Source organism: Ictidomys tridecemlineatus, chromosome 2 (assembly GCF_052094955.1).
Source record: "Ictidomys tridecemlineatus isolate mIctTri1 chromosome 2, mIctTri1.hap1, whole genome shotgun sequence".
In the NCBI taxonomy this organism is placed as follows: domain Eukaryota; kingdom Metazoa; phylum Chordata; class Mammalia; order Rodentia; family Sciuridae; genus Ictidomys; species Ictidomys tridecemlineatus.
The window spans coordinates 25,199,394-25,321,289 of NC_135478.1; the positions used below are offsets into that span (position 1 = coordinate 25,199,394).

The 121,896-nt window shown below is 39.6% G+C and overlaps 1 protein-coding gene and 1 long non-coding RNA gene across 5 annotated transcripts; one reads left to right on the forward strand and one right to left on the reverse strand.

The window, feature by feature from the left end:
* Positions 1–19,890: 19,890 nt before the first annotated feature.
* Positions 19,891–22,763, reverse strand: LOC120891452 (uncharacterized). Its single transcript, XR_013434355.1, has 2 exons — positions 22,159–22,763; positions 19,891–20,022 (listed from the first exon to the last, which is right to left on the reverse strand). It is a non-coding gene; the product is annotated as an uncharacterized LOC120891452 (long non-coding RNA).
* On the forward strand, positions 21,658–121,185 carry Trank1 (tetratricopeptide repeat and ankyrin repeat containing 1). Of its 4 annotated transcripts, XM_078038160.1 has the most exons (24): positions 21,658–21,998; positions 43,660–43,791; positions 47,335–47,461; positions 51,171–51,321; positions 54,065–54,183; positions 57,197–57,280; positions 57,899–58,037; positions 61,757–61,888; positions 78,954–79,124; positions 86,423–86,584; positions 89,424–89,678; positions 91,002–91,178; positions 92,277–95,183; positions 97,926–98,125; positions 98,422–98,559; positions 102,736–102,882; positions 103,634–103,790; positions 106,102–106,190; positions 109,073–109,176; positions 109,299–109,431; positions 113,116–113,261; positions 114,083–117,126; positions 117,974–118,072; positions 119,609–121,185. In XM_078038160.1, the coding sequence occupies exons 1-24, from the start codon at positions 21,976–21,978 to the stop codon at positions 119,707–119,709; spliced, it is 8,937 nt and encodes a 2,978-aa protein (XP_077894286.1). In that variant the 5' UTR covers positions 21,658–21,975; the 3' UTR covers positions 119,710–121,185. The 4 variants fall into 4 exon arrangements, with proteins under 4 accessions (XP_077894286.1, XP_077894285.1, XP_013216680.3 ...); XM_078038159.1 differs by lacking the exon at positions 43,660–43,791 and having other exon boundaries at positions 21,877–21,998; XM_013361226.4 differs by lacking the exon at positions 21,658–21,998 and having other exon boundaries at positions 41,824–43,791.
* Positions 121,186–121,896: the final 711 nt, after the last annotated feature.

The window sequence follows — 121,896 nt, forward strand, 5'->3', positions numbered from 1 at the left end:
AACCTATAAAATCTCACTGAACAAAGTGTTCTCCTAAGCTTTATATTTTAAAACTTGGATACTAGGAGGACATGAATATATTTAATACATGAAGAAGTAATAGCGTCACAACTGCACAAATGTCCTTATATTAACTAGGTTTAATTTTCATAGCAAAATTCAGAATCCACAGATAATTACAGGTTTATATGTTGTAGGGACAAATGAGACAAGGCACTGAAGACAGCAGGAAACAGTTTTATTTGGCTGCAGCCAGGTTCAGAGGGTACAGCCTTTGCTGTAATCAATCAATCCCCTGAATCCCGAGTTCAGGGAGTTTCAGAGTAAGGGGAGGGGCTCAGAAGTTCACAATCTGCAGAAGTTCACATAAAAGCAGCTTTTTCTTTCACTGTTCTGAGCAAGTTAACTCTTCAAGGACAACACCTGAGAAGGGGAGAGCTTCATCTCCCCTTTCTTTCCTCCCCCTGCCAGCTGTTACCATGGGCCCATTTGTAACTTATCTTAAAAATGTACACATCTCTGTGAAGCCCAGCTCAAGGCCAGAGGCCTTGTTTGCACATTTCAACAAAGTACTATACTGGATACATTTGTGAAAAATTAGTAGGGGGTGTCCAGCACCTGGAACGCTGGTATCTTCCCGGCCAGTGGCCAAGTAAAACAGGGCAACACAAAGATAGGAAGTTTATTTACATTGGACTCTTTCTCAGAGTCTCTTTTGCTGATAATCCTAAAATCAGCCATGGTGAAGAGGGCTTTTCTGTGGAGAAAGGGGGTGTCACTTTATACAGAGTTTAGCAGTACTAGCAAAAATCAAGGATAACCTTAAACCTCTTATACATTTAGAGAACAGTGTTAATGATCAGATGTAGACTTAGTCAAAGCAGACATGTATAAACCATTTTTTTCAAATGGCAGTGTGGCCCTTTTATGCCAGATGCAATGTAAAAAATAGAGCACTTGTTGGTTAAACCTACATGAACTTTCATTTATAATCTTACAGAACATTTAGATAGGGCTCACACAAACCTATTTAGTTTCAGATGCATACATATTTTGAGTCACATATATTTAGGTTATTCATGAAAGTCAAGCCTGGTTAAAATTGGAAGTCATCAGTTTCTCTGACAAAGGAAAATTCTAAAAGCAATGAACATTACAGTTGAAATATTTTTTAATCTCTCAAGACTTGCAGAAACTGGTACTCATCGGTATGAGGGTTTTGTTTGTTTTTTTAACAGGCAGAATAGGCCTATTGTAGGGTATCAGGCAAAACTGACTCAATTCACATTTTAAAAATTTGTCGGGAAGAGAATGATTCCCCATTAATGCCTCTCTCTTAAGAGGTGATCCCCGACCCCTGCAAGTTTTTTTCTCCTAAAACAGAATCTTAGTTCAGATAATATTGATCAATTTTCTCAGGGTCCCTTTCTCAGGACAAAAAGAGCTTACTTAGTTTTAGCAGACCTATAGACCTTTTTCTTTTCCTGGGAGGCACTTACAAATGAAGTTGTTGCCTTTGGAGTAAGACTGTTATCTATACATTGAATTTACATAACAAATTTTATCTTAGGAGAGGGATCAGGACAATCTGGCATATACAAAAAACTGTGACTTTATCTTATTTTCCCCCTAGTTTGAATTCAAGGGGTTGGAGCACAGGATATCATTGACTAGTCTCCCTCATCACCATCATAATGTATCACCTTTAAGCTTTAAGTAGGTTCCCCATTGTCAATTATACCCTGAGATATTCCTGCCCCCATTTCCTTATGTCACACCTACACACACACACACACACACAGACACACACATCTTGAAGGTCACATTGATCATACAAAGAAGATTGTTAGGGACCTCTCTCTAGAGAAATCATCAGGGCCATATATGGGGACTCTGGGAGGTCCTTGTATTTAGATCTGTGGGCAAAAGGCAGGGTTTCACCCAGAAGAGTCCCATGGTCAAATAGGGCATCCTGTCAGTTCTAAAAATGGGAGACTATTTTGTCCCCAGGTTATAATTTAAGAACACTGGAGCCCATTGCTATGTTCTTTGTGACTGGCTGCTTCCACCCGGAGCCCCCTGAGATAAGCTAGTTGACCATCAGACAATGAGTGTAATGGACCCCAAATAAGGTTTTTTCAAATGTGAAAGCAACTCTGTGAGGCTAATTAAAAGAGGTGTTGATTTTTTTTCATATATTTGTTAACCATTCATATTTCTTCTTCTGCCAAGTGCCTGTTCAGTTCCTTTGCCCATTTATTGATTGGGTTATTTATTTTTTTGGTGTTAAGTGTTCTGAGTTTTTATATCCTGGAGATTAATGCTCTATCCGAGGTACAGGTGGCAAAGATTTTATCCATTCTGTAGGCTCTTCACATTCTTGATTGTGTCCTTTGCTGTGAAGAAGATTTTTAGTTTGAGACCATCCCATTTATTGATTGATTCTTGATTTTACTTCTGAGCTTTAGGAGTCTTGTTGAGGAATTTGGTTCCTAAGCCACCTCAGTCCCTCCCTTTACTCTCAGGAATGGCTCCTCTGTTTCCACCTGAGGCATAATCAAACTTGCCCATCCCCTAACTCTCTGGTAGTCAGCTCTCAACAAATTTACCATACATCTTCAGCATGGAAGTGGGTTGCTTAGAGTGCCAGGCCTTTTCCAAAAGAAAGCTGGAGCAGGGACTGTTCCTGGTTCCTATCTGGCATGCTCATTTTGTTACCGAAAGCTCATCCTTTTCTCAGATGCCAATCCAATAATAAGGACACGGTTTTAAGAAAAAGTAAAAAGAAGACTTATTGCTTTGTTAGCAAAGGAGAAGAACGGGCTAAGATTCTGCCCATCAGGGAAAACAGAGGGCTTTTATTTTTTTAAATATTCCTTTTTTTTAGTTGTAGATGGACACAGTACCTTTATTTTATTTGTTTTTATTTTTATGTGGTTCCAGGGATCAAACTCAGCCTCATGCTAGGCAACTACTGTACCATTGAGCCACAGCCCTGGCCCCAACAGAGGGCTTTTAAAGAAACTCTTCAGAGGCTATATCCAGGTTACCCTGAGAGAGGATTCCAGGTGTTCCCTAATGGTGTGTTGAAATTTACTCATTCATTTGGGAGATAGTCACTTCCCAGATCTTCAGGTGACATCTCCTTCCTGTGGCAATTATATGCTCAAGGACAGATAATTCAAGGTGATCTTATGCGACACCCTCAGGTTAGGGAGTGGGAGAGAAAGAAGAGGAAAAGAAAAACACGTGTCTCTTAAAATAAGCAGGAAGGGCTATATGCAAAAGGTGACGTAGACCCCTGTTACAGTGTGGCACTGTTCAAGATGGCCGACAGCAGAATCCTGGCAGCACTTTCTTGTTCTTATTTTCCCCTCCACTTCATTTGTCCCTACTCAGTCCTCTTCCCACTCTTTCCCTCCAAGGACCCTCTGTTTTCAATCACTTTATTTCATTTATTGATTTGCTTACCACCCCAGCATCTTCCCTTTAGAGCTCACCCCATACTTTCTGTCCTTTGAGTCTTCTGGATTCATTCCCTAAGTGTTCTTCCTTTGTTCCTTTGCCTTCCCATGAGAATCAGTTTCCCAGTTTGAATGCAAATTTCTTAGCCATCCTGCTCAATATTATTTGGCCCTGGCACTAATTTCATACGATGATGATAAACTGACTGTCATGAATACTAATTTGGAATTTAGCTAGTAGTTTCATGACGTTGGTCTCATTACTTATACATAAGAGTTTCTTTATTCATTCATTCCATGGGCATTGTGTCAGCTGAGTGCCAGGGGGCTGGGAACATAGGATGATTATGATAAACTCCTAGACTTTGAGGTGCTCACTGCATAGATGACAAATAGTTATAAAGCAATGTGACAAGAGCTATAAGAGAGGCTAAATAAGGAGCACTGAGCAGGAAGTGGTGACAGTGGAGAGGCTGGACTGGGGTGGATGGGTCAGTCCAGGTTTACATTTGGGAGGAGATGACAGAGATGAGTCAGTCATAACAGGGGTTTTGGAGTTTGTCAGACAGAAGAGGGTGGGAAGGCCATATCAGGCTATAAAAATAACAACATGTGAAAATCCATTAGTTCCTCAAACTCTCTGGGGTTCAATGAGGTCAGGTTCAACTAAATGGAGGAAAGCTCCGGGTTTGACTCAGCTTATCAACTAGACCTAGTCTAGGTGTTTGCTTTAGTGGTAATAAACTTTCCACCTTATCTGGCTTTTCTGTGATTGGGTGTTATTTGGTGTATATTGTATTAGTATTAAATTAGTCGGATAGGAATTTTCACATAATACAATTAAGTTTTCCAAACTATAAAAAATATCTAAAGATTTTTGGGGGGGCTGGGGATGTGGCTCAAGCGGTAGTGCGCTCGCCTGGCATGTGTGCGACCCAGGTTCCATCCTCAGCACCACATACAAAAACAAAGATGTTGTGTCCGCCAAAAACTCTCTCTCTCTCTTAAAAAAAAAAAAAAAAAGATTTTTTTTTTACAAGTCCACCATCTCCATGGCAGCAATTAGCCAGAGCCACATTAGTAGGAGCCTAGCTGACTCTTAGTCTCTTATTGCAGTTTGCTGCAGACTTTTCCTCTTTCTGGTACTTATACCTGGCCAGATATACTCAGTTGTGATACTTACCCGGACCTTGAGGCAGCTGAATTTGTGACCTCCATTTTGACACATTTAGGGGCTCCAGTTCTGAGAGTTGGCTGGGATTCTTAAGAAGCCCAATGCAGATCCCTTTCCTAGAGTGGTGAGGAAGTGGAAAGAGGGCCCTGGAGCTGGAGCTGGCCCAGATGCTGAGGTTGGTTGGGTACAGTGTGACTCAGAGGGGGGTGGGTAGGAACTCAGGGAGAGAAATGAGGCAGCAGCACACAAGGAAGAATGATGAATAAACACCCTCAGCGCCCATTTCTTGAAACTTGATCCTGATCTGTGAGGGTGAGAATTTAGGTTAATCTGACTGTCTTGGGAGCACAGAGTACAAATAGACAAAGGTTTCCCAAGTCCCTGGCTAACTCACAGCTGCCCCTGAGGCACCCTTTGGACCAAAGAATATCATAATGGTACTTGGTCCTCTTTCAGGAGGACAGACTTACTGCTGTCTCAGAGCTACTTTTTCAGGGAATTATGGGGTTCTAGGTACTGACAACATGATCTAGAAGGAAAATATAGAGTCTGAGTGGCATAGCCTCAGAGAGCAGTAGACTCTTCACCCACTAGGGATAGGTATGATGAGAGGACATCCAGAGTTCTGGAATCTCATAAAGTACTGAATCAGGTCTGAAGTGTTGACAGGCATAGGGGTGCACTTGGGTTACTGTAGGAAAGGAGGTCTGAATTAATTTTCTAGATTGATTGTATCAAAGTGCCACAAATGCATGGCTTAAATGACAAAAACTTAAGGTATTTGACCAAGTCCTATCTATAATCATTTTTTTAAAATGCATCCACTGCATTGTCTACATTTTTTTCCTACTTATTTATTTATCACATAGATGACAATAGTGGAGGGCATTACATTTATAATTATCCATTCACAGCACATTTTTTTGTAACTCTGTATATAAAGTATGTTCACGCCAAATTATGCCATTATACATGAGCTCTCTTATTTTTTTGCATACAATTCTTAATATACCATTATACCACCATTTATCATATCTCTGTTTGTACATAAGGTATGTTAACACCAAATTCACATCTTCATACATGTATTTTGTATAATGATGACCCTCTCTCCTTCCACCATCCACACAAACTCTGCTCAAGAAAACCTTGCTTGAAGAGAAATGCGTGTGGCAGTGGTACTTGGGGATCACCATGGGCAGAACTCCTTGCCTAGACTGTGGTAGTTATCAGAATAGAATGACAAAGTTCAGGACCAACTCTCTCTCTCTCTCGCTCTCTGTCTCCTTATCTCTCTCTGTCTCTCTTTCTCTCTTCTTTCTATCTCTGTCTCTTGTGCATGCATGCATGCACACATACACAAATAACTGAAGATTTCAATTATAGATATATTGATGGATGATGTAAACTTGGGAGTATTGAGCCAAATAATTGTAACCCTGAAAGTATACATGTGCAGAAAGAGTATGAATCATACATTCCCTATCACACTGATGTTTTAATTGTTTGCCCTAAAGCAGGTTTTCTGTGTAATGTAATAAAATCTACTGAACACTCTAAAATTAGTTTTGTGTGTGACAGGCACAAAGAGAATTAACATATTGATATCTTGTTTACAGATAAGTTTAAAGTAAAAGAAACTGTATTTATGTATTTATTTCTGTTTTGGATTATTTCTTTCAAGTTTGATGAAAATAGGCCAAAAGCAGTTTTCTATTTTTTTTTTTTAAAGAGAGAGTGAGAGAGAGAGGGGGACAGAGAGAGAGAGAGAGAGATTTTAACATTTATTTATTTTTTCTTAGTTCTTGGCGGACACAACATCTTTGTTGGTATGTGGTGCTGCTGAGGATCGAACCCGGGCCGCACGCATGCTAGGCGAGCGCGCTACCGCTTGAGCCACATCCCCAGCCCCCAGTTTTCTATTTTTTAAGTTGTTGTTGTTTCTTTCTTTTGTTGTATAAGTTTAAGTTGTATAACTGTGCTTAACAATACATATAAAGAGAAAAATCAGTTTTATCGGAACAACTTAATATATCTATCAGAAAGTATAATATATATTCATAATGCAGTATTACCCAGACATAAATAAAAATAAATTGGATGATGTGTTGTAAGTAAAGAAAGACACAGAAAACTATTACATCTTTTATTCATGATAACTAAAATAAAATTTTGTTAAAATAGAATATTGATTACTATAGCTAGGGTGGGTAATAAGGTATCAAAGATGTAATAAGTGTATATTGATACTATTAATATATGTGAATGTATGTATAAAATATTACACTGAATCACATTAATATGTATACTTTTATGTTAATAAAATCCATCATCCCACATAATTACTTTATTCTGTATTAAGAACACCTAAAATTCTACTGTCTTTGGGATTTTCAGAATTTGATGCAGTACTGTTAACTATAGTCCTCAAATACACAATATTCTTTTTGTATGCAAAAAAAATGACAAAAACTTATTTTCTCACAGTTCTGGATGGTAGAAGGTCACAATCAAAACATCAGTAGGATTGGTTCCTTCTGAGGGTTCTGAGGGAGGATCCATTCTATAGTTTCTGGTGCGGCTGAGAATCCTTGGCATTCCTTGGCTTGTGTATACGTCACTCCAATTCTATCTTCATATGGTGTTCTCCTTGTATGTCTGTGTCTTCACATGGCCGTCTTCTTATAAGGACACCAATCACACTGGATTAGGGGCCTGCACTACTCTAGGACAATCTCATTGTAACATTATACCTGTGATAACAGTATAATCATGCATGGCAACAACATTTTGGTCAACATTGGACGTTATATATAACAGTAGTCCCATGAAATTATAATGGAGCTGAAAATTTCTAGTCACTTGATGATATTATATCCATCATAATGTCATAGTACAAGGTATTGCATGTTTTTGGTGATGCTGGTGTAAACAAATTTACTACTCTGCCAGTTGGATGAAACTATAGCATACATAATTATGTATAGTACATAACACTTGATAATACTGTTACTGGTTTATGTATTTACTATACTTTTTGTTGTTGTTTTAGTGTACTGTAGGACAGTGCTGTATTATACTGATAGTATCCTCATACATCTTGTGTTTACTGTATCGCTTGATTACATCTTATATATATATATACCATATATCATTATATAAATAATATGCGTGTGTGTGTATGTGTGTGTGTGTGTGTGTGTGTGTGTATGTGTGTGTGTGTATACAGACACCATATATATGCTACACATCCTAGGTATGTAATGGGTTATGCCATCCAGGACTGTTTAAGTATATGATGTTTAAATGGGACAAAACTGTTCAATTATCTCTCAGAACATCTTACCAATGTTAAGTAACTCATGATTGTATCTCCAAACAAGGTCACATTCTGAGGTGCTGGGGGTGAGGACTTCGACATATATTTATTGAGGGAAACAATTCAGCCTACCACAGAATATATCAACAAGTCATAGGTGGTGACAAGAGAGGTAAGACTCATGTTCACAAAACCCACTTTTTCTCCAGGCTCCTGCAGATTGGGAACAAGGTGAATTGCTTCCTCAAGATCAATATGTTCTCATTAACTCTTGCTAAAAATCAACTCTTGCTATCATCTAATGTCGTGATGCCCCAGTCCCTCTACCTCTGCTTCCATTGCCCCCGCCATCTCTCCTTTTCCTTTCCCAATCAACTGCCTTCATTCTGTGTATCTTTCTTTACCTGGTGGCTTTCACTGTCTCTAGTCCTAATGGTCCCCTCTAGCTGCCTTCTCTCATTGTTTTTCAACTTTTGCTATCACTACCATTTGCATGGTTCTCCATTATAATCTCCAGTTCAAATAATCAAGAGATGGCCCGGTCAGCAAGTCTCTGTTGGAATAGCTTTCTTGCCAGTTTGACTCAGGAGGAACTGGCTAGCCTGCACACTGGTGACCCTAGAATAAGCGCCTGCCCGTTCTGGCCCAAGTAGCTGTATCCAGAGTGGGTTCTCATGGTACAAACCATGGTTAGTTACTTTGGTGGAAGCATCACCATGTAGTTTATTAGTAGGTGACTAAAGGCAGGACAATGGTCCAATGGTTCTTCAAAGATAAGTTTTCCCAACATTGACATTTTGGGCTGGATGATTCTGTTCTATAGGAGATCAACTTGTGCATTGCAGGATGTTTAGCAGCATCCTTGGCCTCTACCTGTTAAATGCCAGCAGTGACCTCTCCTGAAAAGTTATGACAACTGAAAATGTTTCTAGACATTGCCAAATGTTCACCAGGGGTAAATCACCCCTGGTTGAGAACCACCCCTGATTATAGGGGAATGGAAGGCATCAGGTGCATGTTGTAAGTACTGGGAGTGTGAAGACTAAAAATAATATAACTGTCTCTTCAGGGTTGGACCAGAGACTGAGAGGGGCAGCTCCTGCTATGAGCAAGGAGTTGAATGGAGTATGGTGAGTGCCATATGAATAGCTGTATTCATTCAAAACAAGGAGAGAAAAACAGAGTATCCAATATGGGGGTGGCTGGGTGGGGGAACCTGCATGGATTTGAATGAGATGATCATGGGTTTACTCTCTGCATATACATTTTTGAGAATGTGCCATTCTCTGTGTGGGTGTAGGTATCTGTTTCAGAAAAACCAGGTCTTTGTGTAAGAGAAATTACTGCCAAAGGCAGAAGGCACTGAAAGACTGAAGGAAAAACCAGATAGATCAGGATTGTAGAAAGATCAGCCTACTAGGGACTAATATTAGACAGAAATATCTTTGGTGGCAGCAGAACAGGAGGATTCTCACAGTCCAATGAAGGAGCAAAGGCTAAGGTAGACAAAGAGGGCTGTGGCCAACCAGGATGTACCTGGTTTTTCTTGAAAACTATTCATATGGCAAATTTCAGTTATGAAACAGTCTGAACAAGGTACAGTGGCATGTGCCTGTCATCCCAGCTACTTGGGACGCTGAGGCAGGAGGATCACTTGAACTCAGCCAGCCTAAGTCACCTTTTTTTTTTTAATTTATTTTTTAGAAGTAGTTGAACATAATACCTTATTTTTATTTTTATTTTTATGTGATGCTGAGGATCAAACCCAGGGCCTCACACGTGTTATGTGAGCACTCTACTGCTGAGCCACAATCCCAGCCCAGAGACCCTATCTTTAAAAAAAAAAAAATTGGGAATCAGTGACTGGTATGTACAATGCTTAGCTGACTATCTTATTGACTTTGTTTTTCTGTAGGGTTTTGAATGCACGCTGTAGGCAAGATGGCTGTAGTTAATATCAAGCTGGATGCCTACAGTATCTGTGTGAGAGCATAAATATTCATATGTCTTGAGGTACATAACCCATATTGCATGTCCTTTATTATCAGGATAAATTAGTTTCAGCTATGACACAACTGATATTCACAGAAAGTTACACGGAGTAAGAATCAGTTTCACTGAAGCTGGAAGAATTTGCTTTCTGTTTTCTTTCTGTTGTATAGACCTGTCTACCTCTCGGCATATGCTAGGCATATGTAATATGTAATGTAAAATACAATGTCCCCAGTGATCTCCAGTGACACCCTTCTTCAACATCAGAGTACAGGATAGACTGAGCTCAGAGTTCAAGCCCGTTCTGAGCTTGTTTCTTTGTTCCAGTCTCAGCAATTTGACCAACTGGTTGTATAATAAACTGCTTAATCTTTCATTTCTTTACTTGTCTTTTATGTAAAATGGATATGATTAATACCCTTCTTAGAGGACTGTTTTGATAGAGGACTGTTTTGAAAATAACTTACATACATTATCTTAAGGACTTAAGAAATATTGCTATACAAATGTTGAAAAAAAATAAATTGTACTTCCTCATATACATGGCATTATGTAAGCTCTTTCTTTTAAAGAAAGTCAACTCATATTTATTTATGTACAGTCATGCGTTTCTTAACAACGGGACATGTTCCAAGAAATGTATCATTAGGCAATATTGTCACTGTGCAAACATCACAGAGTACACAAACCTAGATGCTATAGGTCAGTCACCTGACATTGCCCTGTGATGCAATCAAGAGACACAATAATCAAGAGATGTTTGGGGCTGCTGTCAGTATGATTATGGCATATCACTTCACAGTAATTTTTTTTTTAGTAAGTAGAAGGAATACATTCTAAAATAATGATAAGTCAAGTACAGTGGCACAGGCCTGCAATCCCAGTGGCTTAGGAGGCTGGGGCAGGAGGATTGCAGATTCAAAGCCAGCCTCAGCAATTTAGCAAGGCTGTAAGCAACCTAGTGAGACCCTGTCTCTAAATAGAAAATGAAAAGGGCAAGGGAAGTGGCTCAGAGGTTAAGTGCCCTTGGATTTAATCCTCAGTAACACCCACCCTCAAAATAAATAAAATAATGATATAATGCATAGTATAGTAAACACATAATCCAGTAATACAGTCACTTATTAATATCAAGCATCATGAGCTGGGTGTGGTAGCGTGTGCTTATAATCCCAGCGGCTCAGGAGGCTGAGGCAGGAGGATCACAAGTTCAAAGCCAGGCTCAGCAACAGTGAGGTGCTAAGGAACTCAGTGAGACCCTGTCTCTAAATAAAATACAAATAGGGCTGGAGATGTGGCTCATGATCTAGTGCCCCTGAGTTCAATCTTCAGTATCCCCCGCCAAAATATCAAGTATTATGTATAATATACAATTTTATGTGTTACATTTCTAGATACTAGGCAGCATAGAAGGTCTGTTCATACCAGCATCACTATGAACAGTTGAGTACTAATGCATTGAACTATGATATTATGACTGATATACTGTCACTTGGCAATAAAAATTTTTCCGCACCATTATAAACTTAAGGAGCCATCATTTGTACATTCAGTCCACCGTTGATTGAAATGCCATCATATGGTGTATGACAAAATGTTCTTTATCATCTATCTGAATATTTGTCTTTCTTTGTACTTGGTGACCTATCTGGGCACATAGGTCTGCAGTCTTCACTTGGCATAGTGGTCATTTTGGCATATCTCAATAGTCATTTGTTTCATTAATGTTTTTGTCAATGATTCTGGTCTGCTCATGTCTTCAAGACTACCAGTTTTAATTATTCAAGGCTATAAAATGGGTCCCTGGACATTTTCAAGGCAGAATAGCTTACCACTCTTTGAACCAATCAACCACATGGGAGAAGCAGAAGGGTATGTCAGGCAGGGTCACAGACTCAGAGAACAGAAACCCATGGACACCATATTCTTTTTTTTTTTTTGAGAGAGAGAGAGAGAGAGAGAGAGAGAGAGAGAATTTTAATATTTATTTTTTAGTTATCGGCGGACACAACATCTTTGTTTGTATGTGGTGCTGAGGATTGAACCTGGGCCGCACGCATGCCAGGCGAGCGCGCTACCGCTTGAGCCAAATCTCCAGCCCAAGGACACCATATTCTTTAAATCTGTCTTTAATCTGTTGACAGAGAAGGGGCAGAGCAGTACATGGGCAGAGGCAGAGGAGGAAGATGCTGCTGAAATGACAGTCTCTCTTCTGTGGTTCAGAGAACTGATCTCTGACTTTACTCACATGCTGTGCTGTACTTGAACAGAGCTCTCACCTAACAGGACCTCCTTCCTTAGAAAGCAGTTGAATACACCATCTGTTGTTAGTGAAATTGTCCTTTGGAGCAGCTCTCCACCCTTTCTGCTTCCACCCCCCCAAACCAATTGGTATGCCCAAATACCCTTTCCAATCCTGTGTAAAACTCCCCCAGAGTTTTGGTAGATAAAAAATCTTCTCCATCTTCTTAGTTTTCTAGCAATGTTTTTGGGGCTCCATAGAGGTGAATAATATGGACAGTTGCCCAGGTGAATTACCCCTGGGTCCAAGACCATAAAAAAGGGACAGGTGTCACTGTGCAAAAGCTTAGCTGGGCATGAAAGTGGAAGTGTGGATGAGAAGAACGGCACTACAAAGCACATTCTCCAAAAGGTAGGCCTTCCAACCATTTAAAAAGAATATTAGGCCAGGAGTGATGGGATCCCTGTAATCCCAGCAACTTGGGAGGCTGAGACAGGAGGATTGCAAGTTGTAGGCCAACCTCAGCAATTTAGTGAGGCCCTTGACAACTTAATGAGACAGTGTCTCCAAAAAATAGAAAAAAGGTCTGAGGATGTAGTTTAGTGGTTAACCCTGGGTTAAATCCCCTGTAGCCACCCCTCATCCCCCGCAAAGTAAATAAAAGTACATAAAAGTATAAGCACAATAGTGGATTGAACACAAGTATTTGCATTCTCTTCCTCCTGAAACCTCAGAAAAAGGGTGGAAAAGGACTTTTATTTAAAACATATGGAGAGGAATAACAGGGGGAAATGCAACAGCAAGAAATGCTTGGAAGTTAGGAACCTATTTGAGTGGGACATGGCTTAGATGTAAGAGGATGGATGGTAAATTGGCAGTGTGGAAAGCTGAGAGGCAGCCTGTTTTAAACAGAAGAGTCCCCAAAAGGCTCAGAACCATTGGTGCTAGATATTTCTAGAAGTAGGGGTAAAGAAACAGCTTAAAGGTAAGAAAATTTGATTGAAAATTTAAGAAGTACAGGGCAGGGTGTGGTGGCGTACACCAGTAATCCCGGCTGCTCAGGAGGCTGAGGCAGGCAGAGTTCGAGATCAAAGCCAACCTCAGCAACTTAGCAAGACCCTAAGCAACTTAGTGAGATTATGTCTCAAAATAAAAAGTATAAAAGAGAGCTGGGGATGTGGCTCAGTGGTTAAGTGCCCCTAAGTTCAATCCCCGGTATGATCCCTCCGGCCACCCCCCCAAAAAGCAGGACTCCTAGACCCTATCCCAACTCAGCTTTCCGCTGCCCCTTCTTCATCAGGCAAAGGAGGCTTTATTTATTCCCTTGAGGAAATAAAAATAGGTCTTAGGATTGACAATACCAGAACTGAGGGTAAAGATACCACATTGCAAATGTTCAATTTATATCCCAGACTCTGAGGCCCCTAATTCCCTTACACCTGCTTAGCTCCTAAACTATTTAGATTGCTCCACCTGCCCAGCCAGTGGGAAGACCCAAAGGTTCCTCACCCTACTGACTCACTGATGGTCTGAAGACTATTTATTAATCCAGAACTCATGTCTTCTGAATTTCCAAGTAGCTTTTGATTCATCATTCTTTTTTTTCTTTAAACTCGTCTTTATGGAACAATTTCTATTTTCACAAAAATGGAGAGAATAGTGAAATAGTCCCTTTTATCTCTGGGGATATGCTTCAAGACCCTCAATGAATGCCTGAAACCACCTCCAGTACTGAAACTATATATGCATTATGCTTTTTCCTATATACACATACACAAATTTAACTCCTTTCCATCTTTTCACACACTTTAGCCATAATTCTTGCAGTGTGAGGTGTGATTGCAAAACTGGCACCAATTTCCCAATTTCCTTTTCCTTCTTCACAATTTCATTCACAGATAGAAAATTTGTTCTTACTGTAGATCTCAGAAACCTTAATATATGATTTTTTTAATGTTGTTGTGAGGCAAGAATTATTACCTTTTCACTTGAAGCACTTTATGACTTCTCTTTGGCATAATTAAATTTTCAGCATCACTACTCTGGGGCTTTGAAGCTATTATTAAGTAAATTAAGAGTTACTTGAACACAATCAAGAATGTGAAAAGAGACCCTTCAGACTGAGACAAAATCTTTGCTACCTGCACCTCAGATACAGCATTAATCTCCAGGATAAATAACTCAAAAAAAAATTAACACCCAAACCCCCAAATAACCCAATTAATAAATGGGCAAAGGAACTGAATAGGCACTTCACAGAAGAAATATGATCAGTGAATAAATATATGAAAAAAATGTTCATCATCTCTAGCAATTAGAGAAATGGAAATTAAAACTAAGACTTCATCTCACTCCATTCAGAATGGCAATTATCAAGAATACAAATGACAATAAATGTTGGTGAAAATGTGGGGGAAAAGGAACACGCCTTATACGTTGCTGGAGTGCCTGCAAATTGGTGCAACCACACTGGAAAGCAGTATGGAGATTCTTCAGAAAACTTGAAATGGAACTGCCATTTGATCCAGTTATCTCACTCCTCAGAGTATACCCCCGAGGACTTAAAATCAGCATGCTACAGTGATGCAGCCACACCAGTGTTTATAGCAGTTCAATTCGTAATAGCTAAGCTATGGAACCAACCTAGGTGCTCTTCAACAGATAAAGGGATTAAAAATACGGTATACATACTCAATGAATATAATTCAGCCAAAAAGAAGAATGAAATTATGGCATTTTCAGGTAAATGGATGGAACTGGAGACCATCACACTATGTGAAATAAGCCAATCCCAAAAACCATAGGTTGAATGTTCTCTCTGATATGTGGAGGCTAACATACAATAAGGGGGAGAGGGAAGAATAGAAGTACTTTGGATTAGATAAAGGGGAATGAAGGGAAGAGAGGAAGAGTGGGAATAGGAAAGACAGGAGAATGAATTTGACGTTACCTTCCTATGTTCATATATGAATGTATGACCAGTATAACTCCATATCATGTACAATCAAAAGAATAGGAAGTTATACTTCATGTATGTATGATTTCAAAATACATTCTACTGTCATGTGTAACTAAAAATAACAAATAAAAAGTTAAAAAAAAATAGAGTTACCTGAACACAAGCATAGAATACAGTGACAGTCAATCTGATAACTAAGACAGCTACTAAGTGACTAATGGGCAAGTACTGGTATTGTGTGGAAGGAGGGATGATTCATATTCTGGGCTGGATGGAGTGGGATGATTTGAGATTTCATCACGCTACTTGGAACGGTGCACAATTTAAATCTATTTCTGGAATTTTACTTTTAACATTTTCAGATTGTGATTGACTGCAGGTAACTGAAAATGTAAAAAACAAAATGTGGATGGGGATGGGGACTATGCTATAATGAACTTCCACAGACCTACTACTACCCAGCTTCAACATTATCTTGTTTTATCTATACAACCACCTTTTTGATTTGTTTGTTTTGATTGAGTATTTTAAAGCAAATACCATACACCAAATCATTGAATTTTTTTTTAAAGAGAGAGATATCAAGTATTTATTTCTGATAGGAAAAAAACTTTATAAAACAAAAGCACAATGCTTATCATACACAACAAATTAACAATTATTTCTTAATATCATCAAAGCACCTGTGTTATTATTTTCTAGATTGTCTTAGAAATGTATTTTTATAGTTGGATTGTTAGACTCAGGGCTCAGGGCTAATGTGCTGTATTTAATTGATATGTCATTTAAATCTCTTATACTCCCATTATGAGTTACTCATCCCTCCTCCGCTCCCTAGTTTTTTAAAAAAATTCCATTTATTTGGTGAAAAAAAAACAAATCATTTTCCCTGTGAAATGTTCACATAGTGGATTTGGTTGGCTGCATCTTCATTTTGTCATTTTAACATGTATTTCTCCTTGTATCCTCTGAACTGATAGAAAGATCAAAAACAGGGATTCTTAACCTTCTATGTGTCATGTACCCCTTTAGCAATCTGACAGACCCCTGCGCAGGATATTTTTAAATGCATAAAATAAAATGGAAATGATTGCAGAGAAAACTATTTATATTGAACCATAATTCTCAAACTCTTTTTAAAACTAAATTTGTGATACAATAACATGTCCTTTATTTTATTTATTTTTGAGATGAGGGTCTTACTATGTTGCTCAGGTGGATCTTGAACTCATGAGCTCAAATGATCCTCCTGCCTCAGCCTTCTGAGTATCTGGGACTGCAGGCAGGTATGTGCTACCATGCCCATCCTGTCCCCTTCCCCTTCCCCTTCCCCTTTCTTCTTCCTCCTTCTCCCTCCTCCTCCTCCTCCTCCTTCCTCCTCCTCCTCCTCCTTCCTCCTCCTCCTTCCTCCTTCTCCTCCTCCTCCTTCTTCCTCCTCCTCCTCCTCCTTCCTCCTTCTCCTCCTCCTCCTCCTTTCTCCTCCTCCTCCTCTTCTTCTTCTTCTTCTTCTTCTTCCTCCTCTTCTTCCTCTCCTCCTCCTCCTCCTCCTCTTCTTCTTCTTCTTCATTTTTTTCCCACATTTTTAATTACTGCATAATAGTTAAACATATTGGTGGGATTTGTTGTTACATATTCTTTCATGCACACAATATAACACTATACTTTGGCCAATATCACTCCCTAGCACTTCCCCTCTCCCTCCCTGCCTCCCACTCCTTGGTCCCTTTCCTCTTCTAATCTCTTTGATTTTAAGGAGATCCACCTTCAACTTTGTTTTTCCATCTTTTGAGTAGTGGAAGTCCTTTTCAGTTGGTTGTAGGATCCTTTTACACAACCCTATTAGTCTTTGGTGACTTCTTTGTTTTCTGGAAAAACTAAATATTCCAGCAACTTGTACATTTCTGCCTCAGATTTGGAACCAGTGATTTTCTTTACAGAGTCCTGGTTTCTTGTAGAGAGGAAAAATGTTTGGAGATTACCTCCTGGGTACCAGGGGTGCACTTTATTATCAAACCTAGAAATAGTATGTCACATCCAAGTTGGAGAGAACAAATAGAACTAGAAAGTAATGAGTTCTATTGATAGTTCCAATTCAGTTTTCAGAATTCAGAAAAATTTTTACCATCTTTGATTTATATTTGTATTTCTTTTTTTTCTTATTCTAGTTTACACATAAAAATAATTTACACATAAATAAATGTTTTAAAATAACATGCCAAAATTACTTAGTAACAATAACTATTGAGTTCAAGATCTTTTTGTTGGTTTGCTTAAATTTGTATTCCTTATGGTAAATTCCATTATTCAAAATACTGTGTTTTAAAGTTACATAAAAGAATTTTTGTGGAGATATGCTATCCACTTGATATACTAAAACTACAAAACAAGGCATATTTAAAGAAACCTAGCTTCCCACTGTCTTCTTTACCCTGTTTCTCCTTATAAGTAGCCATGTATGTTATTTGGTTTTCTTTCCATTCAGTCTTTTTGAAAATAGAAATAAATACATAAAACTATTTACCTCTTTGTATTACCCTAAAAGCAGAGTAATATAAACACAATTCCCACTTAGATTTCTCCCATTTAATATTTCCTGGCCATCAGTCCATAGTGTTATGTAGAGATACTTCCTATTTCTTTCTATAGCTGTATAATTTCCCAATGTGTGGATGCCACAGTTTATTCAATCTGTTCTCTACAGATGGATATCTTACTCCCTAGTCTTTTTTAATTTTTATTTTTTGTAGTTGGACAGCATGCCTTTATTTTATTTGTTTATTTTTTTAATGTGGTGTTAAAGGATCAAACCCAGTGCCTCATAAATGCAAGGCAAGCGCTCTGCCACTGAGATACAGCCCCGGCCCACTCTATAGTCTTACTCATAAGCAGAAAAGCATCTGAAGAAAATCTTTAACAAGGGAAACAAAACAAAAACATAAACAGTAAAAGGATCCTGAAGCATAAAGCCTTTGCAGCAGGCAAAACCAAAAAATCCACCATTAAGAGTTGCAGGGATTATGTGCATAATCATAAAAAAGAAAATGGGATACTCCAAAAAAGGAAGAATTCAAAAAGAATTCTTGGAAAAAGTAAAAGTTTGATATAAAAAAAGACTTGTAATATAAAATTGAGGAAATTTCCCAGAAACTAATTCAAATAAAACTTTTTAAAAATATGGAAACTAGCATTGATTTGAAAATTAAGGGACACTATCACAGAGACCAATATTGGAAGCCTCATATCTAAATAATATTTCAAAAAAAGAAAACAAGAAAAATAAAGGAGAAAAAACCAATTAACAAAATAGTTTAAGATCATATTTCCCAGATTGAAGAGCTTGAGTGATAAAGACAAAGAACCCACCGGGTACCAAGTAGAATGCACAAATATACCAATATCCAAGCACATCATTTGTCATTTCAAAACATTGAGGAGAAAAAGAAGATTCTTCCGTCTTTGAAAGATTAAAACAAAAAGAGGTCCAATGAAGACTGGTGATGGAATGTATTTGGAATTCTCAACAACAGTCCTGGAATTTAGAGCTCACTGGATCAAGAGCTTCAAAATTCTGAAGGAAAATGATTTCCATCCTAGAACTTCATACCTAGACAAACTAATATATCAAGGGTGGAGGGTTTTTTTTTTATTCATTTATTTATTTGTACTGGGGATTGAATCCAAGGGCTCTTAACTACTGAGCATCTCCAGTCTTTTTTTGGGAGACAGGGTCTTGCTGAGTTGTTTAGGTCTTCACTTAGTTGCTGAGGCTGGCTTTGAACCCTTGATCCTCCTCCCTCAGTTTCCCAGATGCTGGGATTACAGGCATGCACCACCATGCCTGGGAGGAAAGATTCATTTAGTCTCACAGTTTCAGCTAGGCATGGTGGCACATGCCTGCAATCCCAGTAGCTCAGGAGGCTGAGACAGGAGGATGGAGAGTTCATAGGCAGCCTCAGCAATTTAGAAAGATGCCCTATCTCTAAATAAAATATATATATATATATATATATATATTTTTATTGTTGGTCGTTCAAAACATTACACAGTTCTTAATACATCATATTTCACAGTTTGATTCAAGCGGGTTATGAACTAAGGGTGGAGGTTTTCATATAGGAAAACAATCTCAAAAAATTTACTTGATGTATAACACGGGGAGAAAGGCTTCCAACAACAAATAGTAAGCAAACCTGATTTTTAAAATAATCAGCTCAAAGACATAAAAGTGACTGCTTCTGGGAGAGTCAGGTGGGAGCGAGGGCACTGCTCTGTTAACTGTACCGATGTATAATTGTGATAAAAATGAAAAAATAAAAGAAGAAGAATGAACAAATTTAAAAGGAAGGCACAGCCAACAGGGGTGATGGCTCAGTGGTTGAGCGCAGGCCTAATAAATGCAAGGTCCTGGGTTCCATTTGTGACCTCGTGAAACAAAACAAAACTCAGCACCCCGATACGACTGTTTCGAGGACAGTGGTGAAAGACACGAGAAGGGAAAGTGTGACAAGCTCCTGAGATGCTTAAAAAGCCCCAGCCAGGGTAGTGGCACTTCTTCACCACGGCTCACTCGCCAATCCCTCCTCGCCTTGCCCCCCTGACGTCAGAGGCTGGCTAGGCCTTCTGGATGTGGAGACTCAAGGCAGCTGCCAGGGAAATGGCAGTACTAAGCGAGGGGGCGTGGGTCCTCTCCATGTCAGCCAGCCTTTCCTCGCTGTGATCAAAATAGCAGACAAGAACAACTTTGAGGAGGAAAAGTTTATTTGGGGCTTGCGGTTTCAGTCCACGGTGCGGGGACTCCACTGCTCTGGACCCAGGTGAGGAGAAACATGGCGGAAGAACGTGGTGGAGGCACGCAGTTGGGCTCACCGCAGCCTGGAAACAGAGTGAGCGAGAGCTGAGGGACAAGAGAAAGGAACCCCAGAGGCAGCCCCCAGCCACCTACATCCTTCAGCCATGCCCCACCTGCGTCCAGCCACCACCCAGTAATCCGTGCTAATTCTTAATCCATCAAATGAATGAATCCACTGGAGAGGCGACAGCTCTCATCATCTAGTCGTTTCACCCGTGAACATTCCAGAATTGTCTAACATGATTTTTTTTTTTTTTTTTTTGGTGATGGGTGGTGGGTGGTGGTGCACCTCACATCCAAACCATAATACTAACAGAATTGGGCGATGTTGGGCCATGGATCCCAAGAAGGGCACGTAAAGACCCCTGCAAGTTGAAGGACCATCGACGTCTGGTAAATAGCCAGCAGCCTGGACCATTTGGAAGTTGGCAGTGGTTCCCAAGCCTTGCTACCTGTCATAATCACCTGGGCAGCTTTGAAAACCCGGCTGCCCCTGACATACCCCCTACCAATTAAATCAGACTGCTTGGGAGTAGGACTCCGATATCAAGATTTTTTAAAAAGTTCCCGAAGATTCGGAACCATGGGAATTTCGTGTTCCTACAAGGAGGTCGGTGGGAAGGGTAGGATGAAACTTGAGTCTCAATTGCTGGGTTACTCATGGAGTCTCTAGCTGGCAACCGGGTGCCGCTGGAGGCCTTTGGACGGGAAGTGATGCAATGTATTTGAGGAAGGTGAATGCACAGGCGACATGGGAGGCGGTAGATTCTAGAATCAAGGAGACCACTAGATGAGACCGGGAGACCACGTCTAGACTCACAGGAACGCACGTGGGGTGGGTGTCTCAGGCGCGTCGCTGCGTTAGGAAGGCCTCTCTGCCTCTTTTTAAAAACAACACCGCTCCTCTGGCGGAAGCTCCATGGTCTCTTCCTCCCCCAAGAGGGGCGCCTGGCTCCCCAGAAGGACGTGAGGGCCACCAGGAGGCGGTGTAGGCCGCGGCCTCGCCCAGGGCAGAGAGCTTCTCTCTCTGGTTGGGTGGGATCCCGGTCCCAGAGAAGCTGTGAAAGGCCCAACCGAGTGGAGGGTGGAAGTAGGTGTGTTGCCCAGAACCGTTGGGGGATGTGACAGCCTGGGGTGGCCCTAACTGTCCCCCAACTCTTTGGGTCTTCATTGTCTTTCCAGGAGGTAGGAGAAGTAGACCAAGACCTCGCTGGGTTCCTTGCCTGTTGCGGCCGGCGGGGAGCGGTGGACTCGACATGAACACTGCCGTGAGCGTTAAGAAGCCCGGGGCCCCGCTGCCCGCCCCACTCCAGAACCCCCAGCGCCCCCAGAGTGGAGGGGCGAGCACACAGTGAGTATCAGCGTTCGTCCATGGCCGAGGTGGCCGGAAGTGGGCGCCTGGGCCGCTTAGGGCTGGAGGGAGACCGAGGGAAGGAGGGACGCCACAGAGGCCGTTAGCGACCACGCTGGGCCTCCCGACCACTGAGAGGAGCGAGTTGGCTGACGGCCAAGGCTGGGGCAGGAGTGTGCGCCCCGTCCCTCGAGGCAACGGGCGCGAAGCACTCGTTTTTCAAAGGCGGCCGAGAGCCACCCCATTGGAGCCCTCACATGCATGATGTGAGACACCGAAACGCCCCTTTTGAACACGATGACAAACACCCCCTCCCACCCAGCGGCGACGTGCACGTGACAGTTTTCGGGCTCTCGCAACTACGTGGAAACTTGGCCTCGGTCTGGTCTGCGGCTGCATTCCGCCCGGGCGCCGGGGTCCCGGCGCCCCCGCTCTGTTCAACACGGCGGGGGAACCGAGCCGCAGGGAGCAGGGGCCCCCGCGGGCGGCCGCTGCCCCGCGCCGCCCCTGCCCCGCGCTACGGCGCCCGGAGCTTGCGGGCTTCCGCACCGCCCGCCGCGCGCGCCCCCCGGGCAGCGGCTCCCGAGGCGGCGGCGGTCCTGGCGCGGTCCCTCCGGCCCCAGCCATGTGGGACCCGCGGGCAGCTAGGTGCGTAGTGGCGCTGGGAGCGCGGGGCGCCTCTGGCCTTCTGGGCCCGCGCCCCTGCCTGGCGGGAAACGGCCGCGCGGGGGGCCGGCGACCCCCGAGGCGGCGGCGCAGCAGGCCTGGCGAGCCATCCCCGGGAGGCCGCAGCGGTCCAGACACTGACCTGGGCCTGTCGCGCGTGGGCGGGCGTGGGGGCGGCTCCGGCCTTCCACCCCGGGGGACTAGGGCACGCGCTGCGACAGGACTGCGGCGGCGCGCGGCCTGCCTGGATCCCACCGGGACCTCGAACCTGCCGCCCTCGGTCCACTTCCCCTCCTCAGGGATCCCGGCCCGCTGGCGTAGTCCCCGCGGACGCACCCCCGGGGCACGCACTGGGGAAGGCTGGCTCTCGGGCGCGGGGTTCGGCGGGGCATGGAACGGCGCCAGGCTGGAAGGGCGGGATTCGCGGGGAACTTAGAGAGCGCTGGCCTCTTCCCGGCAGGAGGAGGCCTCCTTCCCTGCCCATCCGGATGGGCTTGCCTGAATGGGGCCGCGTGGCCCACCTTCCTCCCCTGGCCGAGTAACGGGTGGCAGCCGGGGCCCCAAGACAGCGCACCAGAGTCCTCAGAAGCCCAAGCTTCTGCTTCCGAGACTTTCCCAGCGTGTGCTCGGACCCTGTTGCTTTGGAAGAGCTCTCTGCTCTGCTCACTTCCCCAACCCTAGTCCCGCGCTCATGCCAGCAGGGAGCCCTCAGCCCCACTGAGATGGGCTTGCTGTGCTGGCCACCATTTCTTCAACTTGGGGGCGTTTCTGGCCTGATGCAAGCTTTGGTGTTTCCTAGGGTAATTTTTTAGGGAGGTGTGCAACTTGAAAAAAAAAAATCGAAGAGAAAGAAAAAGGGGGTTCTGAGGTCTCCAGTGTTCCTATCTGCCCCCAGCCCAGTTGCTGTTGGCCCAGTTGCTGTGCAGCGGGCAAGCTTGGACCCAAGTACTGATGTTCTCTCCTGCTGCCTAATGCTGAGCCTTCTTGTGCCAGGCATCTTTTTGAGGCAAGGCTGTTACTCTGATGGTGTCTTTTGTTGAACATCTTTGGTGCTTTCTAGAAAGTATCATATTAGGGGGCGGGTTTGGTGGCGGGTGTCAGAAGTTTGTTTCAATTGTGTTTAGTTAAGTCTGTTTTGTAGGATTATAGGATGGGTTCTTGGGTCCGAAATACCCTTTGCAGGCTTTTGCATCCTCTACAGGGGATAAAGGTGGGATGGGTGTATGTGGCAAGTGCTCCCAGAGTAGAATCTCCCTGCTACTGAGGGTTTTCAGTCTGTTTTTTTTTTTTTTTTGGATCAAGACCCGCAATAGAGATTCTCACACCCATGTACATAGAGGTTTATAAAACTGCATGAAGAGCTTCTTTTGGTCGACCCTTGTTTTCTACAAGGTGAGACACACTAATTCTATTTTGTTGGACATAATGTATTTTAAAAAGCTAATCATAATTCATTAACTTGATTTTATGACTGACTAACCAGTTTTAGGTGACAACTGCAGAGCTACAGATGCTTTTGGTTACTCTGGTTCTGGCTGTCTATTCACAGGGAGCCCAGTGGGGCATTGTGAGAGTGCTGGGAAGGTGGGTGCATAATGATTCCTTTTTTTTTTTTTTGTCATATTTTGGAAAGAAGAAGAAAGGAGAGTGCTTCAAGACTGCAGTAGACTTTGGACCTACAGCTTTCAAAGGGGATTCTTTAAGTCTTTCCTTAGAATTTCACAGCTGCAGTGTCAAGAACTGAGCCTTAATTATTTCATAGAGGAAGCATTTGCACCCCAGGAAGACCATGGCTTGTTAGTCATTAGCTGCTAGAGTAGTGGATATGGTATTAGACGTCTGCTTTCTTGACTTCCCTGCCCATGACAAATACAGAATTTGTCCTCTGGCATTTTTAAACTTTCCTTTACAACTTGGTACTGTTTTTCTGTGGTTGCTACCAAAGGCCCATTCTGTGGTGTATACCCTCTTATTTTATCTTTGCTTTTTGGAATGAAGATTCTTTTAGCAGCAAAGAAGAGTCTACAGGTCCCATGTCTGCGACATTTTTGAGAACTGAAGTGGAGGTTGGAGTGTGGGCATCTGGCCATTGTTTTTAATGACCTTGAGGAATGAACCCTCCTTTGCTTTTCCAGATGGGCAAGTGAAGCTGACAAGTCAGAGCTTTGCCCTCAGAATGACTGCAGCTCACTGGTTTTGGAGCAAGTTTCCTTGGAGTGCAGGCTGAGGTTTTCAAGGCCAAACTTCATTACAAGAAATCTTTTCAAGGAAGAGGAGTTTGGGGAAAATGAACTTTCATCTTAGCAAAGATGACACTTAGTTACAGCAAAGTTCTGTGCTGGGGGAAAGTGGTAGGATGAATTTAACGTTTTTTTAAAAAAAGCATTAAAGCAGATAAAAGTCATTTTGGGAACTCAAAAATGTCATAGTGTTGAAACCAACAGCAGTATGGTTTTCTTTTTTGGTTGTTCATTCTTCCCGACCAGACATTTTTCTTGGTCTCAGGTTGTATAAGCAAATTGCCTTATTTCTTTGGAAATAAAATATGAAAATATGGAAGAGTGAATGAATTGGGTAAGTGAATGATACTCTGGACTCAGTTAACCTGAATCAATTCCATTTATTGCCTGGATGTTGACTCTTAATGCCCATGCTGCAGTCACCATAGCATGCCTGTCTAAGCGCCCATGAACCTGGTGAGCTGTATGTCTTTTGGAACCAAGCCAAATTTAAATTTAGCTTTATCTGTCTTCAAAGTTCTAGTGATATTATTTGGATTGGGATGTTTTATTTAGTTAATTTTTCTGTGCTGGGGTTTGAACCTAGGGCCTTGTGCATGGTAGGTAAGCATTTTCCTTTGAGTTACATTCCCAGCCCAAATGTTTTTATTTTCTAAGCACTGGGTCTTTCTATCAATGGGATAACACTTGAAAAGGGTCAGGGTTGCTAGCCCTGGAAAAACAGTGATGATATTTTAGAGGAGACAAGGCCAGTGTAGAAAATATGAATAATTATAGCACCCATACTGGGCTTTTTTTTTTTCAGTACAAATGATTGAACGGTAGGATCTTACGCATGCTAGACAAGTGCTCTACCACTGAGCTACATCCCCAGACCCCTTTTAAATTTTTTTATTTTGAGACAGTGTTTCTAAATTGTTCAGGCTGACCTTGAACTTGTGATCCTCCTGCCTCAGTTTACTGAGAAGCTGGGATTACAGATAAGCATCACTGTGCCCAGCTCATCCTGGTCAATCTTGATTCATTGTGACAAGAATGCTTAGATAGCAGCCTTGAACTGGGATGGACTTATCTTTCATGTCCAGCTGTGGCTTCCTGGGCAATCTCATTTGGTTGAGCCTGGGCCATGTCATTCTTTATCAGAGTCTACTGTACCTGGGAGCCTCCAAACTTGGTGACTTCTAGGGGTCATCTCATTCAGTCCTGAACACTCTATTCAGATACTAAGGATACTCATGAGCTAGCCTCCAGAATTTCTGATGTGCTCTTTCTCCTTATCTATTCTCACCTCTTTTTTTGCTTTTCATTTTTCAGGTCAATTTTGCTCCTTAGATATATTTGAGGGCATTGTATGACGCTAAAGAAGGGTATAAACATAAAACAGACCTGCTAATGATGATGAAACAGAGTTAATGTCAGGAAGACCTGTGAGAATGGGTTAGTGAAAATGTAGGCAAGCGCTTGGGGTTTCTAGGTCCTGAATGCATCTCAGGAGGAAGTATGGGAGGTCAATTTAGAGCTGTACCTAAACAAGATGAAGAGAACTTCAAGCAGGTGGAATGAGGTCGAGAGAGAGAGAGAGAGAGAGAGAGAGAGAGAGAGAGAGAGAGAGAGAGAGAACATTTTACAAAAAAGAAATTATATTCCAAATACCAATGTAATCATAATAGTTTATCCTGTACCAGGCTCTATATAAAATGTACTTCATATATTATTTAATTTCCATAGAAGTATTGTGAGTAATCCTCATTTTACATCTCTACCTACACAGAATATGAGCTTCATGAGGGGAGTAGTGGTTTTCTGTCAGTCTTATTCACACATTCCAAGCACCCAGCAGAGTGCCTAGAACACAGTAGACAATCAATTAACATTTATTGATTGACTGAGAAAATGTAGATTCCAGGTCCAAGTCATGTAAGGCAATACTGTTTCTGTTTCTAGTAAATAAAACTGAGGCCTGGAGTTAAGTGAATTTTGCTGCCTGACATCAGGCCTGAAAGAGGTGAAAGTGGGACTTGAACTCAGGTTTCTTGGCTTTTTGTTCTGTGAGGAGGATACTGAGTTCTTATGTCATCCTCTGGTGCTAGCCCCAGCCCTATTACATTGCATTGCAAAGACCTTTAAGTTGGAGGGAGCCGGGTGAATTTGGAGTCATATGAATATAACACAGCAAGAATAGTGTTGGAGAATGTTGGGAAGGTAAGGTAAGTGTTGTGTATGGAAATCTGAGCTATTTGGGCATTATTCTAAACGAGGTTAGAAGCCATGGAGTGTGTGTGTGTGTGTGTGTGTGTGCGCGCGCGCGCACACACACGTGTGTGTCTGTGTCTGTGTTTTATTTATAAGGTTAACTCTGGAGGGTGGGAGTGTGGATGAATCAACCTGGCCAAAGTCTACACATTTTTCAAGGCCAAATCAAGGCCCTGTTTTTCAGGAAATTGTCAACACACACGTTTTCATTAAAGAACTTTTGAGAAATGCATCCTTAGGTTACTTCATTATTGTGTGAACATCATAGAGTGTATGTACACACACTGGGAGGGCTGGGAGGTCACTGAATGATGTAGTTTAACGGGATCACCCTCATATCTGCAGTCTGTTCTTAACCAAAACATTGTTATGGGGTGCATGACTGTGTTACAGAGAGACTAGGGGAGGGATCTGGAGGAGGGAATGACTGGACTGCTATTATTCATAACTCAGGATCTCCTTTGAATGAGAAAGCACCTTTGTTCAAGACCTGTCACAGGAATGCTGTGTGCCTTTTTTTTGGCTTCCCAACTTCACAAGTATAGCTTCCAGGTGCTTTCTAAGGGAGAGCAGAAGCCTAAATGAGGGGAATAGCAAACTGGATTTAGCACAAATACCTGAATCAAGATTTTTAAATAAATGGCTGGAAACTATGGCTGGTGGATACTTAACCTCTTCATTTGTTTTGAGGTAGAATGTTCAATGTTAACCTCTCAGTGGTTCTTCAGATTGGCTTTTTCAGGAGTTTGATTTTAAAGCTTATCTTCTACTTTTTCCCAGTCATCCTCACCTTTTGTGTACTTCATCTCTCTCAGGGATTGTGAACACAGTTTTTGGTTTTAGACTTGGGTTTGAATCTTTTTAGAGAACTCCATTCACTTGTGTGGGTATTTTGGATTTTTAAAATTGGGCTAATTGTACCCCTCTTTTATTGAATGTTGTTAGAAGTATTCAGGGAGAAAATGCCTAGAAGGGTTTGTCACAGGGCCTGTCATATGGTAAGTACACAAAAGATTTTACCTGTTCCCATGCAACTGCCTTGAATTACTCTCATTCAAACAGCAATAGGGAAAACAGCAGTCTGTGGCCTCTGAGGAGGTATTGTGGGTCTACTACTGCCACAAACTGAGAGGGAGGTATTCATATGGCTCCTTCTTTGGAGGTTTAATGCACCAGTAGTAGAAATTGATCTATCTTTGCCTTTTAGTGTTATTTCTTGATCATTTTCCACGGGTCTGACTTGGTTTTTAGGACTTGAAATGTCTGTCAGGGCCCAAATCATCTGCATACTATCTAAGATTAAAATTTGATGTAAGGCTTTTAGCTTGTTTTTCCTTGAGGATGACTGTCTTTAGGCAGAGTTTACATTCTTCTTCTTTCTTTGGAGTTACAGTATTTCTTTTTTTTGGGGGGGGGGTGAAATTGTGGGGATGGTAGATGGTACTCATTTTTTTGGAAAATGTTCTTACTTGGAAAAATAATGAGTTGGAAACTCTAATTTAGGTCCCCTTCAGTTTCTTTTGGTGTGTGCAAATGTTATTGTTTGTCAGTTCCAAAAATTTAGGAACTGCTGATCTATGGGATTATTCTTTAACAGTTTTGAATCTCCAGGACTATAATTGCACATGCAGATATGTGGCCTTGGATGCTGACCATTAAATTCTGAGTGAATATTTTTAAATTTGTAGGTGTCTTTCTCCTTTTCTCCCCTATTAGCCAACAGCTTTGGTGATTTTATTTTAGTTGGACTTAATCTGGTTATTTCTGGTTTGTATTTTGTGTGGTTGGCTTTGATTTGGCATCTTTATCCAAGGGAACAGCTGGCAGTTCAACATTTCTTGGCTTTCCAAGAAATGGCAAGAAATCTAGCACTATTAGTGAAATCATTTAGTCCAAAATAACTGTCCCTTCAACTTTCTTCCTTTTCCACTAAGCTAATCATCTGTCTCTGATAAAGAAGCAGCCAGGAAATTATTTATTTATTCAACAATCCTGAGCCCTTGGGTTGCAGAAATAATGATTAACAAAAGACTTAGTTTCTGCCTTACGAGAGTAGGCTGCTAGTGAAAACATTTAAATAAATAAATGTATAGCACAGAGTTCCTGAGACTTAGCACAGTACCTAAAACATAGATGCTGTTGTCGGAAATATATTTCCAAAAAGGTGAGTAAAGAGTTCACACAGAGGTGTTCAGAGCAGCAGCAGTTACTGTGGCCAGAGAATGGCCCGGAAAATCTGAAAGTTCCCTGGGGAAGAGCTGATGTGGATGGAGGCAGGTAGGGTGAGGCCCTAGGTGATATTGGAGGGTTTTTCATCCTGGACACAGCACATGATCTGATGGACTTGGGAACTGACTCACTGATGGTGTTGAGGAGGATGAGCTGGAGCTGAGTGAGACTAGAACAGGGAGAGCAATGAAAAGGCCAGTACTACATTAACACAGGATGGTGAGGAAGATATTTCTGGAGAGTGTGTTGAACCAAATTCAGAGATAGCTATTCTGGGGCCTGCAAATGCCCCTTTTTCTGCTTCTCTCTGGGTATAGGTATCATGTTCTCTTACTGAAGATTGACTTCTCAGTGGAAAGTAAGGCTGATCCCCTCTGGAGCCTCCTACCCCAGCTTCCATCTCCAGAGGATTCTTCCCAAAGTTCCAGTTCAGAAACTCCCAGAGAAGGGCTCTGACCTGTTATATTTGGCACATGAAGAGCATAAGGCCCTGGGGCTTGTGTCTGTGCACCTTAGCTCTCCCCTGAGAAGGCCTTTGCATTGAGGTGAGCAGCCAAACCAGAGCTGCCTACTATGATGACACTGTCCTCTAGCTGGAAAGTGTTTCTTAGGTCCTGTAAACAGATGCTTTTCTTCCCAAAGGAACAATTTAGTAGGAAAAGATTTGGGGCCATTTTCAAATATCCTAGTGCTGACCTCTCCTACGCTCATCATCAGCCTCATCTGCCTTGGGAAATGGTCAAGGCCTTGAGATTCACAGATTTTCTTTGCTATAGCTGCTTACCTGACTGGTAATTTCAGGTAACCCCTTTAAAAAATACTAGGGCATTGTTTTCACTAAAGGTTTTTTCTTTGTTGGGCAAACAAAATAAAGGTTCTGTAAATATTGCAGGAATTATACTCAATAATGGGCAGGGATCCCCAATGCCTCTTGGACATTAGCCTGAGCTGTCATGGACCAAAGGTAAGACTTGCATTCTAGTCTTGGCTTTCCTGCCTACCCAGAGGTGATGGGGGCAGGGAGCTGAGGGGAGTGAGCCCGAATTTCACCTTTGGTGTTCTTTACTGTGTCATCTGACTTTGGTCCTAAGAGTCTCCAAGTCTTGGATTACTTGCTCTAGAAATTGTAATTCAAATATCTCAATTTATTAAATTCTTTCTATTTATATGATTCAATGAGGTATTTTATTAGTTTCCTAGGGTGGCAATAAAGAATCACCACAAACTGGGTGACTTAACAGAAATTTATTCTTTCATAGTTCAGGATTATTCTGCCAACTCCTAGATCTATTCCCTAAAGATCACCACTCTCACTAGTTTCCTAAGTGCCCTTCCAGAATTTCTCTCAATAGATCAAGTGTACACATACATGCACACATTCATATACATCCTTAAAGCTCTCCAAGTTGTTCTCCAAGTTGCTTTATAAATTGCTCTCCATTTTGATTTATTCACTTTAATTGCATATTTTGAATCCTTTCCTTTTTATCTAGATCTACCTTATAGTTTTAAACAACTGTACAATGTTCTGTTGTAAGCTGTATCACACTTTATCTAAACTTCTCCAGTTGTTGGACTTTCTGATTTGTATTATTTTGCTTTTACAGAGAATGAGGCAGTGAACCTCCTTATATCCTTGAATAAAATGTGGTTGTAGAATAAATTCCCAGCAGCTAAATAGCTATGTTACAAGTTTGTGCATTTAACATATACCACTTCATTCTGCCATCAGCAGTACATGAGAGTGCTCTATTCACAATTTTGTTGATTTAGGGTACTATTAAACTTTTTCAGGTCCTTTTAATGTATTCCTATAGATTCCTATACATTGTAGTTTTCATGGATTCATATATTTCACTTTTCTTTATGGTTTCTACTTTTAGTATCAGTAGAGTGGACTTCTCAAAATTGAAGATTACCTACTTCCCCCCCCCACTACATTAAAAATTGTTATAATTTATGTCATTCAGGTATCTAAAATATAAAAAGGTTATGAAGAAAAATCTTCCCTTTTCCACCCTCTGCCCTGCTTCCAATAAAGATAGTTTAATTTCTAGAAGTTCCTTCCAGAATTTCTTTATGCATTTGTAAGCAAATGCAAATAAATATTCTTATTCAGCTCCTCATTTATTTATTTATTTTTTACACAAAAGGTAGTGTAGAAGACACAATGTTCTATATCTCTTTTCTGTATCTCTTTTTTGAAATATATTTTGGATCCCAGATTGGTACATCTTTTTGTTCTTTTTTTTTGGTACCGGGGATTAAGCCCAGAGGGGTTTAACCACATCCTTTTTTGTATTTTATTTAGAGACAGGGTCCCACTGAGTTGCTTAGAGCCTCACTAAGTGGTTGAGGCTGGCTTTGAACTCAGGGTCCTCCTGCCTCAGCCTCCTAAGGCGCTGGGATTACAGGCGTGTGGCACCGCACCTGGCTCTTTAAAAAATATGTTGTATTTATATGCAATAAAATAGATTTTAAGTGCCCTTAGTCAATCCTGTTGTAAGATTCTGTGAAATCAATTCTTGGCTGATGTGTTGGCACACACCTGTAATTCCAAGGACTTAGGAGGTTGAGGCAGGGGGATTGCAAATTCAAGGCCAGCCTAGGCAGCTTAGCACAATTTTGTTTCAAAATAAAAAAAGGAAAAGGACTAGGTATGTAGCTCAGTGGTAGAGTGCCCTGAGTTTAATTCCTAGTACTGCAAAACAAAACAACAAACAACCACCCCCAACCAATTCCATGTTGATGGGCATTAAAGTTAAGTCCAGATCAAAGTGATGTAAACATCACTTTTTTAGATATTGGGCATATTTCTTCTTCAATTGACTAAAGATGATCTAAAATTTGTACCTACATTTTCTTCTAGTGCTTTTCATTTCTTTTTCTCAGTACTTTAAAAAATGGGATATTTATATGCAATAAAATAGATTTTAAGTGCCCTTAGTCAATGAATAAGCACAGCAAATGTATACATACACCTATGTGACCAACCACCCTGATCAAAATAAAGAACAATTCCACTCTGCCAGAATGCTCATCCATATCTCTTTCTAGTCAGTATACCTGTCTCCCTAGGCAACCAGTTTTCACTCTTTCTTTTTTAAATATCTGTATTTATTTATTTTTATGTGGTGCGGAGAATTGAACTCAGTGCCTTACACACGCTAGGCAAGTGCTCTTCCACTGAGCCACAACCCCAGCCCCGACAACCACTCTTCTTATTGTTTAGATTTGCTTGTCCTAGAACTTCATCTAAATGGAATCACACAACATTTGCTATTTTGAGTCTGACTTCTTGTGTTCAGTCTAATAATTTTTGAGATTCTTTATACTGCTATGTGCATTAGCAGTTTGTTCTTTTTTATTGCTATGCTATTTTTTTTACATTCACTTTTTTTTTATTCATTTGGAACTAATTTTGGCATTTGATGTGTATTTTCTATTGCTGCCATATAAAATGACTACAAACAGTAGTTTAAAACAACACAAACTTATCGTCTCATTGTTTGTAGGACACAAATCTGGGTTAGCTTGGTTTGTTTCACAAAGCTAAAATTGGGATGTTGGCTGCTGGGCTCTCTTTAGGAGAGTCTGTAAAGAATCCTCAACCAAACTCATTCGTGGCAGGATCTAGTTCCTTGTAGCTATAGGTGTGAGGAGTCCTATATCCTTACTGAATGTCAGCTGGGAGCCCTTTGGTGTTTTAGGGCCACCTAAGTTCCTTTACCTTCAAGGCCTACAGTGATCAACCTAGTCCTTTGTGAAGCTTGGTCTGCTACCTCTGTCCTGCCTTCATCTTCCCCTGTATCTTTCTGGTTCTAGCCACAGAGAGTTCTTTGTGTTTAAGGATTCATGTGATTTAGATTGAGCTCATTCATATAATCCAGGATAACATCCCTGTCTTAAGGTGTATAATCCCAATTATATCTACAAACTCCCTTTGCCATATAATGCCATGTATCCACAAGTACTGGTGATCAGGGTATGGACATCTTTGGAGGGTCCATCACTTAGTTTACCATATGGTGTGAAGTAGAAATTTAACCTCTTTTCCAGACATTTAGCCAGTTGTGCTGATTGATTTATTCTTTTCCAGTTTATTTCAAAAGCAACCTTTATCACATATGGAATTCTTTTATAATATATATTTATTTCCTATTTTTCTGTTTTATTACATTGGTGTGTTTACTTTCATATGTGAGTACTACATTGTAAAATTAGATAAATCATAAATATATTTTAAAATGTTAGAGAAGATTCTCTTTTGATACTTCTGTTTTAATTAAATTCTACTGGCTATTTTGGTATGTATATTCCTTTGAATGAACTTGATAGTTCTTCTATTAATTTTTTTAAACATTTTTTATAAAATTAAATTTTTGTTGAAAATATATAGTCATTGATATGGAAAGATTTGACATTTTGTGATAACGAATTTGCCCAAGCAGAAACGTGGAGTATTTTTAAAATTCAATACTATGTGTTTGAGTGAATTTTGTTTTTTCCTCAAATAAATCTTGCAGACTTAAATCTCTTCATATATACTTTATATAGAGATTTTAAAAAATGCTCCTATAAGATTTACATATGTTCATTTTTTAAATTAAAAATTTTTTAGTTACTCTAGTTTTTCTTTGAAAATCTGTAGTTTATATTCTCAGGTTATTTTAGTCCTCTGATAATTTAAGCCTGCAAACCTCAAATCATAAAGCAGTGTCAATATAATTAACCTCCCTAGGAGTCCTGCTTCTGCTTTTCTCACATAGCAAACTGTTCCATTTGTAATCTAAAATTTAATGAAAAACATGTTTTGAAGTACTGTTTAGTCGAGGGACAAGAGTGAGTCAGTCTGAGGTGAGTCAGGTCCTAAAATGAATATCAGGGGAAATTTAGGACTTTAAAGTTGGCTATATTGAAAATTCTGAACAGCTAATCAAATAGGGATCAAACCAGTGGAATAAAAGGCTTTTTTCCTTCTCCCTTTTAAACAAAACAAGTTGTTTCATGAAGTCAGGAAATTTTCTTTACACTTGCTTTGCAAGGTTAACAGCAGCATTATTGGGTCTCACCTTGGTTTTGCAGGTTGTCACTCCATTTTTTTTTAAGGGGACAAGTAGTAAGGAAACTTAAAATTTCATATTTATGGGGATGCTATGGAGCAGTTAACGAGTTTCTAATTGTAATACTGTGGGCAGTAAATAGGGGATGCTTGGAGGAGATATGAATTGAGTTTACTCAATACAACCTGTGATCCCACATTCTGTGCCAAAATATGGTACAGAAATAATTTCAAGAGAACTTAGTTCATAATTACAGGTATTATTCATCTTTATATGTTGAGTGTTGTGCATCATAGAAAGAATTCATGAAGCTCAAAGATGGCAATAGGATAGTGCAAAGAGCATGGAAATACCCTGCACACTGAAATTCTGGGAAATAGCCTTCATTTATCCATCATGCTCACACACAAGGAATTGGAAGCTAAATTTTCCACTGAATAGAAAAATAACATTTTAGATGTTGCACCTGGATTACTATTCTATCCAGAACCACATTCTCCAATAGAACTTTCTGCAATGATGGAGGTACTCTAGCTCTGTACTGTCAGATATGGTAACCAGGAGCCAGCCACACATTGCCATGGAGCACTTGAGACATGAATAGAGTGACTGGGAAGCAGAAGTTTAATTGTATTTTGGTTAATTTAAATTAAAATTTCAATATCTTCATGTGTCTAGTGGCCACCATATTGGACAGAATGTTCCAAATAGAATAATAAAAGAATAGTATAGGAGCCAGATCAAATAGTAATAGTTAAAGCTAAATCACCATGTTTTTAGCTTTAAGTAACAGAAAACCCAATGTAAGCAATAAGAATATTTATTGCTTCATTTTGAGACACTCTATTGTTTGGCAAATCCAACAGTTCCTGTCAACCTCTTTTTGTGCCTACCATTATAGATCCAGATAGTTATTTCTGACCAGTGACACAGGTAGGATCTACTTAGGGACTTTGGGAAAGTTTCCTCTTTTGTGGAAGAGTTGAGTGGTATTGGGTTGTGTGTGGCTCTTCCCTTTGCCCTGTTACTGCCTTGAAGGTTATACCTAGAGTTTTAGCAGCTTTCTTCAACCCTCTGCAGACAAACATGAGGGCACAAAGCCAGTGTGTTTATAATGGTGTCACAGAAAGATGCAGAACTACTTTTACCCCCCCTGACTTTTGATTATGTGAGAAAATTACTGCTCCTGGTTTAAGCCATGTTAACATATTCTGTTTCTGGGAGCCAGATACATCCTAACTGATGTATTCACATAAACAGAAGTAAGTCCAGAGATGGGGCAGGCTTTAACATACTCTCAAATCAGTGCCTCCCATCAGTTTTCCTCTGATTCCCTGGGCTCGGTCCTCTTTATTTGAGTGTTGATTTATCCTTAGGCCAGAAGCAAACTGAAGCTGAAGTTAGGGTCACAAATCTACACATCACAATGTCTAGATTCACTCACATCCATATTAGACATGCCCTAAGAAATAATGATCCTTTTCTGGAAGCTTGTTCAAAAAAGTGATAAAACATTTCTCCAGAGTCCTTCATAAAACACTTCTTTACGTTTCGAGGTCCAGAACTGTGCCCCATGCTCAGTACTGAACCAATCCCTGGCAGGGAGATAGGATTTGCTCATCAAAACCTTAGAAATGTGGCTGGGGTTATAGCTTAGCAGTAGAGCACTTGGCACATACATGTGAGGCACCGGGTTCGATCCTCATCACCACATAAAAATAAATAAAATAAATGAAGATATTAAAAAACAAACAAACATTAGGAACTAAGAATAGAGTCAGATTTTCTTAAAGCCAGGGGCTTTTGGAGGGGACAGAGGTAAATAACTGAATCAAAATTGGGGTTCAGTTAGACAGGAGCAGTTACTTTAAATGGCCCAAGAATGGACCCTGTAGCCAAATGGGTAGATTGTCAGAGCTTCCTAAGTTATAAATATCATTAAGGATCAACTTTCACATTTCTACCATAAAAGATTAACCTGTTTATTACAAAATCATTTCCTGGCACCAGGCTATCTCTAGAATCTAAGGAAATCTCCTTAGCCACTTATTGGTAATTGGTGACTTAGAAAATTTATTTCCTGAGCTTATTTGTGTGCTGTATAGCTGAATGATGACTGTAAGGTGTCTAGGTCAGAGTCCACTCTTCTTCCAGCTCTTTGGTAGTGATATTACTAAGCTGAGAAAATGGTTCTCATTGTTATCTAATGGTCTTACATATTGCTACCTAATAGTTACTTATTAAAAACAACACAGGGCTGGGGATATAGCTCAGTTGGTAGAGTGCTTGTCTCACACATATAATGCCCTGGATTCAATCCCCAGCACCACAAAAAACCAACAACACAATTCTCTATGGTTGAGTCAGATCTTCGTAAAAGAGGACATTCATATGGCCCATAAACTTAAGAAAAGGCACTCAACGTTTTTAGCATTCAGGAAAATGCTAATTAAAACCACAGTGAGATACCACACTGGCTAAATTTGAAAACACTGACAATACCTAGCATTGAAAATACTGGCAGTTTATACTCTCAGCATACTGCTTTTGGGAATATAAATCGATTCAACCACTTAGAAAACTGGTGGTATCTACTAAAACTAAACAGTGTATCTCCTCTGCACCTCAGCAATTTTCTTCCTGGGAAGGTACCCCCCACCCAGTGCAGACATTATTCACTGGGAGACATGTACAAGAATGTTTATAACAACTTCATTTATAATTATATCAAACTCATCAACAAATGGATAAATAAGTGCTCATCAATAGAATGAATTAATTGTGACATGTTCATACAACAAAACATTGCACTGCAATAAGAGAATGGGACTGGTACTTGCATTACTATAGGTGAGTCTTACACAGATAAAGTTCAAGGAAAGAAATCAACTAAGAAGGGTACCCACTGTGTGGTTATGAGGTTCAAGTACAGGCAAAACTCATCTATGGTTGAGAAGTCAAAATAGTGCTGGAGGTGGGATTAGATTAGAAATGGGCAAGAGGGAATCTTCTCAGGACCTGGAAATGTTCAAATACAAATTTTGGTGGGAGTTACATGAATTTAAAAATTCAATGAGCCAGACATTTAAGACCAGTGCCTGTTACACGTATTATTGTGTTTTATCTCAATAAAAATGTTACCAGAAAAAAAGGAGGGCCTGTTTAAGATAATGGGATATGACAGATCCCTATTGTATCTCTTTTTATTACCAGTGTATGGTAATTTTGATATATGTTATTTGACAATTTGACTGTAACCCCACGTGTATTTGTTGCATAATGTGGTTATTCTTATGGTCACAGAAATTATGTGAGTTCCACCTGCTTGTGATGCCTGCTAAGAGATGAGTTTTAATTATTATCTTGTCAATAGGGCCAGGCCTTCTTGTGGTTTTATAAATAATTTGTATCTTGGCTGCCTTTACTTCTGGGGTATGCATGTAAATAATTACTAGTAAAGATGGGGGAGGCTTTGGTATCCTGCCATGTTTTAGGGATTTTGGTGTAGCATAGTGTGCATAAGTTAAATAAGTAAATTTCCTGTTAAACATGGAATAGAAATACAAGTCTAGAAAATGTTCCTTTACATTGATGCATTAATGTTTCTGTTTCTGGATTTCCGATTCATTTCTTTTTTACTTAGATTTCCTTTTAAACTGTGGTAAAAACCACAAAATTTTTCATTACTGTTTTTAAGTGTGTTTACAGGTTAGTAGCATTAAGTACATTTTCACCATTGTCCAACTGATCTCTAGAACTTTTTCATTTGCAAAACCGAAACTCTGTATTTCTTAGACATACCTCCACATCTCTCCTTTACCCCACTCCACCATTCTGCTTTCTGACTATATGAATTTTATTTCTGTAAACACCTCAGAGAAATGGAACTATATACCATTTGTCCTTCGGTGTCTTGTGTTTTGTTTTTGGTCTCTTTTTGTGTGTGTGTGGCATTTGGGATTGAATCCAGGGGCATTCTATTATTAAGCTATACTCCCAGCCATTTTTATTTTATTATCTTTTACAATTTTGAGGCAGGGTCTCACTAAGTTGCTGAGGCTGGCCTTGTACCTGTGATTTTCTTGCCTCAGCCTCCTGAAGTCTCTGAGATTACTGATGTTAAATGTTTTACCCCACAGAGTCAGTGACATAGAATGGTTATTCACAGGGGGCTGGAGACTCTGTGTATGTAAAAGAAAATTCAGTAGTATTACATTTATATTTGAAATCAAAGCTCCCATTTGTATAATGCAGAGTAAAGTTTGGCTAAAATACTTGAAGTTGATTTCTCCTGCCCCCTACTCTCAGTCCCATGAAGTCCATCAGCAATTCTTATTGGCTCTTCCTTCTGAATTCATTCTATATTGGCCTGTTCTTTTCCCTTTTGCCTTTGGCTAGGATGATCCAGAAATATCCCTTAGGACTTATTAATCCTCAGCTTAAAATCTTCTAGTGCTGTACTGTCCAGTGCAATAGCCACAAGTCAAATATGGCTCTGTATGTATTTACTTAATTAAAATTAAGTAAAATTTAAAATTCAGTTTTTCAGTCATACTAACCATATATGTAATAACTGCATGCAGCTAGTGTATTGGATAGTGCAGAACAGAACATTTGCATTGTCAGAAAGTTGTAATGAACAGTGTTGCTTTCCCAATTGCATTTAAGATGAACTCCAAGCCCCTCTGAAGTCCTTTACGATCCTAGTTCATTTATCTTTGTAGACATTGCTTATCCTTCAGCTTCACTTCTGCATCCTGCTTACCTGTCTTCTTGAACTGTGAAGCTCAGAGCCTTTGTACATACTGTTGCTCTCTCCTGAACATCTACCCTTTGCTGAGATTACTGCTCTTCTAGAATTTTGGCTTTAAAAGTCAATTCCAAGAGAGGCAATCTTGCATTTTGACCCCTAGAAACTAAGCTATTTTTCTGTTATATGATTTCTTATAACCTTGACTTTTCTTTGTTAGAAGAAAAATCTATTTAATATTCTCATAATTATTTATTTAATGTTTTTCTCCCTGGGGATAGTAGCTATTCTTTTACCTTCAAACTTCTGATATGCAGCACAGTGCCTAGCATAGGTTAGGTACTGTATAATTTCCAGGGCTGCAGCATTCTGAAAGATACAGACCCTACCGGGAAGCACATGTGTTCAGTGAGTGTCTGAGATTTCACCAGAAGAGGCATGTAGGTTTAGAAAGTCAAGAGATCCTGCATATGAGGGAGGTATTTATTTATGGTGCTTACTTTTTACTGGAAGTATGACTCATAGGATGCAAAGTTCAGGACAGTTCAGAGCTGGACTAGTCAACTGGTTTTAGAATCATCATCTTGTCTTTGATGTATATGTAGTTGGGTGTGGATGAAGCTGTGTTTATTAAGGAGGAATCATTTGAAGTTGATAGACAAAGGAGACCAGCTAGAATGGAACAGCCATCAGTTTTTGGAGGCCACTTAACTGAGTTTTGATAGGTTGGGGCAGGCAGTGAGACTGCTGAGGCCTGGTGGCAAGGTGAACTTGTTCCATTTAGCACCTGAAGAGGAAAGGCTTTGAAATATCACCTTACTTATCCAGAAGCCTCTGAAAGATTTTGAATGAGTTTCTTAAGAAAATCCCTACTCTTCTCTTCTCACATTTGTATCCTTTCCCTTATGTGGGGGGAAAAGAAAGCAAAGAAAATAAATTGGAATCCTCAGAATGAGTTCTTAGTTTGGATTCTTAATTTAAACTGTCTATGGCCCCCTGCCTGGGGAAAAGGAAATACTCAGTTTTAAGAGGAACTGTCTTTGAATTCAGTGAGAATTGTCTCTCACCCAGCATTCCAGAACCGATAATGGATCATTGACTGCTTTGGGAGTCTTTAAATTTAAAAAAAGAAGGGCACCAAAAAAAGTAAGCAATTTTTTTGGCAAAGAGGGGAGTCTGCTTAAGAACTCCCTTAGTGCTTCTATGGATTCCTTGGCTGGATTTAGGAATTCAGTTAATATAAGAACTGATTATCATGTGAAAAGCACAAAAGTTCCATCAGTTTTACGCGTACATAGGAGTGAAGTTCAAAGAAATGACCAAAGCATGATGCTTTTATATTTTTCAGACAAAGAATAATAAATCTGTGAAGGAATGACAGGACAAATGGATATCTGGACTAGAGCAGTAAATTCAAAGGGTGTTATCAAGAGATATGTGTGGGAGGAAGATGGAGAAGCTAGTGAAGGATAAAGATTAAAGTTTGTTTACTCAGGTTCATTGCAGCCCCAGTTACTAGTATATGGTGATCATGGTTCTTTTCCAGCCTTGGTATGTGAAGGGCATCCCTCCTGAAAGAATCTCCATGGCTTGCTGCATGTAGGGAAGGCCAGGTCATATGGCCTTTCTACAATTACAGATCTTCAAATGATTGCAGTCTGAAATAACCAATATACAAATTTGGCATGTTTTGAGATGGTACATTTTTAATCCCTTTATTGTCAAGAATTCTACTAGTATCCGGAAAAGATATGAAGACAAATCCTTCTTCTGCCCATCTCAGCTCCCCAGGAACGCCACCACTTGTAATCTTTGCTCTATTCCAATAACTCAGTTATAGAAGTTCATGTATATATACACAGCATATATACACAGTAATAAAAAGCCATAACTTCTTGATTCTTCTGTGTTTCAGACTTGCTTGTTTCAAAATCTACTAAGTACATTTGCATTTTTCTTGCTTTTGCTTCCTCAACTTAGTGAGGCAGCCTGTGACACTTTCCAACAACTAGACTTTGAACTCTCATAGCCACGTTGTAACACTGACCAAAAGCCAGTAGTGCAGCTGTGAAACTGTCTTTATGTATCATGTAGTTTTTGCATCATTAATAAAACTGAAAGCATAGGGGAATATATGCTTGGTACCAGCCCCAACTATCATATACTACAGTGATTTTACTGGATGCTAACATTTTAGTTTCTGTCCTGGCCTGTCAGAGTGTAGTTCTTAGTTCTTGTTTAAATTCCAGAACTGCCACTTTCCCATGTGAATGTGCCAAGTAGCTTAACTTCTTTTTGCCTCAGTTCCCTTACATATAAAACAGTGATGCGAACATGCCTACCTGGGGTTAGAATGAAAGACACAATAATGTAAAGCACACAGTGGGTACATACTAGCTCTCAAAAGTATTCTCATTATAGTAAATTATTGTCACTTTCATTTAATAATTTTATATTACAAATTGACTGCCAGTGATTTTAAAAAGAATCAAAAGACCCAACAATTGAGCTGTCTGTCTTCTGTGGTGGAGATATAAAGCATTCTTCCTTATAATGAGAACATAATTTTCAAGGAATCCTATTGGGAAGCAAAAAGCCTTTTTAGTGGTTGGCATTCCTCCTATCCTCTTGGCATGAGTGTACCAAGGAAAAGCAGAAACAGGTGAATGAATACCTTAGATATTTGCCTACATAACATTTAGTGCTCATGTTGGTTTTCTAAAGGGGTAAGAAAAAATTTTGAAGTGAATAGCTTTTATTGTTATTTGCAAATACAGTAGAAGCATTTTATGTTTAAATTTTCAATTAGACCCTTAAAGAGTTTCATTTTAATAGCATTTATGATTATTAAGGTGATACATTGCACAGCAATTGGAAATTCAGAAAAATATAAGGAAGAGAATTAAAACCCTGCCTAATCACAATGGCCTGGCTGTTAACATTGTAGCATATTTCAGTATATTTTATTACATTAAGTATATTTTAAATATATTTAAATTTTAATTTGATGGTCTGGGGATGTGGCTCAAGCGGTAGCGTGCTCACCTGGCATGCTTGGGGCACTGGGTTCGATCCTCAGCACACATAAAAATAAAATAAAGATGTTGTGTCCACTGAAAAACTAAAAAATAAATATTAAAAATTTTTCTCTCTCTCTTTAAAAAAGTAATAATTTGACGTCACACACTTTTTACATATAGCTTGTATTTTTCATTTACTAACTTTATCAGTAAATGTCCTTTTATAATATGATTTTTAAAATAAATATATGGCTTTCTACTGTATGTGTATTTACTGATTTAAATCCATTATGTACTATGGATCAGTTTTTCACCATGGTGAACATCCGTGGGGTTGAATCTATTTATGACATAGTATATTTCTTCTGTAAGCAGTGCCTCATCACTTGGGATCATTCTTTTCATTATTTTCCAATGTTACTTTGTTTAATTTTCTATTTCTTTACTTAGTAGTGAGGGTAATCCTACTTATCCACTGTTTTGGACTCTTACATATGTTGGTCAGAATATTGGTCTTTTCTTGCAATGGACAGGTATTGTCCCTTTGTCAGTTGTCACAGTGATTTTCTTGTTCTTGTTTTCTAATCATGGCCAGTTTAAAGACTTTCTATTGGACAAATGGCTAACAGTATTAGAGAAACATGTCTATTCCCTAGCAAATCAGTGCCTGATGTTTTTCTCATATTTTCCTCAGTCATCTCTGTAAATGTGTCATATAATTTAGAGATTATTGGATTGAAAGTATATGTAGAATTTTGTATTCTGACTTATTTAGGAGTCATGCCTCATTCTGAAAAAGCGCTGCCTAAGGAATGCAGTACAGTTCAAAAACCCACTCCCAACGAGCTTGGATGTGCTTAAAGTAAGCCAAAACATATATCTGCTTGGTCTTGCTGCTTTTCCTAATGCTCTGCTGAAATTTGAAATGATAAAGACTATAAGGAATATTATCTGTTCAAGAATTGAATTGATCAACAAGATACCCTCTAGATTTTATAACCTCATTGGTACATGCTCTGCATGAATGCCTATATTGTCCTCCCATTTAAGGCCCTCCCTTCTGCTTTGCCTTGTCCACTGTGATCCTGAGAGAGGGAAATCCTAGGGGACATCTCTTTTGACCTCTTCCTTTTTCCTGTCTCCTTGGAAGCTGCTTCTAGATGCATTCTTGGAAACTCTGCTTTCCTGCCTTTGTTCCTCCTCTACTGAGTCCCAGCATGTGGTCAGGGCTGCCAGGTACTTCTTTCCAACCCCTTGGCCACACCCAAGAAAATCTGTAATGTGTCTTCTTTATGGGTCTGGCACTCAAACTTTTACACCACAACATTTAAGTACCCTTATGTGTTAGGCCATAGAGCCACAAAAATGAATAAGACAGAAATTATGACCCAAAAGAGGCAGGTACCCTTGAGAGATTTGTATAAGTAAGCAAGCAGTGGCAACTTCAGGTTCAAACACTTCAATGCTCTTTTTATAGTGTTTTAAGAAGGAAGTGGGGCAGGAGAAATAAGAGGCCTTCAGAACTACACCTGCCTTCTGCATTTTACTAAGAGGGCAGAAAGACTGTCAATGGGGTCTTGCTTATTGATGTGGTACAGTGACCAAGGACAGAAGCTTGGAATTGTTCAGATCTGGGATCAGAACTGGGAAATGCCATAGTAGATTCTTAGGAAAGTGACTTGAGCCTGTTTGGGTTTCAGTTTCCTCATCTGAACAGTGGGGATAGTACCTCCTTATGGGCTTTGGTGATGGGTAAACAAGAGAATAATCATGGTACCAGTTGCAGGAATAGTGCTCACTACCTGCCAGTTTTATGTTGTCCCATGCATGAAAGCAGCCTCCAGTAGATCATTAATACCGAATAAATTAAGTGTTCTGGCTGCCCCCAACGTCAGAAAAGAACTGAGAAGGAAAAGTTCTTCTTAGAAGCCCTGTCTAAGCCCCAGTGCTGGTGAGAAGTGTTGCCAGGGTGTGGTCTCTGAAGGTGGGTGGGGCCAGAATGAACAAACTCCTCCAGGCTCTGGGCAATACAAATGTGAAGGTGAACTTGCCTTACACGGGCAGCAAGCCTTTCCTCGTCCCCTACAGGATGGACCCAGCAGCTTATGCTGAGCTATTGAAAGAATCTGGCAACCAGGTTCTTAAGAATGGGAACTTCTCTTTGGCCATCAGAAAGTACGATGAAGCCATCCAGATTCTCCTGCAGTTATACCAATGGGGGTAAGTATTTAGATTTTATATCCACTTAAAAAAAATAAATGAATACTCTGTTGTTTATGTTTTCTTCTCATTTCTTACTGCACCATCTTGTTTCTGTTTCCTTTCTCCCTCACTTCCTATACATTGTCAGCACAGAAATTGAATGAGGATGTTAGTGGAAAAAGGGAAACAGAAACTGAAACACAGAGGGTTGTTGATAAACATAACAAGAGCTTCTACTTCTGTCTGGTTAAGGGATCGCACTATCTGGGACAGCTGAAGTCCCCTCTTTCTTTCATCTTCTTGATGTTCTTGCCCTTTACCCCTGACCACAGGGGCACACCTTCCAGGCACCGAGGCTTATTCTTGCTTTCCTTGCCCCTTCAGCTTTAGGAGACCTGTTCTCAAACACTATAGTCATGACAGGATGAGAAATTATTGAGGACTCCAAACAGCCTTTGTTTATGTAGGTTATAGCCATCTGTTAATCCAAATTAAAACTTAAAACTGAGAAAGATTTAAAATATGTATTTTTTAATTTATTAAAAATACCCCAAGTCTATTATGTTTTTATGAAAAATACCTACGTTTTTCAAAACAAAAGTTTTGTGAGAAGAGTGGCACATTTTTGCAAATTTCCTTAGCATTTACCTTAGTAAAAGATAGTTTGCTTCTTCACCTGTTTCTGCATTCATTTTGTTTTGAAATCACATTATGTAGCCTCTAGAAAATTCCTTGTATGCTGTGAGAGACTAAGTGTGAAAAAGATTCATAGTGTTTTAGTATTGTTGTTCTGTTATTTCCTGATGTTGCTGTAACAAATTACCATGAACTTAGTAGTTTAAAATAATACATATTTTTCTTTTACATTTCTGAAGGTCAGAAGTCTGAAATGAATTTTGTGGGGCTAAAATCAAAGTTTTATCAGGGTGGCTGCTTTGTGGGACTCAGAGGAGAATCCACTTTCTTGCCTTTATATCTTTTAGTGTCTATCTGTATTCCTTGGCTTTTGTCCCCTTCCATTATCAAAGCTCATTGTTCCAATCTCTATGCCCATCATCATAGTGCCTTCTCCTTTCCTGTAGTAGTGTCTCACTTTGTCTCCCACTCCTAAAGATCGTTGTGATTGTATCATAGTCCAAGATTATCTTCCTTCTCAAGATCCATAAATTTGTCATAACTGCAAAATCCTTTTTGCTGTAAAAGGTTATATTTGGGAGCCATTGTTTGGCCTACTATGATGGTGAAAATATTTTGACTTTGTGAACCATCTGAAATGAAATGGTCTTATGACTCTCAGAGATTTGGAGATCATTTGGGGGGAAATGGCTGTAATAGAGGGAGCAGAAGTTGGCATCTGTGGGGTACATACAGTCTAAACATGTCCTGTGAATTAAATTACTGAAACATAGCTCTCACCTCCTTTTTCTATCATCCCTGGTGTCTGAACTCTAACTGAACTTGAGTTGAGTGTGATTGATTTATGCCTGTAGCTTCTCTTATTCTGTTTTAGCCTGGTATATAGATCAGGACTGTGTAAGACTGGGCCTAGAACTCCTCATTTAGTATAAAACATTCAGATTTCCTAATGAGGTTCTGTTGCAGAGTGGTTTTGATGGTACACTGATTCCACACTGTTTGTGCTTAGATCTTAGCTCCTTCACTACTTTTGTGACCACTAATTGGGACTTCTGCCTCAGTCCTCACATGCTGCCGAACCTTCTTGACACTATGCCCTTGTCTACTCCCGGCTGCTTGCTTTCCTGCCTTTGTTAGCAAACATAGGGATTAGGTGTGTGTGATTTTCTGAGGGAGTCCTCTCAGGAGAATCGGACCCAGGGAAGCAGGCTGGGGCAGGTTAGAGCTCCAAGCAGGGATGGTACTTTCAGGGTGGATTCAGCCTGATTGCACTGGAAGTTCTGAAGCATGAATTCTACCTTAGAGCTGGTTCCACTTTCAAACCAGAGGGCTAACCTTTTCATTGCCATGTCAGTCATTGTAGGCTGTCCAGCCTCTGGGGGTTGTCCTAGGGAGTGGACTGCCATAACAAAATACTGTACACTGGGTGGCTTAAACAAAGCGAATTTATTTCTCATAGTTTTGTAGGCTGGACATTCAAGGTGCTAGATGATTTGGTTCCCCTATGAAGGCTCTCCTCCTGGCTTATAGGTAGCTGCCTTCTTCCTGTGTCCTTACATGGCAGATAGAGAAGAGAGCGAGTATGCTCTCTAGTGTCTCTTCTTACAGGGGCACTAGTCTTGTTATGAGGGCCCCACCCTCATTACCTCATGTAAACATTATTACCTCCCAAAGGCCATATCTCTAAAACAGTAACAGTAGGGGATTAGGGATTCAACATATGAATTGTGGGGGGCATAATTCAGTCTGTAGCATGGTGTAACTTCCTGGGAGAGGGCAGCTTTTGTTAGTCAGAGGGTAGGTCACTGGAGAAGGGAGTTCTGAGAGCCCCTAGATGGAGCTAACAGTTGCTGCAGCTGGAAATGGTTACACATGTCTGGAAAAGTCACCATGGTATCACTTACGTTTGTGGTCATGGGTATCCTGATAACACCTGCTACCTGCTTTGCCAGTCCCTGCCTTCTGAGTCTTATCCCTTCATCTGAAGGAACTCATAGGCAGTGAAATAAGCCAGATATACAGAAAACCAAGGGTGGGGACAGTAATAGAGGTGATTTTTACTTTATTTTTGTTTGTATTACTTAACTTTTCTACAGTGATTTGTATTGTTTCACAATTAAAATATCAAATACAAAAGTCGTAAGTCTTGCTTTTCTCCTTTGTGTGTTTTACATTTCAGTGGCACTTGGGCTTCTCTTGACACTGTAATATATTTTGTATGTTACTTCTTCCAACCTGGTTTCAGTTCTAACCTTGCTACTGTACTATCAATAGACTCAGGCAAGAGGGGTTCCCTGCTGTGCTTTAGAGCCCCCCCCCCTTTGGCCATGCTCCAGCTGTGACCCTTCCTATAGGCAGGAGTCTGTGGGGTTGGGGCTTCACTCACCCAGAGCCTTTGCCTCCCCTTTGTCCACACTGTGATTAGCAGGACCCTGGAGTTCCTTGCCCATAGACCCTACTCCCAAGGCCTGTGGGAGTCTTTAATCTGCAGCCTATGGTATGGTCATGTGTTCTGCAAGATCCTTCCTGTGTATCACTCTGCATCCATTCAGCACCAGCATCTGTGTGGAGTGGTTTCTGTAAAGGCCCAGTGGGAACTCCCCTCATTAGCACCAGTCACCATTTTTATAACATCTTCTCCAATAATCTCTGAAAAATAAAAAGATTTGTGGAGATCAGTGGGAGATGGAACTAAGGTAATAAGAACATTTGCCATTAGAAAGTGGGAGCAGAGAACTTGGAAGTGAGGAAGAACAAATTTGTACATTGTAAATGCTCTAGGCTTTCTAGGGGGCTACAGAGGACAGATCTGATGGATATAATTGAGACATTTCCTGCTGGAACCCTCTTCCTGATGCTAGGGTGGCCTTCAAGGATTGTTTTCCATGTTTACTTTATTGACCACCATTTTGTTCTTTCTCACAGGGTCCCCCCGAGGGACTTGGCTGTGCTGCTGTGCAACAAGTCCAATGCATTTTACAGTCTTGGGAAATGGAATGAGGCTTTTCTTGCTGCCAAGGAGTGTCTTCAGTGGGATCCAACCTATGTGAAGGTATGGGTTGGTGGCAGCTTTGGGTGGTGGCTGCTGCCCTCTTCCTCTTAACCTGCCTCTTTTCCTCCTGTCTTTTTATTTTTTTAAGCATAGAAAGCTAGTTTTATTTGAAGAATAGAACAGAGAGAGACTTCTCTGAAGAGAGGGGCCCCAGAGCTGGGTGTCTGAGAAGTGGGAGTATCCTGCCCCTTTTATACATTTTAGATTTCCTTTGTTCTCATGCTCTCTCCTCCCTCCTTTTTTTGTAAAATGTACATGCTAGGTGTGCTTCTCCTGCAATTTTTTTGTACTTAAGACAGCGGCCCATAGGGCAGGTGAGCATTACCTGGAAAAGAGTAAAACCAGTGTTAGCAAATAATTCCCTATTTTGGGACAGTGGAGCTTGGCCTCCTGGCATCTGGAGGATAGTGAGATTTTGGAGCTCATATTATTCTTATATAGTTATACCAATACTCCTAATCTGTTCATGTTTTTTGCTGTTCATAAATTTCATTATAGCCAGGCTTTCTTTCAGATGCAAGCTGGGTAGATGACATGATGCCAGTTCTTCAGAGAGAATTTCTTAGTGTAGAAATCAGCTCCTTGAGGAGAACTCATGGAAGTTTGAGAGGCTGCATTTCAGTTAAAATGCCCTAAGTGTCCACTTTTTTTTGGGGGAGGGGCTTGTTGTTACAGTGCTGGGGATTGAACTCAGAGCCTCATGCATGCTAGCCAAGTACCCTACCACTGGACTTCATTCCCAGCCCTAGTGCCCACTCATCAGGCAGGTACACAGGTTCTTGATGCCTCAAGGCAGACAAAAAGAGCAGAGGACACCATCCCAGCCATTTAGTATTTCACATTCAAGTTGGCAAGAGGAATTCTGGTGCAAATAAAATAACAAGATTTAAATCAAATAGCAATTCTGGAGCTATCTGAAGCAAATGGCAATTAAGTGTCAAATTAGTGGTCTAGACAGTTTTTAGAGAGGCTCCACCATAAAGTGGGAAAAGCCTAGGCCTTTCTGTCTCATGTTCTACAGTGTTCTGGTTTCAGCAGATTGGCTGAATTACACTTCTCTCAGCCTTAATTTCTTCCACTGCAAACTAAGATAATGCTTATGTGTTGCTTCAAGGATTAAGGAGACAGTAACCAAAGTTGTTAGCACTTAGTGAGTAGGAGTTATTGTTATATCCTTAGTGGCATTTGTGTATGATTGCTGGAAGTAGACTGAAGTGAAAAGGGGTGGGGAGGCTAGGCCTAGTGATTACTACCACCCTGAGAGAGGAGTGTGGATATTTACATTGTAAGTAGGCACTGACCCCTAAGCCTCTCTTTTGGAGAATGAATACTTCTTTTTTTCCCTGCAGTTCGGGGGTTCAAACCTATGATCTAATGCATGCCTGGAAAGCACTCTGTACCACTGAGCCACACCCCCAGCCTGGAGGGTGGATATTTGAAAGTCACTGACTAATTTTAAATGGGGCTAGGGTTGTGGCCCAGTGGTAGAGTGCTGGCGTAGCATGCATGAGGCACTGGGTTCGATCCTCAGCACCACATAAAAATAAAACAAAGATATAGTGCCCACCTAAAACTAAAAAAATGAATATTTAATAAAAAAATTTCTTAAAAAAAATGAGAGTGCAGGTCTGGGGTTGTGGCTCAGTGGTAAGGTACTTGCCTCACAAGTGAGAGGCACTGAGTTCAATCCTCAGCACCACATAAAAATAAATGAATAAATAAAGATATTGTGTCCATCTACAACTAAAAATAAAAAATAAAAAAATGGGAGTACAGTCCTGAGAAACTCTTCCCCAAAGCATTTCAGGATTGTCTCATTTTCTAAGCAGGACAGGGTTAGTTGATGTTTGTCTCAGAAGTTGTGACTGTGGCTCAAGGGGCAAGTGGTGCTAAATGATACTCCAGGCTTCTTCCTTGAGTGGCCAAACTTACAACTCTTGACAGCACAGCCACCAGGGCCACTCCTCCCTTCTTACGCAGGGATTCTGTGTGTCATTGTCCTCTGCTCCCCATTTCCATTGTTCTCTATAGGAGAGGAAAAAATTTTTCTCCTCTGCCTATTTTTGGTACAATAGTTGGGCCCCTATAAACAACACTGATAAGAAACAGTTTATCAGAAGGAAAGCATATAAATTTATTTTTGATGCTGATTTTTGTGTGACATGAGGACCTTTATAGAAAAGAAGTAAACACCCCAAACAACGGGATAGGCCGAAAATGTATATGTAATTTTCAACAAAGTAATAAATTGTGTAGATATGGAAAGACAAAGGAAAAGAACTTTTAGGGCTGTGACCTGTGGGAAGGTTGATATATGGAGAAACAAATGGAAGGTAAGGACATTCTTAGCAAGGTTCGTGCAGGTCCATCTTAGAACCAACTTTCTTTCTTTTTCATGATCATACAACTTTTCTGGTAAAACATTTCTTAGGAGTTTTTGCATTTAGTCAATTAAACTCTGGGAAGGCTTCTTTTTGCATCTGCTGAATCTTAAATTCCTTCAGTTTAAAATAATCTATATGCCAAGGTGGCATATTCAGATTCCCTTTACCTCTCTTCAAAATAAAAAATGAAATTTAAATCTGAGAGTCAAAGAAATGGAAGAATCTGTACCAGCTTGCCTGGTTGGGGTATAATACAAACAACAAACACATTTTTTTTTCTTCTCTCTTTCTCTCTCTGTCTCTTTTTTTTTTTTTGACTGTTAACCTGAGATCCTTAAACTCTCTTTTTTTCTTTCTTTTTGGTTCCAGAAATTTAACCCAGGGGTGCTTAACCACTGAGCCACATCCCCAGCCCTTTTTTATATCTTATTTAGAGACAGGGCCATGCTAAATTGCTGAGATTGGCTTTGAACTTGTAATTCTCCTGCCTTAGCTTTCAAGTTGCTGGGATTACAGATGTGCACCACCATGCCTGGCTAAACTTTAAAATGAAGATTAAAACAAATAAAAAACAATCAGAGATTTGGTGTTAGTTGAAATTTTTAAGTGCTTTCCCTTTTATGAACCTAGTTTGTAAATACTTAGTGTATTATCTTAAAAAGTTGTATTGATAGATCCTGATACTGATTTGGATGATCAAAATGGGGAAGGCAATGTTATTCCTAATTTAGAGTCTTTCAATTAGTATATAGGCAAAACTAGACTTTTTAAAAAAATTAATCTTTATAGAAATCAAAATTTTTGCCCTCTTATATATATTGCTTATAACATAGAGCACAGTAAACCTCAATGCTTGCCATTACAATTTTTTTTCTTAAATACCTAGTAGAGATTGTGTTTATTTTGATTGAAAGAATCAGGAAACATTTTCTGTGTTTACATGAAAATCTCATTCTTTTCCTGAATACCAGTCATGGGATTTTTTTCATTCCTTTGTCTGGCCCAGACTGTGATTAGAAGTATGAATAATAAGCCACGCATATAATTGGAACCAGGCCTGTTTCCTTCTCTCTGTGTCACATGTTAGATGCTGTGTACATTATAGAGTGGAACTGTGATTATGTATACGTTTGGCAGTTACAACATGATAGAAAGAATGTGGCACAGAATATAATGTGGAAACCCTGTGCTTGTTAGAAACCTGTGTCTGCCTGGAAATGAGGGTTCTGAGTTGATTCTCCCATATTACCAGTCTTGCCTTTCCTTTCAGCAGCAGGTTAGAGGAGATGGGGACATTATAATTTTGCTCTTTTTTCCTGCTCCAGGGGTACTACCGAGCTGGTTATTCCTTGCTGCGATTGCTCCAGCCTTATGAAGCAGCCCGCATGTTTTTTGAGGGTCTGCGACTTCTGCAAAGTGGCCAAGATCAAGCACAGATTGCTGATTTCCTTGTTGGTGTCTTCACCACCATGAGCAGTAAGTCACACTGGGGGAAATTAACTTAAAAAAAAAAATCACTGCTGGGGTTGGGATTGTGGCTCAGCGGTAGAGCGCTCACTTAGCACAGGCAGGACCCGGGTCGATTCTCAGCACCACATAAAAATAAAGGCATTGTGTTGTGTCCATTTACCGCCCCCCCCCAAAAAAAATCATCATTATTTTATTTGAGAGCCTTGTGGTGCGATAATTCCATGTTGTTTCTTCATGGCCGAAGTATGTAATTTGAATGAAACTGATTTGCACATTAGAAAGCATTTTGGAAGCTTTGTTGGCTGATGCCTATGTAAAAACAAGGAAGTACTAATATACAAATGACTTCAGGCTTTTGAATTTTTTTTCAGACCCTATAGTTTTCTGTATTGCTATTTATAGTGATTTCTCTCTCTCTCTCTCTATGTGTGTGTGTGTGTGTGTGTGTGATTTCCTTGTTTTTATGGACATGAGCCAACAAAGCTTCCGTTATATATCATTTGTCTTATGTGATTTTTGCATGTATTTCTCAAATCTGTTAAGAAAATACTCTTATTTGCTATGAAAATAACCTGGAAGGCTGATGGATGGTCCTGGGAAAGCTCCCTGCCTGGTACAGTAGTGGTTTCAGCAGAGGACCCACCCACTCAATCTAGGAGGGACTCCTAGGGGAACCTTCTGAATCTCTGCATTAGATCACCACTCTGATGACCTGGCCTGTGAGATGCCTTGGTCAGTGTGTAGTTTAGGCAAAACCAGAAGCCTGTAAGCACAATGAGATGGTGTACTATCAAGTCCTGCCAATATCCAGGTCTTTGTTTTGAAGTATTGTATTTGATCAAATTTAAATTGCACTGATTTAAGATGTGTCATTAATTTATGGATTGCCAGTGAGATACATCAGTTGTAGACATGTTCCTATTTCATAGTATAGAATGTGAAAAAAAGTACATATTAGAGTTACTGAGAAATGGTCTTTGGCTTTTAGAAGTGGGAAATCACTAATAGTTGAGTCAACTGTTATCAATTCAACTGTTCCCATTGTTATTATGGGAAAGCAAATTATATGATCTGTTTGTGGAACCCTGTGAATTTTGACTCCATTGGCTCAGAGAGGTTAGCACGGTTGCAGTGGGAAGGCTTAGAGGCAGGCACAGCCATGGTCCTCAGACAGAGAAATGCAAGGTCTCCAGACACGTGTGGGTGAGCCACAGCTCTCCAGTACCCGCTTTGCTCACAGTGGCCAAAGCTGGCCTCTTTCTGTTAAAAAAAAAATAATGTTTTATTAGTGAATTATAGTTATACATAATAGTGGTTTCATTTTTGACAAATTCATACATGCATGAAATATAATTTGTTCCATTTCAATCCCCAGTACTTCCACTTTCCCTCCCTTCCTCTGTCCCTTATTTCCCATCCTCTACTCTACTGGTCTTTCTTCTATTTCTTTATTGTTTTTTTAATTGGTGCTTTATTGATATACGTAAAGGTGGAATTCACTGTGGTATATTCATATGTGTACATGGCATAGTTTGGTCAGTTTTGTTCCATAGTTCCTCCCCTTGTCCCCAACCCCAATCTCCTTCCTTTACTCCACTAATCCCCCTTCCATCTTCATGGGATTCATCCCCTTTTATTTTTTCTTCTTTAACTTCTGCATAGGAGAAAGCATTCGACCTTTGACTTCTAAGTCTGACTTATTTCACTTAGCATGATGTTCTCCAGTTCTGTTTATTTACCAGCAAATGCCATAATTTTATTCTTATTTATGCAAAATGGCCTCTTTTTCCACCTAATCTAGTGGCTTGGCTCATTCTCTGAACTTCCCCACTGTCTTTTCTTTATCTTTTAAAAGCCGTTGTCCTGTCAGAAGCTAGGCAACAGTTATGGGAATTCAAACAACTGCTTTTTGGTGACTGTACCTTAAGATAACCTGAGTGATTTCCGTTCTGCGCATCCTGAAGGGGCAGTTAACAGGATTTCTTAGGGCAATAAATACATCTGATACTTTTTTACCAAAGTACTTCATTTTGGAGTGTATGGTCCAAATTTTGAAATTTTGAGAAATATATTTATGGAAATTTTATAATCTTTCATACAGTGTTTGTTTGTTTAATTGTTTATTTATGCCTTGAATTTAATAACCCCAGAAGAGGTGCCATGTTATTCTGGCACTTGGCCTGTCCCTTTGGTCATTCCCATTCTAGAGTTTGAGAGGGGTGATGTAGAGGATCATGAAATGCTTTAGGATGATGGGACACTAGGTTAGAAGAAGGTGTATTGACTAGAAGAATTGGTAGATCTCAGCTTCAATCTTAGTTTTTGTCATGACCAGCTAAACTATATGCCATGAAACCTGTCTTCAGTGATCATAGGTTCAATCTGTTAGATAACAATAATATTTGTCACATTTTTCTTAAGGGAATTGACTTTTGTAACTTCCCTTGAGCTTCCATTTCCTCCTCTGTAAGTGCAGAAAATAGACACTGCCTTAGTGGTTTGTTTGAGAAATTAAATATAAGCATTTATCACTGGGCCCTGCAAATAGAAAGGCTAAGTAGATGTTAGCCCACATTATGCCTCCTGACTCTTTGGAGATTAATTTTATGGGTAAATGTAAAATGATTGCCACTTCAGTCAATTATAAAGGACTTTATACTTTGAAATGCCTTTCTTTTTAAGATTTTTAATTACCATTTGTCTGTGTGTGGTCTACATTAACATTTCTAAACTATGGAATTTTTTTCAGGTGACTCCATTGTTTTGCAGAGCTTTTTGCCCTGCTTTGATCATATTTTCACTACTGGATTTTCAACAGAAGTGTGGCAATCTGTAATAGAAAAGTTGGCAAAGAAAGGATTATGGCATGTAAGTAAAAGGAACTGGCTCTCTTATGGGGAAAGTATACTTTTTAATATTTATTTTTTAGTTGTAGTTGGACACAATACCTTTTATTTATTTATTTATTTTTATGTGGTACTGAGGATCGAACCCAGGGCCTTGCACATGCTAGGCAAGCGGTCTACCCCTGAGCCACCACTCCAGCCTTGGAAAGTATGTTTTTGATGAAATTATTTCTTTCTTTTCACACTGAGGGATTGTGAAGTATTATTTGTTTATCTTGATATCAGTAGCTTTTTAATTGAAATAGTGTTAAAGATAGAAAGTTATTGAGAAATCTTAATCAACCAATTTCTCTCTCTTTTTTTTTAAGATAGTAAAAATACTTAGTCTGTGGCAATCTGGCCTCTTCATCTGTGTCTTCAGTGTTATGTGAGATGAGGACAATGAACATTGTACATTCATTTTCATAATTCCTTGTTGTGCTTCAGCTATTCTGAGCCCCAGAGGACCTGTGTGCTGATCAGAGGGTTTCTGAATAATTTTAAGTATCTGCAAAAACCAGGGAATAGCTGCTAAATGAGGGTGTAGGTATCCATGAATCCTAATCCTCCACTTGCTGCTTTGGTTTGATTACTTCCCCTTTGAGCCTCATTTCCTAATTTGTAAGTTGCAACATACAAACTTTTTCTTTAAAGTTTTTTTTTTTTAGAATTAAGAAATAATGGACTAGAGTATCTAATAATAACATTAGCTAATACTTATTGTGCTAGGCACTGAGCTAGGAAGTTCTGTGATACCTGATATATGCTAAATGCCCATCGAATAGTAGTTTTCCTTGATGATGGGTTGTAAGTGCTCATGAGAATAAGGTGGCCAAGGCTGGGAGATTGATTAGGAAGGGGCTGTTAGGTTTTCTAAAGTTGGGCATTCCAGAAAGTTTACCAGAATCAAGGGAAAACTGTTAAGGACTCTAGATCTAGGCAAGTTAGATGACTTTAGAATAGATAAATTCAATTTTTGGCAAGGTCATGAATTCCAGTAGAAATCTAATGAAAACTATGGGGCTCTCTTTGCATTCACAGATAATTGTACATATAGTTTCATGGGTTCATGGGAAACTCCATTAAGTTTAGCCATGGTCTCTTGAAGCTTACTTCCATATTAAAAGTTCTTAGGAGGGCAGGCAGCAAGGATCAGGAAAGCAGACTAAACTCTTGGAGATCAAGAAATCAGAAATCCAGGACCCTGTTATGACATTTTGGATCTTTTCTCTTTGGATAAAAAGGGTGGACTCAGATCTATCAATAAGGATCTTTCCAGCTTTATTTTTAGAAAGTTCTGAAATTCTGTGATTCTACTACTAAGGTAAATCTCTAGGAGGTCTTAGTCTTCATTAGCAGAAATTCCAATTTATACAGACTTAGGAAGGAGCTGGGTTCTCTCTTCCCAGTGTGAGGTGGACATGAATAAAATTCCATGGCCTAGGTGGATGTGAAAGAATGGGATCCAGGCAGCTTCTAATAGATTATCATTCCATGCAAACAATAAACATCAGGAATACAGCCCAAGTAGTAGGTTGTGTTAGTCAGTATTTTGTCACTGTGACCAAAATACCCAGCAAGAACAACTTAGAAGAAGAAAAGTTTATTTTGAGTTCACAGTTTCAGAGGTTCAGTTCATGGTTGACTGGCTTCATTGCTCTGGGTCCAAGATGACGCAGACATCATTGTAGAAAGGTATGGTGTAAGAAAGCTGCTCAGCTCATGGCAGCCAGGAAGCAGAGAGGGAGGACAAGGTGCCAGGGGACGGGGGAAAAAAACCCCAAAGTTATGCTCCCAGTGACATTCTTTCTACACCCTACTTGCCTAGAGTTACCACGCATTACAGTAGTTCATTCAAATTATTAATCCATCAAATAGATTAACCCACCAATTAGTTTGCATCTCTTATAATCTGATCATTTTACCTCCAAATAGGCCTGCATCATCTCACACATGAGCTTTTGGAGGATACCTCATGTTCAAACCAGAGCACAGTTCTGACATTTTGGCTGCAGTGGGGCCTGGTAATTCTCAATTACTGGAAACAGGCATCTCATAAAAGCCAGACCAGCAATCAGGACTGTCAAAGGCCAAGATCTTGGGTTGAGTGTGGGCACGTGCTTATTTAAGTGACACCAAACTGAAAGAAGTTAGGAGAAAGATGAGGCCATAGTATCAATTTCTGAAGTCCTAAGTCTTTTGACAAGGGTATATATGAGGGAGGTTGGAATTGAGAGTGAGTCATACCAGAGCCTGGAGTTATTCATCCTGTTGGCATACCTGGATGATCTCATTAGGGGCGGTTCAGAGTATGCCTGACCTTGGAAAATTTGCTTAAATTCTCTGAAGTTAGGTTTCATGATTTTACATAAGGTCATGGTTGAACAACTGACCTTCTGGCGTGGGTGGGCGGGGGGGGGGGGGAGGAAGAGAGAGAGAGAAAGAGAGAGAAACCTGATTTGTAGTATTTGCCAATTTCCATAGTGTAAATACTCTCATCACAGCTAAGATAGGAAGAGATGTGCACAATCAGCTCACTAGTTGGTTCTACCATACCACACAATAGGGTCTAATGGGCCCCAAGTACTTGGGGCTTATGAAACACTGGTATGTTAAAGAATTGATCAGGATGTAATATTTCTGAAGGACTCAAGTCTTCTGGTCATACTTTAAGAACTTGGCAGGGAATTACTTTTTTACCCTGCTGTCACTATACTGTCTGTGTGCAATGCTGTGTGACATGGGCTGCTCCTGTCCTCAGCAGGCATTGAGGAAGTATGGAGAGAACTTAGTCTTCAGCAAAAACAGGAAGACATTGATTCTCAATACTTAGGCTGAAAAACTTGATAGGTAGCTTAGCAACAGCAAAAAAAGGACAGAGCTAAAGCATGTTTTTTTGTTTGTTTGTTTAAGGCTTAAAATAATCTTTATGCTCTGATAACCTATGTGAAGAACATTATTACTCCAACCTTTTCTTTTTTCCTCCCTCCTATCAGTCATTTCTACTGTTGTCAGCAAAAAAAGACAGACTACCAGAAAATATTCATGTCCCTGAGTTGTCACTGAAAAGTCTCTTTGAGGTAAGGTGACTTCTTGAAACTTATAGTTTCAAATCAGGCCACTTCAGCCTTGTATTTGGGGCTTCCCTTTCAGCTGCCTCACCACAAATTTGTTATTTATAATAATCTTAAACTTGGACTACAGCAAATCCAGGTTTTATTAATTCCAAACTTTATGGGCAAAGGAATTTTAAATTACATATTTTTGTGTTAGCTTTTCGTTGCTGTGACAAAATACCTGAGATTAACAATTTAAAAGGAGGAAAGATTTATTTTGGCTCATGGTTTCAGTCCATGGTCAGCTGGCAGTACTGCTTTAGGACCTGTGGTAAGGTAGAACATCATGGTGGGGAGCACAAGGTAGAACAAAGACGCTTACCTCCTCATGGCGGCTGAAAAGCAGAGAGAAAGGGGACGGGGCTCCAGTCCTAATATCTCCTTCAAAGGCATACCCCTTATGATCTGCTTCTTCAACTAGGCTCTACCTCCTGAAGTTTCCACCACATATTTGTAGTGCCACCATCTGGGGACCAAGCTTTTTGGCACATGAGCCAAATCCAAACCATAACAATATAGTTGTATTTAATTTCCATAATTCTTATGATTATTCCTCTGTGTGTGTGTCTGAATCTTTTCCAGAAATATGTCTTCATTGGACTTTATGAGAAAATGGAACAGGTGCCCAAGTTAGTCCAGTGGCTCATCTCCATTGGTGCAAGTATTGAGACGATAGGACCATATCCTCTTCATGCGCTCATGCGACTCTGTATCCAAGCAAGTGAGTGTTCTCCTAGCTGCCCTCCAGCTCTTAGACCTTGGTCTCTGCTGAGCTCAAAATAAAATCAGAATTTAACCAGTTGAATGGAGACTATCCAAATGATTTAAAATTTCAAATGAATTAAAGGAGCAGCACAATGGTGTCATTTTCATTTCTCCTGGGAACTAGTAGCTATAAGAGATTTAAATTGAAAGGATTCTGTAATCCTGGACATATCTGACAACAGGGTGAATCCCTGGGACCTAAGGAAAGGACTTGGAACAGACATATGCTTCTGGGCAGCACTCTGGGGAGACCTGTGATTTTCCCTCCTGGCAAAGGCAGTTTTGATGGTCCTTTCCCCTCCACATTTATTTTCTCTGTAGCCCAGAGGGCCTGCTGCTGTGTTGTGGAACTTCAGCTGTGAGATCCTAAGGGAAACATGGTTATTATTGATACAGTTGGGTTCTGTTCTTTTAGAAGACTGCTATTTTTGTAAAAAAAAATTTTTGTAAGCTTCACCATCTGGTTATAAGATTTAAATTTAAAAATATTTTTATTCTATCATTGACACATACACTCACTCACACTTTAGACAGAAGCATGTTTTTCTTTGCCAGACATACGGGGCATCAATGTTGAACATTTGCCCAAACCATTTTAGAACCAAAAGGTGTCAAGAAAACAAGTTCCCATCTACTTGCCTCCACAGGAATTGGAGTGGTTGGGATGGCCAGAAGTTTGAGGCCTTAGCCCCCATCTTTGTTTTTGACAGATTTTTGTCTTGCCATATCTATTTCATAAGTGTCCCTGGGTTCAATCCCCAGTACCAAAAAAAAAAAAAAAAAAAAAAAAAAAAGGCAGTTGAATCCAATCTTCTCAGTTTCAAATTAGGTAACTGGAATGCAGAAAAGTGTTTCCCTGGTTAATTATCCTAGTTATAATGTCATTTCTCTCCACTAGTCTACTCTTTAAGTAAGCTCCTGCTGTTATAGGCAGAATTGGTAAAAATGATGTCTTTAAGTTTATCCCTGATTGGTTTCTTAGAGGACAACTCTAACATGGTGCAAATGGTATCCACAGAGTTGACAGGGGTATGTGGCTTTCCTAGATCTCAGGAGCTACAGGGAAGGAATCTAGGAAAACACTTAAAATCTATTTCCTGTTGATAATGATGGAGTAGGACAATCTAATCAGAGATCCTAACTTGATAACTGAAATGGACTAGTGGTGCCCTTTCCATATTCTCTTTACAACAATGCCTGTCCCCACCTGCTGTCTTTGTTGGCATATAACAACTCACAGTTGCTTCTTTGGCCAGGAGCTTTTTACTCCTAGACATCCCTTCCCAGGGAGGTTCTCCCTCAACCTTGCCTTCTTTCTTGAGGACATTCTGTTCCTTTTTGACTGATTGAGTAGGGAATACAAAGATCAGCCCAGGCCTTGAGGGTAGGTCAGAGCTGTAGTACAATTCATGCCCTAGAACTGCTGGAGAGATCAGGCTGGAGCCAACTGCAGTCAAGGCCATTTCCTTGCTTAGCTCCTTCCCTAACCCTGTCCTACTGTCTTTCTCCTGAGATCTCTGTCTTTCCCTTGATAAATCACATGTATAAAAATCTCTGACAAAGTGGCGATATTACCAAAAGTTCTCTATAGGTTCAATGCAATGCCAATCAAAATCCCAATGACATTTCTTGTAGAAATAGATAAAGCAATCATGAAATTCATATGGAAAAATAAAATACCCAGAATAGCAAAAGCAACTAACTCTAAGCAGGAAGTGTGAATCAGGCAGTATAGCGATACCAGATTTCAAACTATACTACAGAGCAATAATAACAAAAACAGCATGGTACTGGTACCAAAACAGGCGGATGGACCAGTGGTACAGAATAGAGGACACAGAGACTAATCCACAAAGTTACAACTATCTTATATTTGATAAAGGGGCTAAAAGCATGCAATGGAGGAAGGATAGCATCTTCAACAAATGGTGCTGGAAATCCATATGCAACAAAATGAAACTGAATCCCCTTCTCTTGCCATGCACAAAAGTTAACTCAAAATGGATCAAGGAGCTTGATATCAAATCAGAGACTCTGCGTCTGATAGAAGAAAAAGTTGGCTCCGATCTACATATTGTGGGGTCGGGCTCCAAATTTCTTAATAGGACACCCATAGCACAAGAGTTAATAACAAGAATCAACAAATGGGACTTACTTAAACTAAAAAGTTTTTTCTCAGCAAGAGAAACAATAAAAGAGGTAAATAGGGAGCCCACATCCTGGGAACAAATTTTTACTCCTCACACTTCAGATAGAGTCCTAATATCCAGAGTATACAAAGAACTCAAAAAATTAGACAATAAGATAACAAATAACCCAATCAACAAATGGGCCAAGGACCTGAACAGACACTTCTCAGAGGAGGACATATAATCAATTAACAAGTACATGAAAAAATGCTCACCATCATTAGCAATCAGAGAAATACAAATCAAAACCACCCTAAGATACCATCTCACTCCAGTAAGATTGGCAGCCATTCTGAAGTCAAACAACAACGAGTGCTAGCGTGGATGTGGGGAAAAGGTTATACTTGTACATTGCTGGTGGGACTGCAAATTGGTGCGGCCAATTTGGAAAGCAGTATGGAGATTCCTTGGAAAGCTGGGAATGGAACCACCATTTGACTCAGCTATCCCCCTTCTTGGACTATTCCCTGAAGACCTTAAAAGAGCGTACTATAGGGACACTGCTACAGCAATGTTCATAGCAGCACAATTCACAATAGCTAGACTGTGGAACCAACCTAGATGCCCTTCAATAGATGAATTGATAAAAAAAATGTGGCATTTATACACAATGGAGTATTACTCTGCACTAAAAAATGACAAAATCATGGAATTTGCAGGGAAATGGATGGCACTAGAGCAGATTATGCTAAGTGAAGCTAGCCAGTCCCTAAAAAACAAATGCCAAATGTCATCTTTGATATAAGGAGAGCAACTAAGAACAGAATAGAGAGGAAGAGCATGAGAAGAAGATCACCACTAAACAGGGACGAGAGTGGGGAGGGAAAGAGAGAGAGAAGGGAAATTGCATGGTAAAGGAAGGAGACCCTCATTGTTATACAAAATTACATATAAGAGGAAGTGAGGGGAAAGGGGGAAAAACAAGAGAGAGAAATGAATTACAGTAGATGGGGTAGGGAGAGAAGATGGGAGGCGAGGGGAGGGAAGGGGAGGGGAGGGGGGATAGTAGAGGATAGGAAAGGCAGCAAAATACAACATACACTAGTATGGCAGTAGGTAAAAAAGTAGATGTGTAACCGATGTGAATCTGTAATATGTATATAGGGTAAAAATGGGAGTTCATAATCTGCTTGAATCAAATGTATGAAATATGATATGTCAAGAACTTTATAATGTTTGAACAACTAATAATAATAAAAAAAGAAAATAATAGAGAAAAAAAATCTCCGACTTTCCCTCAATAAATCACATGTATGAAAATCCCTATTTCAGGCTTTTAGGAAATCTGACCTGAGCTTAAAATGAATAACTTTCTATAATTCATCTTTTCCATTTACACATTCCTGTGTCTCCCCATACCTGTTTCTGGTGAGTGGAAACGTGTTGGATTTACCATTTATTACCTTAGTGTGGCACACATTGATTTGCTTTGCTGATTTTATGTATGTAAAAAATAACATCTATAACCAATTTTAATTCCCTCTAGGGGAAAACCAGCTTTTCAGGTGGTTAATGGACCATAAGCCTGAATGGAAAGGCCGCATTAACCAGAAGGATGAGGATGGCTGCACTGTCCTGCACGTTGTCGCTGCCCACTCCCCAGGATACCTCATCAAGCGTAAGTGGCAGCACTGTGCTGGAGGGGTGGTGTGGGCCTGGTAGTTTCAGGCTTAGAAAACCCACATAACTCACCACCACCTTTTCTCTTCCCACCTTGTGGCAGCCTCATAGGGCTAATCTTTCCCTTGAATTCAGCATGATTGGGATAATAGGCTGTATGTAAAAAGGGGGTGGGGTGAGGGGGAAGAATTGCTGGGATCACTTATTTTTTGGCTTTAAGTGGCTTCTGCAAGCTTGAATGACCCAAAAACATGTGCTTTGGCTGTGTTTGTCCCCCTCCTCCTCACATTGCATGTTACAAGTTGCTTTATTTTATGCCAGATTTGTGTTAGCTGCAGAGTTTAACTCTGAGCCAGACAATAGATGTGGTCTTGCCTTCCTGGAACTTAGAATTTAACACAGGAACTATATGTAGCCTTCCATACTTACTGGGGCCAGGCAGGCCACATGGAAGAGAGGCTGGTACATATAGGGAAAAACTGGTTCTTTGGACATGGACTTACTTAGTTTGTGAAACAAGAAGATGTTCACTCCCATAGAGCTCTCTGATGCCATCCATTTTCCCTCAAACTCTCAAGCTTCTCGGTCTTTGTTTCCTGTTTTGGATGGAGGATACATTTTTTTTTTTCCATAAAGGTAATGGGCTCTCAGACTCAGTGGAAGGAAGGTGACAGGGAGCTATGGGGAGCTTGTGTCTGCTGCCATTGCAGCCTGAAGCTGATCATGGGCACCAGGATGGGCTGTCATCTTGTAATGGCATGAAACATTTGGAATGTGAATTTAAAAAAAACTGTGATATCTCATGATTTTCAAATGGCTGATCAGAATTAAACATACCTGTGGAGCAGACATAGCCTAAATGACTCCTTTTGGTGGCCTCTAGTTTGGTGGGTCCTCAGAAATTGCAGCAGGTCTCAAAAATTCTCTTTTAATCAGGTCTCCAGAGGAGCTGGTGAGTCTTGTTTTTCTAATGTGGTTCCCCACTGAACTGGGACCCAGGAACCTATATGTAGGACAACAGAGAAAGAGTGTCCTTTGGATTTTTGTTTTTTTTTTTGGTGGTGCTGGGGATTGAACCCAGGGCTTTATGCATACAAGACAAGCACTTTACCATCTGAGATATACCTCCAGCCCCTATGGATTTTTTTTGAGATTTATTAAAATATAATTCATGATGATATAATTCACCTGTTTAATGTGTACAATGTAATGCTTTTTAGTAAATTTGCAGAGTTGTGCAGCCATCATCACAGTAAATTTTAGAACATTTTTGTTATCTCCCAAAGAAGCTCCATATCCATTAGCAGTCATTCCCTATTTCCCCTACCCCTCCAGTCCTAGGCAACCACTAATCTAATCTACTTTCTGTCTCTATGGATTTGCCTTTTCTAGAAATTTCATGTCAGTGTAATTGTATAATATGTAGATTTTGGGGACTGGCTTTTTTCTACTAGCATATTTTCAAGGTTCATCCATATTATAGCATGAATTAGTAGTACATCATTCCTTTTTTTTTGTCCACGAAGCTACATACTTTGTTTTGTTTTTAATATGTTTTTTATCATGTTATTAATTAGCTTGCATTATTTTTGGACAGTTGGCTCTTGTGAACTATGAATGGTATGTACTGGCTCCAGCATGTGCTAAAACTAATATTAACTTATTAATTTATAGTTAAATTCTATGCCACCAATTACTATGCTGTTCTTACATATTTCAGCCCTGCAAATCATCAAGAAAAAAACATTTCAAGTAAGGACTTTGCAAAGAAACATACCTCTAGGTCTCCTATTATCCATGTAGCTTGACTAACATTTGGGTATTTTATAGACGTGTCATGACTTTAGTGCTAAATTGGCAAGCATTCTAGTTTTAGTAAATGTTAGCACAAAAGGACTGGGCCGGATGCAAACTTCATCATATCAGCAAAAGCCTTTATTCAGGAATAAGTCGTGCCTCTGATGGACCCACTTTCCTGGTGGAAAATGAGCCACTGACCAAAGGGGGAGCTTATGCTTATGCAGGTTACACTGAAAGGTGACTTTAATTAATGAGTGTGTCAGTTTGGGCACTCAGGAATTTGAGATCTGTTCTTACTGGGGGTCTGGGGTCAGTGGTCAATATCTGGGATTTGTCTTTACTGGGCCAGATGGAGGGTCTGGGGTCAGCAGTCAGTATCTGGAAAAGGATTTTTTTTGGGGGAAGGATTAATGCTTTGGCCTCTTCTCAGAGACTGTCATTCCAGACTTGATGGATATCTCCTTCCTGGAGCCTGTCTTGTCACTGGGAAAGAATGTATTGGGAAAAGATCAATATATTACCTTCTCCTTCATCCCCTTTCCTCAGGTCACACTATTTTGGGGTTTGTCATTTTCCATATCCAATAATCAGCACTGTCTAATGCAAATATATATTATATAAGAGGGACTTTATTAGATTGGCTTACATTATTAGAGGATGAAAAGTAAGTGGATAGCCAGAGAAATCAGTAATTTATCAGTCCAAGAAACTGGAAGCTTTAGAACAAGAGAGGGGCCAATGATATAGACCCTGTCTAAGGCCACAGACCCCAAAACCCCATGGAGAACCATTGGTTCCAGTCTGTATTGAAAGGCTGAGGGGTCTGCACTCTGATGTCTATGGGTGACAGCATCAGAGAAACACACACACTCTGAAACGGAAAGTTTGAACAAGAGCTGGTTTCCCCTTCTTCTGCTCTTTTGTTTCATCTGAGCCCTCAGCTAGTATTTATTTATTGTGGTACTGGGTATTGAACCTAGGGATTTGTACATGTGAGGCAAGGACTCTACCAACTGAGCTATATCCCTAGCCCTTAGCTTATTTGATGGTGCTGCCTACATATGGGGCAGGTCTTCCCCACTGCGTTCACTGACACATACACCAATCTTTTCTGGAAACACCCTCATGAACACACCCAGAAATATGCTTTACTAGTTCTCTAGGCATGTCTTTTTTTTTTTTTTTTTTTAAAGAGAGAGTGAGAGAGGAGAGGGGGAGAGAGAGAGACAGAGAGAGAGAGACAGAGAGAGAGAGAGAGAGAGAGAGAGAGAGAGAGAGAGAGAGAGAGAGAGAGAGAATTCTTAATATTTATTTCTTAGTTCTCGGCGGACACAACATCTTTGTTGGTATGTGGTGCTGAGGATCGAACCTGGGCCGCACGCATACTAGGCGAGCGCGCTACCGCTTGAGCCACATCCCCAGCCCCACTAGGCATGTCTTAATCTTCTCAAGTTGACAACCAAAATTAACTATCACAACCTGTACATAAGAACATGCATTATTTGTTTTTCTCTGATTGCATTTTTTTTAACTTAAGATCTATCCCTGTTGCTGAAAATGATAGAATTTCATTCTTTTTGAGACTGAATAATAGTCCATTGTGTGTGTATCCATTTTCTTTATTCATTCTTCTGTGGATGGAAACTTAGGTTTATTCCATATCTTGCTTATTGTGAAAAATGCTGTAGTAAGCATGGTGGTGCAAATGTCTCTTTGACATACTGATTGCAATTACAGTAGTGGAATTGCTGGATCATATAGAAGTTCTGTTTCTAAATTTTTGAGGAAACTTGAAACTGTTTCCATAGTAGGTACACTAATTTACACTCCTCAAAACAGTGTGTGAGTTTTTCTTTATCTGTATCCTTACTAGCACTTATTATTTTTTGTCTTTTTTATAATAGCCATCCCAACTGGGGTGAGATGTTTCAATGTGGCTTTGATTTATGTTTTCTTGATGATTAGTTATTTTGAACATTATTTCATGTACTTGTTGGCTATTTGAATATCACTTTTTGAAAAATGTTTATTCAGGCTATTTGCTGGTTTTTTAGTTGGACTTTTTTTTTTCTGTTTGAGTTTGCAAATTCTGGAAGTTAATCCCTTGTTAGAAGAATAGTTTTAAAATATTTTCTCCCATTCTGTAGGTTGTCTGTTTACTGTCTTTATTCTGTTGATTGTGTCCTTAGCTATACAGATGATTTTCGCTTTGATTTAATCCCATATGTCAATTTTTATCTTTACTTCCTATACTATTGTGGTGATGTCCAAAAACATCTTTGCCAAGACCAATGTCCTAAAGTGTTTCTTCTCTGTATTCACTTAATAGTTTCATAGTTTTGAGTCATACATTTAAATCTTTGATCATTTTGAGTTGATTTTTTTTTGTGTGGTGAGAGATAGTGATCTAGTTTCTTTTGAAAGCATATGGATATCTAGTTTCCTCAGCACCATTTATTGATGAGACTTCCTTTCTCCAGCATATATTCTTGCTTATTTTGTTGAAAATTATTTGGTTGTAATTACATGGATATATTTCGGTGTTCTCTATTCTGTTCTGTTGCTCTCTTAAGTCTGTTTTTATGCCAGTATTATATTGTCTTAGTTACCATGGCTTTGTAATATGTTTTTTTTTTTTCTTGGTGCAGGTACTAGGGATTGAACACAGGTGCACTTGACCACTGAGCCACATCTCTAACCCTATTTTGTATTTTATTTAGAGATAGGGTCTCACTGAGTTGCTTAGTGCCTTGCTTTTGCTAAAGCTGGCTTTGAACTCAGGATCCTCCTGCCTCATCCTCCTGACCTACTGGGATTATAGGTGTGTACTGCTGAGCATGGCTATAATATGTTAGGCGTGGTAATGGTTACAACTTTGTTCTTTTTTTCTCAGGATTGCTTTGGCTATTTGGGATTTTTAGTGATTCCACACAAACTGTAAGATTTTTTTCTATTTCCTCAATGAATGTCTTTGCTGTTTTTATAGGAATTGCATTGAATCTGTAGATCACTTTTTGTAATATGGACATTTTAACAATATTAATTCTTCTGATATATCAATATAGGATATCTTTTCATTTTTTAATGCCCTCTTGAATTTCCTTCATCAGTGTTTTGTAATTTTCATTGTAGATATCATTCATTTCCTTGGTTAAATTTATTCCTAGATTTTTTTTGTAGCTACTGTGAATGGTTTTTCTTTCTTGATGTATTTCTCAGCAACTTCATTATTTTTGTATAAAAAAGCTACTTATTTTTACATGTTGATTTTTGTATCCTGCAACCATACTGAATCTATTTATTAGTTTAAATCAGTTTTTCTTTGTGGTGAAATAGTTAGTTTTTTTCTATATATAAAATCATGTCATCTTCCAACAGGGATAATTTGACTTCTAGTAATGTGTTAAATTGAAGGTGAAAGTGAGCATCCTTGACTTGTTATCTTAGAGGAAATTACTTCATCTTTTCTCTATTAAGTATGGTATAGGCTATTTCTTATTGTGTTGAGGTACATTCCTTCTACTCCTAATGTTTTAAGGTTTTTTTTTTTATCATGAAGGAATGTTGAATTTATTGTCTTTTTCTGTGTCTATTGAGATGAGAGTATGGTTTTTAAATCTTCATCTTTTTTATATGGTGTTGTATTATGTTTATTGATTTGATGAGATATATTATGTTTATTGATTTATGTATGTAGAACCATCACTATATCCCTGGGACAAATCCCACTTGGTATGTAATCTTTTTGATGTGCTGTTCAGTTTGATTTGCTAGTATTTTGAGAATTATTACATCTATGTTCATTGGGCTATTTGTTTCTAGTTTTCTTTTGTTGTTGTTGTTGTTATTATGTTCTTTTCTCATCTTGGTATTAAGGTAATGCTGAGCTCATAGAGTGGTTTCAGGAAGGTTTTCTTCCTTTTAATGCTTTGGAATGGTTTGAGAAGAATTGGTGTTACTTTTTTTCTTTATAAGTTTGGTAAAATTCAGCAGTGAAGCTTCTGGTTGTGGGCTTTTTAAAATGTTATTTATGTATTTATTGGTACTGGTCACATCTCCACCTTTATTTTGTATTTTACTTGGAGACAGGGTCTCACTGAGTTGCTTAGTGCTTTGCTTTTGCTGAAGCTGGCTTTAAACTCAAAATCCTCCTGCCTCAGCCTCCTGAGCCACTGGGATTACAGGCAAGAACTGCAGAGTTAGGCTATGATATTTTTGGAGGGAGACTTTATTCCAGTTTAATTTAGTTACTCCTTACTAGCCTGTTCATGTTTTCTATGACCTTATTGTTCAGATTTAGTGGATTTTGTGTGTCCAGAAATTTATCCATTTATTTTAGGTTTTCTAATTAATTGGTATATAGTTATTTGTAATAGTTCCTAATGATACTTTGTATATATGTGGTTACCAGTTATAATGTCTCCTTTTTTATCTGTGATTTTATTTATTTGAATTGTTTCTCTTTTATTCTTGGTTAGTCTAGTTAAAGTTTTGGCTTTTGTTTATCTTTTCAAAACCCATCTCTTTATTTTGTTGATCTTTATCTTTTTAGTTTCTATTTTGCTTATTTCTACTCTTTGTTATTTCTTTCCATCTACTAATTTTGAATTAGATTTTTCTTCCTTGGGTTTTATCATCAGTTTTTTTTAATATTTGTGTTTTTCTTTTTATTTTGAATGTGTTTGGAATTCCTATCAAATCACCTGTTTATACTGCTTTTATTATCTCCCATAGATTTTGGTATATGTGTTTTCATTTTCATTTAAGAAATTTTATAATTTTGCTTAGATTTCTTTCTTCTTTGACCCACTAGCTATTTAAGAGTATATTGTTTAACTTTCATGTATTTTTACAATTTCTTAAGTTTCTCATGTGTGTGTGTGTGTGTGTGTGTGTGTGTGTGTGTGTGTGTATGTTACAAGGGATCAAACCTAGGACCTTGTGTGTGCCTTAGGCAAGTGCTCTATTTCTCAGCTTTAGCCATAGCCTTCTTGTTTGATTTCTGGTTTTATTCCTATGTGGTAAGAGAATAAATCTTGTTTGATTTCTAGTTTTATTCCTTTGTGGTCAGAGAAGTTACATGCTATTATGTTATATTTTTGAATTCGTTGAGACTTGTTTTGTGCCTTAAAAAATGGCAAATGTTCCATGTGCTGGTGAGAAGAATGTATTTTGCAGCTATTGAATGAAATGTTCTGCAAACTTCTATTTAGTCCATTAAATCTATAGCATAGTTGTAGAAATATGACAGGAGGAAATGGCAGAGAAGAGCTACTTAGTTCATGATAGCCACGAAGCAGAAGAGAGAGTGAGAACTCAAGGAGCCAAGGACAAGATATAGTCCCTAAGGAACATCCAGTAACCTACTTCCTCCAGCTTTGCTCCACCTGCCTAAAGTTACTGCCTGGCTATCAAATTATTAATCCATCAAGTGGATTACTCCAATGAAGAGATTACAACTCTCATAATCCAGTCTTTTCACCTCTGAACATTACTGCATTGCCTAAAACATGAGCTTTTCAGGGGGACATTCCTAGATCCAAACCATAGCAATATCTTTTGTTCTTTTATTCTGCTTTTCTCATTTATCTTGTGGTTTAGTGGGATTTTTATTGATAGGGTTTGATTTTCTTCTTGTTCTCTTTTGTGTACCTTAGTTTTGTGTACTACTGAGTTTTGTTCTACGATGTGTTTTCATTATGGTTATTATCATTGTTTTGCTTCTAATGTAGGGCATTTCTCTCCCCTTCCTCCCTCCTTTCCTTTCCTTTTCCCTCCCTCCCTCCCTCCCTCCCTCCCTCCCTTCCTTCCTTCCTTCCTTCCTTCCTTCCTTCCTTCCTTCCTTCCTTCCTTCCTTCCTTCCTTCCATTGAACCCAGGGCCTTGCACATGCTAGACCCTAAGTATTTTTCTTGTGGTGTCCATCTGATAGTGATGAATTCCCCCAGTGTTTGCTTGTCTTAGAAAGTCTTGTATTTCTTCTTCATTTGGAATAGATAGCTTTGCTGGTTATGATATTCTTGGTTGGCTAGTTTTTCTTTCAGGACTTATCATATACTGTCCTATTCTGTTGAGAAAATTGCTGTTAGATTAATGGGGATGCCCTCATAAGTGACTTGATACTTTTCTCTTGCTGTTTTCAGAATTCCTTTTTTGTTTTGTTATTTTTGACAGTTTAATTATATATGTGTCTCAAAGAGGACTTTTTTTTTTTTTTTTTTGTAATGGGGAGTCCTTTGAGGTTCTTGGACCTGTATACCTCTATCTTTTCAAGCAATTATTTTTGTTGAATATATTTTGTGTGCCTTTTCCTTCTCTTATCTTTCTGGAACATTCATAATGTGGATGTTTGTTCACTCAATGGTGTTTGACAGTCCAATTGTAGCCTATTTATTTATTTAAATTTTTAAATTTTAATTTGTTATATATATAACAACAGAACACATTATAATTCATATTACACATACAGAGCACAATTTCTCTTATCTCTGGTTGTACACAAAGTAGAGTTACATCATTCATGTCTTCATACATGTACTTAGGGTAATGATGTCCATCTCATTCCACTATCTTTCCTACCCGTACGCCCCCTCCTTTCCCCTCCCTCCCCTTAGCCCTATCTAGAATTCATCTAATCCTCCCATGCCCTCCCCTCCCAACCACATTATGAATCCACATCCTTAAATCAGAGAAAATATTTGGCATTTGGTTTTTTGGGATTGGCTAACTTCACTTAGCTTTATATTCTTCAACTCCATCCATTTACCTGCATATACCATGATTTTATTTTCTTTCAATGCTGAATAATATTCCATTGTGTATATATGTGTATACATATTCCATTGAATACATTTTCTTTATCCTTTCATCTGTAGCCTATTTATTATACATAGTGAAACCTTTCCAGCTCTCGGAAAGTTGAGTAAAGGTGAAGTAAAGAGAGCTCTTTCTGTCTCCATATAGATGTATACACAGGCTGCCTCTATGGCCTCTGCTAGATAAGGCCTCTCAACTTTTATAGGCTGCTTTTCCTCCTTTTTCCTTCTGTTTCTCCTTAACTCTTTTCCTCTTTCTATTTTTTTTTAATCAGGGAAACTGTATTATTAAAAAAACAACTTTATTTTGAACTAATTTGAGACATAAAATTTGGCAAAAGTTTTCTTATGCCCCCCCCCAGTTTCCTATAATGGCAATGTTATATAATCAAAGTTTAATTGTTAAAATCAAGAAAATAACATTTATATAATACTGTCAATACTATACAGACCTCATATGAATTTCACTAGTTTTTTTTCACTAAAGCACCTTTTCTGTCTCAGGATCCTACATTACACAGTTTCTTCCAATCTGTGACAGTTTTTTGATCTTTCCTTGTCTTTCATGACTTCGATCCTTTTGAAGAATATTGGTCAGTTATTTTGTAGACTGTGAATCAGTTTGAGATTATTTTATATTTTCTCATGATCAGAATGCATTTTGGGTAAGAATATAGGAATTATCTTGTGTTTTCAGTATATCATATCAAGAGATTCATTCTGTCAATATGTCTTATATGGTTAACCTTGATTTTTTTGGTTAAGGTGTGATCTTTTGGTCTTTCCACTACAAAGTTACTAGCTTTCCAAATTCTAGTTAATGAATACCTTGGAAGAGATACTTCAAAACTATGCAAATAATCCTGTTACTTCTTAAAAGTTTTGAGGCCAATTATAGTATCCATTGGTAGATTTTGTCAGCAGTGGTTGTTACTTTAATCTCAATATTGATTTTTATCTTTTTTGTTCGGAATTCTCTTGTAATTAAGAGCTGTTCCTTCTGCTCATATATTTATTTTATTTTTAAAATTTTATTCTTTTTAATTATACATGTCAGTAAAATGTATTTTGACATGTTATATATACATGGAATATAATTTCCCATTATATTACTGTCATTACTGTCATGTATAACTAAAAAGAACAAATAAAAAATTAAAAAAACCCTTCCTATTCCTGTGGTTGTACATGATGTGGAGTTATACTGATGTGTATTCATATATGAACATAGGAAAGTTATCTTTCTTATTACCATCCCCAGCCCTTTCCTCATTCCCCTTTGTCTAATCCAATGACCTTCTATTCTTCACCCACATATTATGTGTTAGCATCCACATATCAGAGAGAACATTCAGCTTTTTTTTTTTTGAGATTGGCTTATTTCACTTAGTATGATAGTCTCCAGCTCCATCCATTTACCAGCAAATGCCATAATTTCATTCTTCTTTATGATTGAGCAACAATCCATTGTGTATACATACTACATTTTCTTTATCCATTCATCTGCTGAAGGGCACCTGGGTTGGTTCCATAGCTTAGCTCTTGTGAATTGAGCTGATATAAACATTAATGTGACCGTGTCGCTATATGTATGCTGATTTTATGTCCTTTGGGTATAAATCAAGGGGAAAACTGGGTCAAATGGTAGTTCCATTCCAAGTTTTCTGAGGAATCTCCATACTGCTTTCCAGAGTGATTGTACCATTTTGCTGTCCCACCAGCAATGTGTAATATTGATAATTGTCATTCTGACTGGAGTGGGATGAAATCTCAATGTGGTTTTAATTTGCATTTCTCTAATTGGTAGAGATGTTTAACATTTTTTCATGTATTTATTGACCATTTGTATTTCTTCTTCTGTGAAGTATCTGTTAAGTTCCTTTTTATTGATTGGGTTATTTGGGTTTTTGGTGTTAAGTTTTTTGAGTTGTTTTGATATCCTGGAGATTAATGCAGTTATCTGAGGTGCAGGTGGCAAACATTTTGTTGCATTCTGAAGGCTCTCTCTTCACTTTCTTGATTGTTTCCTTTGCTGTTAAGAGGCATTTTAGTTTGATTCCATCCCATTTATTGATTCCTGATTTTACTTCTGTGCTTTAGGAGTCTTGTTGAGGAATTCGGTTCCTAAGCCAAAATGATGGAGATTGGCTGCCCATACATTTATTTATTCAATTATGTCAGTATGGTCTCATGGATATTTATTTTATTATATGGAATAAAATCCAGTAGCATCAATTTTTTTTTGCTTAAATGTCTCCATCTTTAGCTATGAGTCACTCCTTCAGATTAGCCCCTATGTTTTTTCATCAAACCTCCATCTATTTTTGAGTACTTCCTCACAAGCACAAAATGCTTCAAGCTCATCTTGAGATTTCCTTGTCCCAGCTCTAGAATCAACCACTCCACTTCTCTAGGGATCTCTGGTTACTATTTGGAGATGATATTGAAAACAAGATCTAGTAATAAGTGTGACATTTCTTTCTTTCTTTTTTTGGTTAAATAACTATTTATTTATTTATGTTTAGTTGTAGATGGACACAATATCTTTATTTATTTTTATGTGGTGCTGAGGATCAAATCCAGTGCATCACACATGTGAGGCAGGCACATTACTACTGATCTATAGCCCCAGCCCAATAGGTTTGACATTTCTAATTAGAGTGTCATTTGTTTCTAGGACTTCTCAGTAGCTAGAGCTAAAATATATATGTGTATAAACTAACCTAGGATACTCACATCTATAGTACTGAATCTACCTGCATATGTCTATATAAAAAACCTTGAGTTAAACACATGGTCATTTAGCCTTTTAAAATTTGTAACATAAAAAAATTTATAACATCTTTCATTTATTCTATATTTATTTGTTTGTTTGATTCTGTGAATTTCAGGATTGCTAATTTATACCTCAGTGAGAAACATTTTTATTGTATAGATTTATATTTATTTAGTCATTTTATGTTCATCTGTTCTTATTTTATTTTTTATCTTTAGCCTTTGAACAGTGAGTCAAGGTACTGTTCTTTCCCACCCACTTTACTGTGGTTTTGTTAGTCATTTGTAGATTGCTTAGGCTCTTTTTTTCAGTGTTTGTCATATATTTTGTTTTTCCCCAGTCTTATTAGTTTGTTTATTCATACTTGGGGTATGTAAAGAGCATGTGAAACATTGCTGTGAGATTCAGACTCTCTGGGAGTCTGACCTTTCTAAAAGATGTATTTAGAGAAATGTTACTTCCTCCTCATTTCTGCTCCACTCCCTCCATCCTCATTTCCCCTTCTTTGTGCTCCTTACCTGTACACCCCTGTAAATAAACTGTCTTTAATTTCAGGCTTCTTCTTCCTTTTGCAGCAGTGAACAGATACATACGTATTTTATTACATCTCCTTTTTTGGGTGAAGAGTCACACTTTGGCACTTCGCTTTTCATTAACAGTATATCCTGGGGAATGTACTCCATATGAATTCATAGTGTAGTGTAGTTTAGTTATATATTCAAGTTTTCATGTAGGAAAGTTGCACCAATTTCATTACCACCAATAATGTATGAGAGTAACTCTCTTCCCACAGCCCTCCCAATGGAATTTGTTGTCACATTTAACCTTTTTTTTTTCCTGGTCTGATAGATGAGAATTGTTCTCTTGGTGTCATTTTAATTTGCATTTATCTAATTATGTTGGATCATTCATACATTTGAGAAATTTTAAAATATTTTTCTTTGAAAAAGAATATGCAAAAAAGCATATTTATGTATTTATATCTCTTCCCCATTTTTCTATTTTTTTGTCCTTTGTCCTTGATTTTAAAGAATTCTTCCATTTATCATCTCTTTGTGGTATATGAGTATTTTTCTCCCAGTTTTTCAGTTATCTTCTGACTTTATCCTTTTTTGTCATACAATTACAATGAAATCAACTTTATCAATCTTTTGTTTTATTCTTCCCAGATTTGGAGTCAAAGTTAAAAAGTCTTTCTCCACAACAAAATTACAAAGGAATTTGCTGATATTTTCTTCTATATATTTTCTGCCTGTGTGGGTTCTTTTTATTTATTCCTGAACTATTGGAATTTAAGGATGAGTTTTATCTTTTTCCAAATGACTTCCTATTTGTCTCACCTCCATTTATTTAAAAAAAATGGTCTTTGACCTCAGTGATTTCACCTGCCACTAATTCTAGACTTTCTCTTCTATTCTACTCATCTTTTTGTCTGTTGAAATGAATACATCAAGCTTCTTTGAATCGCCTCTTTAAAAACCAGTTTAAAAATTTAAAGTACACTCGTACACATTAGGATGGCTAAAAGAGACAATAACACGTGTTGTGACAATGATATGGAAAAATAAGAAAGTTCATTTGTTGGTGGTTAGAAAAATGGCTCCTCTGCTTTGAAAACAGTGTGGCAGTTGCTGAAAAAGTTCAAGTTAGCATAAGACTCAGAAATATGCTCCTAAGCACATACCTAAGACAAATGTAAAAGTGAACAACAATTTCTAAAATGATTATTTATAGCAGTATTATTCAAAATAGCCCCAAAGTGGAAAGTACCTAAATCTTCATCAACTGATGAAAAGATAAACAAAATGCAGTAGATCCATACAATAGAATATTATTCAGTCATGAAAGGAAGTACTAACACAGGATGAAATATGAATGAATCTTTTATTTTCACTTAGCATCAGATGCTAAGTGACAGAAGCCAGACATAGAAGGCCACATTTACATGAAATGTCCAGAATAAGAAAATCCCTAGAGGTAGAAACTAGATTACTGGTTTCCAGGGGTTGGTGGATAGGGTTGGTGGGAGATAAGGAGTGACTGCTAGTAAGTATGAGGTTTCTTTTTGGAATGATGAAAATGTTCTAGAATTTGATAGTAGTAATGGTTGAATAACTTCATAAATATTCTAAAACCTGTTGAATTATATACTTTAAAAGGGTGAATCTTATAGCATATAACCTATATCTCAATTAAAATATTTAGAGGAAAAAATAGAAAGTTCAAGCACTTGGTAAAAACAAACAAACAAAACCCCAAACACTTAAAAAGGATATGTGATAAAAAGTTAATCCTTTCCACAATGTCAGTTGCCAAACTTTTTTTTTAAAGTCTTGTCAGTGTGTGTATTTATAAAATAATTTTTCCTTTTTCAAATATAAATGGGCATATGATACATTCTATTCAGTAATACTTTTCATTGAACAATATATCTTGACTATCTTCCCTAATAGTAACTTGATAGCTATGTCATCTTCATAACCCCTTATAATATTTACTGTTACAACCATATGCTATTAATTAAGATTTAAATGTGTTTTAGTTTATTTTGCTGTTGCAAACAATGCTCAGAGATCATTCTTTTTATATTTTTATGAGTTGATAGGAATGTATCTGTAAAATGATTTCCTAGTTGAAAAATTTGTCTGAAATTATTTATTTATTTAGATAAATTTTAAATAGATTACCTTAGAAAATCAAAAATACAAATAGTATATGCTGAGAGTCTCTATTTTAACACTGTTCTTTCTTATCCTGAATACTACTAGTATCTTATGTTTTCTTCTGCAAATATTTTTGATGTACATAAGTTTGTGTATGTTTAAAACATTAGCATGTTGGTATATTTGGATTTTGAAAGCTATTACTAACTTGAACCCAAGAAATGTTGCCCTAACAGTGAATGGGATTATTTTCATACTGGGTATTTTTTGATAATGTAGAGTCAAAAACTCTTCACATTCTTTAATCTCAGCTGAATTTCAAATCTACTATTTGAAATAGTCATGACATCAGTAGGACCTTAAAAATCTTTAGTTCTGTTGGTATTTTGGTAGCTGCTGGTTGTTATGATGGCCCTGCTGGCACTTCAGCAGAATGATTTGAGAATCCCAGGAAAGCAGAGTCTCAAGGAATCAGCAGAGTTGGGCAGCAGCAGACCCCAAACCTAGAAATGGTCATCTTCTAGAATTGAAGTAAGAGCTTGTTCCTTTTGGGTAAGAGCTTGTTCCATATGGCTTGGTTAGAACAGGATACTCAAATTAGTTTAGGCAAGAAAGGGAATTTATTGACTCTTATGAATGAAAAGTCCAGAGTTTGGTTCAGATGCTTGCTGCAATGGTGTCTTCAAGAACGTGTCTTACCTCTTACCTCTGCTTTCTTCTGTGCTAAGTTCACTGTTAGTCAAGTTCCTTTTCAGTTGAAGCACCAAAACCTTCAGACTTACTTTCTGCCAATTTGTCAAACTCAGCCAAAGAGAGGAAACTCCTTCCAATTTTTCAGTAAAAATATTACAAGTATGTCTAATTGACCTGACTTTGTCACATGCCCTACATGAACCAATCACTTGGCTGGAAGGATGGACTGATCTAATTGGCTAAGTCCTTGTTAGGTGATATCACCTGAAGGGCATGATGAGACAGAACCAGTAGGATGGAATTATTTGATTAGGTAGGTGGTGGTGAGGCCTTCATCCCTTGAGCTGGTGGGTGGGATAGAACCAGCAGGGAGGAATGATCTGATTAGCCAGATCCTGGTGAGGTATTAGCTCTTGGGCCAGGGAGTTGGGTTGGAGGTGGAATGTGACAGGTCTTTGTGTTTATCTGATATTTAATCTCATCAAATCAGGTAGGCTGAGAATGAGCAAGAGGCACTTTTCCAAAGGAAAACTGTCTCCCCCCACACCCACTCAGGAAAAAACGGAATGAATACTAGACAGGCAAAAAATTTTGTCACTGGGCTGGGGTTGTGGCTTAGTGGTAGAGCCCTTGCCTAGCACTTATGAAATTCTGGGTGTGATTCTCAGCATCACATAAAAATAAATAATAAAGGTATTGTGTTTAATCACAACTAAAAAAAAATTTATAAAGAAAATTTTGTCAGCGGCCTTCAGATTTTACTTCTTTATCCCCTAAAATAATTTTGAAAACCTGTGTGCCTATTTATGTGTTTTTAAAAGGGCTTTTTCGGCATCAGTTTTAATTGTCCCTTCATTTGGGGCAGTATAATATAGTAATTATACTAGTTCTCTATACTGTGTAACAACATAACCAAAACCAAAATGGCTTAGAACAATACCCATTTATTAGTTCACAGTTCTATAAGTCAGTAGTCTGGTGTGATGTGACTATTTCGGCTCATTTTCTGGCAAGGATGAAATCAAGCTATTAGCCTCAGCTATGTTCTCATCTGGAGTTCTAGGCTCTCTTTCAAGCTTATTGGTTGAACTGGCAGAGACAGTTCTTCCTATGCTTCCTTGATGGCTGACAATAGAAACTACTCTTAGCTTCTATAAGCCACATACATTTAAATGTCTTATGGTCCCCTGCATCTTCATAACTAGCTGGGGATTTCTTATGCATCAGATCCCTCTCATACTTTGAATCTTTGACCTCTTCTCTTTCTGAGCTCTAGAACTTCGACCTTTAGGACTTTTGTGATTAGGTCAGGCTGATCTGGATAATCTCCCCATCTTCAGGTCAATTGATTTGGGATCTTAATTATATTTTCAGAGTCTCCTTACAGTAGCACCTGGATTAATATTTGATTGCATAACTGGGATAAAGTATTTTTTACATTATGGGTCAGGAATCTTGGTGCCTTATAATTTTGCCTACTGCAGTAAGATCCTTGAAGGGTAGGAAGTATATATTTATTTTTGTAAAGTGAAAGATAGGCAGTTGTGACTAGAGAGATGAGAAAGGAGAACACTATAAGCAGGATGATATTTGGAATAAAGATGGTTTGGCAGGCAATGAGTTTTATTAAAGATTAGGTACCGAAGTTGGAGGTCAGGCTTTGATTTGTTTAACTCTGTGCCAACATAAGTCTTTGTGTACCTCCAGAGATATACCTGTTCCATTCTGAAAACTGTTGCATTTGTGATCACAGAGACACCTTGATGCTTGGCAAATAGAGTAGAGCAGCAAATGAAGCTTACAGCTAGAGGTTTGGGGCTGGGAGGGTGGAAACAATGACAACAAAAAACCCTGATGCCTAAGCAATTGCTACTTCTTTCTTCTCCTATCCCTGGATAGGCTTCTTTTTGTTCTTGTTCTTGTTCTTCTTCTTCTTCTTTTTTTCTTTCTGGAACAATATTCTGTTTCCTCTCTAGGGAATAAAGAACTGAAGTCACAGCTTGCACTTATCCTTACAGCTGTAACTGTTGCCTAGTAACCAGATTCCCCCTCTCCTTGCTTGTTGCCAAGGAGAGGGGAGAAAGGTAGAGAGGAGCGCACTTCTGAACCTCTTGAAAGCTATTGTCCTTTCCACTCCACACAGGACTCCTTGCTTTGGGGAGTTGGGTGGACTGCCCTAATCTGGCAGTTTAGGTTCCTTGAACAGAGGGAGCCTGATTCTTTTGTCCTGGGCAACTGGGAGGAAGAGCACTCATGGGGACGTCTCCTTATGGAAGGAACCATGACAGTCCCCCCTTCTCATTTTGGCCTGCCCTAGGACAAACAGAGGATGTGCAGATGCTCCTGCGCTTTGGGGCAGACCCCACTCTGCTGGATCGACAATCTCGGTCTGCTGTCGATGTCCTGAAGAGGAATAAGAACTTCAAAGCCATTGAGAAAATCAACAGTCACTTGGAAAAGCTGGCTACATGTTCTAAGGACCTATCAGGTACAGCTCCTGTAAATTAACTTTTTGGGGGGATAAAACTGGTTCTGTGATATCAGATACAAATCAGTTTATCTCTTTTTGGGACACATAGATCTAAGTGAGACCCCTCTTCTCCAACATTCAGAAAACTGGTATGCTTTTTTTGGAAAGATAGAATGAGACAACTCTTATTTAGAAGGTATCTATGACATTCTGGGAACTTTTCCAGACCCACCTTTGAACAGTATTGGTGATTTTTTCCCCCACATATTCACACAGTTACAAATGAAAAAAAAATCATACAGAGTAGGAGATGACAAAAATCAAGTGTACTCCTCAGAAAAAAATTACTGCCAATAATTTAAAATGTATATCTATTTCTGAATTTATTGACTTGGGTTAGTCTCTATTGACAGACTCTTCTGAATAAGAGGAAGCATTTAACTATATCGGTCCTACTTGTTGAATTTGATCTGATAAGATTACTTGTATCATTTATATTCCATTTCTTAACTGTGAATTTTCCATGTTTCATCTATAGATTATTCTAAAAAATGAGAACAGTGGGTGAATGGTAGTATTATATAAATGTTACCCTTTCTATAACTAGTGGCATGGCTGGACTCACAGAAATCAATCACTAAATGTCCTGAAAACTTTGTTCTTTGCATGTGATACTCTTAAAAACATCCCAGTTTAATGAAATATGTATATATTTTTTTGTTTCTTGTAGTTTCTTGCACTTATGTATTACCTGTTACCTGAATAAGTTTCTTTCTTGATCTGCTAGAGTAGCTACTTAATAAGTTTTTATAAGGGCAGCATTGATGGTAGACTTAATAAGTTCTTAAAAATGTCTTTATTTTTTCCTCATATTGATTAATAATTTGTTTGAGTATAGGCATTATATTTCATTGATAGTAAGTGTACTTTATCCCATTTTATTATTTTTGTAATTAGAATGAGTTTTATAACCAGTGATATGTTAAAGTAATGGCAGTTTTTTCTTATGTCCAACAATCTGTGCTATCTTTAGATTTATGAAATACATTATATAACCTTGTTACAGCTTTGAAGAAATTGTTTCATTGCCTTTTATCCCCAATTTCTACTGATTAGAAGTCTGATGTTAATCTTATTTTTCCCCTTCTAGAATTTTTCTGTTTTTGAGTTCTCAAATTTCTTTCAGATGTATCAAGATGTGGGTCCTTATTCATTGTTCTTGTTTGGCACCTGTTGGTACATTTTAATCTGTCTTTCTTACCTTAGAGAAACTATCTGTTATTATTTTACTACTCTCCAATGTTTGTTTTCTCTTACTGCTACTACTGTTAAATGGGCAAGTTTCTTGAATTAATAATAAATGTCTTTCAACTTGTCCCTAATATTTTCTCCCCAGATTTTTAACTTGGATTTTAGCTTTTCCTTTTATAACTCAGTCTGTCCATTGCTACATTTTGAATTTGGGAAATCATAGTTTTAATTTCTAAGAATCTCTTTCTTCTTATTATTGTTTCTTATTATAGAGGCTTATTCTTATTTTGCATTTATCACATCTTCTTGAATTACATTTAAGAATATTAATTGTATATACATGCAGATATATAAAGAATGTATATGTGTGTGCATGTGTATGTATGTGTGTATATCTATCTCTGTCTCTATCTATCTGTATTTATTTATTTAAAGAATGTTCTCTTCTCTTCCCTGAATGATTGCTTTTAGGGTTAGTTGATTCCTTTTCTTGGTTCTATTTTGTGCTGTAGCTTTTCCTTAATTATCTTCTGTTCTTTGTATTATTTATGTTTGTGAATGAAGTAACACCTTGATCAATATTTATTAAGTGGATAGTGTGCATAGTTAAATTTGTTTCTCCAGAAATATTCCCTCCCTAAAATGGGTGGGTGAAGCTACTCTGTAGGTGGAGAGCGTTGAGGTGGGAGGCAGTCTGACGTCTAGGGATTAGACGTAGAGTATGGAAAAGTTTTATGTGGGGAGGTTGAAGCTGCTTTTCATTTAATACACCCTCACTAGAATTTCCCCATTTGTTTCAATTTTTACTTATTTATTTTAATATCATCTGTCCTTTTCATGAGGCCATGATAATGAGGAAAGAGAAATGTTTTTGCAGAGTTCTCTTTTTTTCCAATGGATGTTCTTCTCAAGCAATGACATATTATGTTTAGTTTTTAAATGACCTCATGTTTTAAGGAATTATGATTTTGTCTTGAGGTTATATAATTAACAAACCATTGTGAAGTGTGAGAGTTTGTGTACATGATGTCAGTTTCAGAATTGTTTCTCCAATTTGAGAAATTAAAATAACCACAGGGATTACTTAGCTAATTAATTTCTAGGTTTTAAAATAATAACAACAAAAAGAGAACTCCTAGTTAATAGAAGAAAATGGCTGCTTTGTTTGCAAATTTATCTTTTATTAATTATGATTTTAATTCTTAGAATAATGGGTATCTTTAGTGTTATACTTCTTAGCATGACATTCATTTGTTATTAAAGTTTTAAGTTTTGATTGTTTGTTTCCTTGTATAATAGAATCTTTGAATACCTGCTAATCCAAAAAACATCTAATTGTCTGAGACAAATTTTTTCCCCTTTTGTGGGATTGGGGATGGAACCCAGGACCTTGGATATGCTAGCAGGTGCTATACCCCTGAGCTATACCTGCAGCCCTGAGAGATGATTCTTAATCTTACTTCGATCTTCTTCACCAGTTAAATCAGTAGCCTATGTTTGGAACCCAGAGAAGAGACTCAGGAGAATCTCAGCCTGTCTATATTCATTACAGTTCAGCTTACTTGCTTGGCAGAAAAGCATTCATGAGAGGAATGTGCACTAATTCAGGCCTGCCATTTGACTCATCAGGTAGCCTGTGATGGCAGTGGATACATGTAAGCCTAAAGCTCCCTGTCCTCCTTGGCAAACTTGTTGGATGTTTGAGTACTTCAAAATTTTCTGAAACATTGACAATGAAGACTTTCATGACATGCTAAAGGAATATTGAAAGACTATAAACAGTTAATGTGAAAAGAACTGAACTGATACAAATTTAAAAAGAAGAGGATGATAGTAGTCAGGAAGGGCCAGTAAATCAGAGCCTTCCTGTATTCCCTAAAAGTACTTCTAGCAGCAGAATCCTTGTAGAAGTCTTCAAATATCTCTGTGTGTAATGATATCTGGATGGGAGAGACATTGTCCGAAATGTCAGTGTTCCTTTATATGTCCGTATGGCTGTATATAGTTGTAGTATACTTTTTGTTTCTAATATTTTGCCTGTTGCACAAACTTCAAAACCTAAGGTGGGACTAGGAGATCTTTCTAGACCAGTTCTATTCGATATAATTATATGAGACAATGGAAATATTCTGTATTTGTTGTGTCTGATATAGCCATTGGTTACATATACCCATTGAGCAATTAGAATGTGTATGTCTTTTTATTATTATTTATTTTTCCACATTTTTTATTGGTGCATTATATTTGTACATAATGTTGGGATTTGTTGTTATATATTTGAACAAAATGTGTATGTCTTGTACATCTGAACAATTGAAATTTTATTTTTCTTTAATTAACTTTTATGTAAATTAGTGTCCACTATATTAGACAGTGTAGTTTTAGACTTCAACTATCAAAAGTTCTTTATATTCGGAATAGTGATCAAGAAAATGGTGGGAGGGTGAAAGGAAAGTTCTCTAAGAGCTATGGGAATGAAGATGGATTTACTTTATTTTTATGGATCATAATTCCTCCCCATCTTTATCCATTGAGGGGACAGAGGGAAATGTCTTTGGAAACAGCTGCTGCTGGGGTGTTTGTACCCCTGTTCTTGAATAAAAAGTCTCACCCAATGATTTTGATTTTTTTTTATATCAGTGGTCTTGAGTGCAGTACATTTAGGACATGAAGTTTTATTCACTTAGATAATAAATGAACATTTCAATTTCAGACTAGGATTAAAGATGCTTTCTCTCTTGATCCTTTCTGAGAGTCTCTGCTCCCCATTTTGCTGAAAACAGTGGTGCTGATCTCTTTGGATAGGGCTATCTTTTGCATGGAGGTAAAGAAATAAAACTTAAGAAATAAAGAGTCTTGTGGAAGATTTCTGGTTCTCTAAACCAGAGCTTTTCCAACGTGTTCATGTGTAAATATTTGAAAGCCTATGTTAAGATGCAGATTTTGATTCATCAGGTTTAGTGTGGGATCAGACATTCTGCATTTGTCTCAGTTGCCAGGGAATGCCAGGGACCACTTTGAAGAACAAAACTTTAATCCTTTATAAATAGTCAAGATTATAGGTTATTGCCTTTACTTGCCTTTTGTGGCCACCAGCAGATGGCAACCATGTCCACTTTCCCTAGTGGCTGTTGCTGCTCAGCTCTTAGGACCAAGAACAAGCAGATTGGAACCTTTGTCTTATTAGCGCGGTGCCTTTTCAAGTGAGCTCAAGTTCAGACCTCTGAGGGGAGCCAGATGTATTTTGCTCAACACAAAGACAGTGCTTCTTTCCAGTTAATGCAGATGTGGGGTTTTGATTTAAAAGATGTCCATTGCATTTTCTCCTTTTTATAAACCTATGTTTTCATTTGTTTTAGGAAATGTATGAAATGTAGCAAAGGAAATATTAATTTTTATAAATATACCTCTAGGAAAATTAATATATTTGGGATTTGGTCATTTAGTCTAATTCTATGCATTTACAATTATAACATTTTTATTTTCTTTTATAAAAATGGAATGGATATATTAATTGAACCTGATCAAATTGTGTGTAATACAATTTATCAGTTTTGTCTTTTATACCTTAAAAAAGGTATTTTGGGCAAAAATGAAATGATTTATTTCTATTTCCTAATATTTCCCAGCACTATTTTAACTTCAGAAGATCTCTTTAATTTTTAATTTCAGATTTGCTGATATATTTTTGCTAAATATGGTAATTATAGAGAATTATAAAAATGTAGTGTTATACGGAAACAAAATTTATTGTAATCACACTTTGGCTTGGGTTTTCATTTAGTCTTGTTATTGTTTAATTAATAGTCTCTTTAAGAAAAATCTGTAATTATAATGCATAAGCAGCTTTATATCCTGATGTTTCTTTGTCTCTTATTAAGCTTGTAGGAAATTTAGGAAAAAAGAAAAAAAAACAGAAAATTTTAGTGTAACAAGTCACCCACCACCTTACTTCCCAGGGACACCATTTGTCATATTTAGAACTTTCTTTCTATGTATTTTTGTGTTGTCAGTAACATTCTTTGATTTTTTTTCCTCTAATGCCTGGAGGTTTCTCTAATTAGGAACTGCCTTCTTAACTATCTAAACCATCTAATGTATTTATAATACTGCATCTAATTATCTCTATTGTCAGCTTAGCACATTTCTGTTCATTTTCATGTGACTTTTATACTAAGCCAGTTTTTCTGGAGAAAGAATGATCTGCCTGAAAAGCTTTTAATGGCATGGTACAAGGGGGCAAGCAAAGGAAATTCTTCTTTTACCAAAAGTCCTATTTTTTTTTCTGTACTGTAAGGTTTTATTGTTTTCTGTGGCTTCATAGGTATTTTAGGATGAAGGTAGGAGGATACGTCCAGGGATGCTAGCCAGACATCATTCCACCACCCACATGTTTTCTGTCTCACAATAAACTTCTAGCTAAGGTGATGTGGGCTCATCTGGCAAATGGTTACCTTTTTCTCTTCTCTGGAGTATTCTGCCTGGTGTCAAAGCTCTCTTGATCAGATGGCAGTGAATGTTTGCCCCAGAAGTTGCATGGATATTTCTGGTGTTCTGATTTGATTTGTTGAAATGGTAATCCAGGTGTGCATCAATAAGGTTGGCATTCCCTGCCTGCCCCATTGAATCCTTTTTACCATTTCTGTGTACTTCCTAATCTTTGAGTTTCTTCACTTTGAAAAGCCAGTTCCTAATTAAGGCTTGTTTTGTCTTCAAGAAATTTCTTTGAGCTTATAGAGCCTGTTTGGCTCATACTCCTTCAAACCAGAGGTGCCTAGGAATTTCCACTCTCCCATTGCACCCGTAGGCAGTGACTGATAGATGTGAAAATATGAAAATCCATTTCCCTTGTCTTACGTGGAGACAACTCTGAGGTCTGATTCATACTCCAGAACTCCTCTATGGGATGAGGCAAGGACACCCTCTGTAGGACTTTGCTTGAGTTTACCTTCTCAGTTGGATTCCTCTTCCACTTTTCTTTGGCTTCCCTACTTACTCCTTTGCTGGTCTTCTTCCTTAATAAACTACTTGCACACAATTTTTTGACTCTGGATCTGCTGCTGGGAAATCTGTTTGAAAATAACAATGTTTTCATTATTTGCATCCATTTTCAAGTAGTCCATCTCTTTTAATGTGTCTATACTTTGATAGAACGTGACACTGGACATTAATTTATGTCTTTACAATCATGATAGCACTTCTACTGTGAGTCAGGCACTTTTCCTTTGGTGAGAAAACAGATGTCCACCTGTGCTCTCCTATCTGTTCAGTAAAAATGCTTTTTGAGGATATAATTTGATTTTAACATATCAATAGGTGTTTTGTCATTGTGACTGTTTCCTTGAATAAGTTGAATCAAGGAGATATTATCTTTCTTGGCCAGCAAGATGACTCCTTACTTAAATTGGCCTTTCCAGGTTGTCAGTAAGACATACAAATTTGAATGGCTAGCATATGGTTAGATGATGACATTGCACCAAGCCACCTTTCTACTGTTTACTTTCCTGAATTATTTTATTAGTTATCTAAACAGACTACCCAAATTTATTGACTAAAAAAAAAATCATTTGTTTAGCTCTAGATTCTGTATGTCAGCAGTTTAATTTGGGCCGTTCGTACTGTCTTAATTGAACTCCTTCAAGTGTCTGCAGTCTTTGCTGATCTTGGCTGGATTCTTTCACATCTATGAGGCCTCAGTTTGGACAACAAATTTCAATTTGTTCTATGCTGTCTCTTATTCCTCAGCAGGCTAGCCTGGACTTGTTCTTGTGGCAGAGGCCAGGTCCAAGAGCCAATAGAGGTATACAAAATTTCTTGATACCCAGGCTCAAAACTGGCACAAAAATCACATCTACTGAAATATACTGGTCATAGCAACTCTATAAGCCAGGCCAGAATCAAGAGACTGGAATGGAGAATAATCCACATTTCTTGATGGAAGGAGCTGCAAAGTCACATTGAAAAAGATGTGAAAAAACAGAGGGGAAGAGAACTGTGGTTATTTTTGCAGTCTACCACAGCCGCGATGTCTGCATTCAGAAGCATCACGTGGTGGTGTTTTGCAGGACTCAGCAATGGTGACGGACCCACTAGTGACAGCGACATTTTCCGGAAGACCTCTGAGCAACTGGTGCAGTACATGAATTCAGGAAACCGGTTATTGCATAAAAACTTTCTGAAGCAGGAAGTAGTTCAGAGGTTTTTGCGCCTCCTTTCTTCTTTGCAAGGTATTTTTCTTCACAACATTCTGTTGTGTTAAAGATGATCTATGCCCATTAACTTGCTTTTCCATGGACTGGGGATGTAGCTCAATGGTAGAAAGTATTCTTAGCCTGGGTTCAGTTTCCAGTGCCAAAAATCCAAAACCAAATTCTATTCTAGTATCTTTTAAAAATTATTCTCTGAAAATAAAGGTAATGCATCTATATCTAGAACATTCAAATAACCAAAGTTCTTCAGTGAAAAGTCTATCCAGGCTGCATGATAGATATTAGTTTCTAAATTCCATCCCCAGAGGCAACCATTGGTACTAGTTTTTCATGTAAACCATCTTAGTGATTCTTTGCATATGCAGTCACTTTTTTACATACCATAGTTGTTTCTTCTATAGATAATGGCTAAATGTTGGAGTATAGGTTATTTTAGAATTGAATGTTGATTTTGTGTTTATGCTGACACCAGGAAACTTCCCCCAAAGAACTTTAGATGACAAACTTTAGATAATTATGACATGTTTTAGAAATTCTAAGTTGCTGAAACTTAGCATTTTAAAAATTGACATTTCATAAGGCTGAGATGTCTCAGTTTTACACAATGTATGGGAAGACATGACCAGAAGAGCCAGAAATGCTTTTCAGGATATATAGCAGAACCTAGTATTTAAGGCTTGAAGTTTTGTGTTTGAGTCTTAGCTCTACCACTTACTCCATCTATGACTTTAGTTCAATTACCCGATTCTTTAAACTTCAGTTTTGTCATCCTGGACTCAGCTGGGGAGCTAATCTCATGAGATAATGTTTAGATCACTTGATCCAAAGTCCTCTACATAAAATGTTAATGCCATTAGCTTTTAGGGTGAATTGAATGAAGTTGGCTTGTAATATTGGGCTCGTTGTATATGAAAGAAATGGGTCAGAGACAAATGACACACACAAGACCCTAGGATGGGCCCTCCTTAAATGAGATATATTAGAAGTGGACATTCTTTACAAATTACATCTAGGAAATCCTCTTGGTTTTGGACTTAATGTCATCTGACACATGAAGTCATTTCTTTTATACTTACTTAGGGTTATAAAAATAAAACTTGACCTTGGTCAAAATCTTATCACAGATGGGAATGTTACTTTTGGAATGTCCTTTGTTTCTTAAGGTCTATATTCCTGGGCTTCCTTTGTTTCTCTTTGGGGGATCCTGTGGGTTAGTGTGGGATCCTCTGTCTCTGGCTAGGGTCTTTCTCTTTTTCTCTGTGTTCCATACTATTTATGTCTTTCCTATTGGTCTTTTCACAGCTCTCTTCCAGAGTTCAGTCTTTAATTTACTTAACTCTTTTGATTCTTTATCTCTTTTTACTTTTTCTTCTCTTCTATTTGTGTCCTTAACTGCTCATGGGGTGGGATGTTGATAATTGTTTCTATTGGAATTTCAGAGTCAAATTGGTTTAAGTTGTCAAAAGAGTAACTTTTAAAAAATTTTTACTTTCATGCTAGAAATGCCACTAGCACACATTCCCTCCCATCTTCAACTCAGCTGTCCTCTGGTCAGCTTTTATCTCAGACTCTCAGTGGGAACAAGTCTAGATCTCTTAACCTGTGACTCATCCAGCATTTCTGGACTTGTGGACCCATTTGTCTTTCATGGCAGTTGGAAGAAAAGTCCTAGGCTTCACTTTTGATCACAGTGTGTACCTCAGAACCAATAATTGATCAGGAGGATGGAGAGTCTTGATTGGCTCAGGCCCAAATCACAGGCTGCCCTATCCCTTTCATATCTCAGTAGAATACTGGAGGGTGGGAGTGTGGTTACCAGAAGACCAGTGAATAGATTCTGCGAAACAGAAATTGTGAATGTTTATTTTAAAAGTTTGCCTTTTATACTTTTATTCTAATCCTTGTTAAAATAAGATGATAGACTTGCCTATATTTAATTTGTTCTATTTTAAATGAATATTTAAAATATTAAAATGAATATTCATTTTTGAAAAAAATGGGAAGCAAAAACTAGCAAATGCAAATCACATTGCTCATGTTTAGGTAATTTTTAATTTCTTCCATCTGCTCTTTCTCCCTACTTTCTTACTGGTAGGATTGTCAGACCAAATACAGAATGCCCAGTAGAATTTGAATCTCAGATAAACAATTATTTTAGTGTATATTCCAAATATTTCATAAATTTACTTGTTCATCTGTAATTCAATTTTAATTGACATCCTATATTTTTATTTGTGAAATCTGGCAATCTACTTACTGAGGATCTGTTTTAAAGTTTTTCTCCCTCAAAGTTCATCAAAAGTTTGACATGGGATAACCATTATCCTGTCACTGGACATTAAAGACCAGATGGCAACACTTAATGTAGCATGATACAAAATTCAGAATGAGGGATTAACTACCCTCTATTATCCTACAACTCTTTACTTTTTAATTATCTTCTAGTGTTCCCTGTAGTTCAGTGCTTCTTAAGCAGGGCATACTCTTAATATTATGAAAAATTTAAGTCAGGATTTTGCCTGTCTCAAGTGTTTGCCCTGAACTCAATCAAGTATTCTGCCTTAAGAAGCAATTGTCAATTCTTCTATCTCTGAGGCCAGGCTCTGTATTCCCCTACGGTATTTCTAATGTCCTCCAGAAGCCTGTGAGGTCATTGGTTACACTAATGTTCAAGAGTGCTTAAGTGACTTACTCAAAGTAATTAATTATTTATTTTTTTATAGTTTTGCCAATATATCAATGAAAATATTGATCTGTAATCCTTGTTAGTTCCATATAAATATTGGGTTGTAGTTGGGGGAGGAAGAGAAATCATATGAACCATTTGTGGAGTGTGGTTGATTCTTATTTTTAAAAGAAATTCCTCCTGACCTGATCTGTGACATTAATCGAGACTGCGCCAACACCTTCATCAAGTTCTTACTGGAAAAACAAAAATGGTCCGAAGTGCTTCTGCTGTTAACACGCAAAGTAAGTGGGGAGCCACCACCCGGAGATTGCCTCATCAAGGACTGCAACCTCTCAGACCTGGACATCTGTACCATCATCCCCCACCTCAGTGCCTGGGACCAACGGAAGACACAGCTCCTGGGCCGCCTGATAGACAGTGGAGGTGAGAATGCCCAGATGAAACATGCTGGAGTATTGTCCAGTTGTCTGGACTGGTGGTCTGGCTTCTTCTTGCTTTTGGAGATACCATGAAATTCTGCCTCATTCTCTTTTTATCTTCATCTTTTTGAAGCAGCTATGAGGGTCAATGGATTTTTCTGTAGGAATTCTGAATTTTTGTGAATTTCAGTTATCCCTGTTCTCTTTCTGTCATATATAAGAAGCATTAGGTGTATGGATGGTCCTTGGCTCTGGTTTAGCCCACAATGCTCATTTCTCCCTGGCCTCTGGCTAGATTTTCCCTGCAGGGCTTTTGGGCAATTCTTGTGGTATTCTTTTATAGTCAATGGATTGGGATTTGAGATGCTTGTTTTTAGTGTGAAACAGCCAAGGAATTGGTGGATGGAAAATCTGTCATTTTAATCAAGAACAATCTCATATAACTGGGCATATGTCCGGAGTGTGCAGACATCTTGCTAGGTTGGTTTTATTTAAAAATTAATTTAGAAACACCAGCTCCTTTCCCAAACCGCCACTCATGTAAGAGGAAGTGCCCTGCCCTTTATAAGGAGCAGTAGCACTTAGGTCCTCAGTCCTCAGAATGCCATACCCAGTATATGTAGAGCCTTTAGGCATTGCTCTACCCACTGTTTTCTGGAGGTAGAGGAAAGCCTTCTACAATTTATTTCTTCAAACCCCTATGTTCAGTGTTACTTTCTTTGCTCAAAAACTATAGTTGTCTTGGTTTCCTTTTTTTATTCCTTGGTTCAGAGCCTCTCCTAGGATCTGGTGCTAGGAACCAAGTCCCAGAAGTAAATGCATAGCTGCTGCAGATCTACAGAGGGTGAGGCTGCCTTGGTGGAGTTCAGAGAGCCTGTAGTGCAGAGGGTGTGTGTGGATTGAGCTCAAAGGAAGGTAATATTGGGGGCAGATAGGTGTCGGGAATATGGTAATTAAAAGTAGAAGCTTAGTAGAAGAAAAATGTGGGGAAGGTGTTCATGTCCTGCTCACTGATTGTGTGTCAGGTATGGTATTATGCAAGCATTAGGATTGCCATTATTCTGCCCTGTCCTCACTCTGAGGCAATGCATGGTGGCATAAGAGGAGGGGCTGGAAGGGGGGTGAGACCCACAGACAGAGCACTTGGAGCAGCAGGGCTTTCACCCTGAGGGTACTGGGGTGGTAGGAGGATCTTGGTAGTCAGGTCAGCAGCAGCTCCTCCTTGACATCTAAATAGCAGAAACAGTCCCTTTCTCTTCAGGTGAGCCAGGATGTACTTCTTCCCAGGATGTCACTCACAAATGCCCTTCTCTTCTGCCTTCTCCAGCCTTGCCCGATGGTCTGCAGCAGAGCCAGGAAAGGCCACTTCTCATGTGCCTGAAACATGAGGACTTTGAGTTGGCTTTTCTTCTCTTGACCAAGGGTGCAGACCCCCGCAGTATTTCTCTCACTGAAGGGGATACTCCTTTGCATGCAGCACTCCACATCTTTTTAGATATCAATGGTAAGCATTGTTTTTTAAGTGATATTTTCCTTGATGAGTGTTTTAGTTAGCTTTGCATCACTGTGACCAAAATACCTGACAAGAACAGCTTAGAGGAGGAAAAGTTTATTTGGGGCTCACGGTTTGAGAGTTCTGGTTCATAGATGACCGTTCCATTACTTTGGGCCCAAAGTGAAGTAAAACATTATAGGGGGAATGACGTGGCAGAGGAAAGCTGTTCCCCTTATGGCAGCAAGGAAGCAGAAAACGAGAAGGGAAAAGGCAGAGGGGGCTGCAGAGAAGTTGTATCCTTCCAGGGCATGTCCGTAGTGACCTATCTCCTCCAGCCTCCTCATACCTGCCTACAGTTACCACCAGTCTGTTGAAACTAGGATAAGTTGATTAGGTCACATCTCCTATAATCCAATCATTTCACCTCCAAGTATTCCAATAACACAGGAGCTCTGGGGAACACTTTATATCCAAATCATAACAGTGTTGGAAGCTGGAAATTAGAACTGGTTCTGTGCTTTTTGATCTTTCCATTTGGGAAAATCATTGTCTGAAAAAAGTCTATTTCCTGGACAAGCATGCCTATATCTCCTGACCTCCCACCCATAGCACAATGAGAAGAAGTGACCATCATGATGAATGGTCAAGGTGGGCACATTGATTTTTAAATTCCAAAGTTGACTATTGGTAGCTGACAGATACTTTCCATTTATTTACACCTTTTTCAATAATCCTGGCATGCAGGATCACTAGAATATTATAAGGTGATTTCAGGACTTACTCCTGACATTTGAGTTGGGGACTTCTTTGTTGTCAAGAGCTATCTTGTGCATTGTAGGATATTTAGCAGCATCGCTGGTCTCTTCCTACTAGTTGCCAGTGGTACCTTCCTGATTGTGACAGTCATGCCTCCATACATTGCCAAATTTTCTGTGGAAAGTAAATCACCATTGTTTGAGAACCCCTGGGTTATTTAATTGGGTATCAGACACCTGGGGGAGGTCAGTATTATGAGATGTCCCATGCTGGCATCTTTATCAAACCTAGGTCTTCTGATCCCTGGGAAAACTGGCTCAGTACTCACAGGATTTTGTTTGTGTCTTTCAGCTGACACTGGCTTTAACTTCCTCAGCCATCTCTTGGATTTATTCTGGTCCAACCCCACTGAATATTACTACCTCAATCCTAACATCCAGGACAGCAATGGGAATACCCTCATGCACCTCCTCTTTCAGAAGGGCATGCTGAAGCGCATGAAGAAGCTAATAGACCTATTGGTGAAGTTTGACATCAACTTCAACCTGAAGAACAAAGAAGGCAAAGACGTACGGCACCGGATTAAGAAGAATGATGCTCTGCTTTTGGCCTGGAACAAAGCTCTGACAGAGAACAGGCGGAGGAGCAGGCAAGACTCTGCTGCCCACCTGGGGAAGCTCTCAAGGTCTTCCACTGCTGGTCATACATCTCAGCTCAAGTCCCAGGGTTCCTTCAAGTCACTACCATATGGCACCACTGCCAGAACCCCCTCTGAAGGAGCCACAGTTCCCGATAGCTGGGAGACTCTCCCTGGTGCTCAGGTGACCAGGCAGGAGTCTGAAGCTATCAGGCCACGGTCCTTGAGAGATCGCCTTGTACAGGACATCACAATTTTGATTCAGCAGGTTGAATTGGATACAGCTCTTCCAGAGGACTGTCCTCAGTGCCCTGAGCCTCTGGAGGTAGGAGGTGTCATGGAAGTAAAGAAAGATAAACTCCAGCGATCCCTGAGTGTGGGGAGCTCTGACAGTAGTGGGAACAATTCTGCTGTCCCTGAGGCAGGGGAAGGACACGCTCAGGCAGGTCCTGGGGCCTCACAGCTTGTTCCTGCTGGCAACAGAGGGAGGGAGGGCAGTGATGATCAGGACAATTGGAGCATGCAGGAAATCGAAGCATGCCTCCAGGATTTTGATAACATGACCTGGGAGATCGAGTGTACTTCAGAAATGCTGAAGAAGCTGTCCAGTAAGGTTATGACCAAGGTCATAAAGAAGAAAATTATACTTGCTATTCAGCAGCTGGGGAATGGTGAGTGGACCCAGGGCCTGCAGAAGCGCCTAAAGCACCTGAAAGGAAACATCCGGCTCTTTGAAGCTAAGCTGGACAAAGGAGCTAGGATGTTGTGGGAGCTCGCCATCGACTTCTCCCCTCGATGCAGTGAGAACCCAGAGAAAATTATCGCTACAGAAAGAAACACGTCCTCCATGGAGAAATCAGGGCGAGTCTACACAGAAATCATCCGGATCTGGGACATTGTCTTAGATCACTGCAAACTGTCAGATTCCATTATGGCCATCTGCAGTGCCTACAACCGGGGATTGTCCTGTGTCCTGCGTAAGAAGCTGAAGGGTATCAACAAAGGCCTAGTTTCAGCTAACATGAAAATCCAAAAGCGAATACCCCGCTGCTATGTGGAGGACACAGAGGCAGAGAAGAGCAGGGAACAAGTGGATCCGGAGTACTTTCCCCCGGCCAGTGCAGTGGAGACGGAGTATAACATCATGAAGTTCCACAGCTTTAGCACCAACATGGCCTTCAACATCCTCAATGACATGACAGCAACAGTGGAGTACCCTTTCCGAGTGGGTGAGCTTGAGTATGCTGTGATCGACCTCAACCCAAGGCCACTGGAGCCCATCATCCTCATTGGTCGGAGTGGCACTGGGAAGACAACCTGCTGCTTATACAGGTTATGGAAGAAGTTCCACATTTACTGGGAAAAAGCTGAGCAGGCAGGAAGCCCGCTGCTGGCCAAACAGATGTGGCCAAAGAGAAAGTTGGAAGCAGAACCCAGAAAAGAGGGTCCAGATAGGGAGCAAAAAGAGGAAGAAGAAGAGGATGAGGAAGAGGAGGGTTCCTCTGAGGTGGAAACACTAGACAGTGTAGAGGAGGAGCAGGAGAGTGAAGCCTGTGCAGGGGGAGCTGGGGTAGAGGCAGTGGGGGATGGCCATGGGGTGGAAGGGTATCCATCAGAGCATCCCCACCAGCTGGAGCATTTGCATCAGATCTTCGTGACCAAGAACCATGTCCTGTGCCAGGAGGTACAAAGGAACTTTATTGAGCTTTCCAAGTCTACCAAAGCCACCAGTCACTATAAACCACTGGAACCCAATGTTCACAAACTCCAGGACCTGAAAGATGAGAACTTTCCTCTGTTTGTCACTTCTAAACAGCTGCTCCTCCTGCTTGATGCTTCTTTGCCCAAACCATTTTTTCTGAGAAATGAAGATGGAAGCTTGAAAAGAACCATCATAGGATGGTCCACTCAGGAAGAGTTGACCATCCCTAATTGGCAAGAAGATGATGAGGAGGCTGAGGTGGATGGGGACTATAGCGAGGAGGATAAAGCTGCAGAAATGCGTACAGGTGACAGTGACCCCCGTGTATATGTGACGTTTGAGGTGTTCACCAATGAGATATGGCCCAAAATGACCAAAGGGAAAACCTCCTACAACCCTGCACTGATTTGGAAAGAAATAAAGTCTTTTCTGAAGGGTTCTTTTGAAGCCCTCAGTTGTCCCTATGGGAGACTAACTGAAGAAGCATATAAGAAATTAGGGAGAAAACGGTCCCCCAATTTTAAGGAAGACCGGAGTGAGATATATAGCCTCTTCTGTCTATATCAGCAGATCAGGTCCCAGAAAGGTTATTTTGATGAGGAGGATGTTCTGTACAACCTGTCCCGAAGGCTGTCAAAGCTCAGGGTACTCCCCTGGTCTATCCATGAGCTCTATGGTGATGAGATTCAGGACTTCACCCAAGCTGAGCTGGCACTGCTGATGAAATGTATCAATGACCCCAATGCCATGTTCCTCACTGGAGATACAGCCCAGAGCATCATGAAGGGTGTGGCCTTCCGCTTCAGTGATCTGCGCTCTCTGTTCCACTATGCCAGCAGAAACACTGTGGATAAGCAGTGTGCTGTCCGCAAGCCCAAGAAGATCCACCACCTGTACCAGAATTACAGGTCCCACTCTGGTACGTCTAGCATGGCTCACCTGCTGGGTAGGTGTGTGGGCATTGACCTGGGTGCAAGGGAGCTTTAGGACAGCTCCTAACATGCTTTTTCAGCTAAAGCAAGAGTCACATTTTGGAGTTTGTTAGTAATTACACTCAGGAACAAGAAATCTTATGATTTCTGCCACCACTCAGTCAAAAATCTATAATTAACGATGTGGTTGGGTGAAAATGGACTTCAAGTAATCTTCCTAAGGAACTTGCCATGACATGGAAACATTTCAAGGGAATGCTTAAGCTGCTTTGAGAACTTTTGTTAAAATACCTTGGAAGAACCTGTTTAATCTGGGTGAAGTAATATGCTAGTTACAAGTCATTAACCTTTAAAACAGCTTTTCTTCCAAGGAGGAGCAAAAAAACTGGGGTGCTTTTTATTTTATTTCAGTTATGCCCCTTATCTGTGCCAGGTGTGATGCTAAACAACTTACATCTAGTACCTATCTATGCTTAATCTTCACAACAGCCATGTTAGGTAGATATCATTCCCATTGTATAGTAGGAAACTGAGGCACAGAATGTTTAAATAATATGACACCCATATCAGAAAATTTCCTTTATGGTTTATAAGTTTTTAAAATATTCTTTCCATTCTAAGCTATTCATGAACAATATATGGTGTTATTTTATATATTTTAAAACCTTATTCAATAAGATCATTCCTGGTATGCCTTTCTTCAGCTATATTTTTGCCATACAATGTGTTTTTGAGATTTCTGCATGTCAATTACATGGCACTTGAGTTTATGCATTTCTTATTTTTTAAAATATTTTTTTAGTTGTAGGTGGGCACAATACACTTTATTTTATTTATTTATTTTTATGTGGTGCTGAGGACCAAACCCAGTGCCTCACACATACTAGGCAAGCCCTTTACCACTGAGTCACAACCACAGTTCTTGCATATCTGACTTCTTCTATTAGTACTGTATTTTATGACTGTTCACAATTTGCTCTCCATTTTCCAGGGACGGATATTAGATTCATGTCAGTTTTTTACTGTGACATAATCTTTGCCTACTTTTAAAATAAGTTGTTTTTTTCTTATTGCTTTTTAAGAATTCTTTATGAATTTGCCTTCACATCTTTTGTTGATTTTATATATTGCAATTTTTCTCCCATTATGTGAAACTTTTTATTTTTTCTAATCTTGACATATACATTATATACATCTATCACACACATTTATTGAATATGTAGTGAATATATATGCTATGTTTAGTGAATATTTTTCCCATTTTTAAAATTATTTTTCAGGTTGAAATTCACATAGCACAAAACTCATCCATATGAAATGTTCAATTTAATGATTTTTAAAATAGATTTACAAAGATATGTAACCATCACCACTATGTAATTCCAGGACATTTTTATCACTTCAGAAAGAAAACCCCATAGCCACAGGAATTGCTTCTCATTGCACTCTTTGTCCCATTCCATGGCAGCAGCTCACCTTTCCTTTTCTATGGATTTGCCAACTGTAGACATTTTATTTAAATAGAATGATACAGTATGGGGTGATTCCTATCTGGTTTCTTTCACTTAGCACAATGTTTTCAAGGTTTACCCATGTTATAGTGTGTATCCATATTTCATTCCTTTATATGGTTGAACTTTTATTCCTTGAGTATGGCTACATCAACCATTACTTATCTAGTTTCCTGAATGATATTTAAGTGGATTCCAGTTTTTTAGCACGATGAACACTTGTGCTCTTGCATTTTCTGGCTCTTAATGAAGAGGAAAACACAATTGATTTGCTTAGATGCAACAGTTTCTACTGATGTCCATTTCATGGTGTTCTATTTAGACTATTATAATCTATGTATGTTAAGCAAAGAACACATGACCCCTAAGAGAAATGGAGAGATCTATGAAAATGTACATTCAATCCAGTTTCAGTCTCATCATTTGAAGGTGTTTATTAACTTCTCAGACCTGGTTGCCCCCTTTGTAAAAGTGAGATTGTCTCATTTGTCTCACTGGGTTGTTGTAAGGATTAAATGGAATGATTTCTATGAAGATGACTATTGTATGTTAGATGTTTAGTCAATGTCAGTTTCACTTAAATTAGAAAAGAAATGGGACCTGTGGGGAAAGTGCTTTGGAAAATATTTTCCCCTGTTCTGACAAGTTTTCTTAGTGTAGTCCTCTCTCAGCTGGCTATAAACCTGGAGGAAAAGGTAATAGAAGCCTTGGGTGTTGTCTCCAGTTAACATCCAGAGCTGCTGTTACCATGGTAACTTTGCTTCCAGTACTCTGAGCACCAATGAAGGAAGATAGGGTAATTCTTGTTTTCTTATGATAGTCTATATTGGTTTCTTTTATGGGCATTCAAACAGCTCTAATTATTTAGATTGCCTTTCTGCCTTGACTCTTCTTTAGGAGGTAATTTTCTCTAATGGGACTATACATTGGGGATAATGTCCCACAAAACTCTCTCAGCACAGCAATACATCTCTGCCTTCATCCATTGCACTCAGAGTAGTATGGAGCCTCATTGATAATCAAATGAGTACTGGAAATAAGCTTGTAATTATACAGTTATATATACAGCTGGCACATGCTCTGGGGGCGGGGTGTGGAGAAAACAAAGCAACAACAACAATAAAGCAAAAAAAACCCAAAACAAACAAATAAACCTCCAAAATAAAAAACTCAACTATGTTGCACAGTATCTGACATGTGTCTTCTGTTTTATCTCAGGGATCCTCAATCTGGCATCAGGAGTAGTGGATTTACTTCAGTTCTACTTTCCAGAATCTTTTGATCGCCTTCCTAGAGATTCTGGCCTCTTTGATGGTCCCAAACCAACTGTTCTAGAGTCTTGTAGTGTAAGCGACTTGGCAATTTTGCTAAGAGGGAACAAAAGGAAAACCCAACCCATTGAATTTGGTGCCCACCAGGTGAGCTCCTTGGGATTGTATGTTTTGTAATAAAAGGAAGTTTGCAATTGAAAAAAGTTTGAGAGGCTGAATTATTCCATAAGGTAGAATTCAGTAGTCCATATCCCAGAGTGGATGAGCTCCAGAGATATGTGAGTATGACTAATTGTTTTAATATTTCCCTTGTCCTGACTGACCAAATCCATGCTGGCTGTTTCTCTTTAAAGACATTATTTAAAAATTGCCTCCCACTGAAATAGATGGACCTTTATCATGGTTTTCTTTGTAGAATTTGATGTTGTTTTGTTTTACTTCAGGTAATTCTTGTTGCCAATGAAATGGCAAAGGAGAAAATTCCGGAAGAGCTGGGGTTAGCACTTGTGCTAACAGTTTATGAAGCAAAAGGCTTAGAATTTGATGATGTTCTCCTTTACAACTTTTTTACTGATTCTGAGGTATGTCACACTGATGTCTTTTCATATAACCTGAACTGAAATTCCCATTCTAGGGAAGAGAATTTGGAGCTAAGGATAAGTTTGTCACACAGGTGTCTTTTTGTGTTTTAAAGTACAATTTATTTAGTGTGGAGGTTGGGTTTTGACAATGGCTATGGGTTGTTTCATGGGATGTCATGGGCTGGTTCTCTTTGTTCCCAGGAAGGGTACTGGGAAAACCAGCCCATAACATGCTTTGTCTTGTCTTCATCTTCTGAATGCCTAGGATTCAAGTGCCAGTTTCCAGTTTTCATTAGCTACTGTTATCCTTGGCTCCCAGGGATTCCTAAGTTGGAGCAAGCTCTAAGGAGAGCCTTACAAATGAAGGCAAGGTTAGCAATGTCCATCCTATGAGGACAGAACTGGGCAAGGTCAGTTCATAGACAACTTCAGGAAGACAAATGAGGCTTGGCTCCTTCCTGCTGGATCAGGTAATATGGGGAACAAAAACCACTGCCCTGCCTGGGATCTCTCTATGGCATGGCTTCACTATCACTGCTTGCAGCCCAGGCAGACCAGGGCAGCCAGAGAGTCCCCAGGTTGACCCCCAGTGACCTCTGTGTCAGCCCATCATTTTGAGTTGGCTCTTGAGTCCTTATGATGGTTTTGCCCTTCAGCTTAGTTCATTTTGGGGAGAACCACCAAATAAAGAGCATCATTGCAGCTTTCCTAGCCATTGGTTTGATTTTACCATCTTTGGGTGGGCACTCAGGCTGATTGCTGACTGTGCTGTGGAGTCTTTTTTGGAGACTTAGCTGGCTGTGTCCTGGTCCCATTTGCAGAGTTCTCACTACATATTGTGCATGCTTGAAGGGGCAGTTTTATACCTGAGTCAGGAGCACTGTCCGCTTTGACACCTTAAATCTGCCCCAGAGCTGAACCTAGAAATAGAATCCTTACATTTTTTCCTGGTCTCTTTTAATGTCATGTTTGCCTTAATAACTATGGCCAATATTATTATAGGTGTTTTACAGTTTATAAAGTATTTTTTAAATGCATTGTCTGACTCTACCAACCCTTCAAAGCTATGTTTATTATCATTTTATAAGGAAAACTGAAGGTCCCTGAGGTTAAGTAAATTAACCATAGTCATAATATAGGCAGTAGGGCCTGAAGACAAACTCATATGCTTTGAGTTGTAACTCTTTCCCTTGTACTCCCTTTCTTTTAAAGCTTCACATGTGAATTGGCTGTCAGAACCTTCCACAATGAGCATATACTTGAAATTCCTTATATACATCCCTTCTCTATCAAATTTTGCCAATAAAGTCAGATGCACACTTACTAACCCTGGAATGATTTTGCATCTGAGGATTATCTTTTTTATTCTAATAATACATATATTGGTCATGGCTGGACTGAGGCTTTCTTAAAAGAGGAAGGAAGAAGACTTTGTTATTTCTATTCTTTATTATAAAGTGCCAGTTGTATGCATGTGCCAGTATGAAACTCAAGCATCTGGATTTAAAGATCTGTAAGTTATGGTGGGTTCTGTTGGTGAACGAGTAATCTAGTTGTTTGGTCTCAACTTGATCATGGAAATAAATAAGGCTGAACTCTGTGCTCCCACTAATGGTTCAGGGAGTTGCATGAAATTAAAAAAAAAAGAAGGAAAAGGGGGGCACACACCCCCAATCTGAATCTTTTGGTTACATCAGCTTTATCCTATGTACATGGTAGACTTCTAAAACAACTTTTGATGTGGTACTTCCCAACATAAATGTAATCGTGCATTCCCGAACACAAAGTTCACCTTTATCACTTATAGTCTCTAGCCATAAAGCATCTGTCAGCAAATGAGAAGAAATGCTTTAATAAAAGGAAAGGGAAGACAGATCAAATATATCTCCAGCCTTTATGGGCTGGGGCCTAGGGTTTCTTTCGAGGTAACTGGCTGATAGTTGCTGATAGTTTTTGTTATTGCTCTTCGACATGGGCAACTGTGAGGAGCTTTTCTCTTTTACCTTGACCTCTTTCTCCACCCCTGTTGATATTTCAGGCAAGCATTCTCTTTGCAGCATCTGTTGCTAGGGCTTGTGAGGTGTATGGACAAGGGTGGGGAGGGGAAGGCCTTGCTGTCCCTGTTTGTGATTCTTCTTTCTAGAGGATTTCTTTTGCTGTTAAACCACGTGGTTGCCAGGGCCACCTTATGAGATGGGGAAGGAACTAAGGAATGTTATACCAAATCTTTCACTTGTGGGATGCTGCTTTGTCTTTGGGGAGGGGCAGTTATTTTCTCAGTTACCCCCAAACTATCCTTCTGGGGATTTGGAAGTATAATTACAATTTACACTCTGCTCCAATCAGTGGGGTATCCTTCTTTTAAGCTCATGTGTGAATGGGACGTAAGGGACTTTGAAAACCCACAGATCTTATGGGTTAGCTAACTTGTTTGGCTAATGGACTTTGGACTTCAAGAATAAGCCCCTCAAAGGTAGGTTTGCTAGTAGAATCTAAGTGTTGGTCCCATAGGAAGAACCTGGAAGACTTTTACATGTTGCTTTTTTTTTTTTGCCACATTGCTATAGGCCAACATTCTTGCTACAAAAACACATGTTCACATATTCCTAAATGTCTCCAACTTTGGTTCATGGAAACAGGTCAGTCATGTGCCATCTAACCAGCTTTTGCTTCTCTCCTTGTAGTTTTAAAATATACTGTGCTTCCCCAGCCCTTTCAAGGTCAGCCAGTTTGCACCTCACATTGCCTGCCAGGAGTGTCCTCTGAAGTGTCAAGCACTTGTGTCTGTGTCTACTTCCTTGGCAAACAATTCTGCCAGCTAAATAGCTTCACAAAAAGGATAGTAATAAATAGTCTTGAAGGTTTTTTTCTAAACCTTTCAGCTACTTTAATGATTTCCTGATAAACATCTCTTTTTAGAATATAGTGATTAATTCCATAATTGATTAGTAGCATAACCATTCCTCTTTAATGGACAGTATTTAAGGCATTTAACATAATTTAACTGCATATTTTAACTTATGGGGTGACTTAAAGCAGGTAATTAACTATCGACTTCATCTTTTCTGCATTTTAGATTACATAGATGTTATGTAGATGGCAAAGAATACCATTTTGTAAAAAGAAAAGTAAAAGCTAGGAGAGTTAACTAGCTACTCTTACAAGGTACAGTAAATTACGAATTTTGTACTCCAAATACTGCATATAATCTAGGCACTTCAGCTTTGTTGGGATCTGAACACTATAGTCTGCTGGCCAAATCCAGCCCACTGCCTATTTTGTACATTCTGTGGACTAAGAATTGATTCTAAATTTTTGAGTTGTTGGAAAAAACTCAAAGGAGAATAATATTCCATGGTACATGGAAATTATATGAAATTCAATTTAGCGTAGCTTTATTGGAACATAGCACACTCATTCACTTACATGTTGACTGGCTGCTTCAGCACCACAGTGGCAGAGCTGAGTAGTTTCAAGAGAGACCATATGACTTGAAAAGCCAAAGTTATTTATTATCAGACCCTTTAGAGAAATTTGCTAACCCTTGGTCTACACAGTGATTTGGGGGTTTGGGTAAAGGGGAAAAAATGTTAAAATGTCAAGCACTCTACTAGACACTTGACATTGATTATCTTATTTTCCCTACAAACTTGAGTGGTTCTGTTTTTGCCATTTTACAGAATGTGTGCAAGTTCACATAGTTAATAAGTAGAAGACCTGCATTTTTCCTTTCTGATCTCAGAGTCTGCCTTGTACAATGCAACCCGCAGCACCTGATTTTTCTTCCATCCTTGGTAGAATAATTTAGGTAGAAAAATTTGCCACATCTTAATTGCTGACCCTAAGTGGCATTTCTTAACAATGTTATAAGAAAGGATGAGAATTTCCCTGCCTATACTACTTGTTGAAATTCTTTCATTAGAATAATTTCCTGGGCCCTTAGTGTTTTTCCCCAAGGTGGGCACTTTTGAGCTATGTTGGCCAAGTGTGTAAGGGACCCTGCTTGTCAACCTTAGTCCTGCTCCCTTCTATTCTGAGGCCACAGGATGGACGCTTCCTCACAGCTAGGATTGGAGTCTTGATCCCAACTTCACTGAGTGGGCTAATCTCCATGAAGCTTGGGGAGGCAGTTCAAAAGCATATTTTGTTGGTTTTTAATTTGTCATTGTTGTCCAGGCTTACAAGGAATGGAAGATCATTTCCTCATTTACACCTCCATCATCTGACTCCAGAGAGGAAAACTGGCCATTGGTTGAGGTACCCCTGGAGAAACCAAGCTCTTCTCAGACTCGGCCCCTCATGGTGAATCCAGAAATGTACAAGGTGAATTCTGCCATTTGTCTACACACTAATTTGACATGGAATTAGTAAACAAGGCCTATAAGAGAAGATGAGATGAAAAATATAGGTTTGCACGTTACTGGTCCTCCTTTACATCAGCAATGGGCTGTAGAGAATAGGAAAGGAAGGGACAGGGGTGTCAGTGTTGGTTAAACTCCCTTTTTCTCAGCACAGAGCTAGGCTCAATAAATAAGGTACTTTCTAAAAGCAGAGAAGGGAGAGTAGTTCTTTTTGTTCACCTCTGAAACTCAGCTCTATTCAGAAATTTTGATGTGGTAATACTAATGATATGTGTAGTACGAATGATAGCTACAATGGTTTAATTTTTAAAAACAAGTCACAGCAATTATGTAACACGTAATCATTGTGGTAAACTGAATGAAGGGTGCGCTGTCTTTGTAACTTTTTACTATCTTTGTAGCTTCTGATGTATATATAATTGCTTCAGAATTAAAACTTTAAAAACCTATATCAGATTCAAAAGTCATCCTGTGTTGATGGCATGCTCACTTACTTTCTCTGTGGGAAGGGATGGAGTTTCTCATAACTTTGCTAGAGCCTGGCTTACCTGTGCTGTAGTCACTGAACTCCTGGGCTCCTGTTCACAGCTGTGCTGGGCTTCTCTAAAATTTAGTTTTCTGTTTTTCCAAGATCAGAGTGAGCCTATTGAAATGTATTGCATTGTAACTGTAGACAGAAGGCTCATAATCTTTCTCCTCAATTTTATCACCAGCTCCTTAATGGTGAGCTTAAGCAGCTGTATACTGCCATCACACGGGCTCGGGTCAACCTCTGGATCTTTGATGAAAACCTGGAGAAACGGGCTCCTGCTTTCAAATATTTCATTAGAAGAGATTTTGTACAAGTTGTGAAGACAGATGAAAATAAAGGTAAGATCTCATTAAAATAGTGTTGGAAGAAGCACATTCCTCTCATCTGCTCTTATGACCAGGTTGAAAGGGCATAGCTTTGTTGTTGCTGTTCTGTTTTTGCAGTGCTGGAGATTGAAACCAGCACCCCTTTTATGCTGGGCAGGTGCTCTAACATTGAGCTATGCTCCCAGCCCAGGGAGTAGGTTTTTTTTTTTTCTTGAAAGATTTCCTTCCCTTTTCATGATCTGAGAAAAGAGAGCCCTTACTTATTTGTTAAGGTGTGTGGGAAAGTATGGTTGTGGTGAAATTGAGAGAGTTAACTCATTCAGGGAAGATCTTTTATTTGTCCTTTAAAAGTGAGTGCTATGATCAGAGAAATGAAAAGTTGTGCTGCAGTTGTGTACAGTGAATAAAAATGCATTCTTCTGTCATATATACCTAATTAAAATAAATAAATATATAAATTTATTAAAAAACCAGAAAGCCAAATTAAAAACACTGACACTAAGTGGCCAAACAATAAATGTCAAACTTTGTGGAAAACAAAACAAAACAAAAAATAGTGAGTGCTATGGACAGAGGTTGAAAGAAATAGGTCCTATTGGGAGACTACAAATTGCTATGAGCTTTTGATATCTATCAACATAAAGATAGCACAGCCCTGTTTGTAATTACTCGAATCTAAAAACAAACCTCTTATAGTTATAGTTGCACATGGTTAAGTCTTTCAGAACACCTGTTTCCCCTGAGCAGGAGAAGTTTGGGTGAATATGGCAACTTGCAATTTATGTTTCTTCAACATGAATCCTGCAGAGTTCACTGGCCCTGTTCAGAGGTAATACAGGGTTTTGCTGTGGGAATAAAATCTCACCAGGACAGTAATAGCATATGTGGAGTCAGAACAAGACACTGTGAAGTTATCTGTACACAGTGCCACAGTGGATAGTAGAGAGAAAGCAATGGAGGGATCAGGCTCTGAAGCCTTCATCGGTTATTGCACCTTCTAAAAAAATCTGGCCTGTCTGCCTTACTTCTCTGATTACTATTCATTGGCCTGGGTTATCTCTGACCCCAGCTCTGATTTGGGTCTTCATTGTCCTAGCATGCGCTGCCTTTCTCATGCTTCAAGAAGCTGTGAGTTTTTGCTCATTGCTAGTGATACTTTGGGGGGTTTGTTGGGGGAAGACTGATACAGTCACCACAGGCTAACATGGAACAGAATAGTGTGGTCCGGCAACAAGAGTTTGCCACATTGCTTTCTATGATGAGGACAAAGTCTACACATTGGGAAATACACATAGTTCCTGGATTACTGTGGTTCATTTTAGGGTTTCTCAACTTTATTATGGTGCAAAGTGATACTCTTTAGAAACTATATTTCGAGTTTGATTTTTTTTCCTAGGCTAACAATATGTGGTATAGCACTCCTTTGTGATGCTGGGTAGAAGCAGTGAGCTACAGCTGCCAGGCATCCATGCAATCACAAGAGTAAACAATCAATTACTCTAAAGTATACCATGTTGCTAGGCCATGATGTCAATGGATTAGGTGTATAAAGTACATTTTCAACTTATGATATTTTCAAATTTCAATTTACCATGGAGTTTATCAGGATATAACCATCACAAGTCAAGCTGCATCTGTTCTGTAATACCCCATTACCTTGTTCCTTGTTAAATTCCCTGCCTGGGAGCTTGCAAAGAGTTACGTGGCTTTGGATTTTTCAAGGAGAAGTTAGTAATTGCTGTTGTCTTCTGATTCATAGACATAGAAAAGGAAAGTAGGCAGATATTTAAAAAACCAAACCACATTCTTTTTCACCTCCACCTTTTCTTCTGTAACCCATACCCACCTGGCTTGGTAAGCTAAAATCTATCTTAAAAGAAGACTAGCAAGATAACATGGGTGAATTAGCCTGCGGTGTCTGCCATAACAAAATCCCACAGGCTAGATGGCTCAAATGACAGAAATGTGTTTCTTACAGTTCTAGCAGCTAGAAGTCCAGGAGAAAGGTGATGGCAGGGCTGGTTTCTTCCAAGGCTCCTCTGTCTTGTAGATAGCTGCTTTCTTGCTGTGTCCTCACACAATTTTTCCTCAGTGGGGTCTCTGCATGTCCTTATTTTCTGACATCAGTCAGGTTGGGTTAGGGCCCACAATAATGGCCTCATTTTAAGTTAATCACTTTTTCAAAGGCTCTGTTACAATCTGATAGAGTAGGGTTTAGTACTTCTACAAATGAATTTTGGGGGACACAAAATACAGCCCACAATAACAGGTATGAGTGAATGAATGCTCAGAGAAGCAAATCTGCTTTTCTTTTTCATTTTAGACTTTGATGATAGCATGTTCGTTAAGACCTCAACTCCCGAGGAGTGGATTGCCCAAGGAGAGTATTATGCCAAGCACCAGTGCTGGAAGGTAAGGGGCTGGACCAGCAACCAGTGGTCAGGGTGCTTTGTGACTACTAAGCAGGTTTCCTACCATCACAGGTATCAACAGGCTTGTGCCATTTGTTCTTAAACGTTAGGTCACCTGAAGATGAGGAGAGCTACTTATCCGTCTCCCTCCCCTGTCAAGGCAGACCTTAAAATCCTTTCCTTTGGCCAAGTATCAACATGTGCTGATAGGTAAATGGAGGGTCATGGCCTTTGTTCCACCAGAGAACCCTTTTATTTATTTTTTGTACTCTGTGCTTAAAAGCTTTTGTTGTTATTTTAAAGCAGTAACAGATTGGTTTTTTGTTTGTTTTTCCCAATTGATCAGATATTGATTGCACTGCCAGTGAGAGTCTGGTGAGCAAGGATGTACTTGTCACTAGACTGAACTGTGATCCACTTCCAGCTTCAAGCCTTCCTTCAGGAAAGGAAGTAGACCTTTTGAAATATTGAAACCAAATTAAGGAGCCCATCACTGTCCCCACAGTTAGCATTCCTCCACCTCACAGGGTCTCAGGTGGGGCACCATGGCAGTTATCTCCCAGGAGGTAGTGGTGAGGGTATCTTCACCTGCAAGTCACAAACACCCTGCTAGAAGAGTTGTGGGTTTTTTTTTTTTTTTGTAGTTCAACAAAATAAACATGGGCTCAATGTTATTCTTTATCTTTCTTGTGTCATCTGTAGCTCATAAGAGATATTCCCTGCTATGGTTGAGTAACGTATGCTGCAGTGAGTCCAAGCACCCAACCCCCTCAGTAGCAACCCAAACAGGAATAAGGGCAGGCACCTTCTTTTTATGGATCCTTTTTTTAAAAAAATCATGAAATTGCCAATGGCCTTCCTCATACATCTCACTATCACATGCCCTCCTCCTGTTTGCAAGGTCCAGCTCTTCACGTGTTACAGGAAAACTGTCTGCAGTTTCTATTGCTATTTCTGAAGAAGTATTTTGAGATGATAATTCTCTGGAGGGCTTTTTTGTTCTAATAATACTCTTCTCACCAGAATTTTATGGAGCTGGGCCTAAGTGAAGGGACTGGGAAGTGATAAGAAACATGAAACTATAAGCCAGAACTTACCAGAATCCATGATGTGAGCTGTCTGTGGTCTGAATGCCTGTAAGAAGGAATTCCCAAAGTCTCCTTGGTCTCATTTCTTAGAAGAGCTTTCTCTGCTGTGGCAAGGAAAAATAGTTAATGTCCACAGCAAATAATTCACATCTGGTGTTTATTTGTTATCTGTTGCTGCATAACAAATGGCTTCCAAATTTACTGGTTATAACAAGTTATTTATGTTGCTCCCAGTTCTGTGGTTCACAGTGTGAGTTTAGTGGGTTGTCCTTCTGGTCTCAGCTGGGCAACTTGTGATTCTGCATTCAGCTTCCTACTCAGCTAGGTAGTTCTTGGAACAGGTGAGGAGGTCATTGGGGTTCCTAGACCATATTTCCTTCATCCTCTAGCAGGCTAATCTGGACTTGTTCGTTGGAGGCCAAGGTTCAAAGAAGGTGAGCAGAAGTACTTGGCCCCTTGAGGCCTGGTCTTGATGCCGGACAAGTGTCATTTCTGCTGACTTCTGTTGTCCAAGCAAGTCCCTTCCACATGAGAAGGGAGGGGAGATAGGCAGCAGTCTGAAGCTGAAAAGTTACACTATAAAAGGATGTGGCAGAGATAGGGTGGAGTGAAGGACTATGGCTACTCTTGGAATCTGTTACATGAGGTGAGAAAACAAAACTTACACCATTGTAAGTTTGATTTGTCTGGAAGGCAGTTTCAAATATATGTACTATTTAGCTGTAGAAATTGATCAAGCTCTAAAACTTTATTCATTGCCTATCCTTGTTATAATTGAAAAGAAATACTGAACATTTGGCTGCTGTTGTAAAACCAAGAACTTTTTTTTTGGTGAAATAGAGGGTGAGTGGTAAGGAGGGAAGGAGGAGAGAAGATGGGCAGCAGGTGTTGGATGATATTGGAAAATTCCCTTTATTCCCCTCAGAACTCTTTGGTATTACCCATTCAAAAATACTTTTGAATGTTTGAATTTAAAATCTTTTTAGGGAGGCCACCACAGATGAGAATGTTATAAAAAAAAACTTCTTCTCACCTGAATTTATTTTGATCCTACTTAAGGACATCAGGACTCAGGTGGTTTATTGAGTTTCTGGCTGCATGTCATGAATGTTTCAGAACTACCACACAAGATTGAATCATTCATCAAATACTTGCCCTTGTAGCCTACACTTTGAGACATGGTATGAGCATTGTTGTTTTAGAAAAGCAGCTTTCTGTTGGCAGTGATTGGGGTGCAGACTGACTCCCCTATGACATTTGCCTGCACACTTCCTAGACAGTGAGCTTGGTTACAGATCCACATGCTCCAAATATCTTATTATTTCTATTCCTAGTACACATACTGTGATTGTTTCACCAGCACCACAGTATAGCTGTTGTAGTTAGCAGCTATGTTAAAGCCCAGAAAAGGCACAGGGTGACTTTGAGCCAATTGCTCCCTGGCTCTGACCTGAAGTTGATATAGGTAGCAAGGATACCTCTTGCACATGGCTATTAGAAAATTAAACTTCGGATGTCATTATGGTGGCCTATAAAAAGTAATAGTATCCATCTTTTCTATGGCTTCCGGATACTTCCTAAATAAGATTTTGAATGTGTTGGCTGGTACACTGTTGGGCTTTATCTTCTGAGGTTACTCTCTTTGGCGTAACTGTACCTTTCTGTTCCTGCTTCTCACATTGGGCTGAGTAAGGTATAGCGCCTTATCAATCTAACCATATAATGCATACTTGAACTCTTGTTCTGTGTCACTTCCATTAGTTTTCTGAGAATCAAACCCCTTTGCCTATTCCAGGTTGCAGCCAAGTGTTACCAGAAAGGAGGTGCTTTTGAGAAGGAGAAGTTGGCTCTGGCCCATAACACTGCCCTGAATATGAAATCCAAGAAAGTTAGCCCCAAGTAAGTTTGACTAGCAATGTGTCAGTATCATTTCAGATTTGCTCTGATGAGAGCAGCAGGTTAAATATATTGGTGTTAGATCAACAGTGTATGGAAATACTGTTTTGTTTCCCTTCCTCTAGGGAAAAGCAGTTGGAGTATTTGGAACTGGCTAAGACCTATTTGGAGTGCAATGAACCAAAGCTGTCCCTTAAGTGTCTGAGTTATGCCAAGGAGTTCCAGCTCTCTGCCCAGTTGTGTGAGAGGCTGGGAAAGGTAAGGCCTCCAACCTCCAACTGCTCCTGGGAGAACTGGGCTTCACTTGAACAGAATGGGGGATGTGACCCTTCACCTCTGCTTGTGGCCCTTTTCTTTCTCTACCTGCTCAAGCTTTTATAAGGCTCTGAAGATTGTGTGTGTGTGTGTGTGTGTGTGTATCTATGTCTGTGCTAACATTCAAGGCCTGATATTATCCAAGGGAAGCCAAACGTTTAAAACACAGGGCAGATGAGTATTGAATATTCCTGCCTTCTCTTTCCCTGTGTTCATAGTCTGAGATTAGCTTGGGCAAGTGGCCTAGTGTTAACATGAAGGTTTTTCTGTTTCTGGTAATTACTCTATATCTGCTGTGTCCAATCCAACAGCCATATGAGGCTATTTAATTTAAATTTTAAATTAATTAGAATGTACTACAATTAAAAAAATTCACACCCTCTGTCTCACTAGCCATATTGTGAGTGCTCACTATTATAGAATACTTCTGTCATTGCAGAAAGTCCTGTTGGACAGAACTGCTAGTCAGGAGCAGTTATTGATGGAGAGTCAACCAGCTGACAGTGGGCTGCAGACTGTTGTCTGAAGCAAGATTAATACAGAAGAGGGAAGTAAGCAGTTAGAGATTTTTATAGCTGTTTGGTGTTGCTGTGGACATCCAAGTAGTGGTTGTTTTCTTGGCAGTTCATTTTTCAGTGTATCAGTGGTGATGGATTAGAAATTTAAAACAATCGGTCTTTTACCAGAAGGAGTTGGAGATGTGCTTTAGAGTGTCCAACTGAGCTGTTGCATTTCCCCTGTGTCAGGTTTCATGATCCTCCAATAGAAAGACTGGTTTCCATGTCTTTGTCAAATGCAGTAATTCCTAGGATACTCAGAGCACCCTGGCCTCTGGAGGGGTAGTAGTAGAACCTACTAGGAAGTTTGAATGGTGACCTAAAGTCAATGTCTGAGAAGAGAAGGCCTTACTAACACTGCCTTCCCTGCTCCATGATTATTATAGGATGTGACTTCTCAAGATATGGGAAATGGAGACAAAATAGGGAGGGACACTGGAGAAAACATTTCAGTGTGGGTGGAATTTTGCGTCATATATTCCAGGAACTAGAATAGTTTCCAACCTCTTCAAGTTCTTTAGTCTCTGCTCTCCAGTTGTCAGTGCCACTCTGTTGAACTCTGAGCAGTAACTACACTCTTTCCTTTCTGCCTATCAGAACCTGCCAAGCCTGAGCTAGAGATCCTTCCCTTGTCTGCTTACCCACCTTGATCGCCTAACCTGTCCAGCACTGCTTCTGACAGTGGGGGTAGGGGAGACCAGTGGATCACAAGTGTAGCCCCCACAGCCTTCTCCAGGACTGCAGTTACTTCAAAGTGTGGAGGGTATCCTGTTCCTGGTATCAGCTTTCCTTCTACCTTTCTGCTTGCCCAAGTCTGGTTTCTAGGGCTTCTTCTACTTTTTCTTCCAGCACATTCCAGCAGTTCTAAAATCTATTCAGTAAAGAATCTGGTTCCTATCTTTGATGAGGCCCCCCATCCCTGGAAGGTCATTCAGTTCTCACCCAGTATTGTGATCATCTCCCCACTTTGACTAGCAAGATTAAAATTGACCACCTTGGCAATAGCCTGTGCTAAGTCATCAGGCCCAACTGTCTTCCTATTCCCAGTTCCCAAATGCATGCTATCTGTGCCAGTTAGCTGTTCACTGCTGCAACCAAAATACCTGACAAAAACAACTTAAAGGAGGAAAAGTTTATATGGGGCACATTGTTTCAGAGGTTCGGTCCATGGTTGGCTGGCACTATCGCTTCCAGCCACACTTCATTTGCCTGCAATTATTACCTGGTAATTCACTCAAATTACTAATTTATCAGATGGATTAATTCATTGATTAGGTTACAACTCTCATAATCTGATCATCTCATCACTGAATATTCCTGCATTATCACATAAGCTTTTCAGGAGACATTTTATATCCAAGCCAAGCCATAACACAGCATAGCATAGCATAACATAGCATAGCATAACATAACTCTATCCCTGGGAAGAAGTGTTTGTGTGGGTGCTATGGGAGTGTAAGTCCTCCTTTCAGGGCTTCCTATGCCTAGCTTGTGTCCTGCCTCTCTTCAGGAAGCAGTGTTGGTTTCCCTGGAAACCTTTCTGCACCCTTTCTGGAATGGGAGGTACAGCCTCCTCCAAGCAGGGCAACCAGAGGGGGAGTTGCCACTTAAAGCCAGCCCTCTCTTTTCTATCTCTCCTATTGGACACACACTTGACATCCAGTAGGCTTTCATGTATACACATGGATTTTTCTCTTGAGTAATTGGCATTGACGAGGGAGGAAAAGAGGGGTGGTTAAATGTAGAGGTTGTAAGGTTTTGTTTGTGTGACTGAGATTGGTCTAGAAGCTCCCTTGTCTATGAGGTCTCTGGATGTAGAAGAAACTCACATCTGTATCTGTTTATTTTAGCACTTCATGTATCTTATCTCATTAAAGATGAGATTTGGTGGAGGGGATCATCACATATATTTTGCTTGTTTCATTTTTATTTTTTCTCTTTGAGCCTAAGATGCAGCAAGTACAATTTTGAAATTAAACATTCAACAGATAGACCTCCTACTGTGTGCCAGGTGCTTTGTGAACAGGAGACCATAGAGAAGAGAGCTCAGTCTTTTCAGAGCCCCCCCCCATCTCCCTGTGCAGGAGAGATATAAATAGATAAATATATAGTATGTGAGATGTCAGTGAGGATGAGTGCTAAGAAGAATAAAACATGTGAGGGGAGAAGGGTTTGCTATTTTAGATAGTGGGGTCAGAGAGCTAACTTTTGAGCAGAAATTCTGAGGACAGCTGCTGGCAGACCTTATAGCCAGACTCTTATAGGCAAAAACTGTGAAGTGGGAGAATTTTGGTAAGTTTGAAGAATAGCAAGGAAGCCTGGTTGGCCAGAGTATAATGAGGAGGGTAGAATTTGTGCCATGAGTAAGAGAGGGTGGCAGGAAGAGAATATGTGGGGACTTGTTGCCTGTGGTAGGACCACACTTTGGTCAAGTGCAGTGGAGAGCCTGGGAATGTTTTGAATGGAGAAGTGACATGAAACTAATTAAGTGCTCTGTGGAGAGTTTTAGAGGGCAATAGAAGTGGAAAGGCCAGTTAGAAATGTAGTCTGAGATGATGGAGTTTACACTACATGATGGTGGTGGAGGTGGTGGAATGGGGTCATAGCTGGGAATTGAGGGGTTAGGTGATGGCCTAGATGATAAGTGTAAGAAGGAGAGTCAAATATATGTTTCTGTTCATGGCAAACCCACCTTGTTGGTTACAAAGCCCAATCATTGCATTTTATTTGTTCATTCTCTTCCTCTTCATGGCCAGTTTCCATTTAATAATAGATTTAATATTATGTGTCTGTGAATGCATGTGTTATTGAAGAAGTGTTTTTCACATTTTCCAGCACCATGGGGCGGCACATCTCCTCATGGTACTGTATGAACCTTTTATAGCATGTATTGCTAGGAGTGGACATCCACACTACCAAGTGTGACCATGTTCCTTTCCAGAATGGCCATACCACTTTGTGCATGAGATTTTTATGTTCCCTTCATTCTTGACTATGTCCAACACATACTGATTTTCTTTTAAAAAGTTAAGAATACTTCAAATAAAGGTAAAATTTTACTCTGTCCCAGATAAGAGATGCTGCTTATTTCTATAAGCGAAGTCAGTGCTACAAAGATGCTTTCAGATGCTTTGAGCAGATTCAAGAGTTTGATCTAGCACTCAAAATGTACTGCCAAGAGGAGCTTTTTGAGGAAGCTGCTATTGCAGTGGAAAAGTAAGTGTCTTCATTCTCTCCCATCTCTCTCCCTTCTCCTGCTCTCTGTGGGGGCAGGCTGCCCTGGGTGGTATTATCTTGCTGCTTCTGAAGTGCCTGGGATGTAATGACCTCCTCCCACTTGAGTGCAGCCTTAGTACTGAGTCAGGAAGTCCTTGAGACTAAGACTGTTTTCCACTCTTGATAAGCTTTGACACAGTTTCATGAGAGGGGGCCAAAGAAGATGAAGGGTTTGTTATGAGTGTGTATATAGCAGGCTATACCCACTCAGTCAGCAGAATAAAGGAGGACCCATCAGAGCTTCACTAGTCTCACATGAATCCATGCACACCTGGCGAGGGAAGAATCATGCGTTGGATAAGAGGAAGACTGGTACGATTGCTGATGTGTATATAGCACCCATGTCATCCTTTCTTGTTAATTGCCTTCAAGTTTATTGGAGTTGTATACTCAAAATAATTACCATGCTTTTATCAGAGCTGAAGGGAGTTTTATTCAAGGATAATTTTGACTGTGTATGAATTTTGCCCTATAGATTGGCTTTCAAACTTCATTCCTATTTGCTTGAGTTGTAACGACACTATATTTCACTAATTATGCATACTAATGCCTGATTTCTTTGAAGAAAGAAGATTTTATTATTTATAATTATTATACTGATAACTATATAGTGAAGCACTTATAAAAATGCTTGAATTCTTGATAAGTTTAGGTCTTTTAAAAAAATCTCCATGTGGGAGTTTTATTTAAATTACTCTGTGCTATATTTTGAAGGAAATTCCTATTGGTTGAGTGATAACAGGTTGACCTGTTTTTTTCAGGTATGAAGAAATGCTAAAGACCAAGACCTTTCCTATTTCCAAGCTCTCATATTCTGCCAGTCAATTTTATTTGGAAGCTGCAGCGAAGTACCTGAGTGCAAATAAGACCAAGGAAATGATGGCTGTCCTCTCAAAGCTAGACATAGAAGACCAGCTGGTATTCCTTAAGTCTCGAAAACGCCTAGCAGAAGCTGCAGACCTGCTGAACAGGGAAGGTCGGAGAGAAGAGGCTGCACTGTTGATGAAACAACATGGCTGCCTCCTGGAGGCTGCCAGACTCACGGCTGACAAGGACTTCCAGGCCTCCTGTCTGCTGGGGGTTGCCCGCCTCAATGTGGCCAGAGATTCTGACATAGAGCATACCAAGGCCATCCTAAGAGAAGCACTTGATCTCTGCTATCAAACCAGCCAACTGTCTGGCATTGCAGAGGCCCAATTTCTGCAGGGAGTAATTCTGAGAGACTTTCAGAAGCTCAAAGATGCCATCCTCAAGTTTGACACACTCAACCATTCAGCTGGAGTGGTGGAAGCACTCTACGAAGCAGCCAGTCAGTGTGAGGCTGAGCCTGAGAAGGTTCTGGCCCTGGCTCCAGGGGGCTTGGAAGTTCTTCTCAACCTGGTCAGGGCCCTTAAGAGAGTAACTAACAATGCTGAGAAGGAAATGGTCAAATCTTGCTTTGAATTTTTTGGAATTTCCCAGGTGGATGCCAAGTATTGCCAGATAGCTCAGAATGACCCTGGACCCATATTAAGAATAATTTTTGACCTGGATTTGAACTTGAAAGAGAAGAAAACGAAAGATCATTTCTTGATAATGACTGACCAAGTGAAATTAGCCCTCAACAAACACCTTTTGAGCAGGCTGTGTCAGATCACACAGAGCCTACTTGGGAAGACCTACCCAGGGATCTGTGCGAGGTTTATTGTAGGTTTAAAATGTGAGGATGAAAACTGTGAAGATTTTCACAGGCCTTTGCGTCGTTGTGAGGCCAAGTGTTTGGTTCAGTCCAAAATGCACCTGGTGGCAATCAATGGATTGCTTTTAGAAGCCAAAAAAGTATTTCCTAAAATCTTAGCTGAAGAACTTGAAGAAATAGATTATATTTTGTCTACAGATACATATGGCCTTTGCAAATCCTTTCTAAATGTCCTCTTCCCTAGGCATTTCCATCAGAGAGTGCTGTCAGAAAACCCCATGGCATGCAAAGAAATCCTCAAACCAAATTACAAATCATTCCGATCCTACAGGTTTGCCTTGAAAGAGTACATCCACTCTCTTTTTCAAAATGAAAGGGCACGCAGCCGTCGGGAGTCCACAGACCTGTGGCTGAGCGCCATGCAGGCTTTCCTTCTCTCCTCCAGCTACCCAGAGGAGTTTGGAAAGCTGCTCCACCAGGAGGAGGACAACTACAACAGGGAACTGAAAGCTCTGGAGTCTGAGAAAGAAGAGAGGGGCAGGGGGAGAAGCAGCAGGATGAAAGGAATAGAAGGAAAATTTGGCATGTTGGTACCCAACAAGGATGATGAAAGTGCAGAGAAGACCCATCTTTGCTTCATCCGGCTGCTGGAGAATTGCATCGACCAGTTATATGTGTACAGGAACCCAGAAGACTACAAGAGACTCTTTTTCCGATTTATGAACGTCCTCATCAAGAGGTGCAAAGAACCACTTATTCCCAGCATTGGAAACACAGTGGCCCTGTTGGAGTTCCAGTTCATCCACTGTGGGGTGGTGCTGGCCCGCCTCTGGAAGAACGCCATCCTGTGCCTCCCCAAGAGCTACATTGCACTCCTGCACTACTGGGAGTTCCTTTTCAGCAAGAAGGACAAAGAGCTTGGGGACGTGTTCTCCATCATTCAGGATTACAAACCGAAGGATGTGACAAGAGCCATTCAGGACTTCCGATTTCACCTATCCTACCTCGTCAAGGTGCTATGTGGCTATGAGAATGCAAACTTCAATGTCCTGCTTGATGCCTTCAGTGAAATAGATTATGTGGTCTCAGGTGAGGCTGAGCGGACACTGGTGCTGTGCTTGGTGATGCTCGTGAATGCTGAGGAGGTTCTGCAGCCATTCTGTAAGCCTCTTCTGTACCGCCACTTCCAGGAGATTGAGACGAGGCTGCAGCTAATGAGCATGGACTGTCCAGATCAAGTCCCTGAAAGGCTTCGGAAGGTGGTGAGGCGAGTGTTAATGGCTGTTAATGTGAAGTCTGTGGCCGAGGCACTCCAGGATCTGCTCTTTGAGCGAGACGAAGAGTACCTGATGGACTGTCACTGGCGGTGGGACAGTGTGCACACCAAAGGGTCTGTGGTTCGTGGCCTCTGTCATGAGGAGGTCAAATTAAATCGCTTACTCTGTGTGGGCCCAGTGGACTACTTTGCTGAACCCGAGTGTGAGTTTGGTCAGGATGAGACAGATGACCTGGCACTGGAAGACCGAGACCACCTCCTGGCTGCCATCCTTTCGCAGAAGCAGCGGAAGGCCTCCATCCAGCGCAAGTTGAGAAGAGCTTGCCTGGTGGTGTCTGTCTGCATCAGTTGGAGGAGACGAGTTCAGACCGAACGTGTCAGGGAGGAAGCTAGAGAGCCTGGGGTTGGGAACTTCAAAAGGGCTGATGTAGACAGGACCCAGTGTGATCTGTGTGGGGTGAAGTTCACCCGGAGCCCTGAGAACTACTTCAGCTCCAGCAAAGCATTTGAAGGAGCGGCTTCAGAGGCTGTGGTCCTTTCCAGGGCTGAGCTGGAAGGAAAGGAGTGTCGGGAGAGGACCAGTGAATCTTATGAGCAGCACATCCGCCTAGAAGCCCACCAGAGGCAGCAGGTGGCTTACCAGAAATACTCAGAATTTTTCCATGCGAAGGTAGACCCAGCCATTGATGAAGGCAAACTGGTAGTACAGGACATCGAGCAGAGTGTGTGGATCCGTAGTCACCTGGGCTCTAAAGAGCATAGCCACATGCTACAGAGGAAGGTCCAGGAGCACATCAAGAGGGTTTCAGATTTGGTGGAGGACCTCTACAGGCGAAAGGCCTGGGCTGGAGGTAAGAACCTGTGGAGATGGGGCCCAAACGGTGTTAGGCATGTTAGACACTCAGAGTTATGCTGTTTGTAGTGAGGGCCGACTTGGGGGGTGATGGGATCTTGGCATTAGTGGAAATATAAGAATTTTTGTCCTCAAATTATGGCAAAACCTTATTGTTTGGGCCACCCATTCCCCAATTAAAAAATTGTGATTATCTTTGGCCCTAGATGAGAACACGGTTTGCTAACTAATTATGTGGACAGGATATAGAAAGAATGTTTAAAGTTTTGAGAAAACTCTTTTAGGGTCTCCCAATTCATTAGTTCAGTGCTCTTTTCTTGAGCACCTATTATGTTCAGAACCTAGAGTAAGATTTGGAAGTGCATAGCTGTTTTCTTTTTTGTAGGAGGGTCCCTTCAGTCATATTCCAGTGTGGGCTTTGAATAATGAGAACTCCTCTGTGGTCTTAAAATCAAGTGTCCTCCAGCTTTCTTATAAGCTATTTCTTAGCAATACTGGGTGGAAGTTGTGTATAAAATTAGCAAAATTGCATATTTTAAAAATCTTCTATAATTCAGACACTCTCTTCAGTGTAAGTTTTAATGACATTTCGAGCGCAAGTTTCCTGGAAGGGTTTGTTATTGTCAGTCTCTGCAGATGTACAGTAAGGGCATAGGGCTAGCATTAAAGGCAGCTTTGTGGCAGCAAAAGGCAGCTTTAGGTCCCTTACCTTGTAAGGAAGCCTCTTTTCAGAGAAAGAGCAGACACACTAGCCCTTGGGCATGGGCACTTTGGCTCTAGTGCATGGTGTTCTGGTTCCTGCAACAGCCTCTTGACTCAGAACCCTTGTTCCTTGGTTTCTTCAGCGGAGGAGGCAATGACTCATCTGGTCAAAATTCTGGTCCTGTCAGTCAAGGATGCACAGGAGTGGTTGACAAAAACAGAACTCCGCTTAAGGGATGAAGGTAAGGAGTCCTTTTCTCCACAGACAGGTAACATTTTGGATCCTGTCTTTTTGTTGCTGTTGTTGTTTTGTTTGTTTGTTTTGTTAAAGATGGACATAATACCTTTATTTTATTTATTTATTTTTATGTTGTGCTGAAGGTCGAACCCAGTGCTTCACACGTGCTAGGCAAGTGCTCTACTGCTGAGCCCCAGCCCAAGCCAGGATCCTTTGGTTCTTGATGCTGCTGGCTCCTCAGTAAATGTGAAGTAGGGCTTCCTCCAATATCAGTAGCCGCTTCTCACTGTCTAGAAGTATCATGACAGTAATAAAACTATTAGCAACATAGTATTAAAGTTTCCCCATCAGACTGTGAAGGCCATTATTCTGGGCCCATTTTAGTTGCTAGAAACCTTTTGCTGCTAATGGACTAGTATTAATGATGTTCAGTCACTGCACATACTCAATACAGTGAAGGCCAAGGATAGGCAAAGTATTGTAAAACCATCCATTGATAAAATATTTGCCTTTGTTAATCATTCATTTAAATCAGTGGATATAACTGGGCATGATGGTGCATGTCTAATCCCAGTAGCTCAGGAGGCTGAGGCGGGAGGATTGCAAGTTCCAGGCCAGCCTCAGCAACTTAGAGAGGCCGTAAGCAACTTCGCAAGATCCTGTCTCAAAATAAAAATATAAAAAAGGTCTGGGAACATAGTTCAGTGGTAAATACCCCTGGGTTCAATCACCAGTACCAAAATTTAATTAATTAAACACACAAATCTGTGGATATTTTCTGAGCATATAATATATACTGGTGCTGTGTGGGTCTGGAAATATGCTTGTGAACAAAACAAACAAAACCAGTGGGGAAGCTTGCAACATCTTTCTATAGAGGGTTACAGGACTGAGAAGAGTGATTCAGGTTTCTTTGTTGGCAGTCAGAATTTCTTGACAAGTTCTGTGGGATGCACTGTGTCTTCCCTCTTGCCCATTCCAATTACTGCCCCTTCCCAGCTGGACCATACTTCCTTTTGCTCTGAGGATTTCATCAGCTTTGAATGCCCTTCCAGATGCTACTGGGAAATCCAGACCCCAGCACTGGGGAAAACTTGAAGGGACTTGGCACAAATATCTCTGCCACTTAAAAATAAAAACAAACAAACAAACAAAAACCCCACCCTTTACCATATAGTTCCTTCTGGGTACTATAATTTTGTGATTGTTTCAAAAGGAAGGTAATTAGCATACCAACTCAAGGGTATGGTTGAGTTTGCTTGATTTGCCACTTAAATGGCTTCTAGAAAGGCCAGAGGAACCAGCTAAAAAGAATTTATTCTGGAGAAGGGTGTTTACTTTGTCTCTTCTTGGGAAGCAATATTAGTACGCAAAGGAAAATTCACTTTGGCAGCACCCTAATAGAAAGCTTCATTTCTTTAATATAAAATGATTACAGAAATATTATATTTTACTAGGATGTTATGTTTTACAGTGGAATAAGGGAAAAATCACCTTTGCCTTGTCTCTGTTTCCTGTTTTTTTTTCTTGTTCCTTTTAGGTATTGTTCAGGAAGATGATTACGAAAATGAAGTTGAAGACTTTGGTGAACTCCGTCCTAGAAGACGTTCACGAAAATGTGGAAAGCAGAGAAAATACTAACATCTAAACACAGCTGCTGCCTCCTAAGCTTTCAGAACATTCCATTCTGTCTTAGAATTCTGAATGCTGGAGGGCAGAAGAGAATAAGACTGTAAATTAGCATTAAAAAAAATAGAGTATGGGGGGTGTCTAACACCACCTTTGCTTGTTGTTATTTCTCTTTCAGTGGTGGCTTAGGGTCTGATTGCTCCCTCACCTGCAGGTACTTTGTGTTTTCCAAGTTAAGGTCTAACAGTATTACTCCCACTAGACATGTTCAGGTTAGAGGAGTCCTGTTGAAGGGAACATTGGGACTCCTTGCCCCAAAGCTCCCAGGCTCTCTGGTTCAATCCCTTCATGACAAGAGTCAGTAGAAGGGGGTTAGTCATTTAAGATGGACACCCCTCATCTCAGAGTTGCCACTGCTTGGGGCCAGGAAATCCCTCTGTGCATCTCCTGCCACACTGCTGCAGCAGTGAGTAGTATAAGAGCTGTATGTGCCCAGGGTCCATGTGGGCCCTACTGCCAGCCACCCCGAGCCTAGGTCGCATCCTCGTTATCTCTGAGCCCACTTGTAGCGTAGTTCCTTCCGTTATATATGTTAGTCTTTTATCTATATGGCAACTTTTCTGCCCTCCCTCCCTCCATCTTTTGTGACCATTCTCAGCTACCTGTGCAAGTCACGATTAGACTACCTCAGAATGTAGTCAAGAACTCACCCAGCATCCTTGGGACGCCCTTTCCCTCTAGGGGAATGTTGCCTGGCGTTCCTGGCCTGCCTCTCCAAGGTGGTCCTAATTCCACTTTGGCTATGGTGCAGACATTACAAAAAGTATTTTGTATGTAGCACTAGGTGTCCAGATTTCTTGGTTTCTCCCTGGCATGTTTGCCTCCCAAGCTTAGGTTGACATATTGATGTGTTTCTACCCACTGAGCTCACGACTATGGGATAGTGTCCTGCAGAACTGCAGGTTAGAAACAAGTGGGCAGAGGAGGAAGCCAGCTCTACAGTGCCAATTCTTCAAGATTTGGCTGTGCATCACTGCCATGTGGCTGAGAGGCCCTGTAAGAGGGACTTGCATGTGAGCTGTTTGCAGGAGGCCAATGTCCCCCTACACCCACTGAGCCAGCACCATCGATCTGGTCCTTGGGAAGCCTTCATGCCTCTCTGATGGTTACTGCCCATCCTTAGCCCACTCAGCCTAGCCTGGTATGAAAGGTCAGGTTCATGTTGGTCTTTGATTGTTCTGTCCTCATAGCTGAACCAACTTCCCCCATGTAGCTGCTGCTTTAGCTGCTCAATGTTGTCCCTTCCTTGTCTTTCTATGTCTTTCAATGACTTGTTTCCTTGAAATGTTTGTTTCTAATTTTATTAGGTTATGTTTCTAATTTTTATTCCAGGTGTTTTTATAAACTTTACTTGCCAGAAAAAGAAAAGGAAAGAAATCAAATATTGCTGTATTATCACATTTTTATAAAGTTAAATCATTTCTCTTACCACTGTCCTGTTGTTTATTTCTAATCTTTACTAAGAGAAAAGGGGTAAATTTTGAAGATGGTTCCTTATGGTCAGCTGATTGATGCTGGCCAGAGCAGAAGCTTTTTGTGCCTGCTGAAATTAAGAAATCCAGTGTTAGAGAAACACAGCTCAGTGAAGGGACAAACAGGTGGTTGGAGTGTTCTTGTGAGCCCTCCTTGTGCATATTCTTTCCAGTCTGGGTGCTCTTCAAGCATGTGGGGTTTGGAAAGTAAGGAGCTTTGTCACTGCTACACCAGGACATTCCCTTGGAGCTAGGAGACTGTTTCCTATTACTTATGAGCCATGTGACTTGGAGAAGGTCAGATCTGTTCAACCCTGAGTACAGCACCACCCTTGGGGCCTCATGATCTAATGTGGTGGGTGAGTGGGAGACGTGTGTGTGTGAAAATACTGTGGTGATAGAAATGTGCCTTGAATAGAGGTGGTAGCAATACTTATGTAACCCAGCAGAGCTTTAGTTTCCCCCTTTGAGAAATTGGTCTAGAATTCCTTCCTGCCAGAGTGGTTTCCTGAGCCATTGCCATGGGTCTGATTACCCTCAGTCTTGGTGTTGTGATGTCAGTGTTCACTTGTGTGGAGTGAGCAGGACACTTGAGCCTTAGCAAGTATTCAATACTATTCTTTTTTTTTTTTTTAAAAAAAACATTTTTAGTTGTAGATGGACACAA

What these genes read in the sequence shown, in the direction of transcription:
- Trank1 (XM_013361226.4), top strand. Translation starts at nt 43,571, where the DNA reads ATGAACAAACTCCTCCAGGCTCTGGGCAATACAAATGTGAAGGTGAAC. An exon ending in TGTCTTCACCACCATGAGCA is followed by an intron (nt 51,322 to 54,064) that starts GTAAGTCACACT and finishes AATTTTTTTCAG; the next exon opens with GTGACTCCATTGTTTTGCAG. An exon ending in CCAAGCACCAGTGCTGGAAG is followed by an intron (nt 106,191 to 109,072) that starts GTAAGGGGCTGG and finishes TGCCTATTCCAG; the next exon opens with GTTGCAGCCAAGTGTTACCA.